At 39.9% G+C, this 144,179-nt stretch overlaps 1 protein-coding gene and 1 long non-coding RNA gene across 2 annotated transcripts; one reads left to right on the top strand and one right to left on the bottom strand.

The window, feature by feature from the left end:
- The first annotated feature begins 35,248 nt into the window (after positions 1 to 35,248).
- Positions 35,249 to 143,348, top strand: st6galnac3 (ST6 (alpha-N-acetyl-neuraminyl-2,3-beta-galactosyl-1,3)-N-acetylgalactosaminide alpha-2,6-sialyltransferase 3). The gene is made up of 5 exons (XM_080861470.1): positions 35,249 to 35,697; positions 74,211 to 74,390; positions 85,895 to 86,304; positions 132,702 to 132,809; positions 137,041 to 143,348. The coding sequence occupies exons 1-5, from the start codon at positions 35,680 to 35,682 to the stop codon at positions 137,228 to 137,230; spliced, it is 906 nt and encodes a 301-aa protein (XP_080717596.1). The 5' UTR covers positions 35,249 to 35,679; the 3' UTR covers positions 137,231 to 143,348.
- LOC308383450 lies at positions 64,513 to 67,047 on the bottom strand. Its single transcript, XR_013969149.1, has 2 exons — positions 66,899 to 67,047; positions 64,513 to 66,510 (listed from the first exon to the last, which is right to left on the bottom strand). It is a non-coding gene; the product is annotated as an uncharacterized lncRNA (long non-coding RNA).
- Positions 143,349 to 144,179: the final 831 nt, after the last annotated feature.

Genomic DNA, 144,179 nt, shown 5'->3' with positions numbered 1-144,179 from the left:
AAAGAGGAACATGCATTTTTCACACTGGGTGAGCTGGAGCACTGAAATGTGGGAGATTTTTAAATGAAAGACAATTAAACAACAATTAATATTTTAGTTTTAAATATTGGGGTTTTTTTTGCTGTTGGTTTGCTTTTGAAGCTGTAACCTGTGTCTGCTGTTACTTTAGCATCTTTGCATGTGTGATATGCAAACATTTCATCTTGTGAGCACGGTAACTTAACCCTCTGATGCATAGTGGTCACTGGAGTGGACAGCTACTAAAACGTACATATCTCTTTAATGCATTGGTTTCTATGGTGGAACTGCATATTAGCCTCTAGAGTGCTCTCTGCTGCCATGCTCCATTGAGGTCAATTCAGTGTTCAGTTAGTGCAACTGCAAGTAAATTTCCTCTGAATCAAAGATGGCAGACAAACTGTCACCCCTGCCGACCACTGCTGGCATATCCTGTCAATCCTTCTATGCTAAAAAAGCCCAACAGGTAAAAAAAATATGATGATATGCAGTAACATCTAGGGAAGGATATTATCTGTTTGGAATAAGAAATTGTTATGTCTAATATGTAGAAAACTACGATTAACCATGTGTCCACTGTAGTGGACATCATGCATTACCCACTATATTTTTTTAACATAAGTCATAAATTGTCTCACTGTTTTTTGGGACTGTTTTGGTTATAAGTAAGCATATAATTGTTACATTTATAAGCTACTCATTTAAAATGTATATTTCTGTGCAGATCAGCTGTAGTTTGAGTTACTATAATAATTATTTTATCATATTTTGTAGACTTCAAATGCAGCAAAGAATAAGGCAGCGTACAGAATAGTCCAGGAAATTCCATCCAGCTCCAGTGATGATGATTTCATTGATGAGTGCAGTGATGATGAGTTCAGTGATAAGTCCAGTGATGATGAGAGTGGCTGCCAGAGCAGAACAGAGACATAGGAACTACGGACAGCCTAGGTGTGATGAACACAGAAGTGTTTGGAGATGCAGAGACTAAGATGTCAGTTTGTGTTTTCTTCCAGCATGCTACTAAGGGCTTGGTAATACTGTCCTGCATCGTTATAGAACTGTGTAGACTCAAAAATGTTTCTCTTGTTGGAGATAGTTTGCCATATTCAGGTGTAGGATTCACAGCTAGGACTGTTGATTGGTTTTGTTATTTACGTCTAAACATTGGGGCCTTATGAGTTGAAAGTTCCAAAAAAATTGCTGAGATGTTTTTCAAAGGATACAAGCAAACAAGTGTTTGTATATTTACAATAGAACACAAGGTAATAAATTTTTATAGTAAATTCACAGTATTTCATGCTAAGTGCTCAGGCGCATGTAATCCACTGGAGTGGACAAGTTTATAACTTTATAAAAAAACATATTTTTGGGGAAAAAAGAGTTGAACATTTTTTTTCATGTCCTGAGAAGAATAAAAGCACTTAAGAAAAAAATCTTGACCAAGGCTTTCATAATTCATGCATCAGAGGGTTAAGCTGTGTGAATCATTTTTGCAGTTATTTCACTCTAAAAAGTGCAACATGACCAAAGGAAAACCTTTCAAAACTCTTCTGCTGCCGTGGCTCAGCTGCTTCAAGGTTCACGGTGCTGTATTCAGAGATTCCCTTCTACATACTGTGGTTGTAACGAGTGGTTATTTGAGTTACTTTCCTATCAGTCAAAGCAGTCTGACCTCTGACATGTGATAGAATGTGAGGTGATTGTGTGGGAAAATCAGAATAGTCCAACCGTTTCTGAAACACTCAGACCTTCCTGTTTGGCAAAAACTCTGACACATTTAAAATCACTCAAATCACCTTTCGTTTGCACTTTGATAGTCAGCTTGAACTTCAGCAGGTCATCTTGACCAAATGCACTGAGTTGCTGCCATGTGATTGGCTGATTAGAGAGTCTGGAAGCCCAGAGGTTTTAATTACTAATGGATTAAAACTGATCTGGAAAGCATTCATAAAGAGTCTGTTGATTCCCTGTCATAACGCCTCTGAACTGCATAAACAGTCACTATTTGAAAACATTTTTTTAACATGTTTGTACTTTGTACCAGAATCTTAAATATTGTATAGACGTCGTTTTCATATGTATGAGCTCGTTCTGCAGAACTAAATTAGCTTTGCCACTAGATGGCAGCCTTACCTTTATATATATATATAAATAAAGAGATATTTTAGCTTTAATATCTAATGTTAAGCATTTAAACAGATTGTAGTTAAAGACTTTCATGAATTGCATTGATTAGGATAAAACTCTTTTACTTCCAGCATTAAGATTGATGCTGCAGTAATGAAGCTGGCAGCCCACAGACTCTGCCGATGCTGTGTGAGAGATTGTGTTTCACAGCGGTGGCAGACTGCAGTAATGGACCGGGGTAAAAAGATGGATGCAGTCCGTCTCTGTAATTCTACCTGTTTTCCTCCATGTAATGAAGATAAGATTTCCCCCTGCAATGTAACGGCGATAAGAAAATGACACTTTAACTGAAACAATTTTCTAACAAAGGCTTTAATAAAATGTCAGTCTAATGATAAAATGATTGCAGTAACTATGGAGAACGTTATTATCTCCCGGCAGTAATTAGAGCATCAGGATCGTGAAGATGGTGAAGCACATTTTACATTAATATTCTGATGAACTTCATCATGCTGGGAAGTAACTTTAGATAAGACGCGTTTAAAGTTTTGATTCTTGTTAGTGACAGGGTTATTTTACAGCTGTTTGTAGTCCTTTTACATTTATTTTCAGTTTTGTTTTCATGTGTTGTTGCTTTGTGTCTTTCAGTGGTCATTTTGTGTCTGTGTCTAAGCCTTATTTCATAGAGCTGTTAATTCCTGTTGAGAAGCGCCATTAGAACATTGTGAAGGTGTTAAGATATTTAACATGATTGCATGGTCATTTTTAAGCTCTGTGAGTCCAGAGGGACACGTTTCTCACTGTTTTTTGGCTGTCGGTGGTCCTTGTGAATCTGCTTGTGGTCTTATTGGGTCTATTTTTTTAATACTTTTCAATCTTTTTATGAACTTTTGAGCCTGATTTGGGTTTTTCTAGTGTGTTTTGGCCTTCTTGGATATACCTGTGGTCATTTTGCATCAGTTTGTTTTGTGTCTTTTTGTAGATGATATCTTAAAATATTTTTTTATGATTTTGCCCCTGGCCTCCCAGCAGTTTCCTTGGCCGGCCTTGTGCCACCTCGTTTAATAAAACCTGGAATCATGAGGTCCCCCACATCTTCAGCTGACCTGTTCAATATTCCATCCATAATACTAACAAGCCATCCTTCCCTGACTCTGGCGTGAGGTATGCAGGGGCCAATCAGACCCAAGGTGCCCCTGGCCCTGCCTTCACCTCTGCCACCATTCCTGTCGCATGCATTTTTCATCGTGTTATATTCTTAGTGCAATGTGGTGCTGCAGAAAATATACTGGGAGCCTTGTATTTATTTGTGTATTCATTTAGTCCATGGGGGAGCAGTAATCTGTGGGCCCCTGGTGTCTGGGCAGAGACAAACATGCTGGTTGTTAGGCTGCTGAGAAACCCCACTGGCTCTCATTAGTGAGAAAGAGACAGGGAAGACAGAAGGTGGGAGAGAAGCAAAAAAAAAAAAGAAAAAAGTGTGAATGAGAGACAGAGGCGAAGAGTGAGGAAACCAAAGAGAGAAAAGGAGCAGAGAGACAGATGGATGGATCACAGCTTTCACCTCTCTGTCGTATTTGTTTGCAAGGAAAGCCGCAACCCATTTTTCCTCCCTCTCCTCTTCTCAGTCCTGTCACCCTCTCGTTATCTCTCAGCACAAAATACAGAGGATTAGTCCAGGACAGGCAGCTGCAGCCAAACGCTGCTAAACCACAGGCACAGCAGACAATCACTTAATAAATGTTTAATTAAGCCACAGCAATATTATGTGTGTAGAGATTACTCATGAGTTTGGAGCAGTTTTGTTTTTAACTTTTCACCCAGTTTGGTTTTATTCTGCTTCTGTTATTGCCTCCCAGCAGCTCCGCGAGAGGTCGGTTTTGCAGCTTTGGCATGAATTGGACAGTCTTGTTTGTTTCCAACAAATTTATAATTTACCTCATGTTGCTGGTGAGTTTGTTACCCATCAACTGACAGAGCAGCTGCAGCTGGTATTGTGGCTTTGCTTAAAGCTTCACCGTATTGTCATTCAAAAATATAGGTTTTTCAGTGCTTTGGCTGAAGTGAAAGGATATCAGGTGTCTAAAATCTCTCAGGCAGCTCTATGCAGTGAGCTTATTTTCAGTCTGAAGGTGAAGAAAAACAAAACTGCCTCAAAAATCTCTGAGGTTTGCTGATTTTGCTTGAAGCTTCTGTCTAAAGAAGACAAAATAACTCACAAACGTAACTGACTTTTTCCTGGATTACTTATTAATAAGAATTTTTAAACCACTGTCATGTCTGTATGATAAACCATGAGATGGATAATTTAGCAGGAAAAGGTCCAACGCTAACAAACACCAAAATTCAACAAAGTTTTTGCTCACAATGTGAATTTTGAGGCATCCAGTGAAGACTAGGGTCAAGAAGTCTGTGTGCTCAGCCAAGAAAAACTGGCCCATGACTCCTGGTGAAAACAAGAAGTCTAATACTCAGCTTTATGGATGGTGGTAGGCGGTCAGGATTGCTCTTTAGACAAGTCCAGTTTTTATTCAACAATTAAGTTCCTCATGGGGTACCAAAGCAGTACAGTGGTCAGCTCTGTTGCCTCACATCAAGAGGGTTCTTGGTTCAAATCTGCTGGCTGGCTGGAGCGTTTCTGTGTGGAGTTTTTGTGCTCTCCTGGTGCTTGTGTGGGTGTTCTGTCTGGGCACTCTACAATCCTCCCACACTAAAGTTAACTGGCAATTCTAAATTGGTACGAACACGAGCGTGAAATAGGCTCCAGCTCTCTCATCACCCTGAAATGGAAAAGCAATTAAGAAAATGTGTGGATGTATAGATGATTAAAAACTGCACAGTTTCAAAGCAAAAGGTGTAACAGCTATGATGGCCCTAAAGACAATGTCTAAAAATAGTATGAAAAAATAATTGCACCCAAAAACCAAACAAAACTAAACACTGTCAGAAGAACAACTAAAAACAATATAAAAAATAATACAGAAAAACTAATGATACCACATAGGACGCAAACTCCAAGTCTCCTGGGTCAAACTCTAAAGATAACATGCCTAAACAGCAAAAAATATATATTTTAAAAAATACAAATTAAATATTAAAAACGAACCTACACAGAATCTAAACCCCAGTCTCTAGGATAAGTCCAGTGTTTGAGTCATGCACCACCTGGAATGGAAAAAATAAAAAAATATGACATTCACATGACTTGTATGCAGGTCAGTAGAAAGAAACAGGAATAAGTGAAAGTATCTCATAATTTTAGAGCCGTTCCCACTGTAGAAAGCTGTAGCTGGTGTACATTTGCTGTGAGACTGACTTGCAAAATATCAAGAGAGAAAATCATGACTTCGTTCTCATCTTAATTACTTTCCACTTTATCTTTTTTTGTTTTTTGCTGTGACCTGAAGTTCCGATCAGGCATCAACACCATCCTTCATGATTTTTTAATGACTCATTTTCTTCTATGGTGAACTGTCAGCCACTTAGACTGGATAAGATTTCTTTTTTTTCTTATATTTTATTCATACATCAAACATTATATTTTTAAGAGAGTTTGAACTAAGCCAGACTCTTAAGAAAACAGAACATCCCTACAGGTAGTGCTATTGAGTAACATGAACAAAAGTTTACTCCTGACCTCAGAAACAGCAGCAGGCAAAACAATCTGAACTCAAGGTCTGTTTGGAAGCTGTTCTGGAGCATCTGCAGTTTCATGACAGCAGGGCACCTCTGAGATGTACGCTGGGCTGAACTTTCAACTTTCAAGAGAATATTTCATTGTGTCTCATGAGGATTGATTTTCTAAGCAACTAACAACTTGAAGTTACTAAGGAAAAACCCCACAGTAGTGAAACGAGACATCAGTAGATAGAGAAGTATAGAAGGCATGATTATTGAAATGCTTGAAATCTCACTGCTGATGGTTAATATGAAGTCTTGCTCAATGCCAGTCTTCCCAGGAGTGGTTGTACCAGCAAACTCACCGCAAAGTCAGAGTGTGCTCAGACAAGATGAAGCACGAAACCCTAGAGTTACATGTCTTGATGCATTCTCAGTCATCAAAACTTGACCGAAATTGTGTCATGCAATTAGAAAGTGAACCCAAGCACAGCAGCAAATCTACAACAGAATGACTGAAAATGTAAAGAATCATTGTGCTGCAACAGTCCAGTCAAAGCCCAGACCTCAACCAGATTAAAATGCTGTGGCAGAAACCTAAGAGAGCTGTGCAAAAATTAATGCCTGCCTCTTGATAAACTGAAGCAACGCTGTAAATAAGAATGGGCCAAAATTCCCACTGAGAGACTGATAAAGTCACACAGAAAAGGATTACTTGCTGCTAAAGGTGGTTCTACAAGCTACTTAACCATAGGTTGCAAGAACCTAATAGTCTTCTTTGTTAGGAATTCAGAACTTGTGAGATACATCTGATTTTTAATTGTAATTCACTTGTTATCAGTATATTTAGCACTACCCTGCTCTTTAAAAGGAAGAACTTATAAAACATACCTTTGAGGTATGCACTAATCAGGCATAACATTATGACCACTGAGGGGTGAAGTGAATAACACTCATTATCTCTTCATCATTTTATCTTCAAAGTTTATGTTGGGAGCAGGAACTGGGGAAGGGTGATGATTTGAGGAAATTTTGATAAGGTTCCAGTTCTGATGGCTAGATGACTGGGTCAGAGCATCTCCAAAACATCAATGGCTAAGGCTCAGTGATGCATGTGGTGAGGAAAAGTTGTGTGGTCTGGTCTGACAGATGAGCTAATGTGGCTTTGCAGACCAGTCAGAGTGTGGATGCTGACCAATGTCCACTGCCGAAAGGACGAATAATGGACATGTGAGCATGAAGCCCTGGAAGAAGTCGGTCTGGTCTGATGAATCATGTTTTATTTTACATCAGGGGTAGTGTCGAGTTCCCCAGGCAACTCCAGGCCTCGAGTGCCAGTGTCCTGCAGGTTTTAGATATCACCCTGGGTCAACACATCTGAATTAGATGATTAATTCATTAGCAGGAGAACTTCAGGACATGTTGAGGAGGTCATTTAGCCATCAAATCAGCTGTGTTGGATCAAGGACACATCTAAAACCTGCAGGACACCAGCACTCGAGGCCTGGACTTGCCTACCCTTGTTTTACATCATGTGGATGGTCGGATGCTTATGCGTACCTTACCTGGGGATGTCAGTGGTGGCAGTGTGATGCTTTGGGCAATTTTCTGCTTTGAAACTTTGGGTCCTGCCATCCATGTGAATGTTACTTTGTAGCACCTTCCTAAGCATTGTTACAGACCATGTACATGCTTACATTGAAATGATATTCCCTGATGGATGTGGCTGAGGATCTGTTGCTAACATCTTGGTTGCACGTCCTCAGGGGTCCATGAAATCCATGCTTCGACAGGTCAGTGTTCTTTTTGCAGCAAAAGGGGGACAAATGCAATCTTAGGCAGGTGGTCATAGTGTTAAGCCTGATGAAATCAAGTAATAGCCAGAACAGAGCATTAAATATTTCTTATAAATTATAATCCAAATCTTCCCTATTTTTAATTTACAATAAATCTGGAATAAAAACCTAAATGAGTTATGCACTTTTTGACATCTGCTTTTATGATGCAGATCTTCACACCTCTCGTTCATCTTTCCCTGAACAGCTTCTTCCATAACTTTTGAAATGACAGGTTGCAGCTACATTTCCACAATAACAAGAAAAAATGAGATGATGAAAAGCTCCATAACAGCTGGTAAATGGACCACCGGGTGCTAGATTTGTCTTTGGTATGATGTGTGTGAAAAGCAGCAGATGTCATATTTATTGCCCTACAGTGATAACTGGTAATCTGACAAATCTTTCTAACCCATTATCACCTACTGTTGTATTCACTAGGAGGCAGTAAAGCACAAATTTTGGACTGTGATGATGACATGGATCAGAGTTCAGAAAGAATAAAAATGTCCTTAAAGCTGCTGAAGGGAAAATGAAAATGGAAACTAAATTTTTACTTGGGCACGGACTCCTAGTCTGCAATTCATTTATTAATACAAATGAACCTTGTGTTCTGAGATGAATCATTCATACATTAACAAAATGACACAGTGTCCAAAAGAACTTGTGGTAATTACATTTCAATTTATGCTTGAGAGAAATTTGTCATAGTGAGTCAAAATGATTCATTCTTGTGAGCTGTCTTGAAAGCGGAGGAACACAGGACAGCGGATTATCCGCTGTTTCTGTGGCTGCAGGCGATACGAAGTGTGAGTATAGCCTCTGAAACAGATGTGTGAAAATTGTGGTTTACACAGGTCTGTTCTGGAAAGCCACAACTACCAGATCACTATGAAATATTAAAATGTTCATCATAAGACAACTGTGAAAATTAAGAGTTTTCTGAAGAAGGGTTTGTTGTTTGAGATCAATCCAGAGAAAATACTCTAAATAATCTTTGTGAAAATATGTTGAATTAAATGTTGAATTAAAGCTAAAATTTCCATTATATTTCACCAAAATTATAATTCAGCCCATTTTTAATTATAAAAAGTTGTCAGTGTATTCAATAATAGAGAAAAAAAAACTAACAGAGATTTCTTGTGTGGTAATGTGTGACCAAATTTGTAATACAGCTGATTAGATTTAGATAAAAGGAGCTCAGAAAGCAGCCAAGAAAAAGATAAATATGAAGATTTCAAATGTGACGACCTGGAAAAATCCACCTGCTGAAGCACAGTGAGATTCCACAGCAGCTGTTAAATTTTGCTGATAGTGTTATCATTTTGTCAGGATCTCCTAATCACCTTTACATTTTATAGTCAAGTTCAAGTTCAAGTTCAACTTTATTGTCACTTCAACCATATACAGTTTAAAAATACACAGTGAGGCGAAACAACGTTCCTCCAGGAACCAAGGTGCTACAAGACAAGTTAGTGCAAAAAAAAAAAAAATATATATATATAATATATCTAGTAATAATATTGTGCAAAAGAGCATTTACAGGTTGGTGTGTGCGATGGTTTGGTGGTGTAGGTCAGTGTGTTTGCGCTTGTGTTGGTTACTCAGTCCAGTCTCAATGTTTTGAGGTATTTGAGTTAAGCTGAGTGATAATGTTAGTGTATGTGTGTGTGTGCGTGTTTATCAGTCAGTCCCTTTTTGCTGAGGAGACGGATGGCTTGTGGAAAAAAGCTGTTGCACAGTCTGGATGTGTGTGCCCGAATGCTTCGGTACCTTTTTCCAGATGGCAGGAGTGTAAAGAGTGTGTGAGAGGGGTGTGTCCGATCAGCCACAATGCTGGTGGCTTTGCGAATGCAGCGTGTGGTGTAGATGTCCTCAATAGAGGGTAGAGAGACCCCGATGATCTTCTCTGCTGTTCCCACTATCCGCTGTAGGGTCTTGCGGTCTGATATGGCACAGCTCCCAAACCAGACAGTGATGCAGCCGCTCAGGATGCTCTCAATAGTTCCTCTATAGAAGGTGGTCAGGATCGGTGGTGGAAGCCGGGCCTTTCTCAGTCTTCTCAGAAAGAAGAGACGCTGTTGGGCTTTCTTGTGCAGGGAGCTGGTGTTGAGGGACCAGCCGAGGTCCTTCTCCAGGTGTACGCCCAGGAATTTGGTGCTGTCAACGATCTCCACAGAGGAGCCGTTGATGCTCAGCGGTGAGTGGTCGCCTCGTGTCCTCCTAAAGTCAACAACCATCTCTTTTGTCTTGTCAACATTCAGAGACAGGTTGTTGTCCTTACACCAGTCCGTTAGTCTCTGCACTTCCTCTCTGTACGCTGACTTGTCGTTCTTGCTAATGAGACCCACCACGGTCGTGTCATCAGCGAATTTAATGATGTGATTTGAACTGTGTGTTGCTACACAGTCATGAGTCAGCAGTGTGAACAGCAGAGGACTGAGCACACAGCCTTGTGGGGCCCCAGTGCTCAGTGTGGTGGTGCTGGAGGTGCAGTTCCCGATCCGTACTGACTGAGGCCTTCCGGTCAGAAAGTCCAGGATCCAGTTGCAGAGGGAGGTGTTCAGGCCTAACAGGCTCAGCTTTCCGATCAGTTGTTGGGGGATGATCGTGTTAAATGCTGAGCTGAAATCTATGTACAGCATTCGGACGTGTGAGTCCTTCTTGTCCAAGTGTGTCAGGGCAAGATGGAGTGCAGTGGAGATGGCGTCGTCCGTTGAGCGGTTATGGCGGTATGCAAATTGCATTGGGTCCAGTGAGGGGGGCAGCAGGGTCTTGATGTGTCTCATGACGAGCCGTTCGAAGCACTTCATGATGGTGGGTGTAAGTGCGATAGGGCGGTAGTCATTGAGACAGGACACAGGTCTTCTGTGTCCTGTCTCAATGACATCGTCTTGGGCACGGGGACGATGGTGGTGGCCTTGAAGCACGTGGGGACAACGGCACTGCTCAGAGAGATGTTGAAGATGTCGGTGAGAACATTTGCCAGCTGATCAGCACATTCTCTGAGCACTCTGCCTGGGATGTTGTCTGGTCCAGCAGCTTTACGTGGATTGACTCTGCGTAGAGTTTTCCTCACCTCAGCTGTAGTGAGACACAGGACCTGGTCGTTCGGAGGAGGGGTGGTCTTCCTCGCCGCCACGTCGTTCTGCCTGTCGAACCGAGCATAGAAGTTGTTAAGCACATCTGGGAGGGAGCCGTCACTGTCACAGGCAGGTGGTGTCGTCCTGTAGTTAGCGATGGCTTGTAAGCCCTGCCACATGCGTCGTGTGTCGCCGCTGTCCTTGAAGTGGTTGTGGATTCTCTGGGCGTGTGCGCGCTTCGCCTCTCTGATGGCCCGAGAAAGTTCAGCCCTCGCTCTTCTAAGCGCCACCTTATCTCCCTCTTTGAAGGCAGAGTCTCGGGTCCTTAGAAGTGCACGCACTTCCGCAGTAATCCACGGTTTCTGGTTGGGTCGTGAGATGATGATCTTGGAGACAGTGACGTCATCGGTGCACTTGTTGATATAGCTGGACACTGATGATGTGTACTCCTCCAAGTCAGTGAAGTCGCCGTAAGTTGCAGCCTCTCTAAACATGTTCCAGTCAGTGCTCTCAAAACAGTCCTGAAGAGCAGAGATGGCTCCTGCTGGCCAGGTTTTCACCTGCTTCAGAACCGGTTTTGATCGCCTGACGAGTGGTCTGTATGCTGGAATTAGCATAACAGAGATGTGGTCTGAGTAGCCGAGGTGGAGGCGGGGCTCTGCCCGATATGCGCCGGGGATGTTTGTGTAAACAAGATCTAGCGTGTTTTCTCCCCTCGTTGCAAAGTCCACATACTGATGGAATCTAGGAAGCACTGACTTGAGATTTGCATGGTTGAAGTCCCCAGCAACAATAAACAGTCCATCCGGGTGTGTATTTTGCAGTTCACTGATCTTTGTATACAATTCCCATAGCGCTTCCTTAGCATTAGCGCTAGGTGGAATGTACACTCCGATAATGAAAACAGTGGTGAATTCCCGTGGTAAGTAAAAAGGTCTGCATCTAACAGTCACAAACTCCACCAGCGATGAGCAATAACTAGAGACTAGCACAGAGTTCTTGCACCATTTCTCGTTGATGTAAACACACAAGCCGCCACCGCGAGTCTTACCGCACAGAGCTGCATTTCTGTCGGCGCGAAACGAGGCCAGCCCGTTTAGCTGAATAGCGGCGTCCAACTGATTACAATCATTTTCAGGGTCCTTGTTTTTATTTGGTTCTGCTACAATGGCTTTGAATGATCCACTGTTTTAAAAAAACGTATTTATCTTACAGTAGGTCTTGATACTACTCTACCTTTAAGCCAGCTTTCTTCTGGTTGGATGCTGTTCATAAACAAAATGATTTGAAAAGCTGGCGAGTGGGATTTGTGTGCTCAAGGCAAGTGCAGTGAACAGAAGCTGAGGTCAATATTAGAAAAAGAAATAAGCCCATTTAAAAAAAATTCTGCACAATTTCTAATATGATAAAAAAAATTTGAGCAATGTAGTTGTTAGGTATTTTAGTACCATGGTAGCATTTACTGGATATTGTTTTATAGTGACATTATGCAGGAAAACTCTGTCATTCAATAAGGCCCCTTTGTTTCAGTGTTTTTCTCTTTGACCCAAGAATTGATGTGTGAGAATCACAGGCTGGTACAAGGTTGAAATACCACAGAGATCACTCCCTCAGCTACATTAGTTTCTTAATCTCTTAGGAGACGCCTGTTGAAGGCCAGATGGTTTGTTTCAGAATTCACTAATGAAAGAACTCTTTATTTTGTGCCTTGAAAATATGTCGCTGAGATAATCATAATTGTAGCTGAACTGATAAACTACACAAAGGATGCTTCTTCACCCAAGGGCAGGAAGACGCTCCCTTATCTTGGTCTGTACTGGTTTAAACTGATAATCTGCTGTCTCATGAATTTTACCCTCTATATAAACTGTTGTACTTGTGAATAAAGTTGAGTCAATTTGGGAAGACAACCTGAAGCAGTCTCTGTTTTCTTGTTCTCCCAAGCTGCTCCCGAGCTCGTACTAACACGCTGAATGGCATGCTTGAATATTACTTGAGAATATATTTGACTGTGTTACAGACTAAGGGACATTCTCTGCTGATAGGTGAAGGTACATTCTCTGCTGATAGACGTCCACGCCTCGAAGGAAGTCGATCCACGGATTAGGCCCTGGAAACCGTTTCCTTCAATTTTGGTGTCAGAAGTGGGATCCTGACGAAGGTAGGCACTCGTCTTTTATTTTATAAGACTGTGTTATGCCTTTCTCAGTGATCCACATAGAAACGGGATACGCTGACGAGGCCTTCTTCAGTGGCCCACATAGTAACAAGTGGGATACGCTGAGGAGCCTTCGTTAGTGGCCCACATAGAAACACAGGAAGTTGCCTGTTGTTTTGTAAATAAAAGCAGAAAGGACACAGGAAGTTGCCTGCTGTCATAAACTAAGAAGTTGCTCACCAGCAGAAAGGACACAGGAAGTTGCCTGGGGTCATAAAACGAGAAGTTGCTCGTTAAAAAGTGAGAAGTTTGTAACAGCCGTTATGGTGTGGTGTCCCTTTAAGACACCCAAGTCGAGGGTTGATGGTTTCATCAGTGTGTGCCACTGGTCTCTCTGCTCTCTCTCTCTGTGATGGTGTGGACATGTGCTTGCACGCTAGTACATGAGGAGGGACGGATTTTATGTTTTACCTCTCCAGACACCTTTGTTTGCAACGTTATGGGTTGTACGAACACTGTGCGCTATGTTTGTTAAGCTGCAGCCGTTCAACCGGGCTTATATGGTTGATGAAGAGAAGGTATATTAAAGAACACACTGTGGAATCCCCAACGCCAGCGTGAGTGTGTATTTTTTTGGCTACCCTGCTAGGTGTTTTGCCGCCTCCTCTCAACCACTAAACGCAACCCGACGTTACAAAATGGCGCCCGAACATCTTCTCTTGGACCTCAGTATGCAGTATCTTCGAGCAGTTGATGATTGGTACATAAAAAGGTACGACGCGGCAAAGTGGCTGTCCGCCATGTTTCGCGGGAACGGACCAGGCTGGCCTGGACGAGGACGTCGGGAGGATCAAAGGGTCGCGGCGGTGCATTTCCATGGCAGCGGCTGGAGCTGCCCCAGCGTGGTTTGTGGACTGTGGCGCCGTTCTCTGTTTGGCCTCTTCGTCGTGGCTCCATTGGATGCGCGTGGACCTGCGTTTCCTGGGCGTGGGTTCGATGCAGCTTTGCCATAGTTCCTGAATTTGAATTTTTTTTTTTATGTATTTCGTATTGGTTACTGTTGTAACATGACTGTTGTTTGGGTTTTCTACAGTACTTTCTGGTACTGTTTTCACATATTATGCTGTCTGTTGCAAGTTTGTGAAGTAGAAGAAACGCAATGAAAGAAAAAGGGAATTTCATTCTGCAATTGTCCTGGCTATCCTAAGTTTATTTTCTTTCTTTAACATTTGTTTAAATGGACATTCACCATGTGGGACACTGTCATGTATGCCAGTTTGTCAATATTGCACTGTACATTTCCCTGTTTTGGTTTTAACTTCTTATCCTGCTGACCATGTATGGAGGCTGGTTAAGTCTGGACTGTACCAATGCTGTACAGGTGTGTAACAATTCCTCCACGACCTGCTTACTACCTAAAGTAGCTATGTGTGGTGAAAGGGGGTAGCGGGAGGAGGGTCACCTGGGTCCGGCTGAGGGCAGCCTTTGTTTAACCGGGGGGGAATATGTAACAGCCGTTATGGTGTGGTGTCCCTTTAAGACACCCAAGTCGAGGGTTGATGGTTTCATCAGTGTGTGCCACTGGTCTCTCTGCTCTCTCTCTCTGTGATGGTGTGGACATGTGCTTGCACGCTAGTACATGAGGAGGGACGGATTTTATGTTTTACCTCTCCAGACACCTTTGTTTGCAACGTTATGGGTTGTACGAACACTGTGCGCTATGTTTGTTAAGCTGCAGCCGTTCAACCGGGCTTATATGGTTGATGAAGAGAAGGTATATTAAAGAACACACTGTGGAATCCCCAACGCCAGCGTGAGTGTGTATTCTTTTGGCTACCCTGCTAGGTGTTTTGCCGCCTCCTCTCACTCCACTAAACGCAACCCGACGTTACAAGTTGCTCACTAAAAACATAAAATTGCTAGCAAAAAAAAAATCAAGTAACCTCAGGTGTGCCACAGCAAAAATAAAAACTAACTTAAATCCTTCAAAGCGTCTAAACCCCTCTGGAAATCACTGACCATGGGTCAGAATAATTCAAAGACCTCAGACGGGTCCGATAAAAAATCAAAATTAACTGTAAAACCGAAAAAAATAAAATATAAAAATAGCGGCTCAGTACGACTCCCACTTCCGGTTACGTTTAATCCACGCTCGCGAATCAATGAGGACTTCCATGATTACGTATCCAGAACATGCGGAAGTGCTTACGTGACTGATTTCGTCTCGAACTTAAGAACTATTAGTTTAATGCATCCTAATGTATTTCCGGAGCCCTATCCCGAACGATTATCGCCAGAAAACAGGTCAGTAGAAATGTTAAATACTATTTGTGATAAGGAAAGTAGGCTGATTAAAAAAGTCCTGTAAAAAATATATGATAGAATGTCGTGATGTGACCAATCGCATGCTACCACTATGGAAAAAAGGACCCGAGCCAGACGTAAATGCTTTAAATCAAGCCAGTGTAGGCTCTAGTAAATCCACTGCAGAAAAAACTAGCCTTATATGCCCATCCGTTCAACCTACGGCTCCGCCGTCTTATGATGAAAAAACAGAATTAATAGCTGCTGCGGCGGCTGCACGTCACCAGCGCGTATATCCTGATATAACAGCAGAATCCCAAAAGAGTGAGGAAGGCACTGAAATGACACCTAAATCAGAAGAAGATGACTGGTTTAACCTAGATCAAAGACAGGAACGAGAATACACTGAACGAGAAAGAGAGTTACAGGAACATAAAAAGCAAACAAAACAGTTAATGGCAGAGTGTGAGGAAATCATGAAAGACCCTTTAACTGAACGTACGGAAGCTGAACTGCAGGAAGCCGTTTCCGTCATAGATAATCATGTTCAGCGCCACACTAGAGTAGCGAATGGTTTAACTGTGCCAAAAGCAATAACTAACACCAGAAATTTAATAAGGAACTACTTAAAGCAGAGAAAAGAGGAAAAAACTCAAGAGGGCCCCCACAAAAACACCCGTTATAAAGAAAAGCAGGGATCACAATTTAATGACGTCAGCACCTCCCTTCCGTTCATGATAATAGGGGACATGTGTTGCATTCAACCCCCTAAAATTTCAGAGTTAGCAGCAACCATTAAAGAACTTCCCGATCCTCTACAAAATCCTACAGCCTTTGTTTCTGCATTACAGAGAAGTACCAGATACCACCACTTGGGTGGGCCTGATTATAGATATATATTATGTCAACGAATCCCAGGTGTGACTGAATCTCAGCTTATTGAAGAAGTAGAGGAACTAGACCCTAAAAATGACCAAGCAGCCAACACCACCTCGTTTTTGTGGATAAACGATGACAAAATCACAGCCTTTTTTCAAAATCTAAAGAAATTTCTGCTCACAATGTCTAGAGATAAAATCGATTTAAATGCAGTAACCATGTGCAAGCAAGAGCCAGATGAATCTATTCTAGTGTTTATGAAACGTTTCACACACTGCTGGACTAATGAGGCATGCATGCCTGAAGGAGGAAATGATCAGATTTTCATAACAACATTCTTAAACAATATTCATCCAGAATGTTCACAACTATTGAAGCTGACTGCCACTGATAATCTCTATGACATGAAAATAAAGAACTTTATCACACTTGTCAAAACAAAAGCTGGTGCAGATCTTTTCCCCAACAGCACGAAGGCTAAAAGTGTTAAGATGATGTTGAATTTTGATGTTGAAGGCTCAGAGGAAAGTGAAAAAATGATGTATGCAGGGGCCCCGCCCCCTCAACAAGCGCAGCAGGGAGATTTCAGAAGGAGAGATAGGAGTGGAGACGTATGTTTTTATTGTGGAAAAATAGGACACTGGAGGAGGGAATGCAAATCAGCAGCACGTAGGTCTAATCGAGAAAACATCACACGCAGTAAAACGCATATTAGCAACCTGTCTAACATGTGCACGAACTAATGTAGGAAAACCAAAAGCAAAACATCAGCATTTACCACAACCAGATTTCCCATTTCATACATTACAAATTGATTTTACACACATGCCAGCACAAGGAAGCATCAAGTACTTACTGGTAATAGTGGACCAATTTAGTAAATGGGTAGAAGCTTATCCAACATCAAAAGAAACTGCAGAAGTAGTCTGTCAAAAGTTGTGCAATGAAATAATACCCAGATTTGGAATACCTCACCAAATTAACAGTGATAGAGGACCTTCATTCACATCAGAAGTAATTCAAAAGTGTGCTAAAACTCTAGCAATAGACTGGAAATATCATGTGCCCTACCATCCTCAGAGTTCAGGAGTTGTAGAAAGAATGAATAGGACCATAAAAAACCGCCTGACTAAAGCAATGATAGAAACAGGAATGACCTGGGTCAAATTACTTCCTCAAATCCTCTGCGAGATTAGAATGACTCCATCCGCAGCAACCAAATTATCTCCATTTGAAATAATCATGGGAAGACCGTTTCCAACACCATGGTCAGCCTCCAGAGGGGCACCGCTATTGGAAGGGGACATAGACACTGCATTGTCTGACTATGTTCATAACCTGGTAGAAACACTGAATAATAACTATCAGAAAGTTTGTCTCTCTCAGCCTTTCCCCCCCACAGTTCCACCAGTGGAGACAAGGAGATGCGGTGTTGGTGAAGTCGCTAAAACCAAGGAAATTCGGGGAGGCCGCGCATGTTCCAGCCCCCAGACTGTACTTGCAGTGACGAGAACCAGCATCCTAACAGACGGACAACCTCAGTGGATTCATGCCAGCAGGGTTAAGACCAGCCCCACCAAACCACCTAAGGCGTCGGATCAAGTAGATGACGTCTCCGGCGAGCCAGCGCCCGGATTCAATACACCTACAGATGACGACTCAGGCGAGCCAGCGCCCGGATCCAATACACCTACACACACACAATCACTGATTAACACACAACGCCGGAAAGAGCCAAGACTCAGAAAGCCCTTTGATCCCCCACCTGAACAACAACAAGGTACTCGAACATCCAGCAGGAACAGAAAGCCTAGAGTACCACACAATGTCTAACCTGATAAAGATAGACTCGTTTCATCCTGATAATGGAGAAAATGAAATGCCCATTGTCATCACACGACGCTTATACGGGGTCTCTCGAACCTGGGACCAGGCCAGGAGACGACTGAAGAACTGTGTTTTTTATATATTTAGGTTATTAATCATATCTACTGCATTAACCTTAGGATTTTTATTTGATATTAAGCCTGCTCGACAGACCAGTTACATTTTATGATTTGCTTTTTATATTATGTTATTACATTTGTGATTTTTCCTTTCTATTGAGTTATTATTTTTAAAAATAATAAAAGAGGGGAACTGTTAGGTATTTTAGTACCATGGTAGCATTTACTGGATATTGTTTTATAGTGACATTATGCAGGAAAACTCTGTCATTCAATAAGGCCCCTTTGTTTCAGTGTTTTTCTCTTTGACCCAAGAATTGATGTGTGAGAATCACAGGCTGGTACAAGGTTGAAATACCACAGAGATCACTCCCTCAGCTACATTAGTTTCTTAATCTCTTAGGAGACGCCTGTTGAAGGCCAGATGGTTTGTTTCAGAATTCACTAATGAAAGAACTCTTTATTTTGTGCCTTGAAAATATGTCGCTGAGATAATCATAATTGTAGCTGAACTGATAAACTACACAAAGGGTGCTTCTTCACCCAAGGGCAGGAAGACGCTCCCTTATCTTGGTCTGTACTGGTTTAAACTGATAATCTGCTGTCTCATGAATTTTACCCTCTATATAAACTGTTGTACTTGTGAATAAAGTTGAGTCAATTTGGGAAGACAACCTGAAGCAGTCTCTGTTTTCTTGTTCTCCCAAGCTGCTCCCGAGCTCGTACTAACACGCTGAATGGCATGCTTGAATATTACTTGAGAATATATTTGACTGTGTTACAGACTAAGGGACATTCTCTGCTGATAGGTGAAGGTACATTCTCTGCTGATAGACGTCCACGCCTCGAAGGAAGTCGATCCACGGATTAGGCCCTGGAAACCGTTTCCTTCAGTAGTTTTATCTGTTTGATTTATTTTTATGTTTTGGATTATCAGGGCATACCAGTGAAATTGAAATTGCAGTTTCTTTCCCCATCAGGAAAGTCAGCCTTCCAGAAATAATGGTCCAAAGATGTGCTTCTATTTGATGCTCATGTTATATTACATCTGTTACCACCGACCAATTTGTTTTAATCATTTTATGATCCATTACTCTCTCCCAGTTCATCTCTGTGCATAGCATATCTTAAATTATTTTAACAACACTTGCTTCACTATCCTGAACATTGTTGGCTCATTAAGGTCACACCACTCCAAAGTAAAATCCCAGTCATGGCTTAATGAGACTGTACTGTACTGTACTGTTCCTGTACTCAGATCAACCATACGTCATATCTTTTTTAAAACTATTTGATTCTTTATGGTGTTCGATCAGTTTGAGCCAACCTCACATCCACACTTAACTAATATTGTTAATTTGAAACCCACTGAACACCGATGCCATTTTTCCCATACTCCTCAAAGAGACTTTCAGCATAAATGGGTTTTAGAAAGCATGACACACACAGTGGTTATAATATTTGTGACTTTTATTTACAGAGCTGTTTCCAAGCTGCAGCAGCCGCTGTCCCTTTCTCTCTTGTTTGCCCAGTTTCCTCGCACTGCTGCTCCAACTCAGCTCTCTTCCTCTTCCAGGTCCCAATGTGCTACTGAAATAGAGGAGGCATGATTAGACGATCGTTACCAGCCAAGTTGGCCAACCCTTCCCCTGCAGCTGAGCTACAGAACTCACCACACTCTTATAAGAAGCCCAGACTTAAGACAAAGTAATGGCCAGAACAGAGCCACAGTAGGTAGCTTTTCTGGAGAAATCCATTTCCCAACGCTAGCTATTCAATATTTCATGATCAGTGAATCATTTTTAACAATATATCTGTGTCCACTGTATTAAACTAATTCATCTGTCTAACAGGTTGTTTTCAATTAGTATTGCAAGGCTGTTTTGACTTGTGGTGTACTCTCAGATCTCTGGCTTCATGCTATAAACCTTACATAAAGAACCCTGGTGTAAGTTTATTATTTTCCACTCTGAAATTAGATTTGTAGGTTGCATTCACTGGGAGACAGAAAAACAGCTTCATCACAGACAGAATTTGCTAAGACTTTTCACCAAAAGCCTTGTTAAAAAAATCTGTCGTCTACAAGTAGTGTCTCAAGTGATGTCTTAAAAAACATCCGTGTTGGGCTAAGACATGCCAGCATTTCATGGAGAAAGAGGGAAAAACTCCTGTTTACTGCTGAATCCAAGACAAAGGTGAATGGCAATAGGGTGAACCCATAGTGAAGTCTGAAGTCACTGCTCTGAGCTTTGAATCCACTCCTCCTAGACCAAGAAAGAGTAGCAGTCTACTCTTCAGAGGCATCTTCGACTCTCTGGTTTGCATCTTTGTGAAGAATGATTCATACTGCAGCAGAAAAGTGAGTTCAAACACAGCTTTGAAGGCTATATGGACTATAAAACATGGATGTAGTCACTGTGACACATCCCACTGGTGGATAAACCAAGGACATTGGTTGCTTACATGATAGCCACTTACCAGAGCTAATGTCATATGAAAAAAGATTGAAAAAAGGAGATTGAAATCATACTCTTTTTGCAAAAATGTCTCCTGAGGTGTTGAAACAAGTGAGAAGTGGAGTCATTTTGTTACAGACTTCTATGCAGCCGGACTTCTTTTTGCAACCACGGGACATTGCCCCCCCCCCCCCCCCCCTCCCCCGCTGGCCATTAAAAAGAATGCAAGGTTGAGGTTTCTCTATATGTTAATTTCTTATATACTTATTTTAAGCCTTTAAGACCAAAGATTTTCCTGTAACTGACCACAAACCTGTTGAAAAATTTTGGAGCCATGGGAAGACTGTGAAAGAGAAATTACGTCTCTGGGGTTTTTTCAGAACATTTCAAGATCCTGCTGGGATAAAATGGATTTTCAGGTTTGAACAAATGTGGAGAACATGCAGCTTGACTATGTGTATGTATGTAATATAAAACAGAGGAATTCCTCCTTATTAGAAATTGAATCCCCCACTGTACATGCTGAGGTATGCTTTGACATCACTTATATCTGCAATTATTATTGCTACAATAGTACTTACAGGCTTGTCTCCATCAGCTGAGAGCCTCTATCAGAGTCTTTGTGTCTGTGTCTGTCAGCACAGGAGGAGGGTTTCAGGGGGCAGAGAGGGCATCATCACTCAGGCATCTTCTTACTGGGTTCACTGCACCGAACTGAAGCCTGGGAATCAGACCAACGCCAACTGTTCCCATCAAGCAAATGGATGCAGGTTCTGTGAAACTGAAATCAGAGCCATACTTCGCAGCATGGTGTCCAGTATTTTTAGACAATAGCTCTGGGAGAAAAAACTGCACTGGCTTCTCTTTTCTTTTCACAGTTTTAGATCTTTTCCTCGCTGATGAGAGAAAAGTACTTAAATGAACCTCAGGGCAATGCTTCCTTCAAGCAGTCTAAATCTGTTATGACTATTAGGCTGTCCGCCTTTCTCTGTGTTACCCTCTATTTTTACACATTTATACGATTTTAACTTTTTGTCCTCGGGTACTTTTTTCCCCACACCTTTTCATCACAAGCTTCTGTGGGAACACTTCAGACACAATGTCTTTTCTCTCTCTCTGCAGGCAGTTTTTGTTATCAGACGCAAGAGAAGCTCGTCTAAAATGGCAAGTCTCAACTCATTCTATTGAAATGTGAGCAAACATTAATCTGAAGCATTAAAAAAATTCAAAATATTTTTTCTCACATTCTCACTTTTAAAAAAGGTGGTTGTTTTAACTGTGTGCTGAAGGCACACAATTTCTCATTGGTGAAAAGCTTTTAGATGAATTGTCATGACATATCGAGGATGAATACTACAGACTTTACTTACGGGGATCACTTTTTGTTTTTTAATTGATTGAGTGAAATACTGAATAGATTACTGAATAGATTAGTGATGAATAGTGGATATAGTCCAAGTTCTTATAGCATTTTATTGGGAATTAGGGTTTCTCTCCCACGGTCCAAAGATATTGTTTAGGTTAGGGTTAACTAACTGGTCATTAACTGTTGATTCCAAATAGCCCACAGGTTTGAACGCTTGGTGACTTGTCCAGGGTGCACCCTGTCACTTAGCCTACGGCAGCAGGAATAGGCCCAAGTGGAACAAGCGGAAAAAAATTAGTTAAAATTCGAATTTTATTTGTCACACACACACACAACCATACACAGAACGACATGTGGTGAAATGCTTATTGCTGTGCAATGCCCGCCCATTAAATGACAGTAAGAATGACAGCAAGATTCACAGATTACTACAAAATTTACAGATTTTAACTCAGAAATTTACAGTAGTAAGAATGTGCAAATAACGATTTATGAAAGAAATTTTGAAAGAAAAAAAGAGATAATAAATTATAATTAGTGTGCAAATAAACAGAGTGCGTGCGGTGATGTGATGTGTGTGAGAGTCCAGTCCTACACCTGATTCAGGGCCCGAATAGCCTGGGGGGAAGAAGCTTCTCCTCATTATGTTTCTAACAGTAATGTTTAAAACTGTCAGAGCAGGGGTCTCGAACTCCAGGCCTCGAGGGCCGGTGTCCTGCAGGTTTTAGATCTCACCCTGGGTCAACACACCTGAATCAAATGATTAGTTCATTACCAGGCCTCTGGAGAACTTCAAGACATGTTGAGGAGGTAACTTAGCCATTTAAATCTGCTGTGTTGGATCAAGGACACATCTAAAACTTGCAGGACAGTGGCCCTCGAGGCCTGGAGTTCGAGACCCCTGGCATAGAGGACACAGGAAAAATGTCTTCAAAATGGCCTTTTTTTTAATTTTAACCAACCCCAAAAAGTTCAAACAGACAAAATTCAAAATATAATTGGCAGGCCCATGAAAGAGGTCAACTAAATATAATTCTACTCAAACTGTAACTTCCAGAAAATTAACCAAACAACGTGGACACAACTTAACTCACAAACTGACCTGAACACAAAGACACAAGAGGGTAACCTTTACAGTGGTTTGGCCAAACCATTTACACACGATAGGGGAAACAAAAACAAACGCCAATACTAACTAAGCACGAAACTACATAAGTAAACCTAAAACATCCCCGTTTCTGAGAAGCACTTGGTTGGTCCTGCCAAGCACGACCATCCAACTCCTCAGCTCTTGGCCACGCCTTTTGCCCAGACAGGAAACAGCCACCTTCCCAAATCAGGTAACTCAAAGAAAGAGAAACATAATTAGTAACAGAAAACTTTTCTTTTGGTAAAACCACTAAATGCTATTATAGCTGCACTTCAAAATATCACTGTTAGGTTTAAGCAAAGACATTAATTGATTATATTGCTTGACTTAACTGCGAAACAAACTGAGGTGAATGTATGGACTGATTTTACCGATGCGTGGCTAATGCCATCACACTGTTGTTACCTGTTGCTTCAGTTGCTTAGTAATCATTTGGGTTAAAGTGGGATTCATCCATCAACTGGTACATCTTGTTTTGAGCTCACACATAACTGATAGAAGCATAACAAACTCTATGACATTTCTAATAGTTGGGTGAAACCAGTGGGAAGTAATTCTCAGTCTTTGCTATGGTATGATTCACATTCATTTGTGTTTTTCTATTTTCTATGAAAAATCTGCAATTTTCCACTTTAGCGGTGGCATAGGGAGCAAAAGACAGTGAAGTGTTAATCTGCAGAAGACCCGTGATTAAATTCTTTTGAGTGGCTGTTTTTTTTCCACAGCCACTCAATAAAAGTTTCTCAGTGTTGACTTTCAAAAACTGGAACAAATCAAAATGTAGGACATTGTTTCAATATTTGGGGCAGGAGGACAAGGGATAAATGTGCTGTGCAGTCCCACCTGGTCCCCCTAGTTAGGAAAGGAGAGTGTTTACTGTCAGCTTGTTAAAGGTTGACTTAACCCCATTTCTGAGCCCAAGAGTCTGCTGCACTAGATGAGGTTCGTTCCCTTTTTGTTGTACATGTACAATGAAAATAAAGGGCTATTCTATTTTATTCCAGTGCTGTGTTCCTTATTTTTTTGAATATTCATATTCAGGTGTATTATGGTGTTTAGGACGAAAAATATTATAACACTTCAGACTCTGATTTATTCCAGTGTGAACTGAAACCTGGGATCACAACTTTTTCAACATATCAGTCACTGACAGCGTGTTGGCTGGTCTTCTTCCTACCATATGGTTGTATTTGTCTCTGCTAATCAGGCAGTCTCAACATGCACTTTTATTTAGAACAATTTAACCTTTAACCTTCATCTTCCATGTGCTTGTGCATTTGCTCTGTCTTCAGAGAAAACATGGTATGTAGTGGCATTTATTTAGCTAACTTAATATTAATAATCTAACAACATTAAGCTCCTAAATTCACTTATATTTTATTAGAGTTGTAAAAAATTTGAACCATTTTTAACACCATGCCTCGGTGGCTGTTTGCTTTTGGAAACTGAAAGAGCATTTGGACGCAGTGATAACTAATGTCAGACAAGCGGCTTGTGCTGCATGGTTTCTTCTTTGAACAGCACTCTGTGAGCGTTTGGGAGCTGATATCTATTGATGCAGTTTGGCTGTTCCCCCCTATATTCTTGCTTGAGATAGGATTTCAGCTGATCTCCTTTGTCATATTATTTGTTTCACAGTGGTTCAAACATTTTTAATAGGGTGGCCCTTATCTGCAGGGAGGCCAACTTCTGGACTTTTATCACAATGCCATGCTGTTGAAACAAAAGTAATGTTTAGTGTTTTCTTGTTGTAATGCCTTCAGTGAAAAAATACAATCTGGATGGTTGAATTTTCTTGAGTTTTAGAAATATAAATAACAGATTTACTGGAACAAACCTTTGTACTGATATGCATGGTCCTCAGAGGAAGAATCCTCCTGATTTTTGTTTCCCAAAACATTCAGAGTGGAAAATCTCTACAGCTGTTTGATAGTTTAACTTGCACATATTCCTGTTTAGTGCAATAACTCTGTCATCACAAAGCTTTCTTCTACATCAGGCAAAAATGCAATGGAGCAGTTCACATCTGTAACCAAGTACCTGTAAAGCAAAAATCTTTGAACAGCAAATGTTGACATGCAGGCATGCTAAGGAGATGAATATTTTGGTTTTACTAACTTGTTAGTGTTAATGTCAGCATCATGTTATAGCTTTCTAGAGCTGCTAGCAAGGGGGAAGACTTTAAGCTGTGTCCTAAATCCATACCACAGTTTAAATCCATGTAGGATTTTAACATGTTGTGTGCCCACGCTGGAACACTACCAACATAACACACCGTCCCATCAGTACACAAGCGAGAAACCCTAGAGTTTTATTGCTGCTGTGGGTGGATATTTAAATATGATTGATGAGGATGAGGATTTTCTTTTGGCCATGGCACAGTATACTAAGTAAATATGTACATGCATGCATTTGGTTTGTACACATCAGGCCTGTGGAAGTGGGACAAAACACTTTGTTTCTATATTGGAAAGTCAACTGGAAGTTCACTTGCTGCTAGTTGAAGGTGAAGCTGTCGGTCATTTGATCCACTGTACAAAGCAGAGACACCCATCTGAGACAGTTTCTAACTTGAAGGTGTAGCGCTACCTTCCTCTGCTTCCTTGAGACTGATAGGTGCTTATCACATCATGAAAGGTGACAGAGTATGATCCGTAGTCCGTTAATCATCCAGAGGTAATTTCAGATGCAGATGACCTTGACTTTCTCTTTCAGTGGCACGCACACGCTACTCTGAGAATTTTAATCCGTGATGTTGCACTTCCAGCGTTTGAGGGTTACTTTTTTCATGCTCTGTTTGAAAAGCTTTAAAAGAGAAGAGATGGAGACGGCGAGAAAGAAGGAGATTTGGTGATATCCCCGATAGAGCTATTGATTTGTTGAGAGGACCTGCTTCACACCTGCCGAAAATAACTGAGAAGTTTAATCAATGCTGTAGAACCTAATCAAAAGAAGTGAGGTGTACCAGCAGGCTGTGGTTACCCACTCAGAGCGTTTTATAGGTGTGGGTATGTGCTTCTTTTCAAGCAGCAAGTGTCTGTACCTCGTGAATCCATGCTTGTTTGTGCTTCAGTAATTGCAGCTGGTGTATATCAAATATTTTTTGTTAAAAAAAAAGAGAACCTGAGATTGGTTTCTTTCATTTGCAAACAAGACTGACATCTTGGAAAATTTCTGTTTACTCAAGGTGTCATGTCATCTGGCAGGGAGGCAGGCTGCAGCTGAACTCAATTACAGCCTTCCATACAGGCAGGAGGAACACAAAGGCAGCATCAGAATAGCGTGATGGGAAAGACAGACAGGATGTTTGCCAAGTTTCTATCACTTTCTCTGATATTTCCAAGAGTTTCTGTGAAAGAACATAAAATCAATGTCTCAAACCAAATCAGCTCTCCAAATATGTGCTGTCAAAGAAGGTTAAATTGAAATTTGATGGTTGTGTGGCCACAACTTGTGTTTGTGTGTCCTTGGCTTTTTAAAATGAGATTTCTACAATATATTTAATCCTTCTCTCATAAAGGAATGTGACACCTTGGCAAGACAGGATTTCATTCAAGTAACAGTTTGAGATCGCCTTTAAGCAAACTCTTTGAAAGGAGACAACTTTATTTACATCGGTATTTTCTGAAGGTAGTTAACACTGACCAGGCTGTCATCATATGGACTGATCTATTGTATCTCATCAGCATGTATGTACACAGTGTGGTCATTGTGTTAAATTAAACTTTTTTATTAAAATAAATAACACCTTAACAATATGAATGGTAAGTTAAAAAAAAAATCTTATAACATTTTATTTCAGAATATCTTTGTATTTATTTTACCCTCTTCGGCTTTGATGGCAGCATCATATGATTCGAACCTGATCATCCATAATGTCTTTGAATGGTGTTAAAATGCATCAAAGAAGATCTTTTTGAGTTGTCTGTATGTAAAAAGATTAACATAGCTCCAGATTCTGAAAGAAGCCAGTGCAGAATTGCCTTAAACCTGTATTGCCCCCAAAGGCCAGCAGGGGGCGACTTCTTTGGCTGCAAAAATCTGATGATTAGAAGTCTGTGGGAAAATCATGGTAGAGGATAAACGGACTGATTCTTAAATAATTACATTTTCTACTCTACTTGAGCACTTTATACAGCATTCCTCACCCATCAATGATCACATTCACACAAACATTTTTTGTACAAGTGATTTTATCTATCATTCACACACACTCACAGACTAATCTTAACCTTTAACACCTTGCACAACAGGACTTCACTAACCAGTGTGTGATGTCACAATGTCCATCTTTAATATACAGTTTATGGATGTCAGCAATGCTTAGCTTTCATAGACTTAAGTAGGTTTAAGTTCAGGTGACTAGAGAAAAAATCCACAAATGTTTGCTCTATATAGCTTTTTTTTTTTTTTTTTTTAGCATTTAAATTTTTTTTATTTATTTATCATATTGCAGTCTTAAAGAGAAAGGTCAGATTCTCCATACTTTATTTTGCTGACAGCTGCCATCGATTGGTCCGCTGTTAGAGGGTTTGGCTGCAGCCATTTCTGTTTAGTGACTTTCTTCCCTGTAGCAAAGCATTTCAAATACCTAAACTCTTCAGCCACGTCCATCTCTGTGATTTTGTATGAATCAAATGCAACAAAGAAGCAACCTCATTCCAAAAATATTCCTTATTCACCGATCTCTTGGCAATGTGTAATAATGAAAGAAAATGTAAAAATGGCAAGCTCTTCATCCATTGATGTTCATGAATACCACTATTTTGGAGTTACATGATAAATTTATGAGGTGCCATCAAAAATTTCCACCACTGCACCTATAAAGAGCAAAAACCTCATTTAAATTCAGCCTTTTTCTTTGAAGTCCTCCCTTTCAGCAGCCATACACTGCTCTCGCCACATTTGCACGACTCCCTGGAAGTGCCATTCTGATCACTTGCTGGTGCACGTTAGCAATATCACTGTCAAAGGAGCCACCCTTTAACTTGCATTTCAAATTGGATAAGCACACAAAGTTGCATTCATCCAAAAGTGGTGAGTAGCACACTGGTGCTCCACAATCACTTTTATTAAATTCCCTGTGTTGGAGCAAAAACTGTTCCATAAGAAGCACAAACTGTAATGGGATCAACAGTACATACAGCTGTTGACTCTAAATGAGAAAAGTTTTGGTAACTGATGGTTAGCTTGAAAACCTTTTATTTTTTTATTTTCTGATTCCATCCGTCCATCCTCTTTCACAATCCTGTACAGGGTCACAGTTAGGCTGCACCCTATCCCAGCTGTCATTGGGTGAGAGGTGGGTTACGCCCTGGACAGGCTGCCAATATATTACTGGGCTAATACAGAGAGACAGATGGCCGCACTCACACCTATACGGCCAATTTAAAATCACCAGTTAACCTGAAGCGCATGCCTCTGGGCTGTCGGGGGAAGCCAGGGTATCCATAACAAACACATGGACGAGCTAGAACATGGAAACTCTGCCTAGAAAAGCCACAGGTTGTTTTTGATTGTGTTTTCTGTTTTGGCTATCTGTTTTACTGGTAATAATATGATTCTGTTGTTTCTTTCTCTAGACTGTTTAAATAAAGAGTAACTTGTGCAGCCCTGTAATAAATTCTAATAACACAGAACTACAGTAAAAAGGCTAATAGAGAATGGTAAATGGTAAATGGCCTGTATTTATATAGCGCTTTACTAGTCCCTAAGGACCCCAAAGCGCTTTACATATCCAGTCATCCACCCATTCACACACTCAGAAAAAAGAAGGCTTAATAAAACAGTAAGACTTTATGAATATTATGGGAATATTGATGATTAAAAATAAGGTAATCAAACACACTAATGACCTCACACAGTGATAGTCCACTGGCTCAGTGGTTATCCTCATCCCTTCATGACCTCGTTCGAGCTCATCAGTCACCTGTGTGCATGCTGTGTGGTATTTGCATGTTCTCGCTGACAGCAGCGGACCTGTAATTTTCCTGCTGTGTAACAGACTCTTAAGGTATCCTGAGGTAGCCTTGAGTCCTTGTGTTACCTCAAACGGCATCTGTTTGCTGGAATTTCACGACAACAACAAAAAGCTAAGATACAAATGGAAAAATGACAAAAATCTAATTTGGCTCACTTCTCAATATTTCAGGATTTAATTTAGAAACTTTCACAACTTCAGCACTGATTACTGCTCTTGGAGGTAATTGATCAATTTTCTTCAATGCCACAGTTTTGCAGTCATGTGAAATCAGCACTTGAAAAAAAAAGTGCAAGTTTGACTTTATCTACCCACCAGAGAAAACAACAAAAATGTTCTCACATAAGTTTTTGTAATTATAAAAGAAAAACAAATCAAACAGAGCTGCGAGCTTAAAAACAAACTATTTTCTCTCAGCATTACTGATATAGCCGTACAATAAGTGTGTGTCTGTCTTACATAATTAAGTCCACTCCAAGAAACTGCCTAATAAACAACACCCAGTAAAAATACTGGGAGAGAAAACAACCACAATGGTGATTTAAGTTTTTAACTATTTGCTACATTTTTATCGTTGCTGTGAATTTGATTTTATGAGTCAATCCTTGACTCTGGCTCTAGTCTGTTCTCAAAGCAAAAAAGAGCTAAATAACATCTGCATCATGCAGCGAGGTGAAATGAAACTTGGCAGCAGTGTGGCTGCATCCCCAAAGACTTATTACAGTCAGAGGACACACTTGAAAAATTAAATTATTCTACATTTTCCTGACACTCCTTACAAAAGGCGGCGCTGACCCAAAGAGCCCACTGGGAGAACGACTACACTGGAAAATGTCAAATCTGTGGCAAATGGAAGGAGCTGTCACAACAGCACAGCAAGATTATCTAGACTTGCATGATTTTCATTTCAATAATTCTTTCCACAAATCGATCTTGTTTCCGTAATGTAACGACCTGCTCCTGCAACTTCTGTTCTTGTTTTCTCACACTGCAATAACTTCACAACAACCTGATCGCATTCCCACAAAAATATCTTATCCTCACAAGATTAAAATGTGCTATCTTTGGAACGGCGATCGTGTTCCAGCAGGACTTGCTGTAAGAACAACATATGGATGTTGTTCTTACAAGATAACATGTTCCCAGAGGTTAATTTTGATCTGACAAGATCACTGATTTTCACACTGATTTTCTCCCAACATGACTTCTTCTCCACATTATACTGCACTTGATACTCTCTTTGTACGACTCAGTATCCTGCTTCCAGAAAAGAGCTTGTTGATTTGAGTCAGAGAAACTTTTTTTTTTCATGCATCTCCCCATAGTGTGCTTCCTCTGAAGTATTTTGATGTTGCAAACAAACGTAAAAAGATTTTCTAGTTTATTGCCCTTGTTTCAGCTTCTTCCCACAGTTAATTTAAAAATTATAAGCTCCCAAAAATATAACAGTAGGGCTGATGGATATTTCAACACAAATTGCATCTATAAATGTCATGTCGTGAAAGAAATAAATATAGCCTTAACTTTTTACCTTCCCAACTGTTACCAACCTGCCCTCTATGTAAATTGAACCCTTAACTCTATGGTGGCAGTACTTTTACTGTGTTTTAATGTTATTTGAGTAAAGGCACACAAGTATAATCAGGAATTTGTACTGAAAATATACAAATGCAAAAAAATTCTACTACATTTAAGTACATCTGATTATGTATTAGTAGAAGAAAAACCACCAATATAAAATATCTGTTGATAAATGCCATCTGTCAACAAGTTCATTAGGGGTTAAAATGTTATAGTTTTTTTTTTTTATATATAGTTTGTCACTGATTGGCTTAATATGGAAAAGTTAGGATTATACTCGAGCAGTATGAATGTGCATGTGGGCACACATGAACACCCCAGAAGTATATCTATTTTTATGCTGCTGTGTCGTCGGCTTGTATTCTGCTGCTTGAAAACTTATTGCCAGCATGACTTTTGCCATTTTTCTTTGCTTTAAAAATTTATGTGACTTTATTTGGATGACAAGGCAGACCCAGGAAAGTATCAGCACTGGCTAGCTGGCTTGGTTAGCAAGGTGCACCTGTGTGTCTCGGTACAACTGAACACTAAATAAGATCAAACGGTACAAACCCTCTCACTGAGTAATTGTGCTCATGAATGAACCTCTAATGCAATTTAAATGTGTAATTTATTAACTATAAAAGAAAGTTTACAGGATGGATAGGAGTGGAAATGAGTACATGAGGGGGACAGCTCAGACTGAGCGTTTGGAGAAGTTAGAGAGGAAAGGCGGAGATGTTTTGGACATGTGCAGAGGAGGGATGGCGGGTGTAATGAAGTTGGAGCTGCCAGACAGGAGGGGAAGAGGAAGACCCAGAGAAAGTTTATGGATGCAGAGGATTTGTGTGACAGAAGATGCTAGGGATAGGGAAGGAAGGAGATAATCTGCTGTGGTGACTCCTAAATGGGTTTAAAAGTAGAAAAAAGATAAACACTGTGCTGCTGTGTTGAAAGGGGTGGTGGTGGGGTGGTAAAGCTTTTTTTTTTTTTTTTTTTTTTTTTTTTTTAAATGGGAGTGTATGGGGTCTGTCTCAATTTTTAAGCAGTTGTACGTACAGTGAGGGAAATAATTATTTGAATGTAAAGAGCGAGGACTCTGTGTGGACAGTGGGGGAATCCCCTGTTGAATTTGTATTGAACAGTCTCTAATTGTTATAATAGTTTCATTATAGCAGAGAGAGAGAAAGAATATTAACCAAAAATCCACAAAAAAATACATTACATAAAAGATATAAGTCGCTTTGCATGTCATTGAGTGAAATAACTCAACCGGAATTCCCAGATTGGCTGTGTGTCATACAATTAGTCAATTACAGATACTCTTACTGATTGCAGCTTATTTTGTGTATAAAGCACACGTCCTCACAATGATTTTTTCCCCCTCCACCATCATGGGAAAGACCAAAGAGCTGTCAAAGGACATCAAGAAGCAGACCGTTGACCTGCACAAGGGTGGAATGGACTACAAGACCACCAGCAAGAAGCTTGGTGAGAAAATGACAAATATTGGTGTGATTATTTGGAAATGAAACAAATAAAAATGACCACCAATTGCCCTCAGTCTGGAGCTCCATGCAAGTTCTTGCCTCATGGGGTTAGAATGATCATGAGAAAGGTGGCGGATCAGCCCCAAACTGGGAGGTAACACACAATGCAGGGTCCACAAGGTCCCTCTGCTCAAGAAGGAACATGTACAGGATGATCTTAAATTTGCCAGAGACTGCTGTGGTCAGATGAAACCAAAATCACACCACCCCCACACTTAAGCACGGAGGAGGAAACATGCTTTGCAGCTGTTTTTCTATTAAGGGTTCAAAATCCTGAACAAGAGCCTCCTTCTCTCAGCCAGAACACTGAAGATGACTCACAGATGGGTCTTCAAGCATAAGAATGACCCAAAACCAAGGTAACAAAAGAGTGGCAGAAGAAAAATGTACCTCACTGTGCACTGACATCCACACGCTTCTTAGACCATTGTGATATGGAAAGCAAACCACAAGTGAATTAACACATATGAGATCCTTAAATGATTGAAAGCATGCCCAGTTACCCATCGCTTTGGTTAACCTTCTAAGATCCACCGTTAATGAAACAAATGGACTTTAAACATCTTTCTAATACTGTAGGGTCTTTACAATATAAAGTATCTTTAGGTGGCTGTGACTGTGAATTTATATTAGTAAAACTGAACCAAAATGATATGAATGGAATTGAATTAACATTGACTTTGTCATTATTTTAGTTTAAACTGGGCCACCCTCAGCTCCAGGGCCCATCAGCTGCAGTCCAGCTGTAGGCCCACGAGCACATTTGACCTGTATTGCCAGTTCAAAGGTAACAGCTGTGCTTTGGGTTCACAGAGCAAGCTAAATAAAAAAAGGAAGATAAATCCTCACATTAAAATCCCAGATTAGATTTTTCCAGTTCCAAATTCTCTCAGCGGTGCACTGTGTTATCATTCTGCCTCTTTCTGCCTGACTTATGATTCAATTTTAACTTTGTTCGTCTCGGCACTGGTGAAATCACATGTTGATTTTTACAATTTACCAGTTTAGAACTTTTTGAATTTCAAGGACTACTGGAGTATAGTGTCTGATCAGATCAGTGTGCCTCAAAGGTAAACAACACACAGTATTGGTATCAGATAACTCTTTTGTTAAAAAATAAAGATGAAGATTGGCATTCTGTTAATAACACACAGAATATAAATAGTTGTCTATATGTATTTTACTCTGATTTTGTACAGTAATGATTACTTGTTCTATTGGTTCCTACACCTATACTTTGACTTGTATGAATTCAGAAGAGGAAACCAGAGAAAGAGATGAGAAAAATGAAAAATCAGTGAATATGACTGACAGCACTTTTTTCTGTAGATTAGATATAATTCAGGACAACATCATACCACCAAGTTCATGAAAGTATAAATATTTCATAGAAAAGTTACTTATAAACGCTTTGCATAATGTTCCCTTTCCTTCTCATTTTGGTTAGCTTCAGTGATGTAGCTGAGGTAAAAAGCATCCCAAAACACAGATCAAACATGTGTGAAAGTGTAATTGTGCAGACAGTTCTGAACATGAGCAGAAATCTTGCTGAAAAATATCTGATCTATTAAGTCCAGCAGTAAATTTAAATAAATGGATTTTTCATTGACTGCATAGTTATATCAGGTTAAGCTTGATATTAGCCAGACATTTTAAGCTGTTACGTTTGGCTCTCAGTCTTCAAAAGAAGACTAAAAAATGCCTTTATTTGTCTTGAGGGCGATCGTGGCTCAAGAGTTGGGAGTTCGCCTTGTAATCGGAAGGTTGCCGGTTTGAGCCCCGGCTTGGACAGTCTCGGTCGTTGTGTCCTTGGGCAAGACACTTCACCTGGTGGTGGTGGTCAGAGGTGGCGCCAGTGTCTGGCCTCTGTCAGTGTGCCCCAGGGTGGCTGTGACTACAATGTAGTTTGCCATCACCAGTGTGTGAATGGGTGGATGACTGGTTGTGTAAAGCGCTTTGGGGTCCTTAGGGACGAGTAAAGCGCTATACAAATAAAGGCCATTTACCATTTGACTCTAATATGATAATAATAATCATAATAATAATGCCAGACTACCTGGGAGCCTCACTGCATTATGTTTCAAACAGTTAAATGAGATGTTGCAAGAAAGGGATATTAAATAAAAACAAAAACAACTCTTCTCTGGTTGGAAAAGCACTCATGTCTTAACTCAAACAGTGTACGCCATCCAGTACACTTATTTGAACAAATTTCAGGCAACAGTAAGTGACATATAGTTAGATTCACACTTTACCTATGGCAGTAACATTGTTTAAACACAGCACTGTTTAAAAGTCTTGAGTTTTCCAGGCTTCTTGAAGGACATTCAAAGCTCTTCTTTGGATGCTGGCTACTTTCTGTTATGTTCTCCATCAAAATGATCTCACACTGCTTCAACAATTTTGAGATCTGGGCTCCTGGGAAGCCAATCCATGACTAATGAAGTTTCATTTAGTGTTTTTCTATCCAGCTTTACTTTTATTGGCAGTGTGTCTCGGTGTTTCATTGTCATGTTGAAAAACCAAAACATTGTCAATCAGAAGACTTTCAGATTGGATGAAAATCTAACGATGCTCTTCTACTTTCAGAATTCCATCAATTTTGACAAGATCTCCAAAACTATTGGCTGAAACGCAGCCACACCCATGACAGAGCCTTCCCTTTGTTTTACAAATGGCTGTATACACTGATGAACCTCCTGACATCCTCTGTATACTTTAACAATAATGTGAACTAAAAACTCCATGAGACCCGATGCCACTGCCACTCTCCCACTGAGACCATTTCTGATGAGGCTTCAATGGACACTATATGTCAACAGGAGGGCCAGATACATTTCTCTGGTCCTGTGTCAGGTCTTTACCTTTTCTCCTCAAGGACATGCCAATCAAATACTGTTTATCTGCAGTAGATAATTTTTTTAAGCCTGTCACTTCTTCTTTTATCCCCCACGTGTACACACTGTACACCATACTGAGGCAGAAATGCAATTTGAAATTGATTCTTTCACTAAGCGGCTTAATTAAAAAACAAAAACCGCAAAAAAACCAAGAAACATTCCTCTGAAAAGGATCAGATGGACTGGACTAAAAATGAGTGAAAAAACAGCCCATGTTCCAAAAAAAAAAAAAAAAAAAAACAACTTTGGAAGACCATCGGAATGTCTGGAAAAATCCAAGACCACTTTGAAAAACGAGTCTGGCTCTTTGGAAGCAAATTATGAAGAAATGAGGGGCGGTACTGCATAACCTTAAAGTCCGTCTCTGCCTACACTCAACACACAGCACCCTCTGTTATTATTGTTTCCCTCGTCCTCATGTTCCTGATGTTGTAAAACGCCAGGGCCAGGGCGTCAGCGGCGGTCACGTGCCGCACACGGGGCGGGGCTACGCGTCTCAGCCGGCCAGTAGCAACGCAGCGTCGTTGCAGGTCCCAGCAGCTCCATGGGAGGAAAAAAAAACAGAGAGGAGACGAATAACGGTACACTCCAACATTTATGGAGCCGATCCCCGCATACCACCGCACTGCACCCGCATCTGCTCCTGTGATGAGCACGTGAGGAAACGTGCTTGCAGACGGAGGTGGTGAGCGCGTTTAGGGGCTGAAGAAAACAGGCGGTCCACCATTGTCTGCGTGGAAATAAGAATGGCCTGGATGTGGAAGGTAAGAGGGGGTTTCTCTTACTCATATGCTGCTGTCATTAAAGGAAGAAACGCACATCAGGAGGCTGAGACGTGGCCGGCTTTCCGCCAGTGTGCATTTTAGCAGATGTGCGCTGAAACGTGATCCGGGCAGCTGCATTTGGCAGTGGTGATGCTCGGCGGAGGTAATTAACCCTCCTCTGCTTCCTGTCTGCTGGGCTTTTTTGTGTGTGTTTTGGGGGGGCCTTGTGCAAATATGATGGAAGCAGATTCCTGTGTTTGAGTTTAGTTTTCAACCCATGTTTGTGTTTATTTAACAAACAAGCAAATAAATAAATAAATGGCAGCATCAGCAGGCCAGCCAGCTGTGCACACAACATCCTTCCTGACATGTCCAGGTGTTCACATCACGTGAGCTGAGGGAAAGTTAACAAATCTCTGACGTCCTTCACAGGAAGCAGATTTCACTTCGTTTGAAACTTCTTTAATGGGACTACACACTGATTTCTCTTAATAAAGGATGACAGTAGCAGGTATTGTCTTTATGATTTAAATAACTTCTTCGTGAAATGTAGGAATATCATGAAAAATATCGACCACCGCTTTCCAGAGTTCTACACATAGTCTAGTGGTTCAAACTGCAGGGCATGGACAGTCTGCTGAAAATATACAGTGAAATTAAGATAAATGATTAATGATGTAAAGGAATTAGTAAAAAACTGTAACGTGTGGAGAAATAACATTTTTTCAACTTCTGAAGTGGTGTATACCTGAGAAAGTTGGGAACCACAACATAGTGTCTGAAATCTGCTCAGCAGGTTAAAGCTTGCTTAGCTGACAGTGAAAATTTAGGGATTATGAGTTTCAGAAGCAAAGAGTGTTTTAAAATGTTGCTTAATGAATCTAACTAAACTAAACTAATTGGACTGTTTTGTTTTCCCAAGTTATAATTTAGGCTTGAATTGTGAAGGTAGTGATAGTATGGGCAGCTTTTTTCCTGTCAAGCCAACAGATATTTAGTTAAAATGGTTATTGCTGAACTCTTAAAGATATTTTCAAAGTATCTGTCTATCATTCATTTTCTTGTCCGATTCAGGGCCGTGAGGATGGTCAACCTTTTGCCCCATGACAGCCGAACAGGTCTCTGGACCACTGTTGGGCTTAATTTAGACCTCTGTTGATTCCATGGAGAGCTTATGATGTAGCCTTTGCAAATGGCCAATGCCGCTCCCAGCCATAATAACTGCATGGACGTCATCAAAGCGGTGTGTAGTTAAATTTTTAGTGAAGTTTGTGTCATGTTACAGTGTAGGATTTAAAAAAGCTTTGTGATTATGACATACCTACACTGTTGATTCAACTAGGGATTTATCACTTACATCACCACGGACTGCCATTTGGCTTTTTCTACCTTTAAAACCCGGAGAGCAGCCAAATGGCTTTTAGCTAAGCTTTAGCTTCAGCCAAGTGGAAGCTAAATTGGCTAGTCATTCATATGTATATTAGGTTGTTAGCTGGGAATTCTGGAGGGAGGGGAGTGGGGGTGTGTGGATGAGGGGGTGGGGGAGCTGCTAAAAGCTGTGAACTTCCTTTTGTGTTTCATCTTGATGCATTCTCAATCATCCAGGGAAATAAATCTCCAAAAGTCACCAACTTGGAGTGTTTCAGTTTGCCGTCTTAGGGAGAAATCAACACACATGGGTGTAGGTCCTTTGTTGCTGAGATTTATTGATAAAAACAGTACAAAAAACCAACCATTTGTACACATATTTACAAATAATAATAAAAAGTGAGTGAGTACATTTCAACATTATACCAGTGGTCTGATTGATGCCACAATGGAGCAAATCGAGCAAAGACTGATAAGTTCGCTGCAATTTCCAGTGTGTGGGGATCATTGGTCACCAACTGCATCACGTGCTACAACCCTGGTCTACATATCACCGTTGATGAACAGCTTTTCCCATCAAAGACTCGGTGCTGTTTCCTGCAGTATATTGCAAGTAAACCTGACAAGTTTGGGATCAAGTTTTGGGTGGCTTGCGACCTAAAATCCAAGTACATTTGCAATGTCTTCCCATATCTTGGCAAGGACCCCAATCGTCCCACTGGGGAGAGACTTTCTGAAAATGTAGTAATGAGGCTGATGGAACCATTCCTAGACAAGGGTAGAAATGTTACCACGGACAATTTTTTCACATCGCTTTCACTCGTGCAAAAACTTCTTAGACTGAAAACCACCATCCTCGGCACAGTCAACAAGATTCGCAGGGAAATTCCTCAATCCACTAGTGGATTGGCTAGTCATTCATATGTAAATGTGGTGGAGCTTGCAAGAGAGTTGGCTCACTCTCATGTAGCCAACTCTACAAGGCAAGAAAAGAACAGTTGCTGAAAATGTTGAAATGTACTCACTCACTTTTTATTATTATTTGTAAATATGTGTACAAATGGTTGGTTTTTTGTACTGTTTTTATCAATAAATCTCAGCAACAAAGGACCTACACCCATGTGTGTTGATTTCTCCCTAAGATGGCAAACTGAAACACTCCAAGTTGGTGACTTTTGGAGATTTATTTCCCTGGATGATTGAGAATGCATCAAGATGAAACACAAAAGGAAGTTCACAGCTTTTAGCAGCTCCCCCACCCCCTCATCCACACACCCCCACTCCCCTCCCTCCAGAATTCCCAGCTAACAACCTAATTTACATATGAATGACTAGCCAATTTAGCTTCCACTTGGCTGAAGCTAAAGCCTAGCTAAAAGCCTACCAGCCATTTGGCTGGTGGTGGGTTTTAAAGGTAGAAAGGTAGAAGCCTGGGACTCCTAGTGTTAAAGCTATGTGTCATAATAGATTTCGTGTAACCACAGACCCTTCTGAAACCGACATGGTAACCCACGGTGTAACCTGAAATGTAGCCACGTCATGGTGATACAAGGACACTGACAGGCCTGGTATCTGTATCCTGCTACTTTGACGGATTCATTTAAATCGATCAGAAGATAATGGACTGCTCAAGGAAAGAAGTCTGAAAGTCCATCCATCCATCCATCCATCCATCCAACCATCCAACCATTATATCACTTAAGACCAAAAAAAAGCAAAAATCTTTAAAACTGTGAAGCAAGAATGAGTGTGTTTGTCAGGACTGAAGCAATTGAAGTTGATTTTGACGTTACATATTCACTGGCCACTTTATTAGGTGCACCTTGCTAGTACTGGGTTGGACCCCTTTAATCTTCAGAACTGCCTTATTTCTTTGTGGCACAGATTTAACAAGGGGCTTGTAACATTCCTCTGAGATTTTGTTCCATATTTGATGTGTTAGCATCACACATCTATGATGCAAATTTCCCATTTCACCGCATCTCAAAGGTGCTGGATTGAGCTCTAACTGAGACCAAGAAGGCCATTTGAGTGCAGTGAACTAATTTTAATGTTCAAGAAACCAGTTTGGAGGATGATGGTACAGTGTGATCATAAATTAATGGACATGGTGAAAAACAATATTCAGGTATATTGTCAGACTTTAAAAAATGCTCAGTTGGTAATAAAGGGCCCAAAGTGTACCAAGAACATATCCCCTCCAACATTACAACAGCATAGGCCTGAGCTGTTGATTCAAGGCAGGGTGGATCCACTCTTTGCTGATGTTTACACTAAATTCTGACCCAGTCAACCTAATATTGCAAAAGAAATTGACGCTTATCAGACCAGGGAACATTTTTAAAGTCTTGTTTTTTCTTAGCCAATGTGAATTGTACTCTTAGTTTTCTGTTCTTAGCTGATAGTAGTGGAATGTGGTGTGGTGTTCTGCTGCTGTAGCCCATCTCCTTTAAGGTTTGAGATGCTCATCTGCATAACTTAGTTGCAATGAGTGGTTATTTGAGTAGCTAGTGGTGTCCTATCAGCTCAAAGTGTTTGGCCATACTCTGACTCTGACATCAAACAGGCATTTTGATCAGTCACTCAGTGGATATTTTTAATTTTTTTTCCAGACCATTCTCTGTAAACTCATGATTGTGTGGTAAAATCCCAGCAGATCAACAGTTGATTAAATACTCAGCAGCCTGTTAAGCACCAACACCCAACCCATCACTTAAATGATCTGTCTTCCACATTTTGATACTGGTTTGAACTTCAGCAGGAAATCTTACCTGAATGGATTGAGTTGCGATCATGTGATTGGCTGGTTAGACATTTGTGTTATTGAGCAGTTGAATGGGGTACCCAACAATAGGCGTGAATGAGTTTTGTGTTGTAACTTGTGTGCTTAAAGCTTAATACGGTAACTTCTTAGTCTGTTGTGCTCGATCGTGAGGTTTTTGATGCTGTAAGAGTAGTTGAACATATTGCGTTGTGCCTTCTAAGAGGATTTTACATGTTCATTTCCCTTTCTCTTAAAAAAAGCATACACAAAATCAGTTCATCACCATTAACATAATGTGTTTTTGCCACGTTTAATATATTATCCTTTTTTATTTTTTTGCTATAGTTGAAAGATGACTGACAGTATCCAAACACCCACGACCTCCTCTTCAGCTTCATCAAGAAACAATATGTCACTTCAAAAACTTTACTGTCACACCCGCATCTGCTCTGTTAGGCTGTTTTTGTTATGGGAGACAGCAGTTAATTTCACACTAGATTTGACACTGTAATATCAAAAACGGGGAAAAAAGAAAATATAATTACACGGTACAAGTTTCAGAGTGACTGAACGAAATGTAAACGAGAAGTGGACGCAAGTAAATGAGCTGTAACTTTAAATTAAATGATACCAGTGTCCTTGTTTCTTATTAGCTCCGTATTATTCTGATGTAGATAGTGGCTATGAGGTACATAAATCCAAACCCACCTAATACAAATGTTTGTGTCTTTAATACTTCAATCATATAATAAATTTTCTTTTTTTCTGATATACATACGCTGCTATAGTGATCATACAAAACATGGCAAGTTTAAATAGTGAGATTAGTCTGTCTACAAGTACTAAGTATATGCACTTGTAAGTACTAAGTAAATAATGTATCTACACAATAGTAAATGTCCTTAACATTATCAAATGAGACGCATACTCTGGCTGTGAGTGCAGAAACGTTCTGATTGTGAATCGATCCAATCAGAATGAAGTTAGTGTAAATATAGAGACGGTAAAAGTTTGCTTGAGGCAGGATGCACTAAGTGTGTAGACCAAGGCTCAGTATGGCATGCTAAGGTAAGTAAAGGGGAAACTGTCAAACATGCAGAACTATTCTAGCAGAATCCAAGAATAAATATAGAGCTGGGAATAAACAGAAACGATTCCCATTAAAGGAGCTATTAGTTGAGGACCTCCAGCATCACATTGACTTTATCATATCATTTATATACTCTCTGCACGAGTTTTAAGGTAAATGTCAACAATTTACTGTCATATGTTCTTGTAATATGTTTAAATGTTGATTTGTCCAGTAGCTGTATAGCGTTTTCATGGATTTCTTGGATGTCTGTGCATATTGTTTTCTTTTTACATTCTTAAATAGGCAATAAAGGATGGATAGATGATGTAATTTAAGTGCTGCAAAAATGAAACTGCAAAATGAAAAAAACCGCTCGGATAGGTATGATTTAAACCATGAGAGTACTTTGCCTTTAAGGCCAACTACATGTTCAAGTCTTGAAAGGAGAATATCATGGTCGACCGTATCAAAAGCAGAGGACAAGTCTAAAAGAACTAAAACCACAGGGCGCCCTGTATCAACAGTTACGAGGAGATCGTTAAAAACTCTCAGTAAAGCTGTCTCAGTACTGTGGTGAGGTTTAAAACCAGATTGGAATTTTTCATTGATTCCATTTGCCTCTAAGAAAGATTGCAATTGCTTGAGAACAATTTTCTCTAAGACTTTAGCCATAAAAGGGAGTTTCGATACCGGCCTATAGTTTGAGAGGACATTAGGATCAAGATTACTTTTCTTGATTACAGGTTGGATAACTGCATGTTTGAACACAGCAGGGACGCAGCCTGATAGTAGTGATGAATTCATTATAAGTAAAATCCAGGGTCCTACAATATTCAGGGCGTTTTTGATAATGCGAGAAGGGAGCACATCATGACGGGAATTGGAATTTTTCGTTTGAGCTATTATTTCCTTAAGGGTCGGAAAGGAAACAAATTCAAACTGTTCTAGTACCGACGAGGGTTCGGATGTTAAAGATGTGTCCTCAATGGGTAGATATGTGGATCTTAGTGCTATAGTTTTATCTGAAAAATAGTTTAGGAATTTTTCACATAAAGCTTGGGAGGTCTCGGTCTGAGTGGAGAGTGGATTTATTAACGAATTAAAAATGCCAAAAAGGACCTGCGGCTTATGACTATTAGTCGCAATGATCTCCGAAAGGAAGGAGGCTTTTGCAGTTTTAACAGCCTTCTGATATTTCTTCAGACAATTGTGGAGAATGTCAAAGGAGATCTGGAGTTTGTCTTTCTTCCATCTCCTCTCCGCTTGGCGGCATTCACGTCGGAGGGTACGAGTATAGTCATTCATCCACGGTTGACGGAATGGTTTAAGGCGTTTGGTCTTTAAGGGAGCTACAGTGTCTAAAATAGAAGTACAGGTGGCGATGAAGGAGTTAGCGAGATCATTAACCGGTGTAGCTGTATCCCAGTTAATTTCGCAGAAGGCAGTGTTGGTCAGAGCCATAGAAAACTGAGCAATAGTCTCTGAGTTAATCATGCGTATATTTTGCACAGGACCCTCACGTTTCAGCTCCATATTGCACACATTGACATTAAACAAAACCGGGAAATGGTCCGATATCCCAGGATTATAAATGTCCGTAATGCAAATGTCCAAACCGTAGGATAGTACCAAATCAAGCGTGTGGCCTTTAATATGGGTTGGTTTACTGACCCACTGAGTAAGGTTAAAAGAGTCTATAAGAGCAAGAAAGTCCTTGACCAGTGGGTCCAACTCACAACAGACATGAATATTGAAATCACCAGTAATGAGAGTACAGTCATAATTAACCAAGAGGTTTCCTAAAAAGTCAGCGAACTCATGAATAAAATCCTTATTGACTTTTGGTGGGCGATATACCACCGCACAGAGGATCGGGGAGGAGCAGTTCAACTCAAGTAACTGCACCTCAAAGCTAGAAAATATGGCTGGGGGAAGCTGTCGCACACGGAACTTGTTTTTAAAAGCCGTGACTAGCCCTCCCCCTCTGCCCGAAGTCCTAGGAGTACTGACAAAAGTACATTCTGGTGGAAGAAATTCCGATAGGGAGACAGACTCACCAGGTCGGATCCAGGTTTCTGTCAGGAATAGAAAGTCTCGCTCGGAGGAGAGAAAAAAATCATTCAGAACGAAAGACTTGTTCGCCAGCGATCTAATGTTCAGCACAGCCATCTTGATCGTAGTCATCTCATCGCTATTTGGAGCACGCCTCAGCGGACGTAGGTTGCTGTGGTTCACGCCACCACCACGCGCCCGTATCCAGCTTCTAGTGGGTTGGTGGACGATTGGTAGTTCCGAATTAGCGAGTTGTCGGATCCATCGATGGCGGGGTAATCTGATGGTGTGCTGGTCATGGAGAGAGGATAGGGGTTGGAGGATATCCGAAATGGCGTAGTAGTTGGTTACACCATGTAGTTTCAAATAAGTTTTGATGCGAATCCGGATGCCGCTCCGTTTTCCCCGTCGTCTGGGCCGTTTCTTGGCAGGGGGGAAAAAAGGCAGGCAATAAATGCCAGTAGTCGTGTCTATGGGAGACGGAATGTCGCTTCCCAATTTCAAAAGTGGATATGCTGGTTGATGTTTCAAAGGTCGGAGATGTTTCAGAGGTCGGAGATCCAGCAGCGTTTGACGGTCATAAACAATTAATGTGGTTCCATCCAGAAAACATAAGGAAAATAAAACAGCTAACAACAAAAGGAACTCGGAGGAGCGGAGACGGCTTGCCGTACACACTGGCGCCATCTTGCAGACCTCACGTGAGGTCTGCAAAACTAAAGTTACATATTTCAGGAATATTATGATTTTTTTTCTCCATACACCAGTTTTTCCATCATCTCTTTATTATTTATTATTTTATTTTCAAGGTTTACTGCCAACTAAAATTTTAACCACTAACTAATATTAGGTAAACAAATGACTCCATGAATTAAAGCCAGATGTGGAGGTCTGACATGTTAGCAGATATCAGGTTATTGCAGCATCATGTATGCTGCTGAATTTTAAAAGGAAGCTGTTAAGGTTATTTTCGTGGCCCAGGGAAACACTGACAAGATTGTTTTTCATTTGTGAAGTGCTTTTATCAGAGTGTACATTATCTTGGTCACCATTTGTAAACTTATTGGGTAATTCTGGTTTATTGCATCCTAGAGGATTTTCCATTATTGTGACTATTGTGGGTCTCTGGGTCATACTAGCTCAGCACTCTCAACCCCTATTTTAAAGATCTGGGAAATGAAGAGTATCATTAAACTGCATCTGAGTAAACTCAGAAATTACACGCATTGAATTGCTTTTTTTGCTAGCTGCGTTAGAAATCTCCCTCTGGGAATGCTTGTAGACTGATTGACCTAACTGTCCAAATAGTCACTGTTTAGTGTGTGTTTGTGCTGGAGTAAGAGTAGCAATTATATCAGCACACAAAATGACTGTTTTCTTGTTGTGATAGGTGATTTCAGAGGAGCTGAAACACTAATTTGTTCTTACAGCTCCACACCTTGGATTGCTCTCACACATGAACGCATGAAGCTTTTCCATGTCAGGAACAAACAGGTCCCAGTCAGTGCAGCAAGTTTTCCTCCAAAATCAGAGATTTTCTTTCAGAGCAGTTGTTGTCTTTCACAATTTCTTTGCTTCTGCATCCATCCTCCATGGACTCATCACTTTCTTCATAATGTTCCATCAATTTTCTCCCATTTATCTGGGTCCAGGTCGAGAGAGCAACAGTCTAAACAGAGACACACATATCTTCATTTCCCCAGCAGAGATGTTATCACTCCAGCGTGTCTCAGGTCTATTCCAGGGCCTCCTTCTGGTAGAAGTGAAAAACCTAACCTAGGGAATGCCCAGAAGGCATCCTAGTCACCTCAACCACCTCAACTGGTTCCCTTCGATGTGGAGGAGTAGCTGCTCTTCTCTGAACTCCTCATGAATGACTGAGCTCCAGCCATTCGCCAAAGGAGAGCATTGCCACCCTTTGGAAGAAGCTCATTTGCAGTCCTTGTACCCACGATCTCATCCTTTTGGTCACAACCTAAAGCTTGTGACCATAGGTGAAGGTTATTTTATGTGTTTGACCAATATGCTTTCAGATGTATTGGCTCAACAAGGGACAAAGACTGAAAATGACATAAACAAGAATAAATGTATTTTTAGATAGACATTTTAATGTGTTTGTCCCAGTTTTATCATAGTGATTATGTAAATATACACAAACACATTGTTTTATTCACAGTTTCCTACCAAGTAGGGTCTGAAAAAAGAAATGTGACATGCAGAGTTCCCCCTTTGTCATCTTTTGTTTTAATTGGAGTGAGCTCGTCCGTGAAGAGCTGTGCTTAAGCTGGGAAAGGCTGTCGCTGTTGTCCTCTGTGCTAACAGTTCAGAATAAGCCCTCTATCACATCACATCAAAAGACAACTATTCTGCTTTCATTGCTAACTACATATGGCAGAACAGGGCCAGAGCAGCAAATTCGCCCGACGGGGTGATGTGGGTGCACACCAACCAAAACACACAAGCCGAAATTTTAGATTAATTAATGCGTGCACACACAGACAGACCGTCGTTAGTGGGTGTAGAGCGGTGCTTTTACAACTATGGGGAATGCAGCCAGTGTCCCATTTCTTAAGAGTTTCAGGGATGAATGGCACTTCTCTGAGTCCCTCTTGTCCCATGTGATTATGTTGCTATAGAAAGGGAGCTGATAAAACGTGTCCCGTCACAGTTTTAGAGAAAGCACGGGGTACTGGCAGGATGTTGAATGAAGCAGATACTGTAGTTTGTATTCAAACTGTTATCAAATCCCTGCTCAGATTCCCTCTTGTACCATTCTTCCCTTTATCTGTTTTACTTCTTGAGTGTGAAGTTTACAGGAGAAGTCTCAGAATCCACTGTTTTATAGTTGCCTGGTCGCACAGGGAGACAAAAACTTTTTAGTCCTAAAGTAGAATAGATCAATTACTTACAGTTAAATAGGTTCTTACGCATTAAGGGTGTGTGGAACTGTGACACGTTCTTAACTACTTCAGCAGAAGTTTAGTTGAAGTTTGCTGAATCCGAATTCGGATACACCCTGAACCCAAAACCATAACTGTTTAGTTTTTGTCTGAAAAGTAAAAATCGAGCTATCCAATTAATGCTTAAAATCAGGGAGGTTTTAGGATTTAAACTCACTGGACATTTACTTAGTTACATCTTGGATTATACAGTTGCTGCAAATTTCCCTGCTGCACATCCATCATGTTAATCTGCTGTTCCACACATCCCAAAGGTGTAGTTCTATTGGATTGAGATCTGGGGACTGGGTACAGGACAATGAGTACAGTGAACTCATTGTCCTGTAAAAAACAAAACAAAACGGTTTTAGATTATTTAAGCTTTGTGACGTGGTGCATTATCCTGCTGGAAGCAGCAATGACAACACTGTGGTCAGAAAGCAATAATACTCAGGTAGGTTGTAGCCAGAGGATTAGTAAGGAGGAGGTGAGGGCAGCTATCAAGATAATGAAGACTATCAGGTGGTTTGTCCAGATGGCATAGCTATAAAGGTATGATGATGTCTTGGACAGAGGGCAGTGGACATTTTTGGTGAGCCGATGCAAACTGTAACCTCAGTTTTATGTTCTTGGCCGCTGTAGTCTTCGGCTGCTGTACCCCATATGCTTCAGGATTCGAAATGTTGCACGTACCTGGGTTGTAATGAGTGGTTGAGTTACTGTTGCCTTCCTGTCAGCTCGAAGCAGTCTGGCCATTCCCCTCTGATCTCAGACATCAGAAAACTGTCACTTACTGGATATTTTGTGGGAGAGTAAACTCAACCTGTGTGGCACCAGCACCAATGCTACTTGAAAAGTCACTAAAGATGACCTTTCTTCCCCATTTTAAAGCTGGTTTTGAACTTCAACATACTGACTACATGCTGAAATGTACTGAATTACTGCAATGCAACTGATTAGATATTTGTGTTACCCAAACAAAGAGGCTTGTGAGTTTATACCTCTTTTTGTGTTTTCATTTGTTTAATTTGCATTTGTGAAAAGTTTTAAAATAATAGGTAGTAATAGCTAGGAGCTAGGGTTGGGTGATACCCCGCTAAAAAGTTGGACACCTTGCAGCCTCAAAATGAATGAATGAACAGGTCAGGATGCCATGCTTTTAATTGAGCATTGCAGCGTGCTAACCAAGCTTGCTAGTGGCAGCTGATAACTTTTCTCGACATTCTCGTCTAAATGTGGTCGTTTCTGGCGGTGGCTAGTACAACACTGACGCTTAAAAATCAAAAATCAAAACCAGTGGGTGAAGCTACTCTAGCTATATGTCTTTTTTACAGAGCATGCCAGTAACCTTGTTCATATTGTCACATTGTCATCATTGTTTGTTGACACAGCAGCCCTGTTAGAAATATTGATTCTAACTTATTTCAAGAGCCACTGCAAAAGGAGCAAATTCAGCCACGCATGAAGACATTTCATATTGTAACATCATTGCAGGAACGTGAAGGGTTCAGTAAAAAATGGTGCAGCTATGTTCCATAATATTTTAGAAATAAAACGTGAGGAGAAATCAGATTTCACCCAAACTTTAGCTGAGTCCTTTTCCTGACTCAAAGACCTCAAAGAAAGTCTTTGTCTTTTGCTCTGCTGTTGCAGTCTATCCTCTGAACCCTTTTGAGCCAACAGAGTACCATTTAAGCGTGTGGCTGCTTTATTATGGTAATGTAACCTACATCTGTTGTGCACATACACACACTGCTGCAGAAGCTAGTACAAGGTTAGCTTATCCACAGTAGTAACCAAGGGCGATCACCTCCCTCCAGATCTGGCGTTAATCCACAGTGCAGCGGTCATAGTAGTGACCTCTCACTTACACAAGGGATCTTATCAGCATCTGGGAAAGACTTCTGATTTTGCCTTACTCCTTCTCATTGGTTGTGTTGTTCAGCCAGTCTCTAATCCTGTTGTGTTTAATCATGTGCTGCTCTGCCAGTTCAGGCTGCTTGAGCTCTTCCGATACGAGTTGAGCTGCCAGCACTGGCCATCCTTTTTTTTTTTTTCTCTAGTCCCTTTACTGGACTAAACACAAAGAAACGACACACAGTTTAATGAAAGAGGTGATATGGCAGCCTACAAATTAAGTCCCGCTATAATTGCAGTCACGGTCAGCAGCATAAAATTACACGTCGCTCACAAAGAACCTCTGGGCCATAACCCCTATTATTACTGTACATGCGTTCACGGTGGAGCTGTAATGTCAAGGTTGAAGTTTTAAACTTTAATTACCCCGAAACAAGGGGACAGAGTGACAATTCATGCAGAAAATATTTGAGTGCAGTTATTAATCTGCCATTGTTTTTCTTTAATCATTACAGTCGACTGCACTCTTATAGCTGTATTTTCATCTGAAAAGTTTAGGTTGCTTCAGTTTTTGACTGAATAGAAATCCTAACTTTCAGAAACACCGGAGTTATTCTCAGGGGTTTGGCTTAAATCTCAATAAAAAAAAAAACCCCCAAACGTCCATATGGTCCCTTGATTTGGGGAAAATACCTAAAAACTGTTGGTACCAAACTTGGCAATGTTTTTCTTCAGTAATCAAGTGCTTCTGTTTTTAAAGTTATTGCTCCAGTCATTTACCATTGCACACATTTAAGAGTCAGCAGAAGCAGTTGTAGCGGGGAAATGTGAGGCAGCTGGCTGCATCTGGATTTAGCACCTCCTCCTCTGTTTTTCTTTGAATGCATATCAAATTAGCTGTGTGGCAAGCATTTTACCAGTGTGTCACATAGCTACATAGATAAGTAACAGCACATGCTGAACACAAACACGTTCAGGACCTCTCGGACAGCAGGTCTGTGGGGCTTAAAAGGGTCACACGCCACTTCAGGATTAAGACTGGCATCTCAACAATTCACTGTCCACTGGGATTTTAACTTCCACTTGTAGATAACACTGAGTCAGTGAGTCAGAGACAAACCTGCCAAAGTGGCAGATCCTTGGTGGTCAGATGGCAGCATCCGGCCCTGATGGTTCCCTGGACCAGCTTTGGACTTTTGGGTTAGAGAATCATCCAGGCGGCCACCAGCCAACCTAACAGCAGCGTGGGAATGGCAAATACCGGATGGACATTCTGTGTATGTATGACGGCAGATTTGTCTCTGAGCTGTGAACACCTGCTGAGAGAGGCCCTGTCTGTGATTTGGTGAATATTCAGGTAGAGTACAGAGCAGAAATTAAAAGTGCTAGGGAAGTGAATCAGCAAGCCAGGTTTTAAAAAACATTATTATTTTCACTGTGATTTCTGATTAATTAAAAATGTGAATGCTCATTGTCATTCTCCACAAATGTAATCTTTCTAGCATGTATCATTTTGTCTGACCAACCCTCTAAAGTAAAAAAAAATGAGAAAAGAAGGGAGGATGAAAAGAACATAATAATGGATTGGATTTATATAGCGCTTTTCAAGGCACCCAAAGCGCTTTACAATGCCACTATTCATTCACTCTCGCATTCACACACTGGTGGAGGTAAGCCACGGTTGTAGTCACAGCTGCCCTGGGGCAGACTGACAGAAGCGAGGCTGCCATATCGCGCCATCGGCCCCTCTGGCCAACACCAGTAGGCGGTAGGGTAAAGTGTCTTGCCCAAGGACGCATCTGTGACCTTCCGGTTACAGATGCGCTTCCCAAACCCCTGAGCCACGGTCGCCCCAATATGAACATTACCCTGTCATATGTTATAGTCAGCAAATGTTTGGTAAAGTGCTTCTACTTTAAAATTACTTTTACGGTTAATCATCACATCACATGAATTCTTAATTTGAAATGAACTCCAGCGTAGCTCATTTTTAGACCTGCTGTAGGTTCTGTTTACAGTTGCACTGAATTGTCACAGCAGAATAACCACTGGAAACTCCTGTTCAAGATGTTTGAGTTCAGGTAAATGGTAAATGGCCTGTATTCGTATAGCGCTTTACTAGTCCCTAAGGACCCCAAAGCGCTTTACACATCCAGTCATCCACCCATTCACACACACATTCACACACTGGTGTTTATAAGGTGCTAATAAGCTTAAATCAAAGTTGAAACACTGGATTTTACAGCAAAACGAAAGTTTTTTGTAATTATCGTTTTTCAAGGAACTAATGTTTAAACTTTAGTGTTACGGTTTTCGAAAATGTGAAAACGTGTGCTCTGTCTTGTCTTCCATTATGTGATCTGAACCTTTTTTGTGTTTTGGACTGTTGGTCAGACAACAAAAAGGAGTGTAATTTGAGTAATTAGATTATACTCTGAAGCAATATGGCAGAACGGTGTCCTACACCTAGGTGGTAAATAGAACAGAACCCCAGAGTCACAGATGATGGTGGCAAGGGAAAAGAGTTAGCAGATGGTTGATGGAGACTTCAGATGAGTCTCTCTGAACATCCAGGATGAGGTGAAGTGTTGCAGGAAGGACGTTCGGAAAGGCAGGATGACAGATAAGCAATGAGGCAAGAAGATCAGTGGATCAAAGTAATGATGATGAAAATGACAATGAGTGTTAGAGAGAGTTTGAGACCAGAATTGACAAAAAGGAGGAGAGCAGCATGAATCGATCAGACACCCAGGAATGCAGACAGGTATTGGAAACCACCCTTTCTAGATTTAAACAGTTTAGTTTTCTGCTACCCTTTTCTTCCCTTGGACGCTTTCCAGCACTCTTAACCACAAATTTCTGCACAATTATCAGCTTTTAGGAGCATTTATTCCTTCAGTTTCAGTTGATTTCCAAGCATAAAGTGACAGAGTTACAGAGAGTTACAACCTACAGCCAGTTGGATTCATTTGAGCGTGTTGCACTATTGCTGGATTACATTTGGCAAGTCCCCGTCCGCACATTGTACGCTTGGCAAGGTCTAAGAGCTTGTTGTACTCTTGGCAAGGCCTTACTGCCTGTTGGCACAGCGGCGATCCAAAGCCCCAGAAGAGACAGATCAGCAGAGGCCATGTTTGGTAAGGAGTTATGCTCTCCATAGACTTGGATGCGGCTTAGAAACACTTCCCAAATTATAAAAAAAGACTCAAAGGGATAGTTTGAGGTGTCAGACTGAGTAGGAAGGTTGCAGGAATGAAGGAATGGTTCAAGTGTTGTTTTGCTGAAATATACAAAATACTGAAACTTGGTATTTTAGTATCAGTGGCTTGTTTGTACCTGACTCTGACCATACAGCTAGTGGGAGCAAAGGGGCAAGCAAAGTCCTTCTTCAGGGTATCAATTTAGTGGGGTAATTTTCTAAAATCCTGTTTTAGGTCACAGCTCGCATCCTTGTGGCTGTTCAAAAAATGATTTTGTTTTCATAACCTTCAATAACCCAAACCAGCAAAGCTGAGTTTGGCACAGGTTAGGCTCATCAGACATGCAGAATACCCTGGATCTCATAACCATACTGCTGTAATCCTATATGCATTTTCTCAACGGCCTTTCCACAGAGTGAGGTGGCAAGATCAGGCTTGGCTGCTACCCTGAGAAACGCCTGATTGTGTGCAGCTCGCCTTCAGCTCTCTGCGCTCCGCCCTTGAACCGAGCCTCTGAGCAAGCAGAAAATCCCTGTAATTGCATTAGTGTTGTCTAACTGTGAGCTGTGTGCCACGCCTGCTCCCGGGCAGACCAGCTTTTTAGCTTAATTTATTGCCCTGACATGTTAGGATTTATTTCCATCCCGCTGCTGAATTGTGGATGACATATACAGCATCAGATATCCTTGACGAATATCCTGGCTTTGATTCAGTTTCCCCTCTCATTGAAGTGTCAGGTAGAGCTATAAACTCAGTGATGTGCTCAGTGGGAAACATGTCTAGTCATAGTATAGGCTCTTTCCTGAGGGCTGTTGACCAGGCTAATAAAAGGTTGCAGCGCCTCTGTTATTATCCCCACTGGAAGTCCGGCAGTGCTCTGGACACCAGCGCTGGGAAGCTGATTGCCGGCGTAAACCGAAGAGGTTGACAGACACAAATAAAGCCTGGCGTTTAAGTGAGGGCATTAAATAAAGGCCAGTCTTTTTTTTGTCCCCCATGAAATAAAAACCGCCGGGTACTTTTATGTTCGCTTGTGCCTCCAAACTTTTGTTGTGGTCAGTGTGGAAAAAGGGAGTGGGCAGCATTTCAAAATGCCACTGTGCACTCTGGGTGATGTTGCATCTGCTCAGCGAGGCTCACTGCTCTCGTTCCATGTCGTGTTTGAGGTTCAGCGGCCGTTCTGTGATTGCTTTCTGTGTCCAGATTTGTATTTTGGCTTATTATTGATCTCCCTCACAACTGCAGCGTCGGGTGCTGTTTTTTTGTTGTTGACTGTGACACCTCTACCACCTCCTCCCAAACCTTCTCCCACACACTCACACACATTGAATGCCACCATTCTCCTAACACAGGGTGGCAGCTATCCACAGAGGCTTTGACAGACTTGGCAAACTTTATTGTTATTTTGCAGAGTGAACACCTGCGTGTGTCGCATAGCAGGCTCGTTTGGTGGCCTTCGATTCACCTGGCTGGGTTGTTTATTGTGTGCAACAGCCGCTCCACTTTAAGTTTCATAATGCCGTTAGTGAAGCTCTTAAAGCACCTTCACAATCTAAGAGGATTAATGAAAAACAAAGAGGTGTGCTTGCAAATCATTTGAGTGCATTCGCTGTTAGAAAGCTCACAGAAATTTCTACCGCTGTAAACAACGAGGGTGCAGCTGACTCAGATTTTCTCCTCCACAATAAAAGCTATACATGCTCAGGGTGAGACATGACTTAAAAATATAAAAATATGTCCTAAATGCAACACATGCTCTGTCTAATCCAACATATCCTATTTGTTCCACTGCTCAGAAAGATATTCCTCCACATCCGTCTTTTCTTATGCTCATTAACTTGTAGCTTCATCTTGACAGACGTGTGGAAAATGTTTCTGGCTAATGTACTGGGAATCTGCATTAATCGTTAGCGAAATGCAAGGATGCTGAGCAACACTAAGGGTGTTCATTATGAGTATCTAGTGTATCAGCTGAGCTTTCTGTGCACTTTCTTTATTTTTATATATATATCCTAAATATATATTTCTATATGTTGCATGTTTATATATTTTGGAGCATTTTAGACCTTTCTTACACAGCACAGAGTAGAGTAGATACGAATGTGGAGAGAGAAAGAGGGTGAGTGACATGCAGGAAATTGTCTGGGGAAGACTCAAGCCAGGCCACTGCATTAAGGACTATAGCCGTTGGTATATGGGATTCCTGCTCAATAAACTGATCTATAGGGGCACCCCCAACTGTGCAGTTATTGTAGTAAAAGGATCTCTCAAAGTCAAAGGCAAAACAAATCACTTTGCCTCTTACAACAATGCATTTGTCACCTCTAGGTATTGTAGTCGTCATCCCTCTGAAGGCTGAACTTCAAACAGGACAAATTCCCTTTTGATGCTGAACCACTTTAGAACTCTACATACATTCCTGCTTCCCCGTCTCCAGCATCCTCGAGGAGACATTTTCTTGTCAAATGCATTTCTTTAACAAATAACACCTTTTTAAAAAATCTCCGCAGAGGCCGAACTTCTGTTTAGTCAAGTGTTGAAAGAAACTGTCAGCGCTGTTTGCTCCTGCGTCCTGCAAATGATGCATTGCATCTGTCTTTCTAATCTTTCCACATTCTCAAATGTCTCTGTGTTTGCACTTTTGATAAATACATATACTCAGATTTCTGTGTGTGAGCAGTCATGCTGTGCATAATCACTTGCAATGAGATGAGGCTTTATTATGAAGTTATGGAGGGATCCTATTGAGTTTCAGGGGAAATATCAGTTGCTAAATGTCAGTAATCCTGCTCTGGCATTTGGCAAATTAAAATGGATTTTCTCTGGTCGATGTTTTTCTCAACAGCCAGATTCCCCCCCTGCCTTCGCCCTTCAAACACAAAGACAGGGACAATAATTGGTATTCTGCTGTAAAGAACTCCATAGAATTTCAAAGCTAAGTTTGCAGCCTCTGCGTTCTCATGCATGTTGTTTTTTCTCCTTTTTCTTTTTGTTTCAGTAAAGTTTGTCTTGCAAAGTGGTTGCAGTCACGACTTGTGGCCCAAATTTGGGACATTTGTGCTGGATGGAGAGCAACTGATGCATTACTGTACAGTAGCTTTGTCCTTGGCCGGCAGTGTGATCTCTTCTGCCCAATGGCCATCTGCGGCTATGAGAGCCAGCCCTTAAAAACTCAGATATGACAGAAGGATAAAGCTGAAATGACTCTTGTCATAAGTGAGCGGCAGAAGTCATTTTGTGCTCCTGGCTGAATGGCAGGAGGCATTTTGGCTCTCTCCAAAAATAACCCCTGACAATAGGAGTTATAGATGTTATAGACGAGGGAACGTTTAGTCATCATTTTTCCATCATAAAGCAAAAGTGAGCAGGTGGTCTGATAAATGGAGTTACTGTATCTTCATAGCCAGGCTTGCTCGGCTTCGCACTGAGAGCTATTAAGGTTTATTGATTTTTTGATCTACAGTTAATTGGCTTGAACCAGGTTCAACAAACATACATTAACACCTTGACTTTCACCCCTATTTTCCTTAAAGAAAAAAAAAGGCAAAAAGCTTGGAAGCATTTTGTTTGCTGAAGTTTTATGAGCAGTGGATCGAAATCCAACAAGTATATGCTCATACAGATGATAGAAAGTGTCATAAACTAACTTTTTGCAACGTGTGCACTCTTTCTGCGCTGTAAGGAACTGTTGTTGCTCTTCCGTTGGGATCTAAAGCAGCTTGAATTGTGAGGCTTTGTGCATTCAAACGATGTATAATCTGGGCCTGAACCATTTAAAACACAGCAGGAGAACACAGGAGAGCGTTACTGAAGATCAGTTTATTTAGTTAAAGATGCACATAACATTAACCACATCAAATATGTAGCGCTTGCTGTGTAAAACGAATGCATCTCTTTCAGGCAAAGGCAAACAACATTACTTTGACTAGGTTTGTACTTTAAATCATTAAAAATAATATCATATTCATTATAGTATAATAAATAGTAAAATAAATTTAAAGTACCTCTTAATTATTTTGTGATACAGTTATGTTGGTCTTAGGTTAGATAGTATTATTACAGTCATTAGTAAGGACTGTTCTATGTCCCATTCATACTGGATACACCTTCTTTGTGCATCCTGGGAGATGTTGCCCTCAGTACACAGGGCAGTTTTCAGATTGAGGATCTCAGCTGCTTATCTGAATCTGCAAAGTAAATCCTAAAAAAAAAAAAAATCAGTAAAGCAGAAAAATAAATAAGCATAAAATTGAAAATATAAACTTTCTGCTTCACATTGTTGTGTGTTGTGACCTTGAGACAAAACATCATCAAATGAGACAAATGGGCTTACAGAAGTGCTGCGGGGAAGAAAGTCACATAGCAGAGAGTCTTAATGGAGCACAATAACTTACTGCCAAAAATAATGAATTCTCAGAATGCTTTTTTTTCTCGTCCTGACAGGTAGACTCATTCACTCAGCGCACAGATATTCCAGTTTTCAGCTTTTCAAAGTGCCACAAAGAGCAGCCCCCCCCTTTCACTTTGACAAATTCTTCACTTTCTCAAGTGAGCAAGCATCAGCCTACGCAGCAGAGCATAGAGCATCACCAGACTGTTTTTTCTGAACATATGGCGCTCTTTTCCTCTTGTCCCAAAAGTTTGCTGGATCCAGAGGGGGGGAAGTGAATATTGCAGAGTGTTTAATCCTTCATACTTGTGGGGATTATATTCCATTTGATATCAGATATGCATTAGTCAAATGGGCTTTTGGTGCTTTCCTGTCGCAGGCACACATACAAGTACACGTGTGCTGGTGAACACATGTGCGCAGCGATTGACGTCATCTACTGATGACTGGGATTTGCGGTATTTGAGTTTATACAGAAAAAAAGGGTGTTGAGTCCTTATTGTTGCCACCTGCAGAGTCTCATCCACACAAAAACAACCTGATTTATTTTTTGGGGTCCAGATTAAGATTGTTCATGATGGTCTGTACCAAAACGATCCAGTTTCATGCCAGTAGACCAGATTAGTGTTCATTTGACCCGGATTTAAGGATTTGCTTTTCATATGTCGCCGCCGATAAGTGTGATACCACGGAAGTAACATGCTCCAAGGGCGTCATCAGGACATTTTGTTATTGTACAGGAGGAAGGTCACTGTGCCCATTATCGGGAATGAGTGAAGTTTCATTAACACAGCATGGACAGCTGTACTTAGTTGATAAAATACACAAAAAATGAGTTGGAGATTGGTGCACCACATATTACGTGTTTATCCCTTTTATCTTTTAAGAGAAATGATCGTTTCTGCTGCGACTTCATTTCCTGCAAATTGGTCTGCAAGCAGGAATGAGCATCTCTGAAATGAAAGCTGGATGTTCATCATTACATCCATTATACCTCTTTGACGAGCATGACTTCCTTACGTTTTGACTGAATACTGACTGCCAGAAGGAAAGCAGCATATAATGAGGTTTGTTTTTTTTTTGTTTTTTTTTTTAATTTTTGGTCATGTTTCCATCTGTAAGATGCTGGTTAGTTATTGTTTATTTTGTTTTTATATTATTTTGTAACCGTTGCTCCGGAGACTGTTACATGTATTTTCAGTTACACCTTGCCAGCACTGTCCTCTCACCCCCTTTGTCAAAAATTTACTGGAAACATTCTTTAGAGATTTTGGTCCACACAGTTGCAGATTTATTAGATGTGAATATCCCCTGTTGCATCGAGATCTGGTGACTGTTGATCAGATTTGAATACAGTGAACTCACTGTCATGTTGAAGAAGACAGGTTGAGATGATTTGAGCTTTGTGACATGGTGTGTTATCCTGCTGGAAGCAGACGTAAGAAGATTGGTCCACTGTGGGCATTAAGCATGCTAAGAAAATTTCCCTAACATCATTACAGTTTCATGAAAAGGTGGATGGATCCATGCTTTGTCTGCCCCTACCATCTGAATGTTGCAGCAGAAATCAAGCCTTATGAGATGTTTCTTCAGTCTTCTGTTGTACAACTTTGGTGAGCTAGTGTGAATTGTAGCCCCAGTTTCCTGTTCTTGGCTGGCAGTAGTGGAACGCGGTGCGGTTTTCTGCTGCTGTGGCCCATTTGCTTCCAGGCTTGACATGTTGTGCATTTACAGATCCTCCTCTTGGTTATAATGAGTGGTTATATGAGTTACTGTTGCCCTCCTATCAGCTTGAAGCAGTCTGGCTATTCTCTGACCTCTGGCATCAATTAGATACTTTTGGATAGTTTCTCTTTTTTTAGACCATTCTCTGTAAGATGGTTGTGGGAAAATCCTGTTCTTGCATCAACAACCATGCCATGTTCACTTAAATCACCTTTATTCCTCATTCTCAGTTTGAAGTTCAGCAGTCAATGCCTCAACAGAATGAATTGCTATCATGTGATTGGCTGATTGGATTAGGTGTACCCAGTAAAGTGGCTGTGCATATTACATACTATATATAAATCGTGACAGATACAGAACTAAGAAAATTTCACTCAATGATTGTTTGAATATTTTCAGTCATATAACATGACTGACATTACTCACTGGTAATAATAAGATTGGAATATTGGATTTAACATATGTCAGTAAATACAACCTTAGCCCAGAATGGTGACTATTTTTTAAAAATATGGTAGAAAGAAATTATTGTTTGTTTGTTTTTTTACAACTTCTCTGTCTGTAATTATTAGAGAGAACACCAAGAACCCAAGGTGAGGTCTTTAAATGTCCAGTAATATATAAATTGTATATACTAAATCTCTGAAAAGCAAGGACTGATGTATTTCTCTCATTTGTCATTCAAGAAGGCTCACAATATTTAACTAATTGTTTTAGTACTACTTGCATGTTCTGTGTTATTATATTTCCCAACTATAGCTAAGTACATTATGCCTCAAATGCCACACTTGTCAGCAAACTAATTGTGAGCGAGTAACAATTCAAATTTCTTTTCAATTTTTTTCTGTCAAGAAATGAAAGCGCTCACAGCCCAGTGGAGCTGTCATTTCGGTTGCCTTTTAAACCTGCTGCATACACATGCTCACTAGAAGTGATTTATTTAGAAGCGTGTTTTTTGGATTATGAGAAGCACATTACTGGGCACACCATGGCAAAGTAAATGAATGAAACACGTTGACTGGATTTGGTTCTTGGTGTTCATTCAGAAAATAAACCTTGTTCTTCTGGATTAACTTACTGTAACTAACCTAGTGAGTGTTTGGGGGGTTTCTCCAGGCCAGTGGCTTAGTCAGAGGAGCTCCACAGATCAGTTTTTAAGATGCAAGGCTGCAACCAGTGCTCTTCTGCTCCCATATGTTCTCCACATGACAGCTGTGTAAGGGGACTGCCCCCTCTGCTGGGCTTGGTTGGGATCATCAGGTTTTAAAACCCCCAAATGAGCAATGAACTTTGCTGCTGCTCATTCATTTTTACGGCTGCAGCTGTAGTTCATTAGGGCAGGGAAAATAGAAACAGAGATGTGGAGTGCATTTTACATTTATTTTATATATATATATGTGTGTGTGTGTATGTATGTGTGTATATATATATATATATATATATATACACACACATACATACACAAATCAGTCGTTTTTATTTTTCTTACTTTCTAGCACACCTCAACAACAAAGGAAATTTTACTTAGCAATAAACCAGTTTCTGGTTCTCATACAGTTTTAAAGTAGATGTGCTTTACTGTGAGCCTGTTTAAAGCAAAATAGAAATAATATACCCCCTCACTCTCAGCTCTGTGCCTAACTCAACCCTTCTGCATAATTTTGAAAATGCTAAAAAGTGTACAAGAGAGGAATGGATCAACACAGAATGGAAAACACCTCTGCCTGAGATTTTCCTGAGACGTCAGTGTAGTGAAGGACCACGTTGCTCCCACTCTGCATTAATTTGAGCTGTTTTCTCCAGCCTTGGTAATTCCTGGATCTGAACTCTCCTCGTCTCTCTCCGTCTGCATCCATTGCTGTGCCTGGGGTATGAAAGCAATTTCACAAGAGTTCCTCTATAGCTAACCAAGTCAACCAAAATATATAAAACCAATATATATAAAAAGAAAATACTACTTATAGGACCCAGCTCCCCAGCTGGGTCTAGACTGGGTCTAGAGAGTATTTTAAATTCAGGGAATTTAAAATAGAAAGTAGCTCGTCCACAGAAGGACTGGTAGCTCCCCTTACGATAAGGGTTCAGATCGCGCGAACAGGTGTGAAATGTGTGTGTTTAGTTAGTTTGTTTGCTTGTTTTAATCAATTTTAAATCATGCTTTTTATTTGTTTTTGTTTCTAATGTCTCTGTAAAGCACTTTGAATCACCTTGTTGTTGAATTGTGTTATACAAATAAATTTGCCTTGCCTTGCCTATTTATAGCGATCTACTCAAGGGCTTGGGTGTACCTCTAATAAAAGGATGTTGACTTAAGTTTTTTGATATGAATTTCACAATATTGTTAAATCTCAATCTGAATAAAACTGCAGATGGTGCCTTAAGCAACGTTCAAAATACTGGACAGATACATTCACAATCAACTCAGTAGTTTGCAGATGTTATTTTGAAGCCATAGTTTGGTGTTTTGGCTGATTTTAGAATCAGATTTTACCCTGTTCAGCTTGGTTGCCAAAGTGCATCTGCAATTCATATTAATTGGGGTGCTAGTCTTTAATAAGAGATTCATGAAAAGTATCATATCATCACTATAAAGTAATGATTTAGTTTACAACTAAAAAAACCCAAAACATATAAAACAAGGGAAGACACTGAATTCAGACTCAACACGCTGAATGCAGTTAGGAGATTTATTTTCACACAATGAAGAAGATAATGTAAAGGCAACTGTTTACTGGATCAACGATGGGTGTTCTGTTGAAGGAGGACAGAATGAGTTAGCCAGGGGTCCATAAGGGATTGAACTATGTCCAAGTGTGACAGAAAAAGAATGGAACAGTTTAACTTGACTTGAGAGAGGCATAGGTATGGGGTGATATCTCCGGAGGCAGGCGGGATCCAAGTGAGAAGTGGATGTTAGCAGGCAGGTGAGTATTCCAGGTGAGTTCTTCTCTTTGGAGGTTTTAGATATATTTGGAGCTGGGCTGGAGCCACCTGACACAGGACTGAAGTGATGCATCTTTGCCTTTACTTGATCAAGCTACTGTTCACAAAGCCTCATTGGAAATGGTCTGAGTTAAAGGGTGGCTGTCAAGAAGCCATTCTTAGGGAAGTGAAACTTGGAGCAAATTTTTGGTTCAATTCATCATCAGAATATTTGGATGAGGTATGAGATGAGGTGAGAGCTATCTGTAAAACACAGTAGTTTGGGGCTATATTTCAGCCAGTGGTCCTGGAGATTTTGTCAGATTTCATGGAATTATGAACACAGCAAAGCACTGTCAGAGTTTGAGCTATTTTGCAGCACCATCCAGAAAGTGTCTGATTGGCAGCATAACAATCATCACAAACACACAAACACTATAGGTCACGGATTGGCCTCCCAGAAACCATAAGTCTTTTTAAACAGAGATGAGATCAAAAACATGCAGCCATCATCCAAAGAAAAGCTTTGAAGAAGCTCTGGTTTTACCCCATATACTTTATTTAGCCCTGCGACAGACTGGCGACCTGTCCAGGGTGTACCCTTTCGCCCTATGACAGCTGGGATAGGCTCCAGCGTCCCCCGTGACCCTGAAAAAGGATAAGCGGAAGCAAATGGATGGATGGACTTTATTTCTATTTATGTTTGCACATGCTTCAATAAATCGCTGCACCTAGTTCCCATTTTCCTACCTTTCTTTAAATATAAAGAAATGAGTGGTGGCTAAGACTTTAAACCCATGTCAAGTTTAAATTCATAATGCTACTTTATACGATCATAGTTATGCCAACAGTCCATTTTTCTACAACAAAGCAGCATCAACTTCATAGTTATTCAGAATCAAAATGTTCAAGGGTATTGTAGTCAATAACCACAATACAACTATATTCATCTCTTGAAAATGAAAACTTAAGCACTACAAGGTTTGCCTTTTTGCACCTTTAAATATGAATATTATTGGATTTTTCCCTTCAGGTCTAGACTCTACAGTTTAGTTTGTGAAAAACAAAGGTGAAAAATGCTGTCAGTAGGCATGCTTACATTTTGTAACATAAATCTAAACTAGAATACGTTTGACTTGGCATACCTTTTTTCACACTTGGCACTGTAGGGTGATCTGATCCAACTGTCATATACTTTTCTGTAAGGTTGTAACCAGTACTGTTGTCATCCACTTATTATTGTAACTATCCACCCTCCTTGTTGCATAGCCCAAAGACAAAAATGGAAATGTGATACTGCTCATGAGAGAGCGAGACATGCACCAGGGAGTTCATTTCCCACTTCCAGCATTAATAGAAGGAACATAGGATATACTGGGAATAACAATGAGTGATTCCAATGGCAGTAATTAGGGACCATATGCGACAGATATCAGCTGAGCATGAAGTGGTTCTTGTCATAACATTTATGTTGGCTCTTTAGGCCTGTAGTTCTGCTAACACTGGAACTATCCCTCTGCCTGGAGAAGTGAAACTCTAACAGAAAATAATAAAATACCCTCTATATGTTTTTATCCCATTTTGACAAGATGGATCGCTATAGCCGCTCCACACATTCCTTTCAAAGACAGAAGTGAGAGCATGAACTTGTGAGTGTGACACACGTGATGCCTTCATGAAACTTTACTGAAGCAGATTAAGTTTAAACGTAGAAATAACTCCTCAATTAACTTGATAAGACAGTGATGAACCTAATCTAAATGCAGATACAGCTGCAAATTATATTAACATCATTTCTCAGTTCCTGTGGCAGTCTAGGCTCCCGTGGGTGAAATTTGAAGGGGAACCTGTGCGTGACCGTGTTACTGGCAGCAAAGACTTGGCCTCTTCCTCCGCCGGGAAAAGAATAGTTTGTTATCTTGTACTTGGATGGCTTTGAAGCGAGACCTTTGCTGGAAATATGACACGAGTGAAGTAATGTGCCTGGGCCCTCTTTTAATCTCAGGAGTGGTTCTTTGTTTATATTCCTGTCTTATTGCCTTGGAGAGAAACACTAGCACTATGAAGAGGAAGAGTGAGAGTAAGGCTCCTCAAATATTTTCTCAAACACCTTAATTGAAATTGGATTTTAACTGCTCGCTGGACCATGGTGGAGAGAATCAGGAGCCAGCGAGGTAGCGTTTTTGCATTGCAAATGTAATTTTCTGTTTTTTGCCCATTGCCCATGAGACACTCAAAAATAGCTACCAGATATGTTTTTTCATGAGGCATTTTCTTCAGGTTGAGCCTCTCATTATTCCAATACCCACTGCCATTAGCTTTTTGGATTGAACTACTGTGTGGCCCTGTTGTTTACTGAGCTGGAGCATTAGTCTTTGTGGGAAATTGTATTCTCTTCATGCTCAGATAGAGCCTGATGGAGGTGAAATTTTGAATGCACTATATATGCATGAGGAAATAAACAGCTAATTTGCTTTGAATTTTTATTCATCACACAAGTGAATTGCGCACGACTTGTTGATTATTCTGCAGTTTACAGATTTATTATACCTTTTTTGTTGTTTAATTAGTAAGAAAAGTGCCCTAGTGATTTACGTAGTTAGTAATATTTAGTGAAGGTATCAGATCTTTTTCATAAACAAAAGTGATAACACTCCATTGTAAGTAAAAATGCCTTCAGTGAAGGAGTGAGACAATTTTAAATGTTTACAGATGGGATGGGTGGTGTTATTCCAGGAATTCTGAAATCACCTCCTTGGTCGTGCATTATAAACCCAAATACAATAATTACTTTGTCAAAATGAAAGGATGGCAATCTTTGTCATATCTTATCTTACTATAAGACTGAGGACTGTGAAAACCTGAGTGGAAAAACTAAAACTACAAACAGAGCTCCCAACCAATCCACCACAACCATCGTGGCTAGCACCTCAGCAGGTGTGGGTGTTCTTTGGACATGGTCTGCTTTATCACTCATTTTTAGTCCAGTCTTTGTACCTGACCAATTTACCATTTTCAGAGGACTGGGTTTTTTTTGTGGTTAAGACACGGACCAATAAATCATTCAAGCATAAAAACAGACTCCTAACCCAAGGGATGAGCAAATATAGTATCTACACACACAGACAACCTAGTAAAGAACCAGTTTTAAGTTGTATCTGTAGACACTTTGGCACGGCAGCCTGTGTTGTACCTGAGAGCTACAACAGTGAGCGCCTACAGAATTGTACAAACTCTGTTTTTATCTTATGAACTGTATTTCCGTGTATGTGTGAACACATTTCAGTAAATTGCTGCACCTACTGTGCTTCCTATTTTACTAGCAAAACATAAAGAAATAAGAAATGCCTCAAAACTGTTGCACAGTACTTCATTTGAAGTCAGTGACACTGACTAATCAGCTAAAAATGTTTCTGAGGTTTTTGAGCCTTTATTATGAAGCTTTACATGTATTACTGTAGTGTTGTTACAGATGAAGTACTATAAGCAAATAAAAATGTGTTTGTGTGATCTCTAAAGCTAAAGCTGTAAAAATGTAAAAATAAATAGCATAAAACAGAAATACAGACATTTGATTGAATGTACTTTATAACAACACATAGCTTGCTATTGCTCAATTTCTGCACAACTGACAAGTCAGTTTGGTCATTGCCACAAATGGACAAGCTGGCCATCAATAACCTTTTGCTAGCTTCCTGTGTGCAATCTGCTCATACAGGCTCCCTGCAGGAGGGACTGGGGGGAAATTATGGCTCTCTCATGTACCAGAGCCCAGTGATCCCACACAGTCTGCCGGTGAACTGAGATCAATATCTCCTAAGAGTAGGTTTTAGCACTTTTAAAAATAGACAACTCAGAGCCTTCAGACGGCGCGCATTATATGAAACGTTCCCAGGCTACAGCCGTTAAGTGCCTGTGCCGTTAATGGCCATCATTGTCTGATCTCGTGATGGCAAACAAGGTCGTTGCAGCTGCATATGGAGTCATATTGCTCAAGCGAAATTTTTAACATTGACCGAAAGCTCTAATGTTGAAACTTTATAGCTGTTCTGCTGCCTCTATGATGGTGTTAATGGTCCCACTCCCCGACTGTACTCCTCCTTTGATACTGAGCCTTTCAATTTCTGTGTCACACGCCTCAACAGGCTGACTCGTGATCACCCTGATGGATGAGCAAACGAGGAGAGAAGTTGTGAGTCTTTCGCTCGAGCTAGTGGAGGTTCAGTGCCCCACAACGCCCACATGGAGCCCTCCAATCGCCTCCAGTCTTTGACACATCATTTCCCCTGTGATTTGTGGCCAGATTGAGGTTGAAGGAGACAAGGAAATTTTCTGTCCTCATGAGAACAGATGGATGCTGCAGCTCTGCAGACTGAGCCGAGGGTTGTTTTTTTCCCCCTCATGATGAACCCTCCTGCTTTATAAAGGATTGGTTTCATGCTCCATTATGGACTCTTGATGACTGGCTATTACAGCACATTTTCAGAAACCTCGACCTGCCACTTTTTTGTTCTTTTTTTGGGGGGGGGGGGGGTGGCATATAACTGACTGTTCTTTCAGGAAAGTGTTATATATTATTTTGTAAAGTACTGATCGAGTGGAAAAGGGATTTCTCATTGGTCCCCTTTGTGCTGTTTTCATGCCAGATCAAAGTTGAGAGTCTGTTTATGATCAAAGATGGTTGTAATGCCATGAAATGATGTATGATGCAACAAACATGCAACTGGTAAAGTGTGATAGGCTTGTCAGGGCAGCAAATGGTCGCCGTCTTTTTCAACCCCACTCCCACCGCACACCAAATGTTTGATCTCATCTCTGAAGAGCACAGCCTCCGGTGTCTCCCTTGGGATGTTTAATGTTGGAGATCAGAGCTTGTGGTGGTGCAGGCAGGCTGGCGGTGGGGGCTTCACCATTACCACGCGCCACATTCAATCTCCCCAACATCAGATAAATTCAAAGAATTTGCAAAACAGCACCTTCTTAAAAACCCAGACTTTCCTGCTGCCGTGTGTTATATTAGCAGCACATTATTAAAGTTTCCTGGAATAAAAGAGAAAAAAAATAAAGCATCTCTGGCTCTGCTGCAGTCTATCATCACCCTCTGGCTGAGAGCTGTTGTAGCATGCCTCAGATTTCTTTCACTACAGTCCGATTCTTTCTCTCTTGTATCTATTGATCTCCAGCTCTGCCCTGCCAATATCTTCTTGTCTGTGAGACCTTTCCTCGTCCTCTATCTTTTATCCATTATTCATCACTCAGCTCTTTCAGCCAGGCCGTAATACCTCTTACCTCCATATGATCGTGGGGCTGTTGTGCACTGTTTGTATTAATGCAGCCCCAGCTGTTGCTTCATTAGTAAAAATATTGAAACAGAAAAGAAGCTCATATCATTTATGCACAGTCAGTGCATTAGTGCAACCAGATGAAAAGTAGAACACAATCATCATCTGAGAGCCACGAACGTCTGTCGAGTAACCTCAAGCTGAGCTGTGACGCTCCTACAGAATTGATTACGACTTTGCCTGTGCCAGCTCAGCTTTTTCAAGGTGTGTTGGCTCAGTCACACTAGAAAGAGGGAAATTGCGTGTGTCAGTGAGCAGAGATTAAGGGTTAATCTCTGCAAATTGACTACATAGGAAGGAGGAGGACTTCACAGGAATCTTTTCATATTCGATGTATTTGAAGTGAAAGGAAGAGGATATTGTGACTCACAAGTCTGTAATTGAAAACATAATGATTGAATTTAACTTTCATTTTCTTCCCTTATAAAGTTTCTGACTTGAAAACATCCTCTCACAGAACGAGTGCTCATATCTCCGTGGGCCCTAGAAAGATGCACTTGTCACCCTTTTTAACTGAGTAGTCCAAAATCAGTCAAATCCACAGTAATCTGTCATACAAAGTCAAGGAAAAAAAAATATTTGAGAATCTACTCTTGTTGGGTTCAGTTAGGATCGTAAGGAGACTGGCAGTGGTAACTCAACTTAAAGAAGGAATATCCCTCCACTCAGAATGAGACACTGACAACAACTTAAAGGGAGAAAAGTGATTTGAGTGTATTCAACATTTAAATGCTCCAAAACATAGACATGAACAAAACATTTAGACCATTTCAAACATGTAAATCTCAACAATGTACAATATATCACTTAAAGTGTCCATAAATATATTAGGTAGGCTGTCCTTTTCAGTTCAGTGCACTTAGTATTCAGTGTTCTTAGTAAGTGTTAATTGTCTTTAGTCACAGTTTTTGCTTTTTGATGCATCAGTTTTTTGTGTTAAGTGGAATCAGATCTGACCCCCAAAAAAAGAAAAAAAGTAACAACATAAAGTGTCCTGAGATCTCAGAAAAAAAACGTTAATCCAAAAAAAATTGCAAATCGTTGTATCCTACCACCCTCCAAGGAAACAGGTGGCCTTCAGATTGAGAACGTCCTTTCTAGGCACCTCCAGTGGCATCCAGTCCTTAGATGGCACCGCTCGGTCCTTGCAGCAGATTTCTACCACGTAAACAAAAAACCAGCCTGCACACAACGTGCAGTGCAATCACTCACTTGTAAAATAAAACGTGTTTCTCTAGTGTTATCCCTTTTGTTCCTCACACATCACACATCTATACAGTTCTTATTGGCCAATAACAATTTATCAACAACAAAAATACATTTCACTGCAAATCATGAAGCATGAAAAGTGTCTCCGTGGTGTGTTAGCTAAAACTTCACATGTAAGCGCATTAGCCCAGGGAGCACATGTGGGTACGCTAGCATACTCTCCACAGGCTAACACAGCTAAGCAATCGTTAGCAGGTTCTAAGACAAATATCACATTTCCGACAAGCATTGTATCCTGACTGGTTTTATGCTCAGAAACTGGACTATGAATCACAACTGAAACTGCAACTGTGAGACTCACCAGGATATTCTTCAAAGAAAACATTAATTCCGTAGCGCAACACGTTACAGGACTGAATATCCACACAGCTTTGCGCATCTAGCTCCGTGCAGGCGGATGCAGTGAAAGAAAGTCACCACGCACGCGCTATGGTGCATTCACGGTACATGGGAAAACTCAGCATTTAACAAACAGTAACACTTCAAATTAGAATAAAAACAGAATACAATTGGCAATAAAATAACCATGGGTTACACTCTCCCCCTCTAAACGGCATGAGTCCCTTCATGCATCGTTGACCAACTGGGGCCTGGTAAAGGTGACATGACAGTTTTGGAGAATGCAACGCCTAAGGTTTGGAAAAAGGAGCTAATAGCCAAGGTCAGCGGCTCTCCTAACTCATCATAAGTGAACTTCTGAGGTGGGCGTCTTTCTCTGTCAGAGCGCCTCAACCTCACTGGTTCTGTAGCACCAGCATCAGTACTAACAGCATCATCATTAATGACTGCAGGCTCTGGTGGAGTGAGATCTGCATCAGTCATGGTAGGTGTCAAGTTGGGTTCGGGAATGTCAAGGCAAGGCAAGGCAAGGCAAGTTTATTTGTATAGCACAATTCAACAACAAGGTGATTCAAAGTGCTTTACAGAGACATAATCACAACAGTCAATCACAACATGGTCTGAAGACCTAGCATCGGAAGGAACATAGTCCACATGACTTGTGTTAGAGACTTCAGGTTGTGTCAAAGTAGGTTTTCCAATATCAGGTAAGGACGTTTCCGGTACAGCAGTGTCAGGGGATGATACAGGGGGATGACTGTCCAATTGCTGTTGGGCTTTAGGATGAGCTGACTCAGTTTGAATGTAAGGGCCTTTTGTGATGATTTGTGGATTCCATGTGCCAAAACATAATTCCTCTTCATCACTCATCTCATCCTCATCACTGTACTCTCCTCCATTATCCTTGTCGTTGCCTTTTGTGCAGTTTGGTTTACTCCTGGTCCTCATTTTCCTTTGATTCACATTTTGAGAGTCCGATCCAACCTGATCTTCAACAGGTAAGAACCCGCAAGGGAGAAGCAAATCCCTGTGCAATGTACGCTGGGGGCCGTCTCCGTTTTCCGGTTTGACAACATACACTGGGCTGTCTTTGACCCGTTTGACAACAATGTATGACAGGTACTTTACTGCTGGAATTAAAAGGAATGTCTACTAAAGCCGATTCAAGAAGCAATCCACCTGGTAACTTGTATTGCTCATGCGGCTCAAGGACAAAACTTGTGTTCTGGTTGTTCTTTCTTAACCTCACATTTCCCATTAGGCATTGTTTGTGTCTTGCAGGGATTGTCACTGCCCCTTTGCTATGCAACATGACAGGGCAGGAATGAGTATCATTTCTTTGTACTTGGGCAACATGTTGAAGGATCGTTGCAAACTGCTTAGAGTGTAGCTTACGAATGAACTTGGGACCATCTTGATGTACTAACTGTCCATAAACCCGTAAAAGCACATTTGTCCCTATCAACAGCGGAATTCTACTGTTAAAGTGACACTCAGGAACAACAAGGGCCAAGACAGTTAATTGTTGTTCTTTGCCTGCAATGTTTTCGGGAAATGTAATCCAAGTCTGAACATAACCCAAGTATGGCACGTTTTGCCCTCCTGCTCCTTCAATTTCAAGAAGAGCATGTGTTGGCTGGATGGGAAGGTGGGAAAGGTGCATCTTGTGAAAAGACTCAGAAATGGTCGTAACCTGTGAGCCTGAGTCCATTATGGATTCACAGGGTACCCCGTCAACAAGTACTGAGGCTGCACAGCGTGGGCCTATGAGACCTTGAGGGAAGAGGAAGTTAGGATCTAGGCTGTCTATGGGATGAATGGGTTCTGTGATTTGCACTTCAGGACCACAAGCTAATGTCTCGGGACTGGGGGAATCAAGGGTTTCAGCTCCTGGGTGTCCCACGACAGGAGCTGCCACTAGTTTAAAGCAAACGGGGCTGTGGCCTGTCGTGCAGCAAAATCAGCCTGTTTCTTTCTCAACTCTGCATGCTTTTCTCAGACAAGTGTAGGATTAGCGTCATTTGTGCAGCTTACTGCAATATGATTGTCTTCCCCACACTTAAAGCAAAACCATGCCCTAGGTGTGCCAGGAACTTTAGCAAATGTCTGTGAGTTTCTGGTGTTGACAGCTAGAGAATTTTTGGGCTCATATTTCTCAGGTTTGGTTGAATGTCTTTGGCTTTGGACAAGCATTTGGACTTGTTTGGTCAACTCGGCTATTTGACTTTCAAGCTTGGCAGTTTCATTTGGTTTTGGGTTCACAGATTTGGATTTAGTGCTTACAAGAGGTTCAGTACTTGGGGTGGTGCTCCTTGGCCTTTGAGTTAAAGTTAACTGTTCAACTTGCTTTGTGAGTTCATTGACTTTTTGTTCGAGTTTCACAGCTTCACTGTCGGTTGGAGTAGGAGTCGCAAGTGGCGCTTGGCCAAGGGTGGGCATACTAAAAACCGAGTGTGCATGTGCAGCAGCTTTTGTTGCACCCAAATGTTTCTTCATGCGGTCCAACTTGGCGAAACGACGCTCTTCCTCAGTCCTTAACATGAGGAGAAGCTCCGAAAATGAGGGTGGAAAGCTCTTTTTTGCTTCAAGCTGGAGACTTATTATCAAGCTTTGGTCCCAGCAACCTCTAATGAATTGCTTAAGAAGCAGTTCATTTACATTTGTAAGAGGGGCTCCCCCTCTAGAAATGACTCGTGTGAGAAGGCTGTGAAGACGGTTCAAGAAGGCAGATGGGTTTTCTCCGCTGTTTTGATTCGAGCCAAGAAAGGCAGTGTAAAGCTCTTCACCGTCCTCAACAACTCCAAAGGCTGAATCAAGCTGAGTGACATAAGTGCTTGGTGTCGCAGTGACCCCCAGAGGCTTTACAATTTCAGATGCGGGGCTAAGTAAGCTCTCAAGTATCTTCCTCACTTTGAGGGCATCAGTCAGGAAAGGGTCACTGAGTAGAAGATCGACTTGGGTACGCCATGTCTCATAGTCGACTTCACCGTTGGGCTGTGGAAGTCGGCCTGAGAAGGTACGTATCTTAGCGTGAGCAAGGGGTGCGTGACTTGGCTCATTACGAATAACATGTTCAACCACTACTTTCTGAATATGCGAAGGGTTGTAGATGCTCTCGTCTACATGTACTGGACCAGCAAAAGTGTCAGTATGTGGGCTGAAAGCACTTGTGGGTTCTACGGGTTCACTTGAATCAGTATTGGGAATGATGTCAGCTGTCGTATTAACGTTATGGTCAACGGGTGATCGTGTCTCAGTCTGGGGGGTAGGGCTGGCCTGCAATTCGCCTTGGAAAATACTGAGGAAGCCTGCCCTCCCACTGCCCCCCATAAACTCAAGTTCCTTCAGGTATCTACGGGCCACTTCCTTGCCCATTTCTTCTTGGGTGATATCTCTGACGGTTTTGGAAACCCATTTCACTGTAGGGTCTAAAGGGCTGACAACTTCCCCTAAGGTGGAAGGGTCTATCTTTAAGATAGCCTGTTCAGACTCATACACTATAAGTGTTCTGCCTTCGGGCTGATGTGGCTCATCAGGGACCCTGACAATGTTAGAGATCTTACCATTGACTTCAAAAACATTAGTTATATCATGTTCACTACGATGTCTTTCAATACCTGTAATAAGCAGGGTTTTCTGGCTATCAACTCTAAAGTGTTCACAAAGGTCAAGTGCCATTTTCGAAAATAAACGTATCACTCAGTGTGTCATATGAGTTGGAGGTAAAACCACTATGCCAATCTCCTGGCTGGCTCGCCACTAGTTGTCACCCTTTTTAACTGAGTAGTCCAAAATCAGTCAAATCCACAGTAATCTGTCATACAAAGTCAAGGAAAAAAAAATATTTGAGAATCTACTCTTGTTGGGTTCAGTTAGGATCGTAAGGAGACTGGCAGTGGTAACTCAACTTAAAGAAGGAATATCCCTCCACTCAGAATGAGACACTGATATAGTATCCAGCGAAGCCTAAAAAACATTTAAGCTCTTTGAAATTGGATGGGCGCGGCCAACATTTCAGAGCAGAGATCTTTTCGGGATCGGTGTGGACTCCGTGAGCATCCACAACATGCCCTAAATACTTCACAGATGTTTTGAAGAAGTGGCATTTTTCTGGGGATAATTTAAGACCGTAGTCTCTCAAGCGAGTAAGAACTTTCATTAGCCTGGATTCGTGCTCTTCTAATGTGTCTGAGAACACAATCAGGTCATCTAAAAAGACAAGCACTTCGGTGAGGTGGAGGTCACCCACACACTTCTCCATCAGGCGTTGGAAGGTGCTTGGGGCATTTGTAACACCCTGTGGCATCCTATTAAATTCATAGAAGCCAAGAGGACACACAAAGGCTGTCTTAGGCTTGTCCTCCTCGGCTACCTCCACCTGATAGTAACCGGACTTAAGGTCCATGACCGAAAACCATTTAGCTCCACTCAGAGCTGTGAATGTCTCCTCAATATTTGGCAGGGCATATGGATCTCGAATAGTTCTTAGATTTAGTTTACGGTAATCTATGCATAGCCTTATCGAGCCATTCTTTTTCCTTACCAAAACAATTGGTGAGGCGAAAGGACTTTGTGACTCTCGAATGATGCCTGCATCCAGTAATTCTCTTAAATGTTGTTTGACAGCTTCTCTGTCACTTGGGTGTATGGGCCTTGGCCGTTCTTTGAAAGGTGTTTCATTGTTCAATTTGATTTGGTGCTTCACAGCTGTGGTGTGGCCATGGGACATGTCATTGAGAGCAAAAACTTCAGGGATGGATCTCAGTTTTCCCAGAATTCGCTCTTTCCATTGCTCTGGGATGGGAGAATCATCAAGGTTGAATGTGAGGTTGTCGCTGTCTGGTTCATTTTGACTTGGAGGATTCCGAGTTTGACTTGATGCTAGTGGGGAAACGTGTTGGGCTGCACAAGCTTGAGCGACAATGCTATTTGACTGCAACGTAACAGCATGTTCACTAACATTGTGTACAATGAGCTTGTATAGAGTTTTTTTGTACTCTACACAAATAGGACAACTCAGTGAGTCATTGGACATTCAACAAGCAGCTAGTCTTGCCTTGAACTCAAAACACTGACTGACCCATTCAGATTTCCCCAAAATAGTCAAAAAATCCATTACAGAGGTTCTTGTGACTGAATAAGCCTCATGCACAAGGTTGTCTTCCTTCTCCAACCTAATGTAATACAATTAGGCCCATAAATAAAGTTCTGAACAGTAACACAATTTACCTCTTGCATACACTAAAAATTGCATTTTAAGCAGACAACCAAGATGTCATTAATCTGCAGGCTTTCACTTTTAATTCAAGAGGTTTAACAAAATTAGTGCGTCCTCACAACGTCTAACCAAGTCAAGAACACTCTCAATGAATTAGATGTACCATTGTTAAAATCGACATGAACATAGAGAAACTACAAAGGTGTGAACAAGAACAAGAAGGCCAAATTTGCCACAAAACATCTAAAAGAGCATCCAATTATTTAAAAAATCCCTCTTTGCATAGATATAACCAAGAAGAGGACTTTGATGCAATTTAATTAACATTGCATTAAGGCACTTTATATTGTAAGTTAAAGACCCTACAAAAATAGACAGAAGTCCCATCAGATGACCCCCTGCAAGCAAGCTATTGGCAAAAGTGGGACAAAAAATTCCCTTTTAACAGGATGAGACCTTCGGGAGAACCAAGCTCAGGGAGGTGCAGCTATGTTGTGACCGGTGGGGTATGAGGGGAGAGAGACGGGACAAATAACACACAGGTTAGAGTTAGAATATGACATGCAAAATGGTGTATATGTATAAACAACTAGAGTGAAAGGAGGGTGAGTGAAGAAGAGCTCATGGTCCAAGAAACACAACAAATCTGTCAAACATGGTGAAAGCAATGTTATTGCAAGAGCATGCATGGCTGCCAGTGGAACTGGGCCACTGGTGTTTATTACTGATGTGACTGCTGATAGAAGCCGCAGGATGAATTCTGAAGTGTACAGGACCCACTCTCTGCTCAGAGTCAGCCAAATGCTGCAAAACTGATCGGACAGTCCTGTACAGTGCGAATGGATAATGACCCCAAACATACTGCAAAAGCAACCCCAGAGTTTCTGAAGGTAAAGAAATGGGACATTTTTTTTAATGGTTAAGTCAGTCACATGATTTCAACCTAGCGGAGCATGTTTTTTTAGTTATCAAATACAAAAAAACTGAAGGCAGAGAGTTGCACAAACAAGCGCCAACTGAAGGCGGCTGCAGTAAGGGTGTAACAGAGCATATCAAAGAAGGAAACAGTATTTGGTGATGTGAACACTCATATTTAAAATCATGTCAGCCTATGAAAAATGGAGAATTTCCTAAAACAGTTGATGCAATACTTTAAATTTTTTATCATTTAAGCTACATTTTGTCATATATGAAGGCAAAATAACAAAAGCTGGGTCATAGTGCTAAATATCCGTGAACCTAACTGTATGCGGTGGTATTAGGACATTAAAATGCGGCATCATATTTAACAAAAATGAAGCTCAAATGCCATGAATTCCTGGTGATGTGCACGAGCAATCATCCTGGTAAATGACTGTCACCTTCAATTTTACCTATTTAGCTGTGCAAAATGCACACGCTCAGTAACTAACAAACAAACAGCAGAGCCTGACCTTGTGAGATTATCAGGAGTGAAAATAAATCACCACACAAAATTACAGTTAGAGAAATTTGTGTATATCATGTTGTATTCTAATGTACTCAATATATTTGTGTTTGTATGTCTTGTGATGTCTTGTTAAGTGAAATAATCAACTTAAAGCTTTAACTTTCAGTTTTGAAATCTTTGAAGAATAAGATTAAATCTAGTTTAGGGGTTTGCAGCGTCAACATGTATTGAGTTTGCTGAAAGAATCGTGCCACTGTTGGCTGAACTTGTTTTCACTGATCTTTTCCTTTGAGCTCAGTGTTATTAAATGTTAAAGTGTTGTTTTCCCCACTAAGTTTCATGCACAACTGTGTGCACTGTTGGCATCTGGAATCTAACACACAATTATCTTTTTAGTGTAAATATGTTTTTATCATGCTATTTTATTTTCAAAACAAATAGTTGACTTTCACAGTTACAGTTTTACGATGAAACTGCAAATCTTCTTCTCTGCTTATCATTCAGCCCAAGCTGTTAAACCACAGAAAATACTGAAAGGCCACATTTAGATTTGCTCTAACATATATTCAGGTTTTATTCTGTGCACTGGTCAGGCTTCTCATGAATGTGCTTTCTCTCCCTCCACAGAGGAAGTCCCTGATCGCGACCAGTCTGATTGTGGCAGTGTCGCTCTTTGTGGTGGTGGTGAACTATTCTGAGAAGCCCTCCTTCCTCTTTCAGCCTGTATTTGGCGAGACGTTGTTCTCCAAGCAGCCATACAAGCCTTACAAGCCCCACCTGGGATACGTCAGCATTCCTAAACAGGAGGTGAGGAACAAACACCTGGAACTACAGGGAAGACACACATAGGTTAAGCTGTTACATCTCACTAAGTGTTCATTTATTTGTAGATGCTAGATAACATTTGCACTTCTATTCTCATGTGTTTTTTCATATTATTCGCATAAAAAAAATCAGAAGACTGTCAATTGTTTTCGAAACTGTATGTAAATGCGATGAATGTTAAATTATCAACATATGCTGATAATAGATGCTGATGATTTCTATATGAAATTTAAAAAAAAATGCTAATTCAGTGGATTTCAAACTTTGAGGGTCAGGTGCATCTGCAGGCGAGGTGCAGCAAACTAAGCTAAATGTATCAAGTCAAAGTAAGGGAAATGAACTCGATTGTCTTTAGGCAAAATAAACAACAAAAGATTTTGATTCAAGTAAAATATATCTTTTATCATTTTATTTTTTAATCACTAAAGATTAACAATAGACCCGCCAGGATTCAAACTCTCTGGAACAAAATGATCCCTCTTGCAACAACAACTGTGATGGCAAAGACGTCATTTCTTAAAGAACTCAAACTTCTTTTTTATGTCTTTTTAATTATTATCCATCCATCCATCCATCCATTCGCTTCCGCTTATCCTTTTCAGGGTCGCGGGGGGCGCTGGAGCCTATCCCAGCTGTCATAGGGCGAGAGGCAGGGTACACCCTGGACAGGTCGCCAGTCTGTCGCAGGGCCAACACACAGGGACAAACAACCATTTGCACTCACATTCATACCTAGTGACAATTTGGATTGTCCAATTAACCTATCCCCACAAGCTGCATGTCTTTGGACTTTGGGAGGAAGCCGGAGTACCCGGAGAGAACCCACGCAAACACGGGGAGAACATGCAAACTCCACACAGAAAGACCCCGGCCTGATGGTGGAATTGAACTCAGGACCTTCTTGCTGTGCGGCAACAGTGCTAACCACCGTGCCACCGTGCTGCCCTTTTTAATTATTATTATTTTTTAATTTATCTTTTATCTAACTACAGTCCCCAATATATTTATTTCTTTATGTCTAGCTAGCTCAGCCTCATGTTATAGCAACCGTCACATCAAAATGTGTGAAAACAATCCAGCGTGCTGCAGCACTGATTTTGGGGTGTGAACTTCTTTCCAGCTCTTTGAGTTGGGAATTATTTTACTAATTAAGCTAAGTAACAAACTGATAAAATACTGATCAGTGCAGACTGTTGTACCACACAGCGGGATTTAATATTGTGTCAGTCAGTTTCATTAAATGCCCTCAAAAACCACCAGTACTGCAACACAGTGGAGTTCAGTGGCCTCAGTTAGCAGAGGTGAAGCCTTGGATTGACGTGATTGGCTCCAGCAACTTGTGTCTGCCCCCTTGCCAATCAAATTGGCCACACCCCACACATAAACACACACACTTTTAAACCATAATAAAAGCCAAAGGGTTAACTTCAAATGTGATAAAGAGCCAAGAAGTTCCCAGTAGGGCTGGGCCATATCATACAGTTCATGGTAATACCGGTATAATATTGGGCAAAGATAAGAAAATGAAATATCGCGATAGAATATGGGTTAAACGCGTATGCGCAGTGCCTTTGTTTTCATACTCACATGGCGGAAAAAGTATGGCGGCGACGGAGAATGAGAAGGGCGAAAGCAGATCGTTGAATGAAACGGATGAACCAGAACTGGTTTGTAAAAATGCTGCAACTTCAGTGGTGTGGAACTGGTTTAGCTTTCACCCGTCAGACTTTGCTAAGCTACGAACCCGCATCGCTTGATGGATTGTCGGAGCATTACGGCTATCGTAGGCAGGAGCCTCGCGGAGTGATACATACTGTGCTTCAACATAATATTACCGTATTGTGTGTGTATAACCTCTCTTTAAGTTTTGTGGATATTATACATGGTTATGCTGAGGATATGTCGGCCAATTTCCACCGGAAATGCCTTTTGGTCAGCAAGGGATTTACATTTGCACTGTTAAATTTTTATATAACTTTAATGCACATAAAAAACAGCTGCTTGTTTAAGTGAAAATACATTGATGGTTTTTGTTTTTTGCACTAATAAAGTTGTGGAGTTGTAAAGTGTTTTGTCTAGTGTCAATTATATCATCGTTATCGCAAATTTTCAAATGTATATCATGATAAATATTTTTGGTCATATCTCCCTGCTCTAGTTCCCAGTAAATAACAGAATTCAGGATTTCAGTAAAACTAACAAACAAAACCGAAGGTAAAAAAGTCATTTCAGCTATCAAGGCAAACTAAGAAGATTAAGAGAGCATAAGCAGATTAAAAGATGTTTTTAAATTAATGACAGAGGTGCAGGTGTAATTCTTCAATATTTGGCTTTAATCTTCCTAATATTAATAAAGTATCTTTCACATATTCTTACATATATTTTATTTTAGAGGAAAATGTTTCTGCTGCTTATGATAAAGGCATCTCACATTTTACATAGATATACATTAGGGGAAATAATTAGCTAAATGCCAGCTGAATTTGCTCACTTAAGAAGTGTACGTGTCTCTAATTTTTATGGCAGTTTAATTTTCATTTCATTTCTTGCAATTGGTCATCAGATTTGAACAGATCTCAGGAGTTTTTGGCCCATTCCTCTTTACAGAAACACTTTAGAGCCTTTAGGTTTCTTGGCTGTCACTTGCCAACTCATAGCTTCAGCCAACTCCACTGATTTTCTGTAGAATTGAGGTTTGGAGAGTGGCTATGCTACTCCATGACCTTGATGTGCTTCTTCATTAGCCACTCCTTTGTTGCCTTAGCGGTATGTTTTGGGTCATTTGTCATACTGGAAGACCCATCTATGACCCAACTTGAAGCTTCTGGCTGAGGGATGGAGGTACATGGTGTTAGACTGAGGGCAACTGATGTTTCTTTTATATTTCTTCCTTTTTTGAATAATTATTCTAACCTTTACAGTTCTTTGGTCTTCTCTATGCTGGTGGAAGAACTGGAATGAAACAAACGGATTCTGTGGTCAGGTGTGCTTTATACATGAAACAAGATGAGATCAGGAGTAACTGACTGATTGTAATCTCTCATCTGTGTGTGCAGGAATCAGGGATTGTAGGCAATCAAATATATAATCTGTTTCTGTCTCTCTCTATTAAAATGAAACAACCATAAAATTAGTGACTTTTAATTTCTTAGTAAGCAATCACACTTGCAAATTCAGCAGGGCATCAAATACTTATTTTCCCCACTATGTTTTTTTGTAAACATTTGATAATGCAACACATTTGTAATATAATAATACTTCATACTTGAGTAACCCTTTCTCCTGCAGTACATTTATATTCTATAAGCATTCACCTTCACAATGAAGGTGTAGTCTATTCAAAATAGAGCACCCCCTTAAGAGTTTTCTTAATTTATTATATCAGATTCTCTGTGATGGATCTGAAAATGCTCGTTTTAATGTCCCTTGTGAGTGTTATTTATTTTTAATCCCAAACACCCGTGTCCGTGATCCCATTCCTCTGCCTTCAAACAGCTTTGTGCTGTATATTCCCTGCACAATTTATGGAAATTGAAATATCAAAGCCTTTTAATTCCCACCACATCAAAATGTAAAAACCAAGCTGTGTTTATTGTTTGGGAAGGCAGCCTGTTTAAACACAGCCCATTGTGCTTATGCTATTGGATATTGAGTAGTCATGGTGAAAAAATGTTTTAAAAAATGTACATTTTACTAAGCATGAATGTGTGTAACATTTCCGGGTGAAAATGAGAATTCGAAGTCAATTCATGTGAAGTGGATGTCTTATATTCAGCAGGATGATACTCGCAGATTAATGCAGAGCGCCATCCTCTGCCTCTGGAGAGTTTCATCCACACAACATGGGCCCAGAGGCAATCACACTTTACACCAGTCTCTACGTCTGCACCTCCTTCTGCCTCCAGACAAGACTGCTTAAATCACTGCCCTCTCCCCATGGAGATTTATGTAAATCATCGTAAAAAAGACTGGCAGCTTCTACAGAATTAGGCCTCTTTTGGCTCAAATTCCCCCACCAGTGAGTTCTCTATATCTAATCAGGAAGGCAGTGATTGGCCTGAGAATGAGTGTCAAAAGTGCTCTGCACTCTTATGAAATTTCTGACAAAGGATGGATGAAATTGTGGAGGTCTGGTCAAGGCGATACTCCCGCGCCAGGTGTCGTAAGTGATGAAGTCGGGAATGAAGGCCTGCTGTGTGAGCTGTCAGCCTCTGTTAAGTACACAGCAGCACCTTTAGAAGCTGTAGCATTTCACCTGGACAGTAAGGCAATCTCACATGATCCCCAGTGAGGTGTCATTTGAAGTGTTATAAACCTCTCGCAAACATGTATAATGCATAACCCGGTAGCAGGGGTATGGCCTGCCTTATTTTATTCATTTGATTGAGTCTGTCTCCAGCTGTGATAAATTGTTCCTGCGCTGCTTTCGGGAGAAATAGAAAACATTTTTCTTGTGGCACTTTACATCCATGTGTCTGGTCCATCACAGAGCGAGGGAGAAACTCTATATTTTCATTTGGACGTGAGCATTTTAAATGCAGGCCTTTCTCACAACGTTTTCCACTGTGTGTGTTTCGAAAGTGGTCTGAGTTTTGGAGCACTTTGTGGATACTAATGGACGTTAATGAGAAAGCTTCTTGTTTGTGGCCCGTGTTGCACCGGCTAATAAAATATGCATTATTGTATGTAAGTCCTCTCTAAGTTGTTATCAGCTCCTTGCAGACAAGAGATAAAATAAAATTGCTTGCACCAATTAAAACTTGTCTTCATAAACATCTGTTACATAACATCCAAAACCATCTGCTTTGATTGTGCTTTGATTGCTCAAATAATGCCAAACAATTAAACCTGTGTTAGTGAAGAATTATGTGTTTCAGAGTTAGTGTTGGTGTTTAGATTAGAATGTCTGGGAAACATCTGGTTAAAATGCCTTTTTTTCTTATTTTTATTAGTTTATAATGATAAAATGTTTTTTGTATTTATTTGTAGTATCCAGGTTTACCTTGTTATGAAATAGGATTTGTGATTAAATGTCAGATAAGATGTCAGAAAGACATTTACACTCTTCAATCACTTTGCAACTGGATCAAACCTTTTGCAGTCAGAACTTCTTTAGTTCATTGTAGCATAAATTCAACAAGGTGTTGGAAACATTTCTGAGAGATTTTGGTCCATATTGACATGATAGTATCACACAGCTGTAGATATGTTGACCACACATGCGTGATGGGACGCTCCCGTTTCACTACATCTGGTGACTGTGGAGGTCATTTGAGCACAGCAAACTCATTGTCATGTTCAAGGAGCCAGTTTAAGATGATTTGAGCTTTACCTTCTATAGCAAATCTGCTTCAAGGTTTGATATGTTGTACACTCCCAGATGCTCTTCTGCATAACTGGTGACGTTTTCACCCACAGAACTGCTGGATATTTTCTATTTCGTTTTTTTTGTAAACCCTCTGTAAACCCCAAAGATGGTTGTGCAGGAAAATCCCATTGGATCAGCAGTTTCTGAATCACTCAGATCAGCCAGTCTTACAACAACCGTGCCACGTTATTTAAATCACCTTTCTTTTCCATTCTAATACTCACTTTGAATTTCAGTGGGTTGCCTTGGCCTAGTTTACATGCCTAAATATATTAAGTTGCTGCCATGTGATCGGCTGATTAGATATTTATGCTACTGAGCGGTTGAACAGGTTACCCTCACAAAGTGGCCAGTGAGTGTAAGTTAGCTGCTGCTACTTAGAAATATTGAGCCTCTAATTTGAAAGTAATTTGTAAGTTACCCAACCCAGAAAGCACTATAGGTAGGGGAAGCAGCGTAATGGTGCTGTAAACATTCATTTAGCACCATTTGTTGTTTAGACAAGGATTAATAGGATTAATTAAACATGTATAACAAAGCCTTTAATCTAGTGAGGGATGTTTGGTGACTCCTGGTCTAAAAGTTTAAAGCTTAAAATACTACAGCACGCAAGTCCACTGCCATGCTAGCAGCTCAAGGTTGTGCTTGTAGCTGTGTTGAAGTAAAAAGACAATGCAGGTTTCAAGCAACATTTTTTCTAATATCCAGCAGGGGGCGACTCCTCTGGTTGGAGAAAGATGTGTGATTTCGTGGTAGTTTGTGGGGAAAAAACAATCACCCCATTGCTTACTTGTTTATGACCTTGGGACACTTTGTTTTTCTTTCATGTTCTCAAGCATTAAATCCAAGGATTCATATGTTTCCATGTCGGATAATGTCACAGTCGCACTTTTTGAAAACAGTGTTGGAGCATGATCAGAATTATTGTAACCATGTGCAACAAAGTTGTGTTTTGTTGCCCTTGAAACAGTTGCTTTATAGACAGCGACTTGGTGTGTAATCACTCGCTGTCAGCTGCTGTCTTCAGGGTGCCTTTGTTTTGTTGAGACGGCCATAAAACAGCAATATGATGGAGGCAGTCTGCTATCAGTTTGTGATAACACAGCAATTAACTGTGATGAATTGGTTAAAATTGCAAATCTATTATCCATCTGTGTACACAGAAATTCACATTAACTACTTACATGCAGAATTCAACCAGACTCTCATAGATCTAAAGCAGAAATTCAGAAATTCCTCAACAAATAGTAATGTAGTTGGTGCAGGATGACGATTTGACTGCAAAATGACAGGTACTTGGCAGCCTTACTGTTAGAGAGGAATATAACCAGAATACAACCAGTTGGAAACTAGTTAAGTCAAGTCCCCTTAAGCAAAGAGACATGTCACAGGCGAATTGTGCATAGACCGATAGCAAATGTGTTGGCACATTTGCTGTTTGGAAACCTTTGCCAGTCTGCCTGTGATTTATTATAAATAGTTAAGTCTTTGATTGGAGACAGGTTGCCTCCCTCTGGGTGACCTGTGCAGTCGCCTCTTGATTAAAAGGGGTAAGAGTGTGGCATGCTTAAACTCTGGGCAACTAGCTGGTGACCACAACTCCTTCCAACCAGTTATTGAATGTGAAAAAATATAATTGAATCACTGGAAGACCACCCAATTTCCTTTGTCACAAGGAGTTTGTGGTCCTGCTTTCACTGTAGTGTGAGTGAGCCATGAAATGATAAAACTGGGTATGCTTTAGTAAGTGGAGGCCATGTATTTGAAAACCATGCCCGTGAGTAATCTCCTAGACACTCTACCCTTTGCATGCCTCTTCTAGCTCCAGAATCCCAAGATGGCAACAGCCAAAGGTCAGACTTGAGGTTTCAAAGCACAATTAGTCGACAAACACAGGGACTGCATGCTCACAGTGAGAATACTATGCTAAAAGCTATTATAGTTATTATGGTCACCACCTCCCTTTTGCCGTTTCACTCGGTTAACATGCTAAAAGTAAAATGTTGGGTAATTAGCACTACATCATCAGTTATGTATAAAAACAAAACAAAAGAATAAAAGCAGTAAAACAATCAAACAAAACATCCACAGAACTTTACCTGGTCCTATACTTGCATTATATAAAACAAACTGTAAGCTACTCAAGATTAATTGAACAAATAAAAAACTAAATCACTACAAAGAATCTAAGTAATCAAAGTTTCAAAAAAGGTTGCCTCCCACTGGACGACCTGTGGTTATTATTAAAAGAACTCATAAATAGCTCGTGCAGAACTAAACGTGGGGATATTTTCATGTTTCGTTAATGTACCTCTTAATCATTTGTTTCTGAGAAGGGGTTTCAAATGTGAACTGTACTTTTCTCCTTTATTTTAATGTAAACACCCCAAGAGAAGCATTTGAAATGAACCACTTTCCCCCATGGAGACAGCTGAAGCTAATTTTTTAAGCAGAAAGACTTCGAAGTCCCAGAGACATACAATGAAATATTTGGCAAGTTAATGTAATAATTATTGCTTATTAATTAATCGTGTTCAGAGCATTTTAATGAACAAGCCAAGGTTAAGTTCACACCCCAGTGCTATAATTTAATGATGGCTGTGTCCCCGGCATTAAGCCTGCTTTTTAAATAACCCACTTTATTTTTAACACGCTCATGCATTAAAAATCTAAAGCTTTGGTGAGTCGATTTCGTACTTATCAGAGTGCCGGAATTACTCGGATTATAAAAGTGCACTCTGTTTGCGATTACTGCAGGCCACACTGAAACAGCGCCGTCGTGAACATGGAACTGAAACATGAATCAAAGCGAGGAGAGGAAGAGGAGGAGGCCGTAACATTTTTATTGATTTATAGGACGTAAAACTCAGATTTATTGGGAGCCAGATTCCAGTGCATACTGAATAAAAAGTGTTCCAACGGGGTTTGTAGTTATTAGATGAGGTTTCCACTCTTCTGTAATGCATGTAAATGAGATTAGAAACAATAATGTTCACTGCTGGTTTTATTTGTGTGACTGTAAACTGCTCACATGCCTTTTAAAAACCAAAACCTCAATTTTTGTTTATTTGTCACTAAGCAGCTACTCTGCAGCAGAAGTATGGTGAAATGCCTTGCTCAGGGGCTCCTTGTTGGTAGGTTTCCAGTGACAAACTCATATGTTTCACATACAGTTAGCCAGTCAGTGCTCCCCACAGAGCCCAGCCAATCTGTGTGTGCTAAAAGGCATGATGGAGTTATGGGCTAGGCTGAGGGGTGATGATGGACGAGCTGCTGACGGCTCAAGGCTGCGGTGATGTCTATCTCAACCACCCAGTAAATGGAGACTGGGTCCAGAAATCCTTTCTTAACCCGTGATTGAATCCATACATGAAAGACAAGGCAATACCAGCAGCGTCAGCTGGAGTTATGTATGAAAGAAACATGTCAGATACAAAAGAAAACCAATGGTAGTTTTGTGTAGTTCCCTTTTGCAGCAACCGATCTTGTGTGGTAAGCGTGTTGTGAGTGCTGATAAGCCAGGAGCTGTAACAGTTTTTAGTGGATTGTCTTGTGCTTGCACTCTAAAACTCTTGTGCTTGTTGATCAAATGCCAAAGAGTTTTGCGTTCGAAACCAGAGTGCATTAAAAGTGCAGCAAAAATGCAATTTGCATTCAGACCAGTGACATTACAGTTATTCTCCATTAAGCAAATGATGAACAGGGTTTAGTCGTGACACAGTGCGTTTTCTTTTCCCAACTTTGCCGCGCATTCATTTACTTAAGTAAGTTTAATCTCATCAAAACAAACCAAGCATATTAGCTTCAATTAGGTAAATCTCCCATTTTGGATTCAGTGAGGGCTTTTTTCCTCGGTTGGCAAAGCGTAGCTAAGGGCTCTTACTGAAGATTCATTACAAATCCCCTTGCTCCTGTAACATATAATAAGATATATAAAATATATATATATACAGTAACAGTAAGATAAATGACACAGCTTGCTTGCTTCTCTGTCATCCTCGCAGCTGTAACCTCTGAGGTCCCATATTCAATTAACTTAATCTATGTTAGTTCTGGGCAGTGTGACATCAGTCTTGGGGAATAAAAGAAAATTATAGAGGCCCGTAAAACCCTGATTAATATTTTTTTATGAATAATCACCAAATGCATTTTGTTTAAAGTCCCTTGCCAAAACATCACTTTAATAATATTACTGAACACATATAAAATATATCACAACTCTAACAAAACAAGACGAAACTGCGTCAAATGCATTGTAATTTTGAAGGAAACCACTTATTCAGTATTTAAAACTCATTTAATTTAATGAAAGGGAATGTACACTCGTGGGTCCTTTTATTAGGCACAATGAATTTGAACATGGCAAGGTTGTTGACGCCAGATGGGCTGATCTGAGTAGTTCAGAAACTGATGATGTGTCCTTGATCCAACGCAGCTGATTTAAATGGCTAAATGACCTCCTCAACATGTCTTGAAGTTCTCCAGAGGGCCAATAATGAACTAATCATTTGATTCAGGTGTGTTGACCCAGGATGAGATCTAAAACCTGCAGGACACCAGCCCTTGAGGCCTTGAGGCCCTGATCTACAGGGATAGGAAGGCAGCAGTAATTCAAGGAACCACTCGTTTCTGCTGCAATAGCTTAATGGTAAGGTCAGAATTTGGTGTAAACAGCATGAAAACATGGATCCATCCTGCTTGTGTCAACGGTTCATCAGGGAAAAAGAGGGGTCCAACACAGTACTAGCAAGGTGTACCTTATAAAGTGGCCAGTTTGCACAATTTAAAGACTGAATATAAAAGTCTCCTCATTTCATGTGTTTAAGGTTTTTAATGTGCTTTTAATCTTTTAAAAAACTGCTGTTTAATGTGTTTTCAGGAGTTCGTTTCAGCAGAATATTTATCAGTAAGACAGCGATCATAGAGTTTTCTAACATCATTAAGATTCTGTAGGAGGACATTATTTTGTTTTGCCTTGATAATTTCAGTGTATTTAATATATTTCCCTGTCGGTTTTCATGTATTCGTGTCTTCCTGGTGATGGTGCATGTAAAGACCTTGTTCTCCAGCAATAGAAGCCGGTGATAAAGCGCTGCAGTATTTCGCACTGTGATAAATTTCCTTTCTGCTTGCTGGGTGTTCTAATTATCTTGCTTTCTTGTGGCTTTATTTTATGAACTGTTCCACAGTCCTGCTGAACTTGCACTGATAGAAACTGATGAAAGTTGCTGAGCGTTCTTAGATTATTTAACTCACACAAATCAGACAACAATGCAGGCCTAAACAAACTTTCTTTAACTTCTTTGGAAGTTAAAAATGTTCAGGCTTTCCTATGTTACCGTTAAAATTGATTCTTAACCTAAGATTTGCACAAGGTAAATGAACCTGGAACCTCAAACCTAAAGGAGCCACGCCAGTGATAATAGCAGTGGCAACAAAATTCAATTTTTGGTGTTGGGTTCTTTTAAACGTGGCTTCTGCGGCACAAATTTCACAGCGTGCACAGTGGGGTTCAAAGCCAAATGACTGAAGAATGAAGAAAATGACAAGATGGCGGCATTGACTTTGAACCCTATCCTGAAAATAATCAGGCCTTGGATGGATGTCAGGAATACAAAGTCTTAATAGCAGCCCATATTTTATTTTGATGTTTTGAATTGGTTTGGTAGTTTTATGGTGCTGTTTGTTTATGTTCTGATCAAATTATTTATGTTAATACATTTTAAAAACACATTTTTCCTCAATAAAGTTTTATTACACTCTAATAAACAGTGAAATATTAGATAAACTGAACTGGATTCATTTCAGGACCATGGACAGCGTATGTGTTGTTTCACAATGATCTTATGGACTGTGCTGTTTTTAGTAGTTGAAATGCACTAATTCAGCTGCATGCCCTTTGAAAATACGTAAGATATAGATCACAGGTGCTTCTTATTTGTCTGTTACCTTCATTAGCCATAATCATTGTTGATTCATTTTGGTCTTTGGTCCTTGCTATGAAAATGTGTGATAGGAGAGGCTGGAAGTCTAAATTTGGAAGCAAAAACTAAGTAGCCTTGACAGGTGCTCTGCAAGTGCCCTTAAAGTTCTAATGGACTTGCTTCCTTTCCTCCAGCCCTTGAAGCTGAACTGCGAACTGTGCAGCATCGTGTCCAGCTCTGGTCAGATGTTGGGCCAGGGTGCCGGCCCGCAGATAGATCGGTCTCCCTGCATCTGGCGGATGAACAACGCACCCACACGGGGGTTTGAGAACGATGTGGGCCAACGCACGACTCTGAGGGTCGTCTCTCATACCAGCGTTCCCCTGCTGCTGCAGAAGCCCCAGTACTTCTTCGGCCAGGCCAACGACACGGTCTACGTTGTGTGGGGGCCGCTCCGGAACATGAGGAAAGACGGGAAAGGCATTGTGTACAACATGCTGCGACAGGCGTCGGAAAACTACCCTCATGCCCGCATCTTTGTCACCACAGAGGACAGGATGAACCACTGCGACATGGTCTTTAAGAAGGAGACTGGAAGAGACAGGTGAGTCAAACTGCATTTGCCCTGTTTTTGTTTTTGGCACAGCATCACTGAATTCCACAGCAGACCTCCACTTTTTCACTCTGACAGATTTGCTGCTCAGCACTTTGACATCTACCCCTCTGTTTGTTGCTATAATATTGATCTTATCAGTACTGATGGTCTGTTCATTGCTCTGTGCTTTTCTTGTCTCAAATCTTCCCTCTCACGAGGCTTCATCAAAGTGAGTTACTTAACTTTGCCTCTAAAGAGGCTCTGCATGGCACTGGGGGCCATTTTTTGAAAAATGAGCTCTTACACAGCGCCTTAGAAGTGTGCTGTGCCTGGGTTATAGGCATCAGCCAAATGCTGGTCTGGGAGAAATCTGGTTAATGAGGTAGCATGATTCTGGCAGTCTTTCTAAGCACCCCCAGACACAGCTGGTCTCACAACTTCTCCGACAGCGTCTTGGCACATTCTGAAAAGCAGTGAATTGATTTAAGTTGCAGATCAGTTAAAGTTTTTAGGGATATTTTACTACAACCTGTGTTAAAACTGCAAACCGCAACTTAAAGAGAGGCTCACCTGGTTATTTTTTTTCCCTGTCAATTCCCCAGAGAGAATTGCAGGTTAATGAAAATGGGATCAAAGCTCGAGGCCTGCTTTTGTTTAGGATGAACCTAATTTCTCAGATTAGTCTCTGCTCATTTCTGCAGCGCTTTATACCTCTGCCTTGCCCACATGTCATCAAGACCTGCCTTAACTTCTTAAGAGGATTAACGTGTTTGGTAATGGGCGTAGCATCCATTCCATTTCGGCTCCATTGTCTCGCCGTTATTCATGATGGCAGGGTTAACACTGAATTTCATGTAGAGCATCCATGTTCATCTTGGCTCAGCTGTTGCGAAGGACCACAAAGCACAGATAGAAGCGTGGGATTAGGGAGGGATGTTCGGGGAGAAGAATCTCATTACGCAACATAATGCTCCTGGGTGAGATGCAGCACTTCAGTCGTTGCTGATTGGTATCACAGACCAAACTCAATGTGTAACAAGAACCCCGTCAAATGAAAACGTGATGAGCACTGAGAGGTTCGTCTGTATGTTTTTCGATCATTTTTTTTGTGCTTGCCTCAAACTTTGCTGCACTTATTTCAGTATTTTAATGTAATCACAGGTAGCGAAGGGGATAATTGCCGTTATGTTGAAATAATACACTAAGGCACTGCTCTGAAATTCTTTATTTCACTCAGACATGAAATATCTATTAAAAAACATGGTCCTTTCCTTCCCTTATCCATGCAAACTACATTTATTAATGTCTACAGCAATATTATAACTCTTAAAATACCACAGCAGCTTGTCTGCCGTTACCTTGTAATTTGTGCGTGTCTGTGTTTGCTGGTTTACTGTCACTGCTTTCTGCATGCGGGGATAATCATCAGCTTGGCAAAGATGGAACACTGATCGAACACAACTCTAATTATCCAGATTGCCGCAAGCAGCCTAGGAGACGTGCCGTCCCAGCTTCGACTTGCTTACTTGATCAAGGGGAGAGAGGCGTCAGCGCTGACTGATTAGCCAGCCAACCGTGTAACTGTCTCTCAGCCTTTCAGGAAGCTCAGTCATCTCTGGACAGAGGAAATTAAACTGTGGGGTAATTAGAAAAGCGGTTATGATAATCTAAATGGAGCTACAGTGAAGACCACCTCAATTAAGCTGATTTAAGTCAGGAGCAGGTCAAAAGGAGGTGCAGACTACGTCACGACCAGGATCACAGTGTGAGACAGCGCCTGGCATAATGCGCCACGTTCTTTAGTTTAGTTTTTTCCCGCGTCTTTGATGCTTATCTTCCCTGTTTGTCTTTTGTGCCCCGCCCTCATTAGTTTCATCCATCATCTCTCTGCCTTCCTAATCCTGTCTCTCCCTCTATCAGTTTGTCTGTTTGTTGTTCCATGCATTTTCTGATGTGTTTGTACATTGGACTCTGTATTTATCTGGACTGCAGTCAGACTGTAGTCTTTCCTTATTGGCTTTATTAACACTCACTTTTTGCTGGTTGTGCTCCTGCTTTTGTCTTTGTTTAGGTCTTTCTTTTGATAAACATAAGAAGATATTAGGAAACCAACGATGTGCTAAAGCTGAGCAGACTCTGTTTATATGCGAAGTGTAGATGAGAAATTCAAAATCTTCTAAAGTTGTTGGGCCCCCTTATTTACTAAGTGTATACTGTTTCTCTGTTATAGTTAAGTTAGGACGTATAGACCCTCTTTAATGTTGTTTCTGTATCTGAGCCTCGCAGATATATGCTAACTGAGGCTCCTCTTCTTCTTCAGCATGCTGCAAAGTCGTTTCCCTTGTTTGTTAAACAGACTCAAGTCCTTAAACCATCTACTTGTCATTCTACAACAGTAAAGCTTTTATTAGCACTATTCATGTGTAGCACACCTTTAAGCTAAGCTTTTAAAATCTCATGGTATACACTACAGCCTCCGGGCTCACAACGTCCAGGACACCAAATGTTTTACGCTTCAGAAAAGACGAATCACTCCTAGATTAGGGCTATTTTTTCAGCAAAATAATTCAGCCCTCAGACAGCAGCAACCTGGATGCATTGTTGTGGATCAGGTGACTGCAGGCACTCTGTTGGCTGCATTTTTGGGCCTGACTAGCACATCCATGGAAATGTGACACATTTTCTCAATGCAGCCCACACCTATTGTGATTGAGATTGTGTACTGTGGATTCCTCCTATGAATTTAGTGTTATTTTTTGCCACAGTTTTTGAATGCATCAGTCAGAGGATTGCCTCGATATAAAAGCCATAGCCTCAACATAAGGACTCACAGATGTCAGCAAAGTCCTAAGGGGGAGATTGCTGAAACTATTAGAATGATTGTGATGGAAAGTACAAAGACATAGTGGCTGGTATAAAACACTGTGACATGAGCACAAGGTAATTAACACATAAAAAAACCATGCAGAAGCATTAATGATGGTAATGATGGCGACCACTCACGGCGGCCAAGATTCACTGCAGAAGTCAAAATCAGTTGTCAGTCTAACAATAACTCACCAGGTGGCAAATCATTATCAACCACTTATGTTACTGAGTAAATATTCAGTTAAACTTTAGAAAGAAAAATAAAAATGAATTTTTCTGTAGTGAGGTGTCACACTGGAAGATTCAGCTTTTCTAGTATCCATGCCGTACACGTTGACATGTGGACTGGATTGAGGATAGAGTCGATTGTCTATTGTCGCAGAACGTGTTCCTCAAAGAAAATTCAAAGAGCTGCTCACAGCTTGAAAGAGAGTACAAATGGATTGTGGTGAAGCAGCAATGCATCAGAGAGCGAACAAATATAAATGTTTGGGGGAAAAAAATAAACAAATTTGTTCTTTTAGGATGTGCTGAGATGTGGAACATTCTGAGAGAGCTTCATTTTAATCCAATTATTGACACAAAAGACAAGTGAGTACATATTAATACATTTAAAAATCTTCTCACAGAAAAGTATCTGTTTGTCTCAAGTCTATTGGCATGATGACGTCTTGGGTTCAAATCAAGTCAAGACCATTAGTGTCCTCCGTGTCTCTCTCCTCATCCATCCTCTTCTGAGAACTAAGAGGTAATGATGATAATCTAAAAGCGATAAACAGGAAATGGCCAATCCAGCTTCTATCTGGAGCCATGATAATGAACAGTCCTGCACGTGAATGTATTTGACAGCCACTTAAACATATGATTCATAATTGCGCACTGCGGCTGGAAGTTGCACGAGCTGAGGCTGGGTGTTATCAGCAATACCTCCTGAGCTGCAGTCGCCGGCTGTCGGAGCGTATCGGCACTGGCCTGTTAGCGGCAGTAGATAACGGGCCTGACGACGACACAGGACTTTAATCACACTGTCACTTTATAGCACTGCCACCTAGGCCTGCGTGACCTGGGTCTCTGCTTCCCGGCCAGCTGCTCCTTCATGGCACCACCGTGTGTTTCTGTTCAAATGTGTGCGGAAGTAGATTGTGAAACGAATGTGTGAGTTTTCACAAGTGTGTCACCACCCTTCTGTTTATGATAGTGTGAGCAATGTTCTTTCTTCCTGTGAGTCTTTATTGCCTAATGCTGCAGACTTGGCTCAGGTGGCAGAGTGGGTGGTGCACTGCACCCAGGTGGCTTGGTGGTTTGATCGCTGGGAGCAGCATGGGCCACAGCCATCTTTGAAGGCCAAGCTCCTCCTGATGGCAAGAAGACGTCTTACTTGGCAGCTCTACTGCCATTTGTGAGTGACTGCTTTATAGACCTGATTTAAATATGTACAGTCACAACTGTATTTGTTTTAGCTGTGAAACATCTTAAAGATCAGACACATTTCAGCTTTTTAAAATGCTAATCTGACTTAAAAAAAAAAAGTAACACATTATCAGTTTTATATAATGTCTTCAATGGTTAAAAATGCTGCAGCTATTTTTTTCTAACAAGTAGAAAGATAATGGAGCACATTACAGCAGTGTTGGCCTGTGTTGGCTGCCAGTACAATTTAAAGTCACTATAAAAATTATAGTTAATGCTCATCAGCCTTGACATAGTGAAATCCCAAGATGTCTTTCTGAATTGTTGTGCTCGAGCCAAACCAGCATCTGGTGAGTGTGCAGGAACTCGACCTTAGGTGTCAGAAGGTTGAGCTGTCTCTATGAAGACAACAGCTACTGTTGACTGCTCCTTCATTCAGAAGAAGTCCCCACAGCAGGTAGCTCTGCATGTTTAATTTGGTGGTTTTTACCCCGATGCCCTTCCTGAATCATACCCAAAGGAAATTTGTGTTTTACCCCCAGATCGAACCGGGGATCTTGTGTGACAACAGAAATGCAACCAACAACTTTCTTAAATAATAACAATCAATAATCCAGTAATTGTTACATTTTTCAGAACTGCATTGGATGTTTTGTTGACCTTTTTTAATTCAAATTCAAATTTTTTATTTTATTTTATTTGTCACGTACACAGTCATACACAGTACGATATGCAGTGAAATGCTTAGACAACTGCTCGTGACCTAAAGAAAAAAAAAAGAGGAAAAGGCTATGAATAAGATAGGAAATAAATACGAAAAATTAAGTGTAAATTTAACTAGGAAGGAATAAAATATAAAAAGTTAAGGTTAAAAATGAAATAACTGTACAACACAAATTAGAATGAAGGGTAAATTTAACTGGGAAAGAATAAGATAAAATATATAAATTAAAGTTGAAAATAAAATAACTGTACAACAAAATACACAATACACAATATAGAACTATATAAGAATGTATGAAGAAATATATATATATATATATATATATATATATATATATATATATATATATATATATATATATATATACACACACACACACACACACACACACACACACACACACACACACACACACACACACACACACACACAATAACAGCAGCTGTACAAGTATTAACTGGAAATGAAGAATATAGTGACCAGTGTTGTGCAATCCACATTATGTCTTGTGCAGTGCAAATATGCTTAAAGTGATTTAAGTGATGAAGTGAAAACAATGTCCAGAATGTCCAGTGTGTGTGTAAGAACTATATGTGACTCCTAATTTCTTTGAAGTAGAATTCAGAATGTAAACTCCTTGAATTAGAAATTCATTGCAGTGCTGTTTTAAACTGTCAGTCTTTTCCAAGTTGTTGACACACACACACACGAAATCAAACTAGATGTGATGGAAAGTCGTACAGTGAAAGGTTTTCCACGGTAACCTATGAAATAGATATAAAACCTTGGTTACAATCTTCCTACAACATTACAACTTGACTTTTGATAATTTTACTTACTTTAAAAAACAAAACAATTGCTTTCATTTGATTAGTTCAGTTGATGCAATTTGCACGTTTTTCACACCTGTAACTGTTTTTTTTGTAAAGTACAAGAAAACTTTGAGGTTACTCAGAGACAGACTACAGATACAGTTTTTTATTGTTGTTTTTCAGTCAAACTATAATTAAAGCAATTTGCAATACACATATGTGTTCTTTCTGTTTGAAAAATACTGCAGTGTTGGCTGACTTAAAACTTGTTAACCACCCGCAGGACACTTGTTAAGATGCTTTTGAATAGAGTAGAAACAGCCATTCTCAAACTTTAGACTGCCACAGCACATTTTGAAATCAGAAAATCTTCTGTGACACTCCTAAACCTTAAACCACAACTCTTACAATCAGACGAGCACAAGAGGAAATCATGGTTTGGAAGTTTTATTGAGTTTACGTTCAAGTTATACATTTATCTAACTAACAAAAGATCCCTGGCTCGAGACCGGGTCGAAATACAAATCCCTTGAAGGGTGCATCAGGAAGGGCTTAAAAACCGTCTAAATAAAACATGTGGGGCCATCCACTGTGACGACCCCTTCTGAGTGAGGGAGCAGCTGAATAAAGCTTCTCTGTGATGATTGATTCTTGTGCTTCTGTCAGTTTTACTTTCTTACTTTGATGGTTTTCCTCTCCTTTATAATTTTCTGGCCCTCCCTCATCAGGCTCGCCTGAGGTTTCTTCCACACCTGTTCCTAATCTGCCAATCAGGGACCCCCGCATGTACACTTCACTGCTTCTCTTTGTTCGTGTGCTCTGCTGTAATTTTTTTGTTGTTCAGTCTTCCCCACAAAAAGTCTTTCATCCCACTCTATAGAAGAAAGACGGTTTTAAAATTTTGAAGCACAGTAGGTCATCTACTTATCATCAGTCCAGAGTGGGATTTAAAAAAAAAAAGGCAAGTGAATACAGGCAATTTTATTTCCATCTTAATAAGATTTGAAAATAAGAAATAACGGTCATACTGCAGTGAGTCAGTGATGCTGATGTTACTGAATCTCAGAGTTGCATAGAGTTGATAGTCGATAGAGTTGCAGCTAAGTTTTGATGCAGCAGGATTATAGCATAACAAATTCTACATCCTTTTGTTGTCATAGTAGATGAGCCGTGCCTCGGTAACTTTCAGAAAATCGATATTCAGATAGTTTTTACAGCAACTTAGGAATGCTATCCAGAAAAGGTGGCTCCAGGGAAGAAAATCTTAATAGACAGGCTGTGTTCATGCAAGATCTTGCAAATAAGTACTATTTGGGACTTAGGCTACATTCACACTGCAGGTCTTAATGCTCAATTCCAATTTTTTGATCAAATCCGATTTTTTTGTCTGCTTGTTCACACTACAAATAAAATGCGACAGCAAACGCGCTCTAGTGTGAACGCTCAAAGCGGCCCGCATGCGCAAAAGAAGACGTCACACACAGCGCGCTCGGTTTAGACCCAGAGCAAACAATATTGTTTGACTGATGGCCCTTAATATAAAGACTTCGGACTTCATGTTTCCCAATTTTTGCTTTAAGTTATTTAGTTATTTACATAATAATGTAGATAACCTAATAATTATCCTTATTGCTGTCTTAGAGGAGCGGTGCTTCAAAGGATAGTTGCAGATTTCTGTCAGAATCTGCAGGTTATGCAGTACAAATAAAATGTTAACGTTTCTCCAACGTTGTCTTCCCAGCAGTTTCACCGGATGGCCAGGAAGCGTTCGCGATGTCTTCTCGGGCGCTGATAATTGGCGTCTGTTGTGTCAGTGACGTAAAAGACGGATTTAATGCGACTTGACCATTCACACAGCAGTCGCTTTCTGAAACATCGGATATGTATCGGATTCAGTACCACATACGAAAGTGACCCAGATCGGATTTGAAAATATCGGATTTGTGCCGTTCACACTGATCGGATATGGGTCGCATAGGGTAAAAAAAAATCGGATTTGATGCGCTTTCGTCTGCGCTTTCGCCTGCAGTGTGAACGTAGCCTTAGAGAAAAGGCAACATTTGAGATCTGTTCCTTCCTGAGCTTTCTGTCATGAAGCTTTGAAGAGGCTGCATGTGACGACTGACAAACCCCTGCCGATGCCTGGAGATCCATATCCTTTCATAAACCACTTCCAAACTGAACTGATTTGATTTTCTTTGTAAGAAAAATGGAATTGTGTTTTTGTTCACGGAGGAACACAAGATTAAAATCAGCAAAACGAGATGGCGTATACATATTAAGGCCAGCTAGGGTGCAATGAACTCAATAAAAAGTAGAAAATTACAGGTTTCTTATAAATTTCATCTGACTGACAAGAAGCAACATTTTGACTCTGCTGGGTCTTCATCAGGCAAACAATCAGAGCGCAATATTCATTACATGGATCTGCTTATTAAACATTACCAGAGGTTAAAAAAAAACTTCATAAATAAGCTTTAATTATAATTTCACTGATTACTTTAATGCAGTTCTTATTTCTCTCCTCTTGCAATAAATCATGCAAGGTAAAAGATTAAAAATTACCTGTTATCTCTGTGCAGGCTTTACTCTAGAAGTAAGGGGCTGGTATTCATTTGTATTTGCAGGTGCACTTGGCAGAAATGTTTGTCTCAGCTTGTGCTGGTCATTAGTCCGCATATTAGTGCAGGGGATAGAAACTGTTTAGGTACCTTCTAATCAAAACATTAGTCTAACTCATGGCCCATGGTCAAAAACTCCAAAGGTGACCATTAATTTCAAGAGAACACAGGTGTCATTTAGTTATAGCTCATTTATTTTTGTGTACTCCAGTTAAAATGTTAAAGTAATCCCCAATCATGAAATTAGAGTCTTTGAGAGTCCGATCTGGCTCCAGCTCCTGCTACTATAAGAAAAGGAAGGACACTAATGGTAAAATCTCCAATCACGGGACTTCGGTTTCTTACTTTGGGCTTCAGATGAACACAAGCAATGCTCAGGGTGGTCAATCAATACCAACGATTCAAACTGGTCAAATGGGGATCGTATAAGTTCAGCTGTAACATTTGTCAGAATTGATTTCAACAAACATGAAGTCAGAAGTTTGACACAAAGCTGACAAGAAGATGTTGTTAATGCCTCAGGCACAAGAATCAAAAATGGATGATTCATCTGCAGTTCATCTTCAGGAATGAGTCACTCTGGTCACAGATGAACTTAATAGCAGATGCTCCACTCTCGTGTGCCTCCAAATATATGTTGAGAATTATATTTTAATCTGTTTTTATTAGTGTGAATGTCATAGCTGTGCAGCCATGCTTCAAAATCTCCAGCCGTCCACTTCACATTGGTGTGAGTGCCCCTGGCAGTCTGCACTTACTCATCCCAAAATAGTTTCAAATGAAACACCATTAAGTTCAACAGCTTCTCTTCTGTGTTATAATCACAGTCTACGAGATTCTCAATGCGAACAGCTCTTTACCGACAAGCCGTTTTGTCAGTTAGAAACACCTGACTTTTTTCAATAGAGAAAAAACTGGTAAGACATTCATGGGGATTTTCTGGGCTTTAAGGAAGATTTTTGTTTAATAAAAATAGAAAAACCTCTCCAGCTCTCATGTATGTAAACACTCAAATAAAACTGGAATTTAGTCTTCCATTTGTCTGTGAGAGAGCTAGATTTTTTGGGAGGATATCTTTGGCACAGTTGATCTGAGTTTTGGCTCTAGTTTCAACTTTATCAATCCCCAAACCTGTGGTTGGACTGCAACTGCAAAAATCTCATTTTACATTCTTGATTAATACAGCCGATCGTCCTGAAAACTTTGCAACAAAGTGCCATTCTGTGTCTGCCGTTGGCTGTAGCTGCTTTCATTTCATTTCATTGGTTAACCCGATAGAAAACATCCTAGAACCTGGTGTGGCTTAATCAATGTAATTGCTATTATTCTAATTATTAAAGAGCAGCGTCATAAAATGTGTGCACTAAGATGGTTCAAACTCAATACAGTCAATAGAGTCAAAGTTAGTACAGTTTACAAAGACACAAATGATTTTAACCAGTTAGTCTTCTAGAAAACATAATTGAAAACAATTTTATAGAATGAAAGTCTAATAATAATAATAATAATAATAATAATAATAATCACCAAAAAGTTGATTATGATTGAATAAAGCCTTTTTAAATAACTCATCCTTTTAAATAGACCTGCCATGAATTGGAACAAGTTGTTCTCCAGTGTTTCTGCTCTGCAGTATGACCAGCTGTCAGTGTCATGTCAGACTGACAGCTGGTCCATTTTGCAAATTGCATTTTGCAAATGGGCAGCATGCACACAGTGGTGCAGGTAAATAGTTGCTTCCACTCAGAGCCACATGCTAAAACATTGCTAGCGTAGAAGGTTCCTCAATATGATCAAAGAGGAACCTTCTACGAAAATGCTTTTAACTACAGACCAAATAGGATAGAAATCGGCCCCACTGAGCTGGACATAGATATTTTTAAAAAGCTAACAAAGGAAAAAGTAGCTAAAGCTATCCTGTGCTCAGAGCCAACCACAAGCTAGCAGCCTTGGTATGAGGAATGGACAAAAAAAGTTACAAGTTCGGTAACTTATTTTATTATGAACATAACATTTTGCATTTAGGAAGAGTTGGGTTTTTTGTTTTTGTCATTGATAGTTCTAGTTGTTCCCTGTCTGATACACTGAGACAGTTTATCCTTGCAGCTCACTAACCAAGCTTGCTAGTGTTAGCTAACAGATTTTCACTCCATGTCATCCAAAAACATTTGGATGGGAGGTTTTTTTGAGACAGATCGGCACACTCGAAACCGGGGCTTGACATAATAATAGGCTATATTATAATATCTATGGGAGTAAACATGTATATTCAGCACCTTTCTGTTCATCGTCTGCATCTTTTTTTTCTTTTTTTTTAATCTCAAGAATGGATTTAATCAACCATTGTGCACATTTCTTCATGTAAATATTAATGACTCAAAACACATTTTCTGACTGTTTTTAGGGTATTCCTGATGATAAACTAATTGTATTGACTTCAAATGCGCTCTTTCATCTTGTTAATGTCTTAAAGCTACCACATATTTATTTTGGTGTCTTGACAACAACAAAAGCTTAATTTGCAGACAGTATTGTGTAACCTGTTCTTGTCAGTCAGATTATTACATAGAAGATCTGTGATAAATAAGTAACTAGAATTTCACCTTACAGATGTGGTTCTCCTCTTTGTTGCTGCCTCAATGCATTGTGGCTTTGACAAAATACTTCCAGCACACAGAAGCTTTGAAGTGTGACAGACTTAAAAGCTGAGAATTGCTGTCTGACCGTGAAATATTCTAACTCAAATGAAGGAATGTGATTGAAAGTTTCAATTACTGAACTTTGTTGATGCAATCTGTGTCCTGATGCAATTGAGAGCAGCCACTGGCTTCAATGTCAAATAACTCTGCAGCAGTGCCGGTCTTGTGTTTACAGGGCGCGCAGTACGTGACTGTGTCTGTAATTGCTTTGTGTTTTGGATGTCAAGAGAAGAAACAGCAGATAGGATTGCTGCGGTCAGTTCACGTGGAAGATTGAATCGCAGTGTTTGCAGCATCACCACTTAACTGTAATTTCATGCTCATAACAACGAGCAGTTTAAAGAGAAAAGAGAGCAAGAGAATTCATTGTCTCGCACCACATAAAGTTGTGATTTCCACTGTACGCAGCCCTAAAATCAGCTCAGAGCGTGTTGCGCTTTGCCAACATCAGCATATAATGACATTACATTTCAGTTCTGAAAGCTTCTAATTGCTATGAAATTATCTTATTAAATGAAGCCACTGGAAACCCTGAAACACAAATAACATGGCGTTCCGGCTGGCTGTTCACTGGGTCAAAGGCTGCCAATTTAGAGGAACAGGAAAGTCGTTAGTGTTCCCTCCTAAAGGAAGAAGGGATCAGTGACTCGTGACCTCATCAGAGAAAGAAAGGCAATTGTTGACAAAAAGCAAACTATCAGCTGGAGGCAATGTGCAGTCTTCCTTAAAATCCATTTCCATTTCTGTGCTAGTGATGTAATCACATTTGGGTGATGCTAGCAAAGCTATTAGCAAGGGAGTGGACATTGGGTTTTCCAATGGATCCATCTGGAATGTCAAAAAGGCACAAATCCTTTTGTCCCATCTATGATAAAAGCAGTGATATCCCATATAATTAAGAACCTCCAGGGGAACACAGCTCAGGGTTTGAGGACAAAGCACCAAACAAACACACAGACAGACAGGAATTTAATGTATTATGCTAAGATTAAAGAATTGAGTTCTTTAATCATTTTTTGTGGCAAAGTAAACATTAAACCTTATGGCCACAAAATTGTCTAATCTCAAATATTAAAGCTGTGTAGTGGTAACACATTCATTAGCACGCTTATTAAACAATCCCTGGGCTGGTGGAAGAATAAGTGAATCCTTGGATTTAATAATTGGTTGCATCTTCTTTGCTAGCAGTAATGTCAGATAATGTTTGGGGCCATTACAGGTCAGCTTCAGTTAAGCCAGGTCTTTTTGTCTCTGGTGTGAGCATCTCTCTGGTCATTATCACCCACCGTCTATAGAAATCTAGCTGCGCAGGAACCCACCATTATCTTGTAAGATATCTTTATTGGTTATTCCCACTTATGATGGTTGTTTTTCGTGATGCATTTTCTTTAAAGCATACAATGTAATGTATGCTCCATCCGACCTATTCAACCATAATCTATTGAGTTCACAAAAGACCACTGGGTAGTGCCAAGATGCCTTCAGACCAACTCCTGCATTAAAATGCTTTTGTTGTTTTTTTGCTGTTTGGAGAGCGGTTGTTTTCTATGAGGTGACCTGCTCTGAGTGCCATAGTTCATGGTTGCAGACAAGTCCAATGAAAACCTTAAGCCTGAAGCCTTACTCTCATAGGATTAGTATTAGCAGTGGACGTGATTTAAAAATTAGCCCACAGGTCTGTGTTTTGTGCACCACATTTACACGGGATATGCGAAGTCTGTCTTTTACTTACATTTACAGATATGACCACAAGTATTAGTTGGAAAGTGTCTCCAAATCCAAGGTTTGAATCTTATCTGCTTGTTTTAGACAGGGAATTGAATATGATGAATGGGATGAAACAAAAAAGGAAAAACAAGAAAAATATTTTTTATCAGAAGCATTATCACTTAATCATGATTGGATTTTGAAAGAAAAACAAACTCGATTATTCAGTTCATTCTTTAGCTGGACAGTCTTTCAGCGGCATACCTGACTGGCATGCATTAATCACCACATCACTACACGGATAATTATCATGAGGAACAAGAGCACATGGCTAATTAGCATATTTTTAGTTCAAATCTGTCTTTTAGTGTTATTTTTCAACCTATATTTACAGATGTGCTGTGCACAGTAACATGGGTAAACACTGGGGCTATACACAAATATTCTGTCTCCATATTTGGGTAAGTACTGAGTGAGCAGCATCACTTACATGGGTCATTGTCATGTCTATATAAGTGTCAACATAATTTTATGGCCACAGGGTGTTTTCATTTTTTGCTTTTCTATACGATCTGATTATTCTTGGTAGGAAAATGGCAGACAGCTCTTACTTTCATGTCACCAACAATACGCTTAAAAATGGCAGACATTTGTCATACCTCCTTTTATAGAAGCCTCCTTGCTTTTTGAATAAAATCTTTCTGCAGTTGACTCTAACAAAGTCGTGTCAGGCTCACACGAATTGGTTATTCTGCCAGCTGGGCAGTAATTCAGGTAGACATGATGGTTAGTCCGCAGGCACATAAGCTTTAAATGCATTTTCTGCTCTTTTTTGCAGCTCCCGAATACGCTTCATTGGGTGAACACACACCCAAACACACACCTGCATCACTGGTCATGTGGCAAGCCAGCCTCATCTAATAAGCCTTATTAGATCAAATGCCTGTGTGGCCTCAGAAAATAGCACCCTAAAGAGATAAAACGTCCTCCTAACAGAAAGCTTCACAGTATGTCACTGTGCATTAGGAATATATCTGTACACCGGTGTCTCCAGCACAGTCTCAGCATTTTATTTGTCCTTTAAAGAACTACATTGCCCTTATTCAGGCATTCGAAGATAAGATAAAACCTCATTGGTCTTGGATGAGAAATTATAAAGCTGTAACAGCAAAAAGTAATATGACTCAGGAGGTAAGAATAACTGTAGAATATAAAAGAGAGCATTAGGAGCAGTAGAAGAAATGAAAATAGAGATGTAATAATAAAAATGTGTTTTTGCAAAGTAAAAAAGTCATTTGTTAAATCAGGTTTCTCCTTCACGGATCTGAAGATTTGTTGCTTTTTTATGCTTCATGTGAGATCCATGCTTCTTGTGTGTGTTTTACGCATACTCCACCTCTGGGCAACCAGTTGTTTGCCTCAACTGGTTTCAGCCAGTCTTTGACAACAAAAAAGTTGAATGCAATCACCAGACAACCGCTGATTTCTCTCAGTCAGATTTGACTCAAGTGTGACGGAGCATCTGAAGGATTAATCAGGTCTACAGATGACCATGAGCAATCCAGAAAGAGTTGTGTTTTTGTCTGAATCATTGCTGAGGAAAAAAGCAACTGATGTGACTGTCTCTGTGATTGTGTAGAGGCTGATTGTTTTGACGTGAAGGTGAGAGCCTGAAACTGCATGAAATGTGGTACGCTGTGGTCAGGCATGTAAATTTTTACCAGTCCTTCTCCTCACTATCCTCCCTTCTCCTTTTCCCAGTCCAGCGTTTGACATTTTAACTGCAGCAGGTGCTGAATTGTGAATCTCTCAGCAGACCAGATAACTTGCTCGCACAGATCCCCTAGCAGTGTATGACTCGAACAAGCTTTTCTGTGATGTTTAGGCTGTTGAACAACTTGGTTTTTTTGCTTTGTTTTTCTTTTTACATTTGCTGTACTGTTGAATTTCAATCAAATAATCTGCAAAACATAAAATACAAAGCGTGTAGCCTGCTGCATAATTTCAGACAACACTCACAGTGTGATCTTAAGTAATGCACTTACTGTCGCGTGGCTGACAAAGATGGATCGCCCATCATTGTCCTAAGCAAGAAGAATGAGTGTGACCATAATAGTCTATGCTGCCTCAGCTGTAATGCATCCTGTCAGTGGTGTTCTGTTATATGTTCAGCCCTAAATTGGATGTGAACTAGTCACTTCAGATTACAGTTGTACAGTACTGTGTGAAAAGGGAGGCAATCACCTCTTGGCAGCAGTATTAAAATCTGCTTGTGAAATTGTCAAGCCCTCATCTCCCCAAACAGAGCTGCGCTTTTTCTTCTGAGAGCGTCCCAGCAAGTGACAAATAATAATTCACCCTTTTCCTTTTTTTTTTTCTTTTGCCCAACAAACAACAGCTTCTGGGGCTGCAATTTACTGCTTTGCATTTTCTTTTTGATTTTTAAATGCATTGACACACAAATCATAGTAATCCCAGCACAAGGCTTTACAAACAGTTGCTCCCTCTGAGCCTACTGTTTTTAAGGTTTCAAAGTTGCTATACAGCAGTAAAAAAAAAAAAAAAAAAATATATATATATATATATATAAACTTGACTCATTGTATGATCAGCATTACAAAAACCCATGGGTTTAGCTGCTCATTAATGCAAACATCTAATTAGCCAGGCACATGTTAGCAACTCAGTGCATTTAGGCATGCAGACATTGTTAAGAGCACTTGTTGAAGTTCAAACTGAGCATCAGGGTGGAAGGGAAATAGGATTTCAGTGACTTTGAACATGGCATGGTTGGTGGTGCCAGATAGTCTCGTCTGAGTATTTTAGAAACTGCCGATCTACTGGGATTTTCCCACACAAGCATTTCTAGGGTTTACAGAAAATGGTTTGAAAAAGAGAAAATATCCAGTGAGCAGCAGTTCTTTGGGTGAAAATGCCTTGTTGATGCCAGAGGTCAGAGGAGAATGGCCAGACTGCTCCGAGCTGATAGGAAGGCAACAGTAACTCAGTCCAAAACAACCAAGGTATGCAGAAGACCGTCTCTGAACGCACAACACATTGAACCATTGAAGCCTTGTATAAATGGTGCGGACCGGTGATGGTGTGGGGGATATTTCCTTGGCACACTTTGGGCTCATTGGTAACAATGATTGTTTAAATGCAAGACCATACCTGAGTATTGTTGCTTTATGACCACAGTATACCCATCTTCTGATGACTGTTTCCAGTAGGATAATGCTCCATATCACAAAGCTCAAATCAGTAATTTATGTAATTTATGATTTAAAATGACCCTGAAATGGATAAGGAGTTGGGGAAAATGAATGCATGAATAAATTTAAAATGGCTTTTTCCAATCGAATGAATATTAAATAAATTAGTTTTCTGTCAATCGACTGACTGATCACTTGATTAATTGTAGCTCTAGCATTAACACTGGGCCATTTTAATGTTGTTAAGCAAATTTTAATAATTTTAAAGTTTTAGAAGTTAAAAACTCACAGATCATCTTTTCCCATGATGCTTCGGGGAGAATGTACAATAGATTTAGTGAATTGTGCTGAGGGCTACAACTCTTTTCTCATTTGTCTTAGTCAGTTTTAAGCTAATTAAAAAATGTAAAAGCAACTATTTGGTGTTTCTGGTTACATGAATGCACATACAGCGTGTACTGGGTTACTGAGAAGCTTAAAAATGGGATCATTGTCAGTTTCAGGGGCCTCTTTTTTTCTGTGGTTATGAGAGCGGCTCGGGAGGACTTAATAGTACCACAGTTATTGGGATTAGTCCCTATTGTGATGCCCAAGAGGACTCTGCTGTAAATTATTCAACAGTACCAGTCGGATTTAATTGATTATTAAGCTTTAAATCAATGATAATCAGTAGTTCTGTGTGTAATTCTTGGTTTTAGGTTTTTGTCTTGATCTCTGTCCCTGGAGAAATCTCATAAGTTAGTCCTCATCTGTTTTGCTAATCCATGGCTTTTACTCCCCGGACTTGGACAGGCATCCCATTAACATGCTGAATAGGCTGCGGAGCTTTCAGAGTCTGCCAGTTACCTCACACTGTTTTTCTACATTCTCCTTTCTGGAGTCATAAAAAAGGTGCTCTTTTAACAAACCTATTCAGGCTTCTGCTCACCTCTGCTGACCTTAAGCCATTTGTTACTCCGCTTTTTCTGCGCAGTAAATCTTCATAAATGGTTGATGGCTGCTGTGCACAGAGCCACAGAGACAGCATTGTTGCCATGTCTGGTAAGAAGAACATGGCACTAACACTGGCAGGCTTTGCTTCTCTTTGACGACAAAGACTGTAAGCTGTTATGTAGCAAAGCTTTTTTTTTTTTTTTTTAATGATAAACCTGTCAACTGGCACGAAGCTTTCAGTTCCAAGACGCTTCATCCTTCTTTGAATAATGCATAAATCAGACTCTTTTAGCAAAACAAATGCTGTTTTCTCCTGTGAAGTGAGTTAAGGTCTTGGCTCGGGTCATGGATAATGATGGGATTCTTTTGCTTGGGGCTGTTTGTCAGAGCTTTGATAAGTGGAGCTAATACGCTTATCGACCATGAAGTCTAGGTTTCTTTATATCAAGATATTGTTCCATGAGATGCAGAGAATTTTTGTCAGTGACATTTGAAATTAAATATTACCTTCCCAAAGTGAATAGTGTTTAATTAACTGCAGAAGCTATGAAAAAGACCTGCAGCGTAAGTTTGCGTTCATGTTTTAGTAATTTGCCAGTTGGTTTTGATTTTTTTTTTTCAGAGTGAAATTGTTAATTTAGTCAGTAAAAGCTGTTTAAAATGCTCCATTTTCCCCTTAAGCCGATGTTTGAAGCAGTACCTGTGTTTGACAGTACAATCACTGTTCTTGTAAACGCTGACGTCAGTACAGCGCTAGGCTTATACTGGGCTTGAGGTCTTCCCTTAAATAATGTTGTTGTTGCTAAGAAAAGTGCAGCGCTGTACCATTGTAATAGCAACAGAAGGTTTAATGTACAGGAGGTGCATTATTTAAACACAAACACAGCAGTTTCATCTATACCAACCTTTGCAGCCTTCTCCCTCCGTGAGCTCAGTGCCATCTGGGAGTCCTGTGCTCCCACACTGATGGATTGTAGAGATGCTTGTAGAGACAGACCTGCTTACAGACTTGTCTTGAACACAAAGTGTGCAGGGTTACCCAAATTAGAAGGAAAAACAAGCCAAAGCACACGACGCACCAGCAGTATTGATGCTTTTGTGTTTTAGCACAACGTGCAAGAGGGAATGAGTGGAAGTGAAACTTGAAAATTGTAGAGACTGAGACCAGTGGCCTTCAAAGGTAAAAAAAAAAAAAATACGTTTAAAAAAAAAGTAAGCCAGGAGTGCTTGTGATTGCAGATAAGGTGTCTTCTGTGCAGACTACAGGCAACTGTCTCAATTTGTCACTTACCAAAGCAACTACAAGGACCTTTGTGACCAATTTTCACTTAGTGGAAAATCTCAAGCAACCGCCCCAAACTGGTCAGGGAATACACATTTTTTTCCTATTGCCCACACTTTGCCATCCAGGCAGAACAACAGTGAATATTAATTTAGGCCTCAGTTACAAAGTACCCATCCAGCCATTGCTTATACAATTTAGGGTGCAAGGATACTGGACCCTATTCTAGTCATCATAGGTCAAGAGGCGGGGTAAACACCCATTTAGAATCAATTAACCTAGTTAACATAATCCCACTAACTGCATGTCTTTGGACCGTGGGAGGAAGATGGATTACTTCTTGCTATTAGGCACCAGTACTAACTGCCACAGTGCCATGCTTTCCCTTGCACTACACACTAGTACTGCTAGTGTTTGGTGTTCTGTGGCTTGTTTGTCTTCTAGTAGTCCCTCTGCTTTTTATAACCTTTTATAACCTTTTTATGACCTCCTTTTATAACTGAATTTCCCGGAGGAACCCACCCGAGGGATTAATAAATTTTCATCTAAACTAGTCTAATCTAACCTGGCACATGCGATGTTTGATTCACACGTCTGTGAGCTTTAAAAGAAATCTATCAATCTCAGTTCTTATGCTCTGTATTTTTATTTTGGGACTTGACTAGAATAGTAGCATCTCAGTCCATCTCCTTGACAACAGTATATTTCAATTCCTGTCTCTTTAAGGCCTTCCTCCCTAAAATCATGATTGGTCAGTACTTGTTTATGGTACCTTTTTCCCTTGATTACAGATTCTGCAAGTTTATATATTTATTTCAAGACATTTAAATTCAGGATTGTCGTTGCCTGGACAAATACAGAAAAGGTCATGTTAAAGAAATCTACTGAAAGAAATGACTGATGCATGACGGGTCTATTGCAATTTTTACTTATTTTGTTTCCATCACTCAGACGACCTTTTAATCAAGGAAAAAAAAAGTGTCTGCACACTGAATGAATTTTATTCGACTAAAAAGAGGCAACATTTACGTTGATATAAAAGGTACAAAATGTTGCCCATTTCAATCATTTAACATTTAGTGGAGCTGTAATTCAGTGTGCAGGCTCCTTTACCCACTGCCACACCTGTCCTAAATACTGTACAGGATATGCACACACTATCTTGCCAGTTGTTTATCAAGTCTGCAGATGTATCAAAAGTCACCACTTGAACTCCAGATGAACTGGAGCTTTAATCTTTTGTGTTTCAAGATTATCATTCTGTATGGATTAAAACAAGTCACGTCAGACCACAGCTCCAGTTTTTGCCACTTTCATTTGAAAGACAGAAAAAAAATATGCACACTGACTTTAAGGGAATTTCTCCTTGCAAATAAACCAAGAAATGCACAAATATGTATTGTCATTGTTGTTATTGTTACTTTATACTTAAAGTGACAGTCGTATTATATGGAAATGGAAATGAAAATAATACCAGTATTTAACCAGTCAAGTGTAATTCATATCAGCTTAATACATTTCTCACAAATGGTTCTGTCTGGTGTTGTACTTTTTTTTTGTTTTGGGTTTTTTGTGTGTGCAATTTTTGCACACTTGCATTTTATGTAGTCCTGTGTTAATTGACCGGGGCAGCACGGTCGCACGGTGGTTAGCACTGTTGCCACACAACAAGAAGGTCCTGAGTTCAATTCCAACATCAGGTCTTTCTGTGTGGAGTTTGCATGTTCTCCCCGTGTTTGCGTGGGTTCCCTCCGGGTACTCCGGCTTCCTCCCACCGTCCAAAGACATGCAGCTTGTGGGGATAGGTTAATTGGATAATCCAAATAGCCACTAGGTGTGAATGTGAGTGCGAATGGTTGTCTGTCCCTATGTGTTGGCCCTGCGACAGACTGGCGACCTGTCCAGGGTGTACCCCGCCTCTCGCCCTATGACAGCTGGGATAGGCTCCAGCGCCCCCTGCGACTCTGAAAAAGGATAAGCGGAAGCGAATGGATGGATGGATGTTATATGTAGCACCATGCTCTTGGAGGAATGTTATCTCGCTTCACTGTGTACTGTACTGCTGGACATGGTTGAAATGATAATAAAGCCACTTGACTTGAGATTGGTGACAGAAATGTCCATGACTGTGCGAGCAACCCTGATTTAACTTATCTTGTACATACATTAATATTTTTATAATATTTTAAGCTTGAAATCGTCTTTTTTTTGGCCAGGTGTGGGGGTGGTGTTTGACTACCTTCTATTAAATGAAAAACATGGGTTTTAATGTTTTTGTTTAAAAATTCTACATAATTTTTGTTTGATGCCCAGTAACTTTTTTAACATAAGGATCACTAAACTGACTAATTGGTTTGATCAAGGAAAGCCGATAAAAGCAATTTAAAATGGTCAAGTATTCAGCATGTGGTTTAAATATAAATAATAACAGGTGTTGAACATTCATTTAAAAATCTAATTAAAATTAAATTAAAAATCAACTGTAGCACTTAGGAAAAATATATAATTTCAAATAATCACAAGTCACCGATTCCTCACATGGGAGCTGAGGGTAGTGCAGGTAAAAAAGTAACTAAAAGTTTTTAGGTGTAAAGGATTTGTTTTTGTTTTAATCCTGTAGGCAGGTGTTAAAGTGGGAATGAATGATCCAGAATGGCATTCTGGGCCCTTTAGTTATTGAGCATTTAACTCTGATTGATGACAGGTTAATTCAAAATGCTGTCAAGGGACTTAATTTTTTGCGTACTGCAACCTGGTATTGCTTGAAGTTGACGACATGGAGATAATTGCTCAGTAATAAGAAACTAATGACATCCCACGGTCCACGTGCGATCCCAACACATCATTTTTTTCTGTCTTTCCTTCGTGTGATGCATTGATTGTGTAGATGGATTGTGGCCAGAGTACTTACATGTAAGCTCCTCTTCTTAGCGCTAGCATAAATGGAGTAAAGTTTTATTTTATATATCTGCTGTATTTCCCAGGAAAAGAAAAATAATGTTAATGTGAGATTCTTCTAATATTTAAAGACTGCTAGGTAAGTAGCATTTGGGAAACTGGAAATTTAAAGCATATCTGGAGTGTTCTAACTAAGGTTAGAGTTAGTTAATAAGATACAGGCTCTATAGATCAAGTTTTTTAATGTTGCAAACGTTCTTGAAAAACAAACTAGATAATTTAGTACAATTTAATTCTGGCAAATCTAGATAGATTGTAATATTGCAGTTTCCAGTAATGCTCTTTACCAGAGTGGTACAGAGCAGACTGGTATTCATGGTCAGTGTTACGTTACCTTAGCAGTATCAGACATCAATTTAAATTAGAGTTACACTGATTTATTGGCTAGGGACCAGAAGTGTCTGATTTTCAGCCTTGTGGGGACTGACAGCAGCCTATTTGCCAAACAGGGAAATGGTCATGTGCATTCACTTAGCAGATAGATTATGGTCACTTTATTATGGTCATTATGGTCAATTTGGGAATCTAGTTTAAATTCAAGCCAATGACCAAATCACCAAACGAAATAAGCCTCAATCTTCAGTTCAAATGCACAAAGGGCAGCAGCACAGCTCAGCTGATCACAGGCTGTACACAAAGAAATCTACTGCAGTTCATGATACACAATATTGTGACTAAATTCTAAATGATTGTTTTCCTGACACTGCAGCCAATCTGCCAAATCCCACTTTCACCCATGACTATTGAATACAGTGCATTTTTACAGGCTGAATCTTTCTGGTTTAATTCTTTAAATGATACAGTACTTTGGCAGTGGCTCTAAAATAAAATAATTTTTATCTCACAGGTTTTTTTTCTCTTCCTTCTTAAAGGACTTTTGAGTGTGGCTTTGGCATTTAGTTTCAAATTGCCATGAAATATACTCATTTTAAAAAGAAACTGAACTAATGGAATAAAGCTATGAGATTTAAAAATGATTCACTTAGTATTATTCTTCCTTTTCTGACATTTTTGAACCTGAACTTTTAATGGAGCTGTTGATGGAGAATCAAATTCAACAACTAAATCGGAGGATCAAAAAAGAATGAATGGAAACCGAAGGCTTAAAGGTTTCATTTTTTAGATTAAAGTTGTTGCAGAGTCAGAGAAGATTTTAACATTTCAAACTGGGCCATGGGGATATGTAGTTACATTACGTTATGAGTTTATATACTAATAATATATTAGTTAGCAGCTATAGTTTATTTAGGGATTGTGATTTATAATTTCGAATTTATTTTGGTTGATGAGCAATGTATTCCACGTGTAAATAACTTGGATACACATGTGCTTTATACCTGCTTTATATCACAATAATACAACAAAGAAATTTAGCGCAAACTTTAAAAGCTGAAAAAACAAACATGAGCTAGTAATAGCTAAAAATGCTAAAATTACTTGAACCCACCCATATGGAAAAGATATATATAAATCTTATAAAGTTTGTATCTGTCTTGTGTGAAACTTGTATGAAAAGCACACAAGAGTGAAAACAGATATAAAACTTGTATGTATTGGATACTTACTAAAGCAATATATGAAAGTAATGAGAAAGTGGCCACTTTCATGAGTAAATCATATAAGTTTTTACTGTTTCTTTTCCATATGGGCAAGTAGGAAAGTGTTGTTCTGCTCATTGTGTGACGCAGAGGATTAGCATGCCAGTTAAATGCCCTGAAATGTAACAGAAAATATGCTTAGCATGTGTGACACCCTTTGATTCAAGGCTGAGCTCTAGTTATCTAATCCGGCTTTGTCTTTTAAATTGAGAAACAAGGTTATACAATCGGTTTGAAGAAATGGGAGAGAAATTTGCTTTGAAGTTTTCGCTGGAGTGTTACTGAGACTGAGACAGCGACAGAAACTGTGGGTGGTAATTGTGTGAAACAACTATCTATCCTACTTTTAACTTTGACTCACCACTGAAACATTTAGGTGCAGCTAGCTGATACAAATGGAAATATTTCTCCATCATTCCACTTTTCTCCTTTGAAATATCACTTTTTTCTTTATCCTTGGGGCTTTAGGAAGGTTTTTTTTTAATTACGTCCAAATTTTTCAAATAATTTGTCAGTACTTTTTTTGGCAAAGGTAACTGCATCTGTCAGTGGTCTATTGTAGAAATACTCAGGGAGTTAATTATGATTTATTATCAAAGCTGTGTGCAGCAAAGCCATGAATTTAATCTCACTGAATAGTTTAATGAATTACAAGAAAGGCTTGACGCCATCCAAGAGGATAATAGGACATAATTCTAAATGTTTTTTGCTCTGAAACATGCCTGGTGTGGGGGTGCCTGTGCTGTTTGTAAAACAAACAGCACAGGCACCTTAGACCAGAAAGACACCGAGTAAGATGTAAGCGTGTTATCTTCTCTCCCTAAGTCTTTGCCTCGGAGTTGCTGGGGTGCTGTGAAATTAATGAGAGAAAACTGCTGGTGTTGTGGTGGGTATAAAGGCATCAGATGCCTTCCTGTGCTCTGAGAGAATTATTAAAGTGCTAGTTGCCAGGCAGAGACAAGGAGATGAGTGGAAACCCCTCGCCGAGCACTCCATGCATGTCAGGAGGGGGAAGGAGCGCTGCGAGGATGCAGGAGGGATGCAGAGAAATATGTTCTTTTTTGGCTTTCACTACCTAGCACCATCTGGTCAGTCATTTGGGTGTTTGTGTTGCTGTTGTTTTTTCTGTTTTTTGTTTGTTGCTCTAAATGTGACAGGGGACAAATGCACCGAATGTGGAGAAACTTAGGATGATGGATGTTCTCCACATGCAGAGTGTCAATGAACACAGCAGCCTGGACCGTGCTAGCAGCACGGCGCCTGCAGGGGAGCAGTGCCAAAAAATGACACACTGCACCTCGGCACTTCTTTTCTCAACAAATTTTTAGTTTGTGTGAAAATCTGCAGGGTTTTACTGATGTTGTAGTCACTGTCTTCACTTTTAATAAAAACAGATTAAATTAAATTAATAAAAAAACTAGTAAATTAATAAACAAGAGACCTGATTATAAAGGTAAAAATGATCATGGATCAGCCGAAACATTAAAACAACTGACAGGTGAACGGAGTAAGTCGTATGGTCTCGTTACATTGGCACCTGTCGAGAGTTGGGATGCATTGGGCAGCAGGTGAGCAGTAAGCTTTTGATGTCATTGTGTTGGGAAAACGTCAAGCGCAAGGAGCAGAGTGTCAGTCTGTCACATGTAATTAGGCAATTATGCACGTTTGCATTCTGTGTTTTCACCACGCATCCTGATCTAAAACCAAATCTTTACACCATTATTCCACACAGTGTTCACAGCACTATCACTTCACTCTACAGGAACGCTGGATTACCAGATTATTCCAGCCCGTTTTCTGCATTTAAAGTTAATTTTATCCAGTCCCACTAATAAAATCCACTGATCAAATCAAAAACCTATGAGTCATTCATCAGTGAGTAACTAAAATGATAAATAACAGTTTTGATCGGCTGTTTTTGGCTTCTAAATTAGTCACCACACCACCCGGAGCTCCAATGTGAACATGAAATAAACATCAAAAGATATGAAGTGTTGATCGATATGAATTATTCTGAGAAAAATAGCGGTATGGTTCAGACCTATGAGCCCAATGTGAAAGCTGAAAATATTGCTCTCTAGGTATAAAAAGTTCAACGTGGACTTTGTAATGTCATTTTCTATCCATCTATAGAGACATACATGGATAGAAAGAGTCTTATCGCTCATTCACTTCATGCTTTTACAAACTGATTTGAGCAGAATTTAGTCAGCAATGTGAGAATGATAATTAGCATAGGTTAAAAAATGTATTCTTGATAATATTGGTCAAAGTGCTATAAGCGACTGTCAACAATGACTCAAGGTGCTTGTATGATACTATAAATGCTATGCAGAGCTTTTTACAGTCACTGCTATTTTATTTCCTTAACTTTCTCCAAGATAGTATTATATAGTACTATATAGCTTGATAGTATCAGGTTGGATCTCCTTTTGGTTTCAGGACTGATGCAATTGTTCATGGTGCAGGAAACATTCCTCAGACATTTGTGTCTATGTTGACATGAGAGCAACAGTTGTCATAGAGTTTTTGTTTGCATGATGCAAGTCATCCATCGCACCAGATTAGAAAGGTGGGTGACGCAGACCAGCCAATCTGGTACCAACAACAGTGTCACATATAAATAATCTTCCTTCCTCCCATTGCGATGCTCAGTTTGGTCTTCACCAGGTGTTTTTAAGTGCGTGTACATGCCTGAATGCACTGAGCTGCTGTCATGTGATTGGCTGATTAGAGCACTGTCTTTTTAGTAATATTTTTTGATTCTCAGCTATGCATCTTTAGTATTTTTTTTAATATATTTGTGATCTTTTCTCTTTGTGATGAACCTATCTGTGGTTCCCCTTTCTGTTAAACCTTCAAGCAAGTCAACATTTAACCTTCAAATAGCCTCATTGCTGCTGGGTAACATGCAGTTAGCTTTAGCTAGTATTCCTAAAGCTAATGCATCGGTTTAATGCCCATAATCTTCTCACTGCATATCCAAAGGAATCTTAAGATATTGTTTTCTAATAAGGGAGAGGCAAAACATGTGATAAGAGATTGGTTCAAAGTATCCAAATATTTTACTCTAGCCTTGTATATACCAACATACTGTAGCACAGCAGCTAGCAAACAATTTTCTGCTGATGCACTGAACAAATTGGAGAAGAGGATGACACATCAGTAGCCTGGCTTGGCAGCATGCAGCTTGAAAATGTTGCTTCCTAATTAGCTTGCATTTCATAAAATATATAGATGCTACAATATTATATATTCTACTATCTTAAATTAATTCTAACTTGGCTTTAAATGCAACTTTGCAAAAAAAATGACAGATTAAATGGCACAAGAAATGCCTTCTGGGGACAGAAGGTAAGTAATCTTATATAAAACATGAGAAAAAAATCTTTAACAAAATAAAAAGTGCTCACTAGATTTTGGCCATAGGCCACGCTTATTATCTTTGCCATGATAAATCTCCCACCACTACTTTTGCACCACTGCCTGAGGTTAATCAGACATATTTTACTCTAGCACTCCCAATTTCAACTGATTGCATCTTTTTTGGCTTTTTTTTTCTTATATCGGTCATCTACCACCTTCAAAACTTGTTGAAAAGTTTGTTTTAGACCTAATTATCATGACATTTGAGAACATGAATGGGGAGACGTTTTTACTTTAACAGCAAAACATCAGCAAAACATCAAAATCAGCAGCATGCTTTAAAGCTCTGACATTTTCCTAGAACGTTTTCCAGGGAATGTTGACAGTCAGTGTTTGTGGTGATATTTTCATCGTATCATGGTTGACACTGCAGTATTCTCCTGTCATCACTGAAACAGAGCACAATTTGGCTTTGGTGGAGAAAATCTCCCTTTGCCCAGGATAAGCGAGTCTGTGGGTACTTCACTTTACAGAGTCCTCCATGCAAAATGTCAGAGCAGTGATATGACTGCTGGCTGTTTGCTAGGACATCAGCCTCGACACTGGGAGTTCAAAGCCTCTTTGTACCTTTTATACTGCACTCTGTCCCCTCACTGTGCTCGTATTGACATCTGCTTTAGTAGGAGTATGAGCCCATTAATTCGTGGAAGAAGGGAAGGTCGGACACAGAAGGTCAGAAGAGAGAGAAGCAGAGGAAGGGGGATGGGGAGAAAATAGTTGAAAGGGTCAGAGAGAGAATTGTAGATAGAAAGGATAAAACTCGTGAACAAAAGGGGTGACCAAAAGAGAGTTGAAAATTTGAAAACAGCAATGAATATTGAACCAGAAAAAATATAAAGCCATACTCGGGGGACTAAATTCCAATATCAAAAAAGAAGAAAGAAATAAAGAAGCCCAGCATGTCTAAGGACAAAAATAGAAAATGAAAGAATTTTTGGTGGGGTTTTTTTGGAATGCAGACAACATGTATAGAAAGTTGCTTCAGAGTGACTCTAAATAAAGATGTATTCATGTCCATTTAAATCAAAATTCAAATGAAAGGCAATTAAAATATACTTATAACCAAGCATATAATGAATTTTAAAAACTTAAGTATTATGTATCTTTTAATATTTAAAATTCTGATTCTGTCCAGGAATTCTGATATAGAATACAACTTGATACCTCTATGTTACAACAGCATCTGTACGAGAGATTCCTGCCAGTCGTCTGCATATTTTCAGTGAGTATTACAGGAAAACGGACTTTCCTGTTTTACAGCCATGTTAAGGAAGGTTTAGGGATGTGCGTTGTGCTGCTGATGTTGTTGTCTTTGTGATGCAGCATTTAAAGACAACAAACAATATATGTGAAAAGATCAAAATCTTACTTCAGGATTTTCCTGCTTGGAAATTTAAAAAAAAAGAAAAAAAGCATTTGTTCCTCTTGAACTTGTAATTTTCTAAAAGCACGATGTGTCATTGTTGCAGTTTTCTATTGCACTGTCTTGTGTTTGTGTCGTTCTGTTCTGTCTAGTGTCGCACTGTCTTGGTTTCGTGTTTTTGCAATTCTTGCACACTTGCACTTTATGTAGTCCAGTGTTGACTGTCTGTTATATGTTATATGTAGCACCATGGGTACTGTATCACTGCACATGGTTGAAATGACAATAAAGCCACTTGACTTGTTGGGGACTATTTCAGCAACATTTTACAGTGCCACTGTGGCGTTGACTCAAAAAACACACCCACCACTCAATAAATCTTTTAGCTGTGTGAAATATTGGATTAAAGGAAAGGTGTCTAGAAATGTGATGAAGCACGCAGAAACCCAGGTAAAGTCCAATTTATTTTACTTTTATGTTTCCTGTCATTTCAATCAATATTTCTAGTTTTACATGCAGAAGAAGATTTCATTTAAATACCCTTGTTTATTTTCTACAGTATGTCAAACTGTGTCTGTTCTTGGAATTATTGTGTTCCAGTTATTGCGTTTTAACAGTGCAAAGTCACTTGCGGCATGTTCATAAGTAAATACATTTCTTAAAAAACCACCAGTCGGGATACAACATCGACTGGTCATCAGCAAACACCACAGATTGTACAATTGCCACCATCATCAGAGGGCAAAATTTGTTTGTTGACTAGCCAGATCACACCTTGGACATGTATGACTGCACTCAGTGGGGTTTTCCTCTTATGGCTTAGCGATTTGTTGGATACGGATTTGGGGTAAAAATGTGTGGTTTATTTGCAGTTTATTAATCAGAAACTCTTCAATAAATGACATTTTTTGGACAAACACTGAATATATTTTTAAAAAGCTTAGTACAGGGAATCTGGATAAAACATGACTTGGATCAAAGGAGTAGAAGCTCAATAAAGGTTTTTAAATTCATGCGGGCGAGATCTACATTCAGTAAATGCTCTTTATACTTTGGCTTGAACTGTTGCACTGGTCTATGTTCGCTCATAATGAGCATAATTCATTTAAAGGAGTAACAGTCAAAAGAAGAAAATAATCAAAACTAATACCTCAAAATTAAGAACGAAACAAACCAAAACATCTGCAGCCATGTAGTTGATTGAAAGTGAGTTTAATTATGAGACATATCAGTGGACCTTGACTGTAGCCAGTGCTGCATGGATATTTTATGGTTAGCTGAAGTACATTTTCTGTACTGAATGCAATACCACAACAAAATGTTATCATTCTTCTGCAAAAGTTATTCAAGAATTCATAGCTCTGCAAGAAAATGAGAAACAGTAGTACTGCAGGGCTGGAGTTTCAGTTTACCTCCTGCTGCTATGAGACAGGAACATTTGATGGTGAACTGTATTAGAAACACACACAGTAAAACTTGGCTGAATTGCGCATCTACTGCACTGTTCCAAAAAATAGTAATGTCAAATTATTTTACTGTGTATTTTACAGTTGTGTACTGTTTTTCTAGAATATCATTACATTTACATAAGTAGACTGTGATCTGACACGTCAAATGTAAAATAACATAACATCACTGTAAATGTAATAAAACCCAATTTACTTGTTTGTTAAATATATTTTGTTGTACATATGCGTATTTAGATTGTAAAAATACATCCAGGAATGTCTCCCATCATGCCTTGGGACATGTGTTTAGATGTTCTTGTTTTATTGTTTATGGTTACGTTACTTTTAACTGTTATCTTGAATGTTGTGTTTACGACGTGGTGCAGTGTCACTGACAGTTGTTGTTTTGTAGCGAGAGTGCTGTACCATGAGTGACTTCTGTTGTGCTGTTGTTGAACCTTGAGGCACATTGTAGCACCGGCAAGTGTTTTAATAAAGAGCTCCCCCTACCAGTTTGGGGTTAAATAACAAGTTCTCTCTCTCTGTGAGCTTCTTTGTTAAGATTTCTCTGCATGCCACAATGTAAAACATTGCACGGATATGCTGTGCTAATTATATATTTTGAAAAAGAAATGTAGAGGTAGGAATTGCAATTAATACAAATAACATGACGCTAAGCATCGGCCAATGAATGTGAACTAACAACAACAAGGTCGCGGGTAACGCTGCGACCGTAGGAAAAAACCCTAATATGAAGGTAATTAACTGTGCATTTTACAGTAATGTTCTGTTCTTCTAGAATATCATTAAAGTTACGTAAATAGACTTTGACTTCACATTTTGAATGTAAATTAACGTTAAATCACTGTAATGCAATACAACATAATTGTCATGATTATTAAATGTATCTGTCTGCACATATGCATATTTAGATTGTTAAAATACATTCACAAATGTATCAGGATTTCACAAATATCTGTCCATTATTTAAAAGATTGAACTGTTGAATTCAAATGTAATGCTATGGAAAAGTATATAACATGATCCCTATAAGCTTGTGTTACATCACATAAGTATTATTATCATTGCTAGTTAGGGCGTTCGTGGCTCAAGAGTTGGCAGTTCGCCTTGTGATCAGAAGATTGCCGGTTCGCGCCCCGGCTCGGACACTCTCCGTCGTTGTGTCCGTGGTCAAGACTCTTCACCTACCGCCTACTAGTGATAGCCAAAGGGGCCGATGGTGCGATATGGCAGCCTCGCCTCTTTCAGTCTGTCCCAGGGCATGCAATCAAATATTATTTAAACCAACTGTTAACTGTATATTTCTGTACATTTACGTATTATGATTCATATTTCCACATTCAGTGACCTTGTTTATAGGTAATTTCATTGTTTGATCACGTAAAAATGTTCCTAATTTAATGTCTAAAAGCACTTGGAAAAGGCAGAATCCCATGTCAACAAACTCTATTTTCATTACTGAAAATAACTGTATTTTTATGGGACAGTTATTTTCTGTTATTTTACGGTCGTATTTTGGCGCCCCAGCTGCCGGAATATTACCGTTTTTTTAAGATGTTTTTTTTCCCTATTTATAGATGATTTCATTGTTTAATCACATTAACGTGTTCCTGATTTAATGTTTAGCGGCACTTGAAAAAGGCGAGATCCCATGTCAAATTAGCGCAACTAATTGTATTTTCATTACTGGAAATAACCGTATTTTTATGGGGAGTTATTTTGTTATTTCACGGTCGTATTTTGGCGCCCCAGCTGCCGGAATATTACCGTTGTTTTAGGATGTTTTTTTAACAGTGTGCTGTGGATGTACAACACGCCCTGTAAACTAGTATCACAGTAAAATCTCAATATGACCGTCTTAATTAAAGATAACATGTTTTACTAATGCATATATCACAGAAATAAGTATGAATTGTTTAGTTGCAGATAAAGGTTTTCAGAAGTTCTGCTTAGATGCATTTGTTCCCTTTTCAATGTTACTTAAATTGCCTTTCTTCCCCATTATGGTGCTAAATTTGAACTCGAGCTCATCTTGACGATGCCTAAATGCACTGAGCTGCATCCACCTGATTGGCTGATTAGGCATTTGCATCAATGAGCAGTTTAACTGGTGTACCTAACAAAGTAAGCGTAGGCCCGTTTTCAGCAACTGGCACTCTCATGTTCCAGTGGCACATTGTGTTACTGATGCACGTTTATTATTTTAAAGGTTTTGTGATCGAATAAAGCTTAGAACTTTTCTACTAATTTAAGAAGCAATAGCTGAGTGTCTGAGGCATCGGCCCCAGTGGGTTTGATTATAGTCTTACAGCCAAAGATATTTGTCATTCTCGCATCAGAATGTTATTGTTGTAAAAATGAAGGTTGTTCAATATCGAAAACTGCCAAAAACTGAAATGTTCATGAGACAATGTGAGTTTTCTCTTCCAACAAACCAGAATATTCTGGCACGTTCTGGATTTACTGAAGCCAGTCAAGGACTCGTGATGTGTCTGTTTTAAATTAGAGACCCTGATGCAAGTTTCCTACCACTAATTTTATTATTGTTCAAAGCCGGTTCTTGCATTAGGTAGCACAATATGACACTGGAACATTCCTGTGACCAGGAGAGAAAGTGAACCTTTATATGCCTACATGAATGTTAAAAATAAAAAGTATCAATGATTAACAATTCCATTAATCAGTAATTGCCACTTCATGCAGTACCGTACATTACTTGTGGCTTGAAATCTTGGAAAAATTACTGTTTTTAAGAAGACCACAGCAGTATTATCAGTTCCTTTTGAGGCTATATTTGCTTTTATTTCACCAGTGTAAGACTGACCGGCATTTTTGTTTGAAGCAAACCATGTGTATGTAAAAGGATAAAAATATAGCTCCCAAGAAGCGTAGCTAAACTACCTCAAAAATGGGCACTGTGATTTTATGCATGAAAAATCAGGAGGTGGGATGTTCAAATTGAGCTAAAAACATGTCAATTCTACACTGATGGTGAGGTCCTGGTTATTTTTGCCACACATAACAGACTTTTATGCAAGTAATTAATATTCTGGTTCTTGATAACACGTTAAATCTAACTAGATACCTGACAAGATCCATGGAAGTGCTTCTAAAAGGACAAATAGGCCTAAGGGACTTAAGTTCAAGCAGCAAAGCATTTTGATTGTGGTTCAGAAACAAACAATTTCAATGATATTAAAAAAAAAAGATGGAAGGAACCTCCACTCCACAGGTTCACAAGGTGCTGGCTTCCTAAAGGTGACAATGCTATTGAGTTATTTTCATAGCCATATAGGTTTACTTAAAAAGGTAAACATGGCTTTAAAAATTCATGCTAAGGGTAAAAGGAATATCTTATCAAATTTTCAGTCCAGCCAGTATTTACTGAGATATTAAAACCTCTGAACAATACAAGTTTATTATGTTGTTGCCTTAAAACATATAAAACAGAGTTCAGACTTCTGATAAAAGGTTTAAAAGGGTCGATTTTAACCCACATCACTATTTGCTAATGCTAACTAAAGTTGGACTTTTTCTTTCTTTGAAATTGGAAACGCTCCTATATGTTGTTTTAGGAAAGCTTACATGGGTCATTTTAGACTGCAGATGCAAACAACCAACATGGTCATTTAGCTTGAGGACTTGTTGGATATTTCAGCCACGCTAGCTGGTATGGATAAAAGCAAAAAACCCATTTCAGAGAGTCGTTGGAGAAAAAGGGAAAAACATAAAAGCCTTTTTTGTCCTGACATCATCCGAACAAGAGATGGAGCTTCTCTGCATCAACAGGCGTCTGCTCTCTGAGGGCCCAAATCATCTCCCTGGTTATTAATAGAGTCACACAGAAAAGTAAACAAAACTGGAATTATGGAAAGCAAATTGTCTTTTTCATAATGTGGGCTGTTGGAGGTCATCCCTGATGCTTCACATTGCCTCCTGGCAGAATTAAGAAACGCCTCAGCAAGCCCACACAGCTGCATTGTTCATTCCTATCGTTAAATTGCTGTGCTCTGCGGTCTGTATAAAAGAAAAATGTTGCCAAAATGCCCTGCTTTCACCTCGCGGCTCAGCTCAGGATTTTGTCACTGTTTTGTCCCAGGGGCTCCTCAGCTACTTCAGAGACACATGAAGACATGGTGTGCCGTTCCTCTACACGGAACTCGCCCACGGGCAACCGCAGAGACTTGTGTCACGGTCTCTTGCTGTATGAAGTAATCAATTAATAACAAACTCTCATTTGCATCAAGCTGCACCCTGCAGGGAGAAGAAAATTACATGCGGATGAAGAAATAGAGGGACAGAAGCAATGCCGTCTGCTGTTCATGTTCAGATCGATTTTTAAGGCTGCAGAGCGAGTGAGAAAGTCCTTCATGTAACAGCTTTATGTTGGATGGTACTTGTGCAAACCCCAGACAATACTGTATATTTGAAGCTCTGTTCGAGTGGCAATTTCTTTGAGCCAAAACAGAAGAGAGAAAAAGAGATTGAGAGAAATAGACGGTTGACTTGATGCCCACCATCTTTTCAAAGAGGAAGGAACTTGGCCTGATAAAATGCTCTCACCAGATTGTGTCTGAAGTAAATTGATAGAGGATGGATGTGTGGGAGGGTGTAGGTCTATCCACGTAAACCTCAAACCGACCTGGCTGAAAGAATAGGAAGTAGGGGAGACCGGGGATAGTTGTAACATTTTTGACATTTCTGTCTGTAAATTGGAGCTCTTTTAAGGTAGTGGATTCAAAATGTAATGCAAAGTATTTACATGTCTCGGCTATTAAATAGTACAGCTATTTTCTCTGCAGCACAATTACCCATTGCATGGTATGGTCTCAAACACAAAGAGTGAAATGTTACAATTAACCCCATAGTCTGGGTTAGTTGTAACATATCCTGGGGTAAAATGTAACACAATGAAATAAGGGTACTAACAAAATATTAACATGTAATCTTTGTTTATTCAACACATGAATGCACTTACATCCATTTATGTAGCTGTGTGTGTGTGTGACAGAATGCAGAAATCTAGCTTTTGAACATATTCCAACCCCCCAAAAAAGACAAATTATGGAATTTTCTGCAACTGAATATTTCATTAATTTTGGTTGGTCTTCCTTGAGTTTGGCCTCATTGGCTCAGTGGGCATTAGAACCTACAACTCTTGCACCAATTTTGAACATAACAATGAAGCTGAAAAATGTAGTTGTTCACCAGCATCGCAATTCCATTACTTTTTATCATGGCTTACCTTGGTGTGGTTTGCAAAGTGCTTCAGAAAGATGAGGAAATCTGTTTCTTGCACTCATCCTGATTTATTTCCACTACCAGTACTTCCTACTGGTCCATCTCTGACACAGAGGTCTGCATAATGTATGTGTGGGAACACAAACAGTGAAGTAATTGTGTTGCCAATGGCATTAACCGCATATCGTTAGCTTCATAGCATAATTGCCTAAGTCATTTGACTAAGTCAATGACTTAGGCACTTATGCTATGAAGCTAACGATATACAAAAGCGACTAGTGAACCTCTCTCTGCTGATGTCGTTGCCCCAACTTGTTTAATATAAGTTAAAGTAATAGTGTGGCAAGTTGTAACATCTGCATTATTGTTACAACTAACCCAGACTGTTGCTGTTACAACTGACCCAGACTCCTATAGCCATGAACTAGCTAACATTACAGCCAACGGCTAAAACATTAGCACTAAAGACCTACACAGAATATATCCCCATAGACATACAAATAACATAATTTAAGTTTGATGACTTTAACTGCAAAGCAGATAATGCTATTAGAAATTGAAATAAAGTAGAAAAACTTACTTTTTGGCATACAAATTACTTTTTTTGGTGTTAAATTGTCTGTTTTTGACAAAATGTGCTGATTTTTCACATGTGATAGCAGAACTGAATTGGGCATGCACAGGATGAGTCACATCATTTGAAACTTAGCCCTGATTGGAGAAATTTGAAGTGTTACAACTGACCCACGTTACAACTATCCCCGGTCTCCCCTACTTTACTAATCCCCATCTTTAACTCCTAAATACTGATATAACGTTAGGTATACAGCAGGTTTGGACGCAGAAAAACCAGACACTACTAGAGAAAAAATCACTGCAATGCTCCACATAATAACAGGTATCAGAAAGATGCTGATTGTGATGCAGAAGGAACGAGCTGGTATCATTTTGCTGATTAGCAAATAAAAACAACTCTAAATATCAAGGTTAAAACAATTCTAAATTTGGTCACACTGAGTTTTTTTTTTTTTATATATATAATTATGTTTTTTTTTTAAGAAATCAGGGATACATAGACTCATCAGCTGTTTAAGGACAGATTGCATTTCAAACATCATTTAACTAGAAGCGTAATCAAAAAGCATTATGTGGATATGAATTGATTTTGATGGACTGTGCTGTCAGGTCTCATGTAAAAAAGATTTTTTTTAAAAAGATAAAAGACTCCCTAGTTGGATGGATAACTAGCTAAATAAATAAATAATGTTTGTGCTATGGGAAGAGTTGCATAAGGTAAGTACAATCAGAGTTATCATAGGTAGTCACAGCCAGACTAAAAGCTAAAAGGAGGAGCACAATTTTAACAACAATTTAATTGACTTTACAGAACTAAGTAAAAGAATTGGCACATTTATGGGAATCCACATGATTGTGAGTCAACTGCCTACAAAGTGTTGTGTTTATTTGTAATAACTAATCTGATTTTGCAGACACATTGACTTCAGTGTTGCAAGTTAACTTTAATATGAAATACAGACCTGGCTATATGAAGTCCACATGTCTTAGGTATTCTGGACTTTTTAAATCTCTTGGGTAACTCATGTGTCAACATGATTCAATCAAACAAATGCAAACCTGGCAGAATAAGAAATAAACAATGAATAATACCCAAGTTATTTGGTCCATACACGTAGAATTAAAAACACTACAGAAAAGCCGCGTATGATGGAAGATTAAGGCTTAATTCAGTGAAGAACTTTGAACTGCAGCATTATTGAGCTTCACCTTTTACTGACCACCTCCAGTGTCCAGTATTAAACTTTCCTTTGGCTGTCTGTACACAGATCTTAAAAATCTTTGTCCAAAGGCCAAGAGCTTTCTGGTTTCTGTTTGTAGTCCATTCGTAATCCAGGTTCTGTTAATCAATCACATTTGAGCAGATTGTCCATGACAAACATTTGAATTTGTGGAACTGTAGTCTTGAAACAAGGGAATGTGGTCAGGTGATGATTTAGCCTTTTGTTATGTTCTTAACACGGTGAGGTTGAGATGGTTTGGACATTTGCAGAGGGAGAGATGATGTATTGTTCAAAGGATGTTGAATATGTAGTTGTCAGGCAGGAGGAGAAGTGAAAGATATTTCCTTATTGATTTATATTATCTACTTTGTGCATCAGTTTAGTATAGCCTGACCTCTTTTTGTACTGTATGTAGTTATTAATCCTTCATCTTTGTCATGATTCTCCCATGTAGTTACTTCCTGTTTTATTTTGATAGTCATTTGTCTCTTGTGCCCTATATTTAAATTACTTCCTCGTCTTGTCATGATTAGTTACAGCTGTGTTTTGTTCCTCAGCTCCTTGATTTGCCGTCCTTGTATCTCTGTGTGTATACCTGGTCTGAGGTTCTTTTTGTCCTTTGTCAAAGTGTGTGTTAATCCACCCTGTTATCCCTCTTTGTGTATTGCCAGCCTGTTTTTGGATTCTCTTTATCCTCCCTGTGTTTCCCAGTTCATGTCTTGGATTTTTTTGGATTCTAGTTGCTTTCTTTGTGGATTTTTGCAGCTCATGGACTTCCAACCTAAATAAAAAGTGATTTTTATGTTTACCTATTCTGCCTGAGAGTCCTGCCTCGGGGTGTTGTTCCTGCTGAATCTCGAAAGGAAGAGGACATGGGGAGTGTTGGTGTGACAGAGAAAGTGAACCTACTAAAATAGAGTTTGTGAAACTATTTTTAAATTGCACTTTATGGTTAGTACACTTTATGTTCATGAAAATTCCATGTTTTTTCAAATTGATAACATATTTTTAACTTCTTACATAACTTCTTGAAATGTCCTTGGATATCCACATGGTGCACTTAGTCATAATAAAAAGACCTAACATTAATTACAAAACTAGAAAAGAGTGATTAGACTTTTTTTTTAATCTTAGATATTTTCATCTTACAAGGTGTCATCTACAGAGACTAGGTTTTAAATCACATCTGATACTAACTGAAATAATAATTTTATTTCTATCCACCAACCAATAGTTTAAACTAGTTTTCAGGTGTATGATATCCTTTCACCTGTCCATTACCATTCTTTTGACACCATCATCATGACATTCTTTATTTTCTTCAGATGATGCAGACCCAAAGTGAGGACGTATGGTTGTGCTACTAAAAGAAACAAAAGGGCAAAAATAAAACCACAGTTCAGGGAGGATTCAGGCTCACCTGGTCCAGCCCTAACTATATGCTTTAGCAAAAAGGAACGTTTTAAGCCTAATCTTAAAAGTAGAGATAGTGTCTGTCTCCCGAATCCAAACAGGAAGCTGGTTCCACAGAAGAGGGGCCTGAAAACTGAAGGCTCTGCCTCCCATTCTACTTTTAAATGGCCCCTGGTAACCGTCAGTTGCTAGTGAAAGGGTTTTTGTTGCAGTCACTAGCAGTTCACATTAAAGGCGATGACTTCCTGCAAACACTTGCAAACTGCTTGCTAAATGATAGTGAAACCATGCAGATGGCAACAAAAATCATTACTTTAATGGTGGAGACCATTCACCATTAATTGATCATTGCTGTTGTGGTAAGACATACCTTTAGTTTGAGGACAAAAGTTCTCAATTTCTGGTTTGCATCATAATTTTTCCAAGTTTCACTGTAACTTGGAGAGCAAATGGTGAGTGTTTGCAGCCGGTATCTTCTAGTTAGCAAAGCAATATCAAGGAAGTTTGTGGTGCAGCAACTTTCACCTGGTATCAGCCAGCAAGCTCAAGCAGCTACTTGCCACCTGGTCACGGAAAACACCCCAACAACCAGTTGAAGACACCCCTGGAAACCTCTGGCCTAAGCTAACTACCCTAAACTAACCTGCAGGATACAGCTATACATTTAGGCACAAGAGTTGAATCAATGCAATAATCTAACTGAGTAAGAAGGTAAATGACCTTAATTAATTCCATTACATTTCTTTGTATCTTGAGTCATGATTTATGAGCTGCCAAAGGCAGTTATATCAGCAGTGGGTCGTGCATAATGAGAGCAGGTGTTCTTTTAAACATGCAGTCAAAGAGTGACACCCAGCCAGGCGATTATGTGAATATGTGCATTTGCCTGATATTACATCATTTATTTTTGCCAACTGTAAAACAGTTTTCAGAGTCAAAAGGATTTCCTCTCTGAGTAAGGATCAAGTTTTTACAATAGAGCTGAGTTTTATTCCACTAAGCACTTCTGACAGGTGTCATGTCATATTTGTGCAGCTTGCAGAGGCATTAGATAGCATGGCTCGACTGAATCAGTCGTCAGTGCAGAGTTTCTTGCACACGTGGACAGCTCTCTTGCTGTGAATGTCAAGTGTGAGTTATTGAACAGAGTCGTAGGTAGAGGAGTCTCTCACTGATCCTGGGCAGTTCTCCACCGCTCCTTAGCCCCTGGCGCTTGGCAGGTAAAGCACAACAAGCTCCAGATCAGTCCGACTTAGGGGATTATTTACTTAGACCCCGCTCAGAGCATCTGACTTCATTTCTCAAACACCCTTCATTTCGCAGTGCCAGTAGCATGGCAGTATCCTAGCATGTCAGTCCCAATCGCTCCCGCCTCACTTGTCTCAGGTCTGTGTTGGAGAGCAACAAAAAGAGGGATTTATCTGAGCTTTTTATGCACATTTTTTATTTCTTTTTTTAATCCCCATGGTTCATGCCCAAACCCAATTTATTGTTTTATTTTTCAAGAAAGCTGTCTCAGTGGCTTTAAAGACTGCTTAAAAAGCCAAGCAGTGTTGAGCCAGACACATTTTGTTTGCCGTCTTTGAGTAAAAGACGGAATTTTTCTGCCTTAACAAAACAAGCAAATTGCATTCTCTCTGTCCTCCGGCTCTGGATGTTATTTGTCGCCTGCCAAAGCAGCTTCACACCGTGTCTTATCTCTCTTAAATTGGCCACACAATAACAGCATCTTTTCTACTCTCTTGTCCCATTATAATTGTCACAGGTAAACACATTACTGGTTGTAGACCCTGAATTCAGTCGTTCTCGGCACGTCTTCACTGCCAAACATCTGCTTTGAAACGTTAGCCACCGGGTCAGTGGATCCCACCCCCTTTATTTATTCCTGACTGCCTTTTTGCTCCAGGACATCCAGCTCTCATCTGGGACGTGGTGTATGTGTGCCTGTATTCGTCTCTGTCTGCGTGTGTGCCGCAAAAGTGGCAAATTACTAATTAATAATGCAGGGTAATAGTGATGTGTTGACAACTCTGGCAGCTGAGAGCTGCCGAGCTGTGTATCAGTGATAATGTGCCATTTCCCTTCTGTGCTCCTCCACTCCTTTATTACAGCAAATTGCATTTTTTTTTTTTTTCACCTCCCCACAACCCCACTGTCTATGTGTTTATGAGGGTTTTGTTGTACCACTAAACCTCAAAAAACAAACTACTTTCTGTTCACATTTTTTATTAACTCTTTAGTTTAATCTCTGATTGGTTTCTGGATTTATTTTGGCTCGTTTGTACCCAGACTCTGGCTTTGTAAGATACTGGTGATTTGAGTGTTTGGCTTCTCATTTAACCACCTAATGAATTCACTAGAGAGTCACTAGGTCTTTTCCCTTGTTTGGATTTTCAAAGAAGTGGATTCATACCTAAATTGAATGGGTTCTTTCTTTGTCCTCTCTTGGTCCTGATAGTTCATCATGTTGTTAAAATACAAACACAAACATTCTAACTCTGATCTGAAAAATAAAATAAAAGGTTGGTGTTTTTGAAGTAGACACTAGAGGATATGATTTTAAATGTGTTTTAGCCTCGTAAATTTAATTTTACACTCAATTGTTTTGCTATCAATCCGCCATAATGGTAATTGTAAAGCACAGATGGAAACGCAGAGCTTTGTTGGCCAACAGAGGAAGACAACTGGGAGTTTATTTCTCACTTTACAACCTGTACTGACAAGAGAGCACCAAATCATGCTTATTGTTCACATATGGTAAAGAACTATCTAGCCCACCATAAATGGATGGATATCAGCTAAACAGATGAAACAATTGTAAATTAAAACATTTGCCTGTTTTTAAAATTTCTTTTAAAAACTTTTTTTTTTAAGTTTTAAAAGTTTTAAAAACTACAACAGCTAAATTAGTTAATATGACATTTTAGCACTATGATGGAAACCCTGCAAAATCCACTTGATGGTTTAATCTGTGTTTTATCCTTGTAAATACCAGCTCTGTTAGATAAAGATTAAAAAAATCATGAAAGATCTCATTATTAAAGTTAACACAGTATAATTTTTTACTTTATAATGACACTAGAGAAAAAGTCAGGGCGACTGGAATCGATAAGGGAATCATTTGCAAAAATGGCAAACAATTCCAAGGAATTGAAACAGTGGGAACCGGTTCTCAACAAGAACCGGGTTTCGATACCCATCCCTAGCCACACCTTAATGTTTGAATTCCTCTGGATTAACATCAGCACAAAAACTGTTTGCCAGGAGCTTCGTGGCTGAGGCTTTTGTCCTTATGGTGTTTTCTATGCAGATGTTTGTCTTTATACAGGGAGTGCAGAATTATTAGGCAAATAAGTATTTTGTCCACATCATCCTCTCCATGCATGTTGTCTTACCACAAGCTTTATAGGCTCGAAAGCCTACTACCGATTAAGCATATTAGGTGATGTGCATCTCTGTAATGAGAAGGGGTGTGGTCTAATGACATCAACACCCTATATCAGGTGTGCATAATTATTAGGCAACGTCCTTTCCTTTGGCAAAATGGGTCAAAAGAAGGACTTGACAGGCTCAGAAAAGTCAAAAATAGTGAGATATCTTGCAGAGGGATGCAGCAGTCTCAAAATTGCAAAGCTTCTGAAGCGTGATCATCGAACAATCAAGCGTTTCATTCAAAATAGTCAACAGGGTCGCAAGAAGCGTGTGGAAAAACCAAGGCGCAAAATAACTGCCCATGAACTGAGAAAAGTCAAGCGTGCAGCTGCCAAGATGCCACTTGCCACCAGTTTGGCCATATTTCAGAGCTGCAACATCACTGGAGTGCCCAAAAGCACAAGGTGTGCAATACTCAGAGACATGGCCAAGGTAAGAAAGGCTGAAAGACGACCACCACTGAACAAGACACACAAGCTGAAACGTCAAGACTGGGCCAAGAAATATCTCAAGACTGATTTTTCTAAGGTTTTATGGACTGATGAAATGAGAGTGAGTCTTGATGGGCCAGATGGATAGGCCCGTGGCTGGATTGGTAAAGGGCAGAGAGCTCCAGTCCGACTCAGACGCCAGCAAGGTGGAGGTGGAGTACTGGTTTGGGCTGGTATCATCAAAGATGAGCTTGTGGGGCCTTTTCGGGTTGAGGATGGAGTCAAGCTCAACTCCCAGTCCTACTGCCAGTTTCTGGAAGACACCTTCTTCAAGCAGTGGTACAGGAAGAAGTCTGCATCCTTCAAGAAAAACATGATTTTCATGCAGGACAATGCTCCATCACACGCGTCCAAGTACTCCACAGCGTGGCTGGCAAGAAAGGGTATAAAAGAAGAAAAACTAATGACATGGCCTCCTTGTTCACCTGATCTGAACCCCATTGAGAACCTGTGGTCCATCATCAAATGTGAGATTTACAAGGAGGGAAAACAGTACACCTCTCTGAACAGTGTCTGGGAGGCTGTGGTTGCTGCTGCACGCAATGTTGATGGTGAACAGATCAAAACACTGACAGAATCCATGGATGGCAGGCTTTTGAGTGTCCTTGCAAAGAAAGGTGGCTATATTGGTCACTGATTTGTTTTTGTTTTGTTTTTGAATGTCAGAAATGTATATTTGTGAATGTGGAGATGTTATATTGGTTTCACTGGTAAAAATAAATAATTGAAATGGGTATATATTTGTTTTTTCTTAAGTTGCCTAATAATTATGCAGAGTAATAGTCACCTGCACACACAGATATCCCCCTAAAATAGCTAAAACTAAAAACAAACTAAAAACTACTTTCAAGAACATTCAGCTTTGATATTAATGAGTTTTTTGGGTTCATTGAGAACATGGTTGTTGTTCAATAATAACATTATTCCTCAAAAATACAACTTGCCTAATAATTCTGCACTCCCTGTATATGCCCTTATTAGAAAAAAATATTAAATGTCTAATAAAAATCCAACATTTTCCCGTAAAATAATAACTACCTAAGAAATCTACACAAGTTCTAAGCTACACACATATACATGGACTGTATTATTATTGGCAAATTCAGCACATAACGAAAATACAATGCCTGCAAGCACGCTGTCTTTACTTTAATGCTCACAGACACTATTATTTTCTGGGAGAGCCAGTGATGATCTAATAATAAGCGTTCACAAAATAAGCAAAGACCATACAGCATCAGCTATGCACCGACTATTATGAAAATATCTCCAAGCAAAAATATCTAAAAACATTCACTTACACATTATTTACAGACAAATAAATTGCACTGGATCACCAACTTTCCGTTAATAACAGGCTGATGTGCATTTTTGGCTACTGTGCAGTAGTAGAGCAATGAAAAACTGGTCTTACCTCACCCTGATACTCCAAAAGTGTTTTTTTTTTCACATGGAATTGGCTTTGATTGTTGGAGTTTTCTATCACAACTGAAGGATTTTACCTTGCAATATAAAGCACCTTAAGGTGACTATTGTTGTGAGTTGGCGCTATATAAAAACCCCCCAATTGAGCTGAATTGAAGCTGTTCATCATGCAATGCATTTTCAACTGCTGCCTTGACAGATGTTAGCTCCGAGCTCTCAAGCCAGCAAAGAAATTGTATTTGGGCTATGAGCCTACATTCTGCTGTGGTCAGGGGTTGATTCTGATGATCTGCTCGGTGTTGCTGTTTTTGATTGCTTCGTCAGAGGTGCCATAACAGAGAGAGCTATTATGCTGTTAAGCTGTAGCCCATGGAGCAGATACAGATAAACATTAAAACATTAATTCAGCATTCATACATTTAATTTTGATTATTTTATATGCATATAGACTAACAGTCAAAGATTTGTACATACCTTCTCATTAAAAGTTTTTCTTGATTTTCATGAGTATTTTACATTGTAGAGTCTCACTGAAGGCATCACAATTATGAATGAACACTTATGGAATTATGTGATAAACAAAAGAGTGTGAAATAACTCAAAACATGTTTATATTTTAGATTCTTAAAAAAAATTCCACTCTTTGCTTTGATTACTGCTTTGCACACTCTTGGCATTCTCTCGATGAGCTTCATGAGGTCGTCACCTGAAATGGTTTTCCAACTGTCTTGAAGGAGTTCCCAGAGATGCTGAGCACTTGTTGGTCCTTTTGTCGTCACTCTGTGGTCCATCTCATTCCAAACCATCTCGACTGGGTTTAGGTCAGGAGACTGTGGAGGCCAGGCCATCTAGCGCAGCACCATCACTCTCCTTCTTGGTCAAATAGCCCTCACACAGCCTGAAGGTTTGTTCGGGGTCATTGTCCTGTTGAAAAATAAATGATGATCCAACTAAACGCAAAATGATTGGGATTGTGTGTCGCTGCAGGATGCTGTGTGGTAGCCATGCTGGATCAGTGAGCCTTCAATTTTGAATAAATCCCCAACAAAGCACCTCCACACCATCACACCTTCTCCATGCTTCACGGTGGGAACCATGCATGTAGAGACCATCCATTCACTTTTTCTACGTCAAACAAAGACACCACAGGTGGAACCAAAGAAGTCAAATTTGGACTCATTACACCAAAGCACAGATTTCCACTGGTCTAATGTCCTAGTGTTTCTTGGCCCAAATATATCTCTTCTGCTCGTTGCTTTTCCTTAGTTGTGGCTTCTTATTGATTTATTTATTTAGCGGACGATCTATTATTTTGTATTGCAACTGAATGATGAGAAAATGACCGAAGTGGTGGCCAAAATATTAATTTCCTCGGGAGCTCACTATATCGTCATCATCAGAAAATAGAGAAGCGTGAATGAGTGAATGCTTTTGGATACAACCTTTATCTCACATGGAAAAATCAGACTGTAAATCATCTGCAGAAAACAAGCAACACATAAGAAACCCTTTTTAAAAGATTATCTCAGTATTTACTTCAGAACACAGCTGGTTTTGGTTGTGAAGTTTAATTAGCACAGTTCCTGCTTGTCAAGATTTTCTGACTCATTTTGTGTACTGGCTTCTTGCATGTAGCAACAGTAGTTTTACTATAGTTCACACTGTGTGCTTTAAAGTCTAGTGAATGGAATAGAGTGCTGTCCATGGTCCTAACCCTGAAACAGTATCTTCAAAGTATTGTTTGCAGGTTTTGCATTTGTATTTTAATTTGGAGACAAAAAAGGGTTTAATTAACATCCTTCAAACAATATGGTTTAATGAATTAATTCAATTAATTCAAGAAGGATGTAATATTTGTTTGTTTTCTAAGTCTGTCTTTACACATACTGATCTACTAACATTAATAACTCTGCAGCTTTGGCCTCTTTAAACAGAAATAGAAAGAAGTCATTTGTCTAGAACTAAATAATCTGAACTTAATCTTGAGCCCACACTATGAAAGCTCATAGCAGTCGCAGTAGTAGTCTTTACTGACCTTTTGGGAATTCATTTGTGTTTGTGACAACTGATGGATAAATATAACCACAATAAAGAAGAAATCACAGGTGCAGACGTTATATCCCACATATAAAAATAACACTGATATATAATAACAGCAGAAATATAACCAAGAATCAAAGCACACCAATGTTAAAGGAACTCAACTGTCATATAAGTTTTGTGCTTTTTTTTGTGGTTTACAGAAGGTAAAGAAGTGTGTTCAAGACCACTACATCTCCCTTTCTGTTGTCATGCTCTACATTTATTGTTTTTGGAATTATTTTTTCTTGATCACAATATCCACTTCTGAAAGCTAACAATAAGTCTTTTTAGTCATCTTTAAATTAAAAATTCCAGCTTTTAATTTTTTTTAAATGTTATTAAGCTCGTCTTTGTCCTATGTGTTATTGAACTGAATGTCCTTGAAGGTTTTGTGCTGTTGGTAAAACAAAACAAGCCATCTGAACACACCTCCTCGGGACGTGCGTAACTATAACAAACACCTTCCACTGTTTTCTGACAGTTTTTAAGAAAAAAATAAGCTGAAGTGAACAATAATGAAAATAATTTGTAGTTTCAGACCTAATTTATTCATTTGTTTATTTTAATGATGGTGTCGTATAATTGGATGCTCTAAATGAATTTTCATTGCACCTCTCCGTACTGATGCTGCATTACACGGTGGTCATGTCCCATTTCATTTATCATTATCGGTGTCATGCAGTGCACTGCATTTAATTTATTCACAGTCTAAGGCTCCTGGTGGTGTTTTGCATTGCAGAGAAGAGTTGCCCTCGGGGTATGTGGGGGGCCCCCTGCCTGGAAGAGGCTAGGGAAGCACATTTTATGACCCGCTTCAGGTGTTACTAATCAGGTTTCTTAAAAAAAATCTTGAGTCTGTGTGCTCTGTGTTTGAAAATGATCAAAGCTCACTTTTTTTCAACTTTGATGGGTCAGAGCTCACAAACTACGGGTCTGATGATGATGGTGATGAAAGGATAATGCATGTTGTTATTGACCGGCCTGCTTCACTCACAGGGGATGACTGCTGTGAATGAAGCTAATCAACAACATCAAGCATTTCTCAGCCCTCAAATTTTTTTATATACAGCCACTGTGAATGTTACAACCCCCTAAATTATCACTGTACATAATATTTATTTGGTCTCTAAAATTAGAAACATTTCTCATGTGAAACTTGACATATGGTTATGCATCTGCCAGCTTTCTTGCTGTTCTGTAGATATATATACATTTGAGCTGAGGCTCAGATCCAGAGCAGCCTACGCTAAGAACATCTGTTAGGATAATTATAATTCTCAGATCACCTGAATTACAATCACACAAGAGAGAAGTGTACAAGGGGCTGAAAAATGGCATACTTAAAACTTTGTGCTTGTTTTTATTTTTTTATATTTCAATGCAAATGATTAGGATTTTTATGCAAATGAATATTACAGTGCATTATCTTTGTGTGTTGCAGGATCCAGTCCGGCTCCTACCTCAGCACGGGCTGGTTCACGCTCATCCTCGCCATGGACATGTGCAAAGAGATCCATATCTACGGCATGATAAATGACACCTATTGCAAGTAAGACATGAACTGTCACACTCTCGCTACCCGCTCCCACATCTTCCTTCCTCTATACTTGCATGAAAAATGCACGCGTTCCTACAAAACTTTGAAAACTCCATTCACATTCACCCCAGCGCCGGCCAATCACAACCTCCCATAACCACGGTCTGCCCTGTTACATTTCCAATGCCTCAGTTTGGATTTAATGGCTGAGTTTCTATGCTGAAATCCATATTGGGTTCTCTGTGCCATGAATACCATTATGTTTCCCTGCCTAGAATACCCAGCAGGCAGCAGTCTCTCTTTGGCTGCGGGTGGCTGGGCTCCAGCACCCCAATTCCTCCTCTGCTTCGAGTTTTATTTGTATATCGGGCCCGTCGTCTTCTCTCTGACTCCGGGGTGAGTGATTACTGTCTGACTGCGAGGCCATGGGAGGGATGACAAACAAGATGCTCTTGCTCTGGGCATGGCTGCTCAGTCTCAAGTCATCTCAGCCTTGATGATCTCGCCTCCTCTCGCAGCTCTACCTGAGCTCTCTCTATCCCCCAAATCAAACACTTTTACCTAATGCACACTGAAAATCCTGCTTTTTATCCTCTCTGTGCAGCCCGTGCACAGCAGGAGCTGAAATAAAGACACATGGCAGAGCGAAGCGATAATTCAACCAGCACGGAGGCAGTTAAGGGCCAGTTTTCTCTCCCTGCCTCTCTCATTTATTTCCCTCCATCCTGCATAGGACAGGAATATATTGTGTTTCACCAAGTTTCTGAATTGACAGTTTAGAGTCACGCAAAGTGCTTCTGTCAGCTGGATGCTCCAGAACAACAAGGAGAAGGAAACTTTTGTGTGGCAATATTCATGGTTTTAGGTTAGGATTGACCCCAGTGGTTCTGTGGCAGTGGTGCTTCAACAGGTGCTGCAGAGAGGGTGAAATTGAATTTATTTGTCAACACTGGTGCACACTGTGTGACACAGAGGAGAGGCAGTGATTGGGCTTTGTATTACTGTAAGCTGGCAGACAGCCACGGTCGCTTTCCCGCTGTGGAGTCACTGGCTGCCGTGATGGCTGTTTCCCTTCTCTCTGTATTCATTCTCTCAGTGCAATTGTTACACAAGTCATCCTCCCATAAAGCTGTCACTCGCCATTAGAAACCAGTGGCAGAGTGCACAATGAACCTTATCCATTGCTCCAAGCTTCCTTCTGTTTTTATTGATCCCTTCTTTTGAATGCAAACTCTAAACCGAGCGACGCATCGTGAAATCCATTACTGTACATTACTGAGCTTGCTGCATGTTTTCAGATTTACTTTGTCTCAGAATAGAAGTGAATCTGTTGTGATGTAAATCAGAGTTTAATTAAAAGACTATTTATTGAATAAATGCGGGCGCCGACAGCAGCCCCTTTTTTCAAATAAGGTAGACCTGCCGAGTAGAAGCCTTTGCTCGCGGCAGAATCAGCTCGAATTACTGAACACCGTCTCAAAGGAGCTTCGTTTTAATGGTTTAATAATTGAATTTGTTTTCTTACTTTGGATTTTTATTTATTTTAAGCCAAAACCAAGAACGCTAAATGTATTCTTAACTGTGAGAAAGAGAAGATTGAAAATTTTAACAATATATATTCATCAATATGTTTATATATTTAACAATATGTGAATACTCAAACATCAGTCATGGTTTTAATTTGATATGCAGTAGAAAAATAAATACCTATATGTTTGTTTTTTTTAAACCTGAGTGACTAGTGCAAACACATTTTCTCGGGGTGCTGTGGTTACACACACACATGCATGTTATGTTGTGAATCTAAATTGGTCCTAGCTGTGAATGCCTGTCTCTCTGAGTTAGCCCAGCGATGAACTAGCGACCTGCCCAGGATGTACCTTGTATCTGTGAGAGCTGGGATGGGTTTGTGAGCTGTGACCTTAGTTGGATAAGCAGTTAAAAAGCTGGCTGGATAACTGGATGGATAGACATTTGACAAATAGTCTACTACTATAACAGTCTCTACTTTGCAGGGCAGCTTTTTCACAATTTTTGAGACTTTAGGCAGGGATTTGCTCCCATTTATACACGACAGCATTAACAGGATGTAGAGTGATGAACTCTGGCCTGGAGATCCTATTCCAATTCATCCAGCTGAGAAAACCTTTTCTTTACTGACCTCGATTTGTGCCTGTGGGATTTGCCATGTTGAAACAGGAGCAGGCTGCCATCAGTGTCTGCCATAGCAAATTAAAAATGTTCCCTGACAAACATGTGTACACCTGGATAAATAAAATAGCTTAGCATATGTACAAACCCAATTCCCAAACAGCTGGGACACTGTATAAAATGAAAAACAGAATGTAATGATTTACAAACCCATGAACCCATATTTTACTCACAATATAGGGAACATATGAAGTTTTCAAATTCTGGGAGAGGAATGTTGTCCCATTCTTGGCTGCTCAAGAGTCATGGGTTGCATTTGTCATGTTTTTTGTTTCATGATGCTCCAAATGTTTTCAATTGGTGAGATATCTGGACTGCAAACAGTATGTACCTGTATATACCTTTCAGCATTAATGGTGTCTTTTCAGATGTATAAGCCGCCAAATCTACAGACTGTGATGTTCTCATAACATCAGACTTTTGAACTGAACACTGATAACAAGCCAAATACTCCTTTTCCTCTTGGAGTCACAAAACATAAAAGTGGAAAACTGCTCTGGGGTCAGATGAATTGAAATTTCGATTCATTTTGGAAAACATGAATATCTCGTGCTCTAGACTAAAATTTATGTATGAGATATGGGACAGAATCACGCCTGTTTTTAATGCTCGGCTGTGAGGGTCCAAAGATCATGAGCATCCAATCGATTTCTCCAGATGAGGAACATTACTCTCGGGTTAGGGTTAAATCAACATTCAAAGGTGTACAGAGGTGAACAATCTGTTACCAAAGTGTAAAAAAGTAAACAAAAAGATTTGTACTTAATGGATAATTCAAAGGCAGGCAGACTGACGTAACACGAAGCTGAACATGTCCCATCAATACATCAGTTAAATTGAAAAGCAAGATTAGGACCCCAAGCATTTTCATATTAATAACAAGATGTCAGTATTTCAATTCCAAATAATTGATACACACATGGTGCCTTTATCACAGTTTCATAAATGTTCATAAAGGCTACAGTGCAGTTAGTTTACTCAATTTTTAATACTATACTACCACAGTATACACTTTTGTTAGACGTTTGTATGCTATGTCGGTGCATTTCTCCAACATCAGAATTGACACAGCAGAACTAGAGATCATGTTTTTTTTAACACACTCATTCTTCTTCCTTGTCAAAACCTACCGCCCACAGTACTCACAGTGCAACTGAACCACTGACAGGTCAGCTGGAAATTCGAATGTAATATGTGTGGTGGCTAATGAAGCCTCAAGCTGATCTCAGACACAGATGAGGAGTGGGCTGAATTTTTTTAATAGCTTTTTTCCCACATATGCAGTGCCATCCCCAAGTGAAGAGGGTGTACTGAGAAAATGGAACGAGTGCTTTGAGGAGCTCATGAATGAAGAAAATGAGAGCAAGAAGAGGAAAATTGGTCAATCAGAAAGTGCTGAGAATTAGGAAGGAGGAAGTGAGGGCAGATGTGAAGAGTGGAAAGCAGCTGATATGGGTGTGACATACCTGTGGAGGGTATGGAGATGTCTAGGAGAGAGGGCAGTGGACTTTTTAACCAGACTGTTGGAGAATGCCCGAAGAACAGAGAAGTCTATTGGTACTGATTTTCAACAGCAAGTGTCATGTGCAGAGCTGTAGTAACTACAGAGGTATAAAGCTGATAACCCATATCATGATGATATAGGAAAGAGTTGTTGAAGCTAGACTGAGAAAACAGTTGACGATCAGTGAGGATGAGTGTCAGGGGTAATTTGGGACTGAAAGAAAAGACTGTAGTAAGAACTGCTATGGTTTGGAGACAGTGGCACTAACAAAAAGACAGAAGGCGAAGCTGGAGGTGGCAAAGTTAAAGATGTTAAGGTTTTCACTGAGTGTGACCAGGATAGCCAAAATTAGAAATGAGTTTATTAGACAGACGGCTCAGGTTGAGCCGTTTGGAGACAAAGTCAGGGAGATATAGCAGAGATGGTCTGTACATGTGCAGAGGAGGTATAGTGCCACTCCCAAACAATTGTAGATGAAAGTTTGTCTAAATAATGTGTAAATAATCTTCTTCTTCTTCTTCTTTTTAGGACAGAGGATTACAAAAAAGTTCCCTACCATTATTACGAGGCGGGCAGCCGAGACGAGTGTGCTGAGTATCTCCTGCATGAGAGTGCCCCATATGGAGGACACCGTTTCATCACGGAGAAGTCCGTTTTTGCCAAGTGGGCAAAGTCTCATGCCATCAAGTTCTTCAACCCACCGTGGCAGCTGTCGTGACCCTGGCTGAAGCAGCATGGAAGCATCATTATCATCATCATCATCATAACTATCATCCACAGAGACAAAATGAATCTCTGCAGTTACACTAACCAACACACAGCCATTTTTGCCCAAATCCCAGCCCATATCTATTAATAAAGGTTGTTTTTAAAGTCCTGGTTGGGTACACATGGAGCCTCATACAAAAAAAAGAAAAAAAATTACATAAAAGTTTGACCAATGTGAACAGCAATGACACATCTCCTGCTTTTTTGAATTTAAAGCCCTCTCCTGAATTTTAGAGCTGAGGCCTGCTGCTGTGCACTGACTAATCGATCCGCTCGCTGCTCTGTGAGTCTAGCGAAGGATGGTTTGAACTTTAAAAAAAGGAGAAGAAACAAGCGTCCGTCAACTCGCAGTGACCTCAGTGGCTCAGATTTCCGTATTCTCTACACATCACAGAGGCCGAATTTACATTTTCTCTCAAAGCTGTAGCAGAAGAAGCGCTTAGCTGCCACCGTGGAGGCGAGTGGCATCAGCTTGGACGTCTGACAAGCTCGTCCACTTTGTTTCCTCTGCGTGTCTGTCTTCTGTCAGGCTGTAATTAATCTATAACGAGTATCATTCAGGCCTTCATCTCTGACTGAGCGAGTGGTGAAGGCAGATGCTCTGTCAGATTCAATTTTACTCCGTTCTGTTCAAAGACGCTTCAAAACAAGGTCACGAGAAAAAGACAGCACTAGCAGATTGCAGTCAAACTTGAAGGTAAACCAGAGGTGGAGATGTAAATCAGCTTTTTTGCTTCTGTGTGGTCATACATGCAACTTAAAGGTGTCCTCTTTATGTTATTTTTTTTTTCTTTTTATAATGCTGTGAAATTGACGATTAAGACACATGTTGCGGTGTTGGCCTGATGTCCTGATAGTTTGCTAATGTATTCCCGCGGAGATAAATTGTTAATTCTCTTGAACAGTGTGCCAATCGACAGTGTGAGTATCACAGCGCACAGAATGATGTGCAATTAGAAGCTTCGTCTTTACGGAAGGAGTTAAGTCATTTGTGACCCTGCGGAGAGAGAGATTTATATGTGCAGTGAAACCATTTGAAGTTAATTGTATTCTGTTATCATTGTGCCTGCAACATACTCTGAAGTTCATCGTATAGACACAAAGGAAGATGCTCTCTCTCGTACTCTCATCCAGCTTTGTGCCTCTTTGTGTAAAGCTTTGCTGCGTGAACGCATCTTCCCATTTGTCTCTGGTTGGAGCGTGCGTGTCTCTTGGCTCGGGCCATTACATTTGAATACATCTGTTCCAGGACGGTGAAGAATAATCAGTGAAGTGGTGAGGTGTGTATGCTGGCTGGTAGCTGTGGATGTGACCAAGACTGCCTCTCCCGAGGCTGTGATTAGTGTCCTGGTCAGAGCGGTGGCCCAGAGGGGAGGACTGGACCGACTCAAAGACTTTAAATACAGACTGCTCGATGCAAACACTCCCTGGTGATTGCAGCTGAGATCCAGAGTCTCAGAATTGCTGCAAATCAATGCCTAACAACACACGGAGGCTATGCTGTTTGTCTGTGAGCACTGATGTGGTGATTTGCAGGTCAAGTTTACAGGTTAAAACTTGACTGAAAATAAGCATGAAATCCATTAGATTTTTTTGAGGTCCATTTGTAGCTTTTTCTAATACTTTCACTTAAAAGAAAAATGGGGGTTTGGGGGTGAAAAGTCACATTTTGACATATCAGCAGAGTTTCGGCAACTCTGCACTCACTGCATTTCATTTGAAACCAGGTACCACCTACACATTGAAATTCAGTGCTTCAGATTCTCTGTAAGTTATTTGTAACCTAGTAATCTTGTGTGAGAACCCTTCTAGACCCGTAAAAACATAGAACATGGGTGTCTGAATGTACTTGCTGATGGCACAGGAACGATTAAGAAGGTGCTTAATGTTGCTAAAACCTCATGGCAGCTATAACTTGAATACATGTATTCGGATAGTAAGTAGGAAAAACAATTGTAACGATGCAATGACCATATAAAAAACTCATTTTTGATCTTAACTTGTTGGCCTTATAGCCCCCCCCCTCCCCCCCCAACATCTAAGCTGCTTTTAAGGCCCATAAGATGTAGCTGGAGACCTTGAAAAACAAAGGTATTGGATGTACCTCAAGATTAAAGGCACCTTGTGGAGTTTTTTTTAAATCAATAAAGAACATTTAGATTTACATTCAGAAGTCATTGTGCGTATCCTTGAGGTTTAACAGCTACAATGAATGGATTCCCTACTCAAAAAACACTCTCATAGCCCCATTTTGTGACAAACAAAATGTGGAGCCACTCGTAGAAAAAAAGAAACAAACAAACATTCAATATCAGCAATATTAGAGGTCACAAACTCCACAAAGTACTTTTAAAGGTTTTTCTTTTTTCAGAGTTTTCTACTTTGAAGAGGTACACTAAAGGACTTTAAGGCTCCACCTCTAACAGTTTACTTTGTAACAGTTTTCTAAACTCTCTCTGTCAGTGTTGTTTGCCTGAAGCCGTTTTTCACACATGCACTTTGGACAATTTTGTGAGAATCAGGTTGGGATATTTTCCACAGTTGTCTTTCCTCATATGTATCGCACAGCAGGAAATAGTCAGTTTTAGATGCGTTCGCCATCCTGGAAATACTCTGTGTTGTTTAGGTGAGGGAGCTGCCTAAATAAGACTTCCTGGAGGCATTACACATGATGCACTCGCTGCATGTAATATTAGATGCTCTGCTCTCACATCGGCACACGTCATACAGCCTTTGTACAAGTGAGCTGGCGGGTTAAAGACCAGCTAATGGCTGATTTAATTGCATTAGACATTTGCAGTCTCACCTCCACCTTTGTTGGGTTAGTCCTAGAAAGGTTCTGTGCAGCAGTCCATGCGTGAAAACTGCTTTTTGTTACAATTTTTTGTGTTCAAGTTTATTTATTTGAATCCCTAAATCAGTCAAAAACTAACAAAGTAGTTTAAGTTTTGAACGAAAGTTACAGTAATGGGGTCTCCTCGGGGATGGCGCGTGTTCAAGAGGTGTTTGGAATCCCAGCACGACGGGTAGCAGTGGATCAAAGTGTCCTCCACATGTACGTGAAGTATTAGAGCATGAAAATGAAATCTGGGCCGGCAGAGTTGGAAATCATGCTTCTTCTCCTTCCCGTGGGGAAAAAACAGCCATAGACACTGAAGCGTGGATAGGTACAGTAGGCCATGCATGTTAAACATTTAACATACATGTTTTATACATCTCGCTCAGCACGCAATTGTGCAGTCATCTGGCAGCTCTCCAACAGGCAGTTGCATTTCTGCTGTAGTTTTCAACCTACATTGTAAAGTGCTTCACATCAATACAAGAAACAGACTTGCTGTGAGACATGTTTGACGTGTTTTTAGGGTTTTTTGATGAATTATTTGAAGGCTTTTTGTTTGTTTACTCACAAGTGGAAGAAGAGTGCTGTTTTTTTCTGTTTATCTCCAATCCTCCTTTTGTGGCATGTTTTTAATTTAAGCATTGATGCCTTTTTTGTTTGTTTGTTTGTTTTTTGTTGATGCACTCGTTTGTGTGCAGTCGTTTTTTTTCTGCTGCTGCAGGCCACATAGTTGGTTATTTCCTGAGCAACAGACACTGCATTGTTCTCAGCTGGAGCACACTGGATGAAAACCCAAGGATGCATTATACAGTATATTATGAAGAATACATCCTCTTATGGGCTCTCATGAATCATCTGTGGCTCGCAGGAAGGGGACTGAATAAAAGACTGGGCTGAGATGCAGGCAGATAATAAGGTAGCTTTATTTCCAGAAGTTCTTTTTTTCAAATGCAAGAGCTTTTTTTTTGTTTTTTAAAGAAAATATGAGCATTCATATCTGCCAGCTAAATATACAGCCAGCAACAGGTTACAGTAGGTTACCTTAGAATAAAAAATGAAAATGGGTCATAAAAGGTAACAAAATCCACCGAATAGCATCTCTGAATTTCCCCTATTAAAATGTTTTATATCTTATTTGTTTACAAAAACGCTCTTTTACATAATCATTACTAGTTGGCCAGCTATGAAGTGGTTTTCTCTTGTTTGCAGCTTTAAGTCGGGGGCCTGAAGCTTCATATTTACTGTACAGATATGAGAATGGAATTGATTTGCACAACTATTTTTTTGTGTCCTAAAATTTTGAACTATTTTACCCCTTTTGTTCTTATCCAGACCTTAAAGTATCCCTTAAATCAGCGGTCCCCAACCTTTTTTGCGCCACGGACCGGTTTATGCCTGACAATATTTTCACAGACCGGCTTTTAAGGTGTCGCGGAAAAGTACAACAAAATAAAACTAGTACCGGTACCGAAAAAAAGAAGATTTAATCTCTACACACGTGAAAAGACCCAGGAAAACCGAGTTAACGATAAAAACGATAACAAAATAACGCTGAAAACCGATAAAAACCCTGAAAACTATACATTTCACACCTGGGCCTCAACTCTCGCAGCCCGGTACCAAACGACTCACGGACCAGTACCGGTCCGAGGCCCAGGTTTGGGGATCGCTGCCTTAAATGACCTCAAGTCATGTTCTGAGCAGTGCTGTTTAATTTGAAAAAGTATAAACTGTCGTTAAATCCGAAGAAAAGTCTGCACTCGAATGAAAACACAGATCAGCTACAACATTTAGACTGGCTGCTAAATATTGTGCCGTCCCCCTTTCTGTAGCAAAAACAGCTCTGATCATATGTGTAGGTCATCCTGTAGACTGGGTGTGTTGTAGGGCATCTAACACATGCTGCAGAAGTTTGGGGGCTGGATCACCACCTTGGGATCTGTTTCTGGGCAGTTTTTGTCTGGAGTAGATACCCCTACTCTTGCTTTCCTAGCTCAGAATTTATTAGCACTAATCCTACATGATCAGGTCAGTTTTACAGGGAAGAGCAATGCAGACACACTAGCACATGCCTATAAATGACAATGTATCACTAACCATAGCATACGACAGGATGTAAGTTTTCTAAGCGGAACACCACGTTGTTGACAAGATGATAAGTGTAATTAATTTCACCTGTCAGTGTTTTTAATGTTGTGGCTGATCAGTGTAAATAAAAATTAGGGGCAAATGTTGAAGTTAAAAGCAAGTCCTGATTAAAACATTTGAGTCTCGACATTTGCAGAACAAAGACGTGAATTTCATTATTCGTCACAGTTTTAAAATACAGTCATTATTTTTTCTGGGTGTCCCGCTGTGATAGTCAAAGTAATTACAGTTTGGAATTTAGTTACAATTTGACAAAACTTTTGATTGTTTCTTTATGTAGCACATTATTTATTCCCTGCTAATTATCGTATTGCCATTTCAAACTCTTGAAGTGCTTTTTTGCATTGAAAAGTTTATTATGACATTCATAATTATGTCATCTCCTTTCCTCTGTGCATGTCTTACAGTTTTTTTGTGTCCTGACACATGTTTGTTTTTCGTGTCCAGGTTAAGTGTCCTTGTGAAGTGTGTAACTTTGCGTGTTTAAGTTGCATAGAATGTAAAATGACACTATGATGAAAAAAAAGTGGTTTTGCTAACACAGCTAACACACCTTTTTTTTAATCAGTGGTGAAATAACATCCAAATGCTGCATGGATTTTTGCAGGTTATTGAATTGTACATTTCGTTAAAAATAATAATAATTGTGATTATATGTGTTACTTCTGTCATTTGCTGTCTGCATATTAGCTAAAATTAGATATATTGTGAATGTTCTTATTTTTACCGATGTGAAGTGTGTCCTCTGTCTTTTATTCACTGTGGGGATTAAAGAAAACCGTAAAACTCCTTTTATATGATTAATTTCTTTTCATAACAAAGCCGAGTAAGGAGGATAAGAATATAAGACGACTGGTGAAATGTGTTCATGTTATATGAATGGAGCGCCGGCTGAGCTGTCATCTTAAATCTGGTGTCTCATGAGAATTTTAAAACGTCAGTAGAGGAGCAGAGATGTGCTGAGTCCAGACACTTCCTGGGAGTTTTTGGTTTTTATGTAACCTCTGCATAAATGATCATAAGTTTGAAATAATAATGCCTACACTTGTGCTTTTTATGCCACAGTAATGAATAAAGAATCAAGACAGAAAATTAAAAGGCCACTGCAGCAGTATGTTAATGCAGTTTTGTTACTTTAGAAACAAGAACAGCTGAACTTGAAGCACACAAAATGAAATATCCTGACTGAAAACAGAGGAGTTTTTCTTTCTCCTCTCTGTAACCTAAATACTACATTGCCAAATTCAGCACCACCTGCTCAACTCCTCATTAATGCAAATATCTAGGCAGCCAATTACATGGCAGCAACTCAATGCATTACTGGGTTTACTGACAGGAAGTCACCAGTAACTGAAATAACAACTCATTACAACCAAGAAAAGCAAAAGAGAATCTCTCAACAAACATCATGCCGAAGAGCTACAGCAGCAGAAGACCACATTGGGTGTGACTCCTCTCTGCAAAGATCAGGAAATGAAGCTACATTGTAATCGGCTCACCAAAATCGGACAATGGAAGATTAGAAAAAATGTTTGATGGGTCTGGTCTGATGAGTCCCAATTTCTGCTGCAACATTTGGATGGTAGAGCCCGATTTTGGTGTAAACAACATGAAAGCATCAATTCATCCTATTTTAATCAACAGTTCAGGCCTGTGGTTGTTGTTTAATGATGTGGGGGATCGTTGTGTCAGAAAAAGCTTAGATCATGGCCTTCACAGTCTCCAGATCTAATGTCTGGTACTTGCTCTATGGACACTAAGCTAATGTATAGCTTTGTTTGGTAACAATATCCAGTGTAAATATAGCATATTGATTAACATGTGGATAGGCTACCCTGAAACTCACTGTAATAGGCTGTAATTGCATCGAGTTTGCTCAATAATGCACTAGTTTGTATTCTGCCAGTGCAAA

This window comes from Rhamphochromis sp. 'chilingali' (genome assembly GCF_963969265.1).
Source record: "Rhamphochromis sp. 'chilingali' genome assembly, chromosome: 16".
Classification (NCBI taxonomy): domain Eukaryota; kingdom Metazoa; phylum Chordata; class Actinopteri; order Cichliformes; family Cichlidae; genus Rhamphochromis; species Rhamphochromis sp. 'chilingali'.
The sequence above is the reverse complement of the archived record's forward strand: the minus strand, read 5'-3'. Positions and strand labels throughout refer to the sequence as shown.

Coding starts and splice junctions, on each gene's coding strand:
- st6galnac3 (XM_080861470.1), top strand. Junction 74,391..85,894: donor TCAGCATTCCTAAACAGGAG/GTGAGGAACAAA, acceptor CCTTTCCTCCAG/CCCTTGAAGCTGAACTGCGA. Junction 86,305..132,701: donor AAGGAGACTGGAAGAGACAG/GTGAGTCAAACT, acceptor TGTGTGTTGCAG/GATCCAGTCCGGCTCCTACC.